Below are 143325 nucleotides of genomic sequence, written 5' to 3' on the forward strand. Positions count from 1 at the left end.
CTCCTGTTGGCGGGAAGTGCTCAGCGCAGGGTCCCCGCCAGGAGTGGAGCTGGCGCTAGGCTGCCAGGGGCTGGCGGGGGCGGGCGGGGGTGGGAGGCCAGCGCACGGAGGGCAGGTGGAGAGGTCCGCGGCAGCGGTGCGGGTGGATGGTCCCCCGTGGGGGTCGCCAGACAACCCGCGGGTCCGCTCCCCTGAGCTTGGATGAATGGAGGGAGGGACGTGGGCCCGAGGGCAGATCGCTGCCCTGCGGGGAGAGGGGAACTGCGGGAGAGGAAAGCTTCTCTCCCAGTGGAGATCCGCGATTGGGGAGTGGGGAGTGGGCCGCTGGAGTAGGCAGGGCAGGCAAGTGGCTCTGGGCTGGCGTCGGGTTTGGGGATGGAGCCTAAGCCGGTCGCCAGTGAGCTCACGGCAGCTTAGTGGCCAGAGATGTCCCACTAGTCCGGTCCTCTTTCACCTAGACCCCTGCTCCGGACAAATACGTGGGGTAGGACTGGGGTGCTGTCCCAGGGGGATATTTCACTCACCAGACTCTTACTATTCAGCTACCTGGTCGCCAATCCCGCTTTCTTTGGAGGAGCTCTCAGAGTATGCGGGTGTCCCTGTCGGCCATCTTCCGGTATCTCTAAACTAATATGTTTTAACATTTTATTTCTTTCAAACAAAAACCCTTTTATTAAGACCTAATCCAGACATCATCCCATTCTACAGTTAAATTGTACCCAGCAGTGTTTTAGAGTTAGAAAACATGTTTTTTCCTTCTTCAACTCCTATTAACTCCCCCATCTCTCTTGCTGAAACCCCCAGGAACCCTTATTCTGTAGAGTCACCCACCCTGTGCTTCATACATTAAGAAACATATAAAAATATATGAGGATCAAAAGTGCTACCAACAATAACAAAACACAGCAGAATTAATCCCTTAAATTTGTAAAAAATCACATAAAATGTTAAAACCCAGATTCAGCACAAAATTCATAAAAGGAGAGATCAAGTGAAAAGTTTTAACCATCAAAGTCAGATGTGTCACTCTGAAATTCTATAGTCATCTCTCCAATACTCTCTGATCACCAGCTTTTTCCACCCCTCAGTTACGGTCAGAGGGAAATCACAGGAGGTGTATTCCCTGTGGAGATCCTGCAAGTGTATTTTGAGCTTCCACTGTCATCCATGGCCTTCTGCATGCCAGAATCTCACAAGTTAAGCTCTGATACTATTTAAAAATTTTTGGTTTTGTTTTTTAAGCTCTGATACTATTGGCTTCTTTGGATTTGGATTATATAATTTACATTCCTTGTAAATCTTTTTAAAGCCTCATCTGTCTCCCTTGGAGTGGCTGATGCTTTTGAACTGCTTACCTTGTACTTAGCATCCCAATGTGAAATCCACTATGCCACCAGGGTAGTGGAGTTGTAAATAACCTTTATTTGCATATATTATATATTAGTTATTTATTATACTTTGTTCTCCTGATTGAAAAACATATAGCTGTAATTTAATTAGGACTGGTACATTTATTAAATTTTAAATGTTAAATAATTTTAAAATTATTTAACATTTAAAATTTTAAAAAACGGTTTCAGATTATTTTAGGTAATTACACTTAGCTGACCATTCTGCACCTCAGGCCATCAAAGATGCTGGGTGTTTTAGAGTCACTTTTACTCATGAAGACTTACAGCAAATAAGTAAACTTCCAAGTCCTGAACCATCCTCACTTGCTCTTAAGTTTGATACCATTTTTGCAGCCACTCTGTCTGTGCTTCTAACTGAGCGTTTTCCTCTGTTTTGCTGACACTCTACCAAACAGGATGTCCTTTCTCTAGGAACCAGTTCCCCTGATCACAGATTCAAAATACGTGTGAAGTCACACTATTCTCAGTTCTAAAAAGCATTCTGAGATATGAGTGTGGAATGTCCTCCTCTTATGACACATTTGCTTTCTTTTGGAAATCAAAGTTTTCATTCCAACAAGCGTTCACTTCCTTGGGACTCCAATGAGTAATCTTACAAAGGAGTCCGCGAACCAGACAGCTCATTCCAGTTCACCTGTTCCCCTCTGTGCCTGGAACACTTGTTTTTGCATCAAGGGAGACAGTGGAGAGCAAGCATTATGAAGGATATGCCACAAGTTTAGCCCCAGAAGTCACCCATTTATTTTCTCAGACTTAGAGATCTTTAGTCAATTATCACACACAGTGCACAGGGAGCATTGTAGAAAGAACTCCAGAGGCCTGCCCGGGCTGTAATAGATCAGCGAGCTCAGGACATTTGAAATCATGCTTTGCACTCATGAATCTGTGCGTGCCTGTATTTCATTGTCAACAGATTTTGAGTAACAGATAGTATGAGAATGACCATGATAATCAGTTTGTAGAGAAGGAAACTCGGTCATACAAGATGAGTACGAAGGATCAGAGTAACTTTAATATTTGTTCCTCCGTTCAAGTATGCAGGGAGGAAATTAAAATTTAGAGGTGAGTGGAGAGAAAAAAAATTGTCCCTGGTGTGGCTGAGAGGTAAGAGAGGAAACCCTCATTCAACAGGAAATCCTCCCTGTCATGCATGTGTCTGTCTAGGACTGGGTGTGTGTGTTCAGTGGGTCCTGCACGCCCCCTGCTGCCCAATGTGTTCCCTGCAGGGGAGGCTTGTGTCGGCTCACACTGACTTCCCTCACTGTTCCTTGCACAGTAATACATGGCGGTGTCCTTAGCAGTCACGGAGCTCAGCTGCAGGGAGAACTGATTCCTCCATGTGTCTCTGGTGATGGAAAGTCGGCTCAGGAATGACGGGTTATAATCTGTACCACCATCATAATCTCTGTATCTCATCCACCACAGTCCTTTCTCTCAGGTCTGGCAGATCCAGTTCCAGTCGTAACCAATGCTGGTGATGGAGACACCAGAGACAGTGCAGGTGAGGGACAGCTTCTGGGAGAGTTTCACCAGTGCTGGCCCTGACTCCTGAGGCGGCACCTGGGACAGGACGCCTGTAAATAAAAATAATTGGAATATGTCAGTCACTTGCAGTTACAACCATCCCCATAGAATCAACACTGATATATGAGACCCTCAGGTTGAGGAACTGTCACCAGGCACAGAACTCACAGAAATGGCATCTTTAGACCACAGTTCTGCTTTCCCAAGGGACCCACAGCCCTGTCAGAAGAGAACTGATAGCTTTCAGTACCCAAGGCTGGGATTTTAACCTAGTGCCTGCAGAATGATTTGCATAGGAGGGAACCCTGTGTTTATCAATAGAGGTTCTTTTGTTTCTTCTGAGGCCATTGTAGGGTAATTCTTCTTTTGAACTTATTTGTGTGTTAGGCTGCAATGAGAGATCTCTTTTCCTAAAAGGTGTGTGTGAATGGCCAAAGGAAAACCCAGCATTTCTGAGCCCAGTGTTCTCTCCCTCCAGCCTTCATTGCTCCTGCCCTGACTGAGGCTCCCGTATATCCTGTGTGTCGAGGGCTGGACAGTATGGAATTATCCTGTGTGTCGAGGACTGGGCAGTATGGAGTTCCTTGAAACCATCAGGTCCACCCGAGAGTATCATCATTGCCCCACACTCTCCAACACCCATGTCTTCTTTAGACACTGATGCTGTGAGGCAGAACTATGGGCTGTCACTCTACGTGCCAAAGCCTCTCTCGACCCTTACAGGAAGTGGGAAGCTGCTTAAGGCTAAAGGGCATGCTCACATTCAGGTCTTTGTGAGAGGAAGCCGGCACACCTGGTTGAGACGCCATCTAGGTCAGATGGGCTTGATTCAGCCAATGGGTTTAACCAGTATGGTCGACCACGCCTCCCAACTGGGGCCCTGAAAATGCCAAAAACTTTGAGACTACGCCTCTCTCCCAGCAGACACTCTGCAGTTCAGTGCCTCCCGGCACTTAATAATTTAAGTATAAATTATTTCAGGAATTGTAAAATCATGCTTTGTTTTGAATTGTTTTCTCTTCAAAAGATATTTGGCGTCAGATGTGCACACATACAGTTTCAACCAACTGGCATTTGGGGAAAAATACAACAGTGGAGAGAAACGGAATGTGTTGAAAGAAGCACATTGAGGGCAGAATTTAATGACATTGAGAGAACACTGGGCCTTCTGGGATTGATTTCAACTTATCCCAAGTTTGATGTGTTTCTCCCTGTCTTCTCAGGAAGAACGATGGATTTTCATTTTCAGGGCAGGAAAATAAGAGATATTTGAACTGCCCTTCCGGAGGAGTTCCCGGAGAGGCTCTCGGCTTGGGTAAATTGGGAAAGTCTAGACACAAGAGGAAACAAGCACTCAGCACCCCTGTCCTTGCTCCCATGGCAAAAACTGTGTCCCCTGTACCCTGAGCTCCCTCTGCTGCCCTCTTGGTCTCCTGACGCTTGAGATGTTTGTCCACGTTCCTTTCACCGTGCCTCCTGGTACTTTTCCCACATAATACATGCCAGTGTCTCCAGGTTTCAGATTATTGCTAAAACATGCTTAGCTGGCTGAGCTATCATGGTTGCAGTGTGTTGATTTTGAAGACGGGGCTGTTGCTAAAATTGTCATCACTAGGCTTCTTTGCCACATAACACACGCTTTGTTTCCCAGAGCCTGATAGATCTAGAAACTTGCTATCTGCAGACATGGCAGTGAGACATAGCCCTCTGAGAAAGCTTTCTGAGCCCATCACTGGTCTGTAGCAGCTCTACCTGCACCATTACACCTAGGAGTACAGAGGAGATCTAATTTAAAAGAGTTCTAAGATGAAAAGCACTGTGTTTGATGTTCAAGGTGCTCACAGGGTAAGACATCCATGTCACCAAGAAGAATCCAGAAGGGTGTCACCGCCACAGGTATCTCTGATCAACATGGGAAGAATATGAGTTTGAGTTGTGCTGCCATATTTTACACTGCAGGTGATCCACGTGTGCTGTGTTTGTGGAAGCAGAAGGTTGGCTCTGAGTAGGAAAGGCTGAGCAATGGCCCCTGGAGGGGATGTTCCTGACCCGCGTTCTGTGATTCAATCTCTCCTCTTCATCATTCACACTGACTGTGGACAAACAAGTCCTCCCTGAAAACCATGGGCAGTTTGGTAGAAATGCACGTGGTTGGCCTGAGCTGTGAGCCACAATGAAGGAAATTCCCGAGGATGCCATTTTCCTTGGTGACCTTCTTTCTTGGTAGCTCCATCCTATCCTAAGGACAAGGTTAGTCTATGAGAGATTCAGGCTATTGGGTAAAGTGAGGGTAAAATGATGACTATTTCTGAGCATCCACTTCTCTTAAAAAATAACAAAATGACATTTTATTGATAATTTATCCACATAATATACAATTCAGTAATTCAACCATATCAAAAGGGTTGTATAATCCTTACCACAATCAATTTTACATTATTTTCTCCCCCATAATCATTATCATTTATGTAACTTTTTATTTTGCAAAAATATACTCAAGAAAGCAGTTACCAATTCAACAACTTCTACATGTGTGCTTCGGTGCCACTGACCATTCTTTTTATGTTGTACAACTATTATTTTTATTCTTCTGTGAATTGCTACACACCCATTAAAATGAATTCACTGTCCCCTAAGCAAAAATTCTTCCTCCTTCACGCACAGTAAAATGTTTGGTTTCTTTTTAAAAATAATTTTCTTGATATAATTTTCACACTTCCCTTGTTAAACCAGACCTAAAAAGAGTTCCGTATGCATCATCACAATCAGCTCTAATGTTTCCTCCTGCCTCCCGCACCCTCTGATCACTCCCCAATTACCTTCTCCCTCCCCTTCCAGATAAACCATTGCCTCAGTGGTTGTCTTTATGTATCCACTTCTTCTGTGCTCCAAACAGGAAACAAATAACAGAAACTATAAACAAATACAGAAAGATAGAATAATAGCGCTGGAGGCTCAGGGAATCCAGGGTGGACGATACCTTCAGGACCAGGGGCGTGAGGGGCGAGGCTGGGAGAGTGGAGGGTGAGTGGGTTGGAAAGGGGGAACTGATTAAAAGGATCCACATGTGACCTCCTCCCTGAGAGATGGACTGCAGAGAAGGCGGGGAAGGGAGACTCAGGATAGGGCAAGATATAACAAAATAACAATCTGTGGATTATCAAGGGCTCATGAGGGAGGGGGGAGCAGGGACGGAGGGGAAGAAAAAGAGGACCTGATGCAGAGGGCTTAAGTGGAGAGCAAATGCTTTGAGAGTGATCAGGGAAAAGAATGTACGGATGTGCTTTATACAATTGATGCATGTATATGTGTGGATTGAGATAAGAGTTGTATGAGCCCCTAATAAAATGTACCAAAAAGAAAGAAAATGATTAGGGCAAAGAATATACAGATGTACTTTATACAATTGATGTATGTATATGCATGGATTGTGATAAGAGTTGTATGAGCCCCTAATAAAATATTTTAAAAATAAATAAATAAAGCATACAAAAAAGGGGGGAGCACCCACTTCTCTTCTCATTTCGTCCTCCTCATCTACCTTGGTGGTTGTGGAGTCTCACCTGTCACTTTCCAGGTACTCGATAGAAGTGCCCATGGTTTGTGACAAGATTTAGCTAGATCAGTGCTCTAGGTGATCTTATTCTGAGGACAGGATCTTATAACATGGCTCTGCACAATCCTCGCCTTCATGGGGAGATCACTAAAGATAAGGGCATTAGAGCAAAGTGTGGTGAAGAAAGCAAATGGCGCAAGGCTATCGATTATCTGGGGTCTTAAAGGTCTTGTCATCAAACAAGCACCAGTCTAAGTGAGGCGTCAAGTAAGTCCACACTGAAGAAGCACATCAGCCTGTGTGATCCAAAGATGGTGACAACAAAATACAAATATGATGAAGGGAAAAGTTTCAGAGCTACAATTGTGAACCTCCACTTTGTTAAAGGCTAAGTGGACAGTGGGAACTCAAAGTCCATCTGGAGAATATCTAGTCATATTAGGCCTTTGGCAGATCCTCTTGACAAGCTTTATTATCAGACAGAGATGACTGCAAACTTGATCATAGTGGATCAGACCATGGCATAATATGATACTTGGTCAGTTGACCTACCTCTTGACCCAACCTGAATTTGCTCTAGGGTCAAGTATTTCTCACTTGTTCTACAACAGATCCCCACCCACCTCTGGACTTTAAAATACTGAAGGTGAACTTTCCTTTCTTACTCTTTACTTTCATTTTTATAATGTTTTTATTCTCTTCCTGCTGTTTTGTTTTTGTGTTTTATTGTTTCTATGTGTTTTATTGTTTCTATTGGGTTTCCAAGTGTGTTAAGCACAGAAGGAGTGGATACTTAGAGACAATAACTGATACATTGGTCTGGGGCATGTGGGGAGCAAAGGAGTCAGGAGGGTGAGGGGATTTGGGGAGCAAGCAATGAATGCAAGAGGGGGAGGGAACATAAGAATTTGTTATGATATAGGTATATATATATATATATTTACAATTCTTTTAAAAAGTGATTTAACTATGTAAGTGTATTACATGTGAATATTATATTAAAAACCCCTACATTAAAAGCCATCAATAAGGCAAAGCCCAGGATGATGTAGAATAGCTGCTGCTTCAGAGAGGGGTTCCTGCATAACCAAGGATGAGGCTCCCAAACCCAGTCCCAATGCCGGCTCCAGAGACACCACTCCAACTGTTCCAGTCCCGGCTCCAATGAGCTTGGCTGCTGTGTCAATGTCCCTTGAGATGGTGCTGACTAGAAGCTTCGACAAGGGATCAGTGAGGTCAGGGAATGTGGGACTCTCGAGCTGATGAAGTGCTCATCTGTCAGTGTCTCCAGTTATTTCGGCACCTACACAGACAAGGGTCGAGTCAACAACTGGGAGGTGTTCCTGACCAGGGAAAGGGTGGAGATGAATTTGGTGCAGGCATACATTTTTAGGGGATGAGGAGTAGTGTCAGGGGAGTTGCTCTTGGTGCAGAGAAGATAGACAGCTCTACACCTATTCTTGATATGACTGAATTATTGAATTGAAGCATATGTACATGAAGTTACAATAAAATTGTTTTAAGGAAGAATGTTGTCTGTTACTTATGCAGACCTTCAGATAGGGCTTTGGTTAACAGGCTCATGGCCAAGAGTCTCTCTTTGTGAATAAAATTCTATCAGCACACGGCTATGTCCTTCTCTACTGCTTGCTGCTATTTTCACACTCCGTCAGTTGGGTTCAGTAATAGTCTCCAAGAGTATATGACCAGTGGAATCATAAAGTATGATTTTCAGGCCTTTTTCAAAAAAGAAATTTGCTGATCCTTGATCTAGGGGAAGAGTCAGGAAGAAAAACAGCAAGACATTCGGAAATATATAATTTTAAACTATAATGATTATTTGACAGAATATAATATTTTAAATTTTTCACTTGAATGGATAGGTAAGAACTACCTACCATGGTTGTACAGTGGTGACTTGCCCAGTAGTTAAATGAAAAGTCAATCATTCAGACCCAGCAACTGCTCTGTGGGAGAAATTTTTGGTAGAATAACCTCATAAGGAACTACAGGCTTGGTATTCTTATATGAGAAGTTCTCATCTGTCCTATAGGATTACTAGGAGTTGGAAATGATCAGTTTTAGCAGACTTTTAGTTTGGGTGAAAAGCAACTTTTTTCAATATATTATACTTGAATAAATGACACCAATTTTCAAACCACCAACTTTACAGCCATTAGTTGAGTCCTTAACAGTTAGCACTACCCAGGAACTTCACTGAGTCTGCCTGAAAGCTATTCGACTGTGGCAGTTAAGTGATTTCCTGTCAACTTGCAAAGGAATGAACTCTAGCCTGTCAATCAGTTTGCAGCTAAATGACCTAATTTGGAGGTGCAAATAAGATAAACATCTCACTAGAGGCCACATACATTCTCTCCATGCGAGGCATTCCTGTTCACAAGTCACATGGAGCTACGCAAATAGCAGCCAGAGCCTTGGAGTTGGAGGAGTCCCATGGAAACCCATGTTAGCACTAAGATGCTTTCAAGGCCACTGGATCCACAAGACCTTCCACCCACTAACTAGCCTGTGATCTGCCTGTACTCAGCGTTGTTGCATATGTTGCATGAATCGAGAGGAATTTACAGATTGGTGTCAGACATATGGACTACTATTGGACTTATAAGTTTGATCTGTCCTGGGCTGGTATGCTTTCTCAATTTACAATTGCTGCTTCTATAAAGCTCTTTCTATACACATAGAAGTGCCTATGAATTGATTTCTACAATCCACCCAGACTAACATACTGACCTCAAGACATATGCTGATCACCCCTGACAGAGTAATATACACTCCCTGTAGAACAAGCTCATTTGTTTGTTTTCCTCTCCAACAGAATGTTTTCTCTTCTTACAACTTTGAATCCACAAATATTAAGGGTAGGCACTGAATCATAAACAATATAGATTCCAAGTGGGAAACTATGAGATGAAGAACCCTGGATCAAAGTAAGAAACCTGACTTGAAACTCCCTCTCCAAATGCTCCAGAGTCAGAATGCTTCCTTCTTTTCAGGCCCTTACAGCACCCTACAATACACAGCTCCCTCCCTGCATGGGCGGTTCATATCTGTACTCACACTGACTTCCCTCCGTGTGTCTTACCCACCGTAATACATGGAATTGTGATTGACTTTTAGACTGTCCATTCGCTGATACAGTGTGTTCTTGGCAATGTTTCTAGAGATGGTACACCAGCCTTCACGGAATCTACATAATATGCGATAGCAACAGTACTAATATGTGAAACCCACTGTAGGCCTGGAGCATGACTGATACAGGTCACAGCAGTGCTACTGAAAGTGAATCCAGAGATTGCACAAAAGAATCTCAAAGACATCTTAAGCTCCCTCAAGTCTCCTTCAGACCCAGCCGGTTGCACATTAGTGTTGACACTTGCAAACACAGAATATGCTGGTCATGAAAACCATGACATATTTCCAGTCTCCTGCTCCACACACTAGCTCTCAATAAAATGACTTGTTAAAATACCTGAGTGAGACAAGTCTGTGTTCATACAAACTACTGAATGGGCTTACCTGGGGACTCTGGTACTGAGGATCTTTTCCCAGAGCTGTATGGTTGGGAATGGTGTGGATTTTATTAGCAGAAGGGGCGGGGGGCGGTATTTGCATATCTTCCTAATATACAGTGGCAACTATGGCTGAATATTTTCAAAATGCTCACTGTTCCACCTTAAACGTAAATGAGTCTCCCAGAAGGATTCATTGGGATTATTACTTGGAAATGGTTCCTTATTATGTGATTGCGATACACAGAATACAGTCCTGTTCATATTGTTTCATACACAATAAGCGATTTATATATAGCTGATTTAAGACAGTATGTATGCTCATTTGCTTAACATATTTCACTCAATTTATTTCATTTATGTGGCAATAGACCCATAAGTTTATATCTAGTCAGCATGAATTGATTTTAATGCTTAACATCTTAGAGAAGGAACAAGCATATACTACAATTTATCTCTTTTTAGACATTTAGGTTATTTCTCATTTCTGGTTTTATAATGAAAGTTACTATTTGGGTTGAAATAAAGGAGAAGAGAAAAAAGCATTCACATTAATATTACAAGAAATCACAGTAACAGACATGGCCTTACAGTAAACTTTTCTTCAACACAATTGTAATATTAACAATAAATATCATATTTTTAGTGAGAGCGTTCCCATTAGGACAGAAACACACCAAAGTCTTAACTTTGCTAGAGAAGATGTCTTAGATGACATTGGAACTGCATAAAGATTTTTCTAAAATATTTAATAGTTTAAAGCCTCTTGTGTCAAAGTCAATAGGATCTCCCAGAAGCACAGACTTACGACAATACTTGCTTTATTGCAGAACATATCTTAAGATGTAGATAACAAATGTGGCGAAGAAAGCTGATGTTGCCTGGCTATCGAAAGAGATAGTGTCTGGGGTCTTAAAGGCTTGAAGGTGAACAAGCGGTCATGTAGCTCAGAAGCAACAAAGCCCACATGGAAGAAGCACACCAGCCTGGGCGATCACGAGATGCCAAAGGGACCAGGTATAAGGCATCATGCAAAAAAAAATGTGTATATATATGTGTATGTGTATATATATACATACCATAGTGAATGAAGGGGGAAGTGCAGAGTGGAGACCCAAGGCCCATTTACCGGCCACTGGAGATCCCCTCACAGAGGGGTTTAGGAGAGGAGATGGGTCAGTCAGGGTGTGATGTAGTACTGATGAAGAACACAGCTTTCCCCAGATCCAGCATGCTTCCTCCCCCAACTACCATGATCCGAATTCTACCTTGCAGGACTGGATTGGGCAGAGGTTGTACACTGGTGCATATGGGAGCTGGAGGCACAGGGAATCCAGGGTGGATGATACCTTCAGGAGCAGGGGTGTGAGAGGTGATACTAGGAGAGTAGAGGGTGAGTGGGTTGGAAAGGGGGAACTGATTATAATGATCCACATGTGACCTCCTCCCTGGGAGCTGGATGGCAGAGAAGGGGGCGTAGGGATACTCCAGATAGGACAAGATATGACAAAATAACAATCTATAAAATATCAAGAGCTCATGAGGGAGGGGGGAGCAGGGAGGGAGGGGAAAAAAAGAGAACCCGTTGCAAAGGGCTTAAGTGGAGAGCAAATGCTTTGAAAATGATTAGGGCAAAGAATGTGCGGATGTGCTTTATACAATTGATGTTTGTATATGTATGTACTGTGATAAGAGTTGTATGAGCCCCTAATAAAATATTTTAAAAAAGAGGTAAGTAACAAACAAAATTGATTTCCTTCTAATCGCTTGATGGTGGCTAGGGTAGCAGGAGAGTAATCACTGACAAAATGCAACCAAACTTACCTCTCCTGAAACTCAACAGAATAAAATCACTGAAAGGCTAGGTGTACATTCATAAAAATCTATATCTGACACAGATAAGAACAAATCTGAAATTATGTCCAGAAGTTACTCTTCAGTTTGTTTGTGTATGAAGTCTTCCATTTCAAGAGGAACATAGACATTTGTAGCTGAAAATATTTTTCAACAAGGGAAAAAGGAAAGGGCAGGCACAGCTTCTCGACCTTTGCAGGAGGAAAGAAACAACGAAAAAGTCGTATCTCAGATGCAGGTTCTAAAAGGAAAGAAATGGGCTTACTTCAGGCAATGGTAGTTACCTGGACTTGAGGTGGGTGATCTTCAGTGGGGCCTTATACCCTGGGTACCATCAATCCTCCAAGGCCAAGCCAAGCAGCTCTTCTACTGAGGCATCTTGAGCAGGTTGCTCCGGAGGTGTAGTGGAATAAACTGTACCACACACTTTGTGTTCAGTGGGGCAGTCATTTCCCCAGCAACCTTTCTGTTCATACTATGGACATTACTTTCTTGGAGGTAACAAATTAGGACATACATTTGCCCATGGCCCCGAGTGGGAGCATCTGAAGCAGGGTGCTCATGGTTCACTCGTGGGCGGCCCAATAACTAGTTTAGATACACCCACTCGGTCCTGGAGGGCACTTGCTAACATTTGAAATTTAACCTTAAGTCTTGATAGCTTATATAACTTTTCCTGATCCTCGCTACTGTTGAAAACTTTGAATGCTGCACTGCGATCTTGCTGTGAAGTCTGGGGCCACAGTCTAACTTTTTAAGGTTTCTTTTAATGTCTGGAGCTGATTGTGAGATGAAATTTGAGTGACGTACAATGATCCCTTTTGGTGTAGTAGGGTCTACTTTCATATATTTAAACCTTCTGGAAGATGATGTGACAGAAATTTGGCAGAATTTTCATTTGGTTCCTAAATGATTTCCCTAATTTTGTCATAATTGGCTGCTTTATTTGAGGCTTTTGGCAAGCCCTCAATGAGATGAAAATCATATCATTTTGAAGAATTGGGTGCTCATGATCATCTGATAATTCTAATTAGGGTTGTGCTTGGGAACTTCCTTGAAGTCCACGGGCTTAACCCAGTCTGGGCATACCCTTCATCAGCTCTCTTTGTGCAGCTATCCAGATTCTCTCCCGATCTTCAGGGGTCAAGATAGTTGTTAAAATCATATGGATGTCATGACAGGTAAGATCATATGACTGAGTGAGATATTTAAATTATTTTATTGTTTATCTTTTATTTCATAATCATAAACTTAACTCTGCTTTCCAGCTAGACACAGGAGAAATAAGGAAAGTAGGAAACCTGAGTAACTGGAGGGAGAGCACAAGATTAAACGATACTGCAAGCACATTGGGAACAGAAGGGTGATTTCTCAAGCTACAAAAGGAATGGTCTGGTGCTTAAGATAAAACATGAAAATTCAGATCAAATTTAATTAGAGTTGTCCACAGTCAGCAATGGTGATCTTCTTGCTGGTTTTGCCATTCGTGGAACCAAAACGCTCCATGGCTTCCACAATATTCATGCCTTCTTTCACCAGACCGAAGACCATGTGCTTGCCATCCAACCACTCAGTCTTTGCGGGACAGATAACTGACTGGGAACCGTTCGTAGTGGGCCCAGTATTTGCATAGACAGGGTGCCAGGACTTGTGTGCTTCAGGATGAAGTTCTCATCTTCAAATTTCTCTCTATAGATGGACTTGCACCAGTGCCATTATGGCATGTGAAATCACCACCCTGGCAAATGAACTCTGGAATGCGCCTGTGAAAGAAGGAGCCTTTATAACCAAAGCCTTTCCCCTCAGTACTCAGAGTGCGGAAGTTTTCTGCTGTCTTTGAAACTTGTCTGCAAACAGCTTGAAAGAGATGCAGCCGAGGGGCTCACCATTGACAGCTATGTCGAAAAACACAGTAGGGGTGACCGTGGCTGGACCAGAAACCCTAAAAATTCAAGCAGCAGCATCTGCAAAGCCGATATTTAAATTCTTTAATGTAAGTGTCTGGGTCCAATGTATAGCATCTAAGATGTTTTCCTAAGCCTGAAAAATAATTTAACAAAAAAGGGATCTGAATTTTTACTAGCCTCTCTGCTCCTGCAACATCACAGAGGGTACTGAGGGGGGATAGGATTGAGCATGGATGCTTTGGATTTGAAGGAGCTGTCTTTGTGCTGGAGAGGGCTGGACATAAAAGAATGAGAGTTGGAGATGGTGCTGGCAGTAGGGGACAGGTGTCAGATGTCTTATAACATGGCAAGGGTGGGAGGGGAACTGGTGACAGAGAGGTGGGAGGACTGGACAATCATGGTATGGACAAGGGAGGAGTTTGGGTAGAAAGTGTATGAGGTAACAGGGTAGGGGATACTGGATTACAGAGTGTGGGCTCAGAGGTGGTGGGAGGGTGTTGAAACAAGGCAGGAGTGGGAGGAGGTGGTGAGGAGGAAGGCTGAAGAAGAATGAGACACTATAGCAAGAGATATAGGGTTACAGTCTGGCAACTGGGAGAATGTAGCAGCATCCTGTGGGTTGGAGAAACCTGAAGGAGGTTGTAAAGGGGAGGGGAGAAAGAAGGCACAGCTGCAGTTTGGTCAGAGACAATAGGCACTGAAATTGGCGGCATATCATGAACAGAAGGATCACAGACTGATTCTTAGTCTGAGAGAGGAACATTCTCCTGAACCAGTAGGACTTGCATAGTGGAACAATTCTGAAATAAATGAGGTTGAGCACAAAGGAGAAAACTTGGATATACGGAATATCAGAATATATTTTGTAGATTAAAAAGAAATTATTGAGATCTTGAAAAAATTTAAAATCAAGTATACCACCTGGTGACCATCTTGAATTGTTGTCCAATTTGTACTGCAGTCATGCATTATTACATGAGAAAATCAATTTTCCCCTATGAATAACTGATTTAAGACCGAGTGAATTGAAGTTTGCCAGTACACAAACTAGAAGTATTTTATGCCATTGCTTAGTGTGGTAGTTATATAAACATTTGACAATTTGATGATTAAGACTGAAGGGGTGGAGTCCAGCCTGCCAATCAAAATATAACCAATGGCCCCTGTGTGGGTACGGCCTTCTCCTGACAATTTTGGAATTCCGGAATTTCCTTCTTGGAGGCAGGAGACAGTCTCTCTCTCTCTCTCTCTCTCTCTCTCTCTCTCTCTCTCTCTCTCTCTCTCTCTCTCTCTCTTTCTCGGCTCACTCTCTTAGAGACGCTCTACTGACCAGACACATGATACTATGCTGATAGACCCCATGCCCTGGGAACTAGAGAAGCCACATGGAGACCCCTGCCAATGCTGAGATGCTTACACCACCACTGAATCCAGACTTTCTACCCACTGGCCTGTGATTATCCTGCATTCAGCATCATTGCATGTGTTTCTTACGTCTGAAGGGGACTTCATGGATTGGTATCGGACATATGGGCTAATATCAGACTTATGGGCTTGAACTGGACTGGGTGGGAATGCTTTGTTAATGTACAATTTCTCTTTATATAAACCTCTTATACACACGACTTTCTATGAATTTCTCTAGCCTACCTGGACTAACACACTGAGCATTCTTACAACCCATTTTAAAATGCTGAGTGAAAATGTGAGCTCTGTTATATGAGGTAGTAAAACAGGAGAGCATCCTTACACTGGGTAATTACCACCTAAGCCCCCGGGGCTGGGAAGACAATCTGACTGAGCAAAGCTTTCTGGTACGTGGACATTTTCAGAAAGGCCAAGAGAAAATGAGCAGATGACCTTGAAGTAGGGAGCTTTGGATTTAACACTCACCAATGTGTTGTCAGAGGGTCTTTAGCTGAAGATGTGGAGATCCCTCTGTTAGGCTCACTGGCTTGAAGGGGGTCCAGGAAGGCTGCTAGGAACTTTAGAGGCTAGGGAAAGGAAAGTGCCACTCCAGTCCTAGCCTCGACAGCCCCCCACCTTCCCCGTGCAGGCCACCATATCTCAGGTTTTACAGAGATAAGAGACAGAGTGAGACCTTTAATTTATAGATTTATTGAGGGAGGTGTGGTTTGCAGGGAACAGGAAATCATAGGGGTTTAGAATAGTTAGGTAAGAAAGGTTAGAGCTGGCCCTTCGTCTAAAGCCAGAGGATTAGCTAAATTAAAATGTGTAAAATCCATGAGACCCACTATTACATAAGAGAACATGAACAAACTACAGTAGAATTGGTGAGGAAGGGGTTAAACAGCTCTAATGTCTGCTGCAGAACCTGCAGAAAGAATCTAAGTGGGAGGGAGAGCCAGCCTTACAGGTAGAGAGAAGAGGTGAGAGCAAAAGAGGCCAGAGCAGCAGGAGGGTAGAAGGAGCCCAATCCAATCCAGGCTCAATTTGAGTGTGTAAGTCTTTGGGATATCTGTACTCTTTTTGATAGGAGGGTTCCCCCACATCTTTGTGGGTGGTCTGGATAACTCCAATGGACTGGCTGCCAGCTTCCACAGACTGACAACACAGCTGGGTGGCAAGATAGATGGAGGAAGCTTTGTAAACATAAGAAACCTATGCTTTCCTTAGTAAAGGCTTCCAACGAACCCTAGAAGGGTTCTGGCCCTTCTAGAGACCTATAAGCTTTTCCCCAAAATACTGGGTCTCCCTTTGACTGAGTTCCAGGTCACTGAACCCAATCTTTCTAGGGCAGGGTGTGTCTCTTCTTCTCCTGCCAGCTGCCAAGGTGTTCACTAAGAGCCACCGAACTGGGCCATCTCCTTGAGGCCCCAGTCCTGGAAGGGCTTAGCCCAGCAACCTGGGAATGCCAATCAGTTTCAGTGCATGGTGGCTGCACTGGAATACCACTTCTACACCCACAAGGCTGAGGCTCCCTGCGGCCACACAACAGCTGGCACTAAGAGCCAGGGAGTTTCTAGAACTGGACCTTGGGTTCTCCCCCGGCCCTGCTTCAGAAGAAGGTACCGCACAGGTGACAAGTCTTAGCAAACCTCCGGAGGAAGCCCTAATGTTTTGCGCACCAGCTGCAGCCACTAGCTTCTGGAGACGCGTGCTCTTCTTCGTAGTGAGAGAAACAACAGACCCCAGGGCTCACCGTTGAGCTGATGAGGTGCAAGGAGTCTCTGGGAGAAGGTATCGATGTATGGAAACAATGAAAAGGGGGGTGAGCAGAAACCCACAAGGCAACGAACCTGGGAACCTCGAAGACAAGACCCCCAGCCTGGGATTACCTTTCTCCAACAGGGATTTCCACCAAGAACCCCAACCAATCCAAAAGTTGGGGGATGGGACACCAGCTCACCTCTCACCAGGAGAGGAGCGTCCCCTGGGGAAGGTGAGGAGAAGAGAAAGGTCGCTTACACCCCAGCGGGACTTCTGTGTGCACCAGGGTACCCCAAACTGGCTGCTGCCCACACGCACATGCTTGGGAAAGAGCGCCCCTCACCTGGGAGCGCTGGCTACTACGCAGAGCTAAGGTACCAGGAGGTTCTCTCGCACCACATGCAGCGCACAGTAAGTAGGACGCTAGGACGCGCCCAATAAGCCACACTTCCGGCTGGGACATCGCCACTTCCACCCCATCTCTGAGCACCCGGGTTAGGAGGAGCCGGCGGGGTTGGTCTCTGCCTTCACTTCACCTTTGAGGCGGTTCTGGACCGGACCATTGGCTTGGATGCACACACCCAGGTGTCTGGGGAAGGGAAGAACCAGAGTGCTGTTTAGGCTGGGGGCGGGGCCAGAGGCGGGGCCTGGGGCGGCGCAGGGAGGAGCCAGTGATAGTCCTCCCGCAACAATGGGCCCTCAGACTTTGATAATGATGGCCAAGTCACCTGAGGGCAGAAACGGTACTTTCTCCCAGCACCGAGAGTGTGCATGGGAGACATAAAACGATGTACAACGTACGTGGACTGTGTAAGCTTGTGATCAGATTCCCCAGATGGGGCATCCTCCTCACTAACATGAACCATCCAGCCATTCAACCCTGCCACGGTGTTAATGGTGCTGACGCAAGAACCGAAACTAATGACCTTTGAGGTGAAGGGCCATTCTGCTCCCCAAAGCATTGTCATGTATGAAGACTGCCTTTAGGAAAAAAGAAGTAGCTGGCATCAAATGCTCTAGGTAAATTTTATGTCAGAGTAACAAAATTTAAATATAAAACAAGCGGGAGCACTAAAACGTGATGGGAGAAGGGGGAGGGGAGTTGTTAAACTTGACTGTCCTTAGAGTTGGAGTTTGTGCTTTTATCTTGTTTTATTTTGCTTGAATGCTATTGGGGCAGTTAAACATGACAGTTCGATTCAATTATGCATATCATGATTTCCCCACTCTGCTAATTTAATTTATCACTCACCAGAGGTTCTATCAATCCAATGGTTTCAAGTGCATGGGCAGAATATTTGTAGAGACTCTTCCAAATTGCGAGGTCTGGATTTTAAATTTAATTCCTCCAAGTAACTCTTGTCTGTTGGGTCTCTCACAACAAGTGCTTATGGGACAGATCAAAGTGAAGCATGTCCCTATTAATTTGCATCCATAAAGACTATGCTTCTTTTATGGCTGTTATACTAGATAATTTCATTATGAAAGTTCTAGTCAGATTCCAAAGTTGCTGGCTGAAAACGGAGATACAAGAATTTCAATATTGTTACATTTCCCAATTTGGTGAGATCATTCCACAGACGATGGAAAACTGTCGCCTAACTTTATAAGGAATCAAAAAAAAAGTCACTTATCAGCAAATATTTACTGAATTAAACTGATTTATGTTGCCAGTTCTGATGGACTCGCCATATCCTTAAATCTTGGGAAACAGAGACTAGATTTTGCAAAGAAAAGGGGACTTCTCTTGAAATACCTGCCCTGTTCGACTGGGTAGGCTAGAGAAACAAATCCAGGGACACTCATAATGTATACGAAAGAGCTTTATATCAAAGTGTAATTGGATATCAAGAAAACATCTCAGCCCAGTCCAGACCAAGTCCATAAGTCTGATATTAGCCCATTACTCCAATACTACTCCATATATTCCTCTTCAGACTCATGCACCACATGCAATGATGCTGAATGCAGAAGGATCACAGGTCGGTGGCTGAAAATTCTTGTGTATCCAATGGCGGTAGACTTTCTTAGTGCTGGCTCAGGTCTCTATGTGGCTCTTTTGGCTCTCTGAACAGTGTGAAGGTGAAGCAGAGAGAAAGAAGTTGGCCAACTTCCAGGGAGAAAGAGTGGAAGTTCCCAGAATTCTCATGAGAAGGTCAAGCCCACCAGGAAGCATCATGGAGCTGTGACATGAATGACAGGCTAACCTTCACCCCTAGACTAATTTATCAGGTGAATATGAAATTATGTAACTACTACACCTGCTTTCATGTGAGGTTTTCTGCCCCCATGGATAAATCATGAATTGTCAAAAAAATAAAACAAGCAAACAAAAAAATCAATCACTGCGATCGAGTCAATATGGACTCAGAGGGATGCTTATAGGACAGGGTAGAACTGCCCTTGTGAGTTTCCAATTCAGCGTCCAAATTAAGTTCCCATGGTTCAGATGTTTACATATTTTTGCAGTAGTTGATTTCACAGTACATGATTTTACATTTACCCTGTAATTATAATTCATGAAGTATTGTTTTACTTCCAGTATTGCTGCTTCCAACCCAGTAGCTGCTTTTAACAGACTAGATACTTTCAACACAGCAGCTGCTCTCTACAAAGTAGCTGCTCTCTACACATGTGTTACTGGTAAGCAAAAGCACATTATGGCACTAACCCTGTCACACACACTTGCATTTGTACGGGGTGTATGTGATTGGGTTGGAGTTATGATATCATTACGCCAGTTACTCATATGTGGGTGTTTTTTGCATGTGGGAGGATCTGCCTGGAGACAGATAGAGGATTGGTGTCTTGGTTCCTAAGACCATCAGAAATATGTGTTTTCTGATGGTCTTAGGCGATCCCTGCAAAACGGTGTTTGTCTGGGTATTTTAGAGAAACAAATCCAAAGAAACTCGTGTATCAGAGAGAGTTTTATATAAAGGTTAAGTACACATCGAGAAAATATACCAACGCAGTGGTACCCAAGCCCACAAGTCCAAGATTAACCCTCATGTCTGACACCAATCCATTAAGTCCTCCTCCACCTCACAAAATACACACAATGACTGGAGGAAAGCCAAATCAGAGAACATGTAAACATCTCAGTGCTGGAAGGGGTCTGCCACGGCTGCTCCAGGGCTGTATTGGGGTAGGTCCATGCGACTTCTCCTTGGGGATGTCTTGCAGGAAGTGAACCTTGTCAGCTTAAGCAGAGAACTGGCCAAGGCCGCTGCACCCTGGTCCGACCATCACAACGCAAGAGACCTGGGAACTAGAAAGGCAAGGCTCACCGAGTCATTTATCCCTCGGCCCTTCAAACAATCCCACATGTGTTTATCGGCCAGGTAGGCACAATAAACTAATTACCTTGAGTAGTTCGACCTTCAAAGGGGTATCGATCCTCCAAGTTGAGAACCAGTGCTCTATAGGGTTTATATCAGTCTTAAGTGACTGGACAGATGTGAATTGTATGTTTGGGGTCCAGCCTCTAGCGTTGCACCTGAGATAGACCCAAGGTAACAAGGACAATCACAGTTAGCCATGTGTTCAAGAGGAGCATCTCCCCACTCTCATGTCTGAATTCCTAAGGTACTCTCCTCTGGAAACAGCTCCCAGAATGGACTCACTTGATTTGATTTTTCTAAATATAAATCAACCAGTTTTTAGGGAAGAGGCTGAAAAGAATTTATTTCTACATAAGTCCAATGGTCACAAATCATAATATGCTTCATAAAGGAAAGGCAGATGAACCACTCAAGAGAGATTTGAAAACAGTTTCCCCTTGCAAATTAATGGATTGAAACCTGAGGACACAGGCTTGAATGACCCAGCAAACTATAGTGAAGAGCAGTCATTGTGAACTCCAATGAGGCTAACCCTACTCTCTACCCCTGGTTTTCCCAGCTTTCCACCTGACCACTTTTTAGCACTTATTTCATGGAATATATTTGTTTTCCCTTTCCACAACTTTTTACCTTATGCTACTATTTCCTTTATAAAGTTTTACAGCAATCCCTTTCTCGTTGTTGTTCTACTAATTCTACTACTTCTGCTTCATCTTCGTTTTCTTTTACATTAAGAGAAAATAGAATGGTTCCTACTGGAATTCCTACTAAATCTGTTGCTAAAATCCAAATTTTGTTTGAACAAAATAAACTAAAAACCACAGCAGACCATCCTATTTGTGCTCTCACTTGCACCTACTCCTGGATCCTGGGCCTGTGCTTTTTGGGCCTGAGCACACCCATTACCCTGAATTCCCTTCAGTTCAACTCCAACCCTGTGCTGCAGGGTGGTTTATATGGGAACTCACATTAACTTTCCCTCACTGTGTCTTCTTGCACAGTCATACGCAGCCGGGTCCTCCACGGCCACAGTGCTCAGGTGCAGGGAGAACTGGTTCTTGGATGTGTCTGGGTTGATGAATAGATGATCTCTGAAGGATGGTGTGTATTCGCTAAATCACTCTTACCTGTAGAAGCTCCTTCCTATCCACCCAGGGCCTCTCCCAGGGCTGCCTGATCTGCTCCCAAATAGCGCTGGTTCTGGAGCCTGAGTCCCCAGTGATGGTGCAAGTGTGCGTGAGGGTCTGTGATGCCCTCACCACCTCATGGTCTGACTCCTGCAGCTTCACTTTGGACGGGACACAAGGAGACTTACAAAACAAGTATTAAATATCCCACCTGTCATTAAAACTGCTGTGACCTACTGTATCTCCCTGCCACTGACACGATGGGAGACACAGTACCATCAAAATGAGAAAAAGAATGCAAGCAGACCTTTCTGTATCAGAGTCTCCCTGGTACAGCAGGCTCTGGAATTCTGCTGGTTCCAGAGGGGAATCTTGAGGGTGGGGTGGGTGTTCATATCATTTAAATAATAAACCACACCAGGCTTTTGCTTATGAGTGTTACTGGCTGTTATCAGAGGGTCAGAGGATGACTATTAAGAGTGTGCTAATTGACAGGGCTCACAGCTCCACATGGAAGCTTCTCCAGAGCTGGTTCTTGAAGCACGTTGTATGGCAGTGATATGTAAGCAATGAGAGTGGGGTGGCCCACAGGCATACACTGAATTTATACCCTCCCAGATCCTAATATTTGCAATCATAAAATTATCCGAGTTCCAGTGTACCTTGTATTGTTTGATTTGAAAAAATGCATCCACTAGTGTGTGCATTAATTTATTCATTTGAGTTCTGAGAGCTATGAACACGCCAGACATTCTTCTGCACTGAGGGAAAATCAGTAAACCACGCAACTGAGCTAGGAAATGAATGATCTCTTCCTCAAAAACTAAACCCACTGCGAGTGCACCTGTCCTGATTCATGGGAACCTTATAAGATTGATTAAAGCTGCTCATAGAAATTCTCTGACTGTAAATAATAACAGGAAAAGACAACCTCATCTTACTTAGGAGGAATGGTTGGCTGGTTTGTGGTGAGCAACCCAATACTTATCCCATTACATCACCACATCTCTGTATATCTTTATACTAAGAAGCCCATATTAAGGGCTTTTTAAATGTCACTTTGAGAAGCCAAGTGGTGATACTTTCAATATTATTATATGAATATGAGCCCTGGACTATGAATAAGGGGTCCATAACCAAATTTATGGCCATTCACTTACCTTTTGGAAAAGAATGTTGAAAGTACCATGGACTGGGCTATCAATATAACAAGCAGATCTCTTGTGAGGGAAACATAGCCTGGGAGTTCCTTAGAATGAAGGATGGTGAGACTTAGTTTCATGTACTTGAACATGTTATCATGACACCAGTCCATTGAGAAAGACATCATCAATGATAAAGGGGATCAGTAAAGAAGAAGGTGATGGACTGACACAGTGGCTGTAACAATGGGCTCAAACATATTTATTGTGATAATGGTGCTGAACTAGGCATTATTCAGTTCTGTTTTGCGTTGAATCACTGAGATTTGAAATTGATTCTGTGGCACTTAACATCATCAAAATTAAATGAAAAGACACAATATTCTTCCAAAGTTGAATGACAGTGCTGGGGAAAGGATATATGTTTTATTTTCCGTAGCAAAAGGAAATATGTAACAGACTACACTCTTTATAATTGTTCTTATGTGGAATTTCATTTTGCCTTGGTTAAATATTGGTTGCAAAAGTCTTGTCTTCGTATTTATAGAACATTAAGCATCCAAGGTTGTTTGGGTGCAGGAACATAAAGACTCTTAGTGACCCTACATGAAAGAGAACTCTCTGAAAGGATTTTCTTTTCTGTAATAATGATGGGATAACCTTATCAGGTCTTTAACCAACTGAGTCACCATGTGGTTTTGAACTGCCAACCTTTTGGCTAGAAGTTGAGCATTTAATCATGCCCACATAGTTTTGTGGTCCAGGTTCTACTACATATAATTTACATGTATCTACTTTTACTTCCTACAGGTGAATATTTATGTGTATGTTGACTGGTCTTAAGACATTATGTAGAGTTCTTCTAGGTCAATACTATTACTATTATTTGTTCCTTGAGTGTTTAATATGGGATTCTGTCCAATGCATTGTGTGATTTTAGTAGTAACCCTGGGCACCGTCTTCAGTGCCAGAAACACCTCCCAGAATTGTGAAAACTAAGAGTGACTCCTGTAATGGCCAAATACCCCATAAGACATATCAAGGAATTGATGCATTTGGGTTATGTTGTGGCAGTTTCATCATCTCTTATCAACTTGGGAAGGGATGGAGTCTAGCCTGTCAATGAGATCTCAGCTTGATGACTTCATTTGTAGGTGCAAAGGAGATGAATATCTCCCTGGAAGCCAGACCCAGATAGCATCTCTTCTTGTTGAGACATTCCTGTTTACAAAGCCACATGGAGCTACACTGATGCAGCTAGAGCCCTGGAACTGGACGGGCCATGTGCAGACCCATGACAGTGCTGAGATGCTTCCATCACCATAAGAACCACAAGACTTTCCACCCACCGGCCTGTGATCTACATCATTGCATGTGTTTCATGAATCTGAAGAAGAATTTATAGACTGATATCAGACATAGGGGCTAATATTGGACTTATGGACTTGATCTAAGCTGGGATGTTTTCTTAATATACAAATACTCTTTGATATAAAACTCTTTCTTACACACATGTGAGTTTCTCCCTGGATTTGTTTCTCTAGTATACCCAGAATAGCACATGGTGTTAGAGAATAATATTAAATCTGTCATGGGCTGCCTGAAGGACAAGCAGGTCTGTCTTGGAGTAAACACATCTTGTTTAATTCTTGTAATCATTCAAATAAGATTGTAACTCACTTATTTGGGCATGACATTAAGGAGAACCAGAACCCAGAGAATGATCTTGTACTTGGTAAAGTAGAATGTCAATGAAAATGTGAGAGACTTTCAATGGGACTGATTGTCATAAGGCTGCAATGATGAGTCCAAAGAGAGGGATGATTGTAAGGATGGCGCACTTTCGGGCAGTATTTCATCCTGTTAGTATTAGTCTGGGTACTTTAGAGAAACAAATCCAATGAAACTCATATGTATAAGAGAGTTTTATATAAAGGCAAGTGCACATCAAGAAAACATCCCCAACCGGTGCTGCCCAGGCCCACAAGTCCAACATTAGCCCATACGTTCAACACCAATCCACAAAGTCCATTTCCATCTCAAAAATACATGTATTGACACCGACTGCAGGAGGAAAGCTGAGTCAATTAATGTGTAAGCATCTCAGCTCTGGCAGAGGTCTCAACATGGCTGCTCCAGTATCTAGGGTGCATTGGGGTGGGTTCATGTGGCTTCTTCTCAGGGATGTCTTGCAGGAAGTAACCCTTGCCAGCTGAAGCAGGGAACTGGCTAAGGCAGCTGCACCTTGGTCCAACCATCAGAAAACAAGAGACCCGAGAACTAGAAAGATGAGGCTCACCGAGCCATTTAGCACTCTGCCCTTCAATTAACACCACGTGTTTATCCGCTACATTGCACAATAAACTAACCACCTCACTGTTGTTCATGTGATCACTGTGAACTTAAGCCAACTTAAAGATCCCTAACAAAATATTATGCAGGTTATTGTAAGTTAAAATTATTACATAAACATATATTTGTGAGTATTCACTGGAATGAAAATATTGGACATGCAGCTGATGGATTGGAGAAAATTTGAGGCTCACATAAGAATTTTATACTGCATTAATATTTTTATAAGGAGTTTTGGTGGCATAGTGGTTATGCATTGTGCTAAGATTTGCATTCACCAGTTTGCAACTACTAGCCACTCCATGGAAGAAAGACGGGGATTCTACATCAGTAAAAATCAGAAACTCACTATAAATTGGCATTGAAATAATGGCAGTGCGTTTGGGTTTGGTTTTCTTTTAATATTTTTAACTTGACAACAAATGGCACTAGTTAGTGTCCTGAATTGTAAACTGAGATCTGAGTAGATATTGTTGTGAAGTCTGCCTTTGGGTAGATGGTAAAAAAGGCCATCCCTATAAAAAGAAGTATGGTCAGATGCCTGGAGATTCCCTAGAATCACACTCTGCACAATGGTCCCTAGAGAGGTGCTGACAAGGCGAGGGAACCACAGCGTCTGAGAGGAAAGCATCACTGACCTAAGTCTCTTGCATCTGCTTAAACCATGACCTGATGTACTAAGGTTTGTGTCTGGGCTCACACTGACTTCCCATCACTGTGTCTCTAGCACAGTAATACACGGCTGTGTCCTCAGGATTCACAGAGCTCAGTTTTAAATAAACTTGGCTCTTGGAGGTGCCCAGGTGATGCTGACTTGGGCCTGGAGAGCTGGATTATAGTCTGTGCTCCCATCACCCCGTATATCACCAACTCACTCCAGTCCTTTTCCTGGGGCCTGGCAGATCCAGTACATACCATAGCTGGTTAAAGAGAATCCAGAGACAGTACAGGTGAGAGACAGGGTCTGTGAGGGCTTCACCAGTCCAAGACCTGACTCATAATTGCACCTTGGCCAGGATACCTGGGTATAAAGACAAACACAGTGAGTCGTGTGCTCAAATGCTGTAATCTCAGACTTCATGTACGAATCTCTGAAGCACTCACCTCCCAGAGTTGCCACCAGAAACAAGAAAAGCCATACACAATTCATGTTCATGTGGCTGAGATTCATGATAAAGGAATGCTCTCCAGGGTGAGAAGGCATATGACTTTAAGTACATGTATGCTGTGGTTTCATCTGAATGCATATTAGGCATTTGCATGTGGGAGGTGCGGTTGTATGTAAAAAGGTGGAAAGGGCAGAATGGTGGTGTCCAAGTGTGTAATCTAAAAAGACTTTCCCCCAGCTTTGTCTTCCCTAAAAATATGCCAAACATTAGAGGCTATTTGCCAGCGTATTGTGGGAGGTAATTGTTTCCATGGAGAGCCAGAGAAGTGGTCAAACCTGCTCAGTGACATCCAAAGTTAGGCTGCCATCCTGAATCTGAGATCCGTCCATCTTGGCACAGGTATACCCCAATCCCTCCCCTTCCTATTGCCTGTATACCCCTAGATTTTCATCCTCTCATTACTGTATTACCTATAGTATGACCCCTCCCTGTGATGTGTGTCTTTACCTGAAATTAGGGGGCTTGCACACCCTCAAAGGTATATAAATCTTGGTTAGAAATAAAGAATCTCTCTCCCGTGGTGCTCTCCTCTGCGGTCCTCGCTTCCGTGTCCCCTCTCCCCTTGTTCTCCTTCCCCTCACTCTCCTGCCCTCAGGTCTCCCATCTCTATGGGAATCACCGAGCGGGGCTACGGTGAGCATGCTAACATGAAATTTGTCTGATTCCATCATTTTACTCTTTCTTCTATCGCCTGTATTTCTCTATGAGTTTACTATAATCTTTAATTATTATCACTGTACAATTGTGCCTACCAGACCTGGGATGATTTGTGAGGCGCTGGCTACCCTGACAGCCATGGGAGAATACAGTCTTCTCCCTGAGGTCTTCACTCTAGCAATCATACAAACATCTGTGCAGATTTCATGTTTAATGTAGCTTTATGTCATTTCCATCAAAATACCCAGATGTTCTATTGAAATTAAAGACAATCTCTATCCTAACGATGTTTAGGTAACAAGACCAGGCCTACCTGAATCTTTCCATACATCTGAACACATAGGGAAACAAGAGTATGTCATCCATAAAGCTCCTTGGCCCTATGATATTTCAGAATATTTAGAAAGGAGTAAAAATACTTTAACCCTATGTTCTAGATTTAGAGTTGGAATAAAAGGTTTCCTAACAATATGGTTATTGTGTGGTTAAAAGAAACCACAGAAATAAGAAAAAGTGCATTTATCCTCTCATGAGTTAGTACCGAGGGTGGGCATTGGGCTCAGTGTATTTTGAGAGGCGCCTGCTAACAGCAAGAGGCGTTTCCTGGACTTACACTGTCTTCCACATCTGTGGGTACCTCAGCAACATTCTTTTCTGGTACTGAGCTTTCAGACTCTTGGTCAGGAGTATTACCTGGAGTTGTCTCTGCAGGTTTCCTGCCATGGGCAGTAGAGCTACCATAGTGGTCAGCACAGCAGTTCTAGCTGACCAGGCACTGCAGTCCTTACCCAGACTCCTGTCTTCACTTCTGTCTTCTCTTGGTCCAGAGCTGGTGGGTCCTTAGCATCCATGCAAGTCTGCTTTCTCCCTGAGACTGGTTTTCTGTCTGGACTCACACTGACTCTCACTCACCGTGAAAAGCTTGGGCCATAGAGAATGATACAAGTTGCGAACACTCTGAATTGGTTGCAGTGAAATGAAGTGAGATCGATTCATGTAGATATTTATATAGATATTGTTATGAGATATATGCCACAATAAAATATCAATCAAGAAAGACATTTGCCTGAAAGACAATCAAAGTATTAAACAGAGGTTAGGGTTCATTCTGTCCACAGAAATAGGAACCATACTTAAAGCAGATTTCTATTCAAAGTAATTCAAGCAAGAGAGTTATAGAGTTATTTATTCCATGTTAAGGAAGAAATTGTCAAGTGAGAATTCTTTTTATGGGTTTCTGTGATGCTTTTGGGAGGGAATTTTGCAGCTGTTGGTAATTGTTGAACACAATAATAATCTAATGCCATTTGTGTTAGTCTGGGTACATTAGATAAATGATCCACAGAAACTCATATGTATAAGAGAGTTTTATATAAAGGTTAAGTGCACATCAAGAAAACATCCTAACTCAGTGGTACCCAAGCCCACAACTCCAACATTAGCCCATATGCCCAACACCAATCCACGAAGTCTTCTTCCATCTCACAAAACATGCACAATGAGGCCGATGGCAGGAAGAAAGCCAAGTAAGAGAATGTGTAAGCATCTCAGCACAGGCAGGGTCACCCCTCAGCTGTTCTAGCACTCAGGGCTTCATGGGGGTAGGTCCATGCAGCTTCTCTTAAGGGATGTTCTTGCAGGAAGTGAGCCTTGCCAGATGAAGCAGGGAACTGTCTAAGGCAGCTGCACCCTTGTCTGACCATCAGAAAACAAGTGACCCTAGAACTAGAAAGGCGAGGCTCACCAAGCCATTTATCCCTCGGCCCTTCAATTGACCCCATAAGTCTTTATCGGCCAGGTTGGCACAATAAACTATGTACCTCTCCATTGAATTATGTATGAGAAGAATGTTGAAAATATTATTTTGTAGCACATATATGATAAAAATAACTTAGAATATGACATAGTTTTCATTTTTTACTCACAATTAGAAACTGATGGAGAGTGTTGCTGGTACAACATTTCAAAAGACTAGCTAAAATATTCAATCAGAAAAGAGATTATGATATAAGCCAGAAATTTGAATTTATAAAAAGTGTTAGCAATGGAATAAATATTCTTTATTTAATATTTTATTTATTGTCTCACTTTTCCTCCAAATCTGTTTTATTGGGGGCAAATGCAGTTGTCATATCCATCCGTAGTTCAAGTGCATCAAGCAGTATTATACAACTGCTACCCCAATTAGCTTGAAAACATCATCTTCCTTTCTCAACTAGTGGCACCATCTCCCTTTATTCCACCACCACCACCACTCCACTGTAGTCCCAGAAACCCTTATTCTACTTGCTGTCTCTTTATGTTAATCAATTCTGGCTTTCATCTACCATCAAAAAGAAAAACATATCGCTGAAATTCAAGAATGCTATCCCCCAATGACAAAATACATGAGATAAACTCCAATAAGAATTTAAATTGAGGAAGCAGGCAGTCCAAGTGCAGTCAGCAGCCCTTCCTCGGAATCCATAACAGACCTAGGTGTGCTTCAGATGTGTCAGTCTGGCTACTGGAATGTGAGGATCTTGTCAGTTGACTGCCTTTCTCAGGATATTCTGGATCCAAAAGCACTCTTTAGTAGCTGGTGTCCTGCAACACGCCCTGTGGCTCATGCTGAACACGCAAACTGCTTGTCATATGCATTATATTGAATACAGCAAGAAACAACAAAAAACACCTACTCCCTGCCTTCAAGGAGATTTCAGCTCACAGCACAGCCTTATTTCTCTATGTTTGCTGTTCTTCAACTGCAGCACAAAGGAGGGATGCTTGCAAACCTCCCTCCCTGCACTGGCCACAGAGTGAAACCACTGGCTGTGAGGACTGCTGCCTACTCTGATGGTGAGCCGGCTCTGTCTCTTCTCTGTGAGCAAACTACTGTTGCACACAGAGCCTGTGTGTGAGCTGAGCTTTTGTCAGTGACTTCCGACACTGGTTTAACAGAAATCAACAGTTATATGTGTGCAGTACACAAGAAGGGGAGTAATTCAACTTGAAGGGAGAATAAGGTTATTTTTATAAAAGAACCTTGTAAATTGGAGCACAATCAGGAAAAATATATTTAAAAGGAAAACCATTAACATGTTAAGAAAGATTTTTAAAATAATATAAAAGATGTCACAGAAAAGGATGATATAATTAAAATGAGAATACGATATATGAAGTTTTGTGGAGACCAGGATGATGGAAAAAATAGAACAATTTTTAAAAATAGAACAATTCCTGATAATAATATGAAGTATGATTAAACACAATGCAGAATACACAGAAAACAAATTAATGGACATAAATAAACAAAACAAGATGCAAATTCAGAAATTCGATAACTATAAGCCATTGGCACCGTTGAATCCCGAATCACAGTGATTCTAGGACAGAGTAGAACTGCTCCGTAGGGTGTCAGACACTGTTAATCTTTTGGAGGAGCAAACAGCCTCATCTTTCTCGCTTGGAGGAGCTGGTGATTTCAAACTACTGACATTGAACTTTGCATCCCAATGTAAAATAGATAAAAAGATGGCAAAATGAAAACCTGTGCCAGGGGAGGCTAAGAGTTAAGTGAGAAAGCCCTAATTCCAACAGGAAATCCTCCCTGTCATCCATCTGTGCCTGTCTAAGGCTGGGTTCTCTGCGCCCCCTGCTGCCCAGTGTCTTCCCTGCAGGGGAGGTTTGTGTCTGGGCTCACACTGACTTCCCCTCACTGTGCTCCTTGCACAGTAATACGTAGCCGTGTCCTCAGCGGTCACGGAGCTCAGCTGCCGGGAGAACTGATTCTTCGATGTGTCTCTGGTGATGGAGAGTCGGCTTTGGAAGGACGGGTTATAACCTGTATTACCACCATAATCTATGCACCCCATCCACTGCAGCCCCTTCCCCGAGGTCTGGCGGATCCAGCTCCAACGGGTAACCACTGCTTGTTATGGAGAAACCAGAGACAATGCAGGTGAGGGACAGCTTCTGGGAGGGCTTCACCAGTCCTGGACCCGACTCCTGAAGCTGCACCTGGGACAGGACGCCTGCAAATTAAAAAAAGAAAATTCCATGTCAGTCACAACTATCTCCATAGACCCAGGTCGGATATCTGAATCTCTCACCTTGGGGAACTGTCACAGGCACAGCAGAACACACAGCAATAGCATCTTTAGACCACAGCTCTGTTTCCCAAGAGACCCACAGCCCTGTCTGAAGAGAACTGATAGTTTTCCCACCCCAAGGGTGAAATTGTACCCTAGTGCCTGAAAGATAATTTGCATATGAGGGAGTCCTGTCCTTATAAACAGAAAGTGATAGAGGCCAGGCCCCCCTTTATCTTCTGAGCCCATGGTACGGTAACTGTTTGAACTCATATGTTAAGCAGGGACCCTCAGTTCTTGCTTCAGCCCCATTAACACTTTGGCAGAGTTGGGGGTTTGGGTGTTTCCAGTTTGTTAGGAGGATGCACATCCACACCCAACGTACATGGTTCTATCTCAACCATGTCACCCATGCACTCCCTCTGCAAAGGGCCAAATTACTGGTGCCTCAGCCATTGTTATCTGAGTCTTTGCCGCTGGAGTTTCAGCCACAGGTGTGGACCCTTTGGCGTGGACCGCCTCTCTCCTCTCTGGCTCCTCCCCGAGCCCCGCCCCAAGCCGGCCAGGCCCCGCCCACCCCCTCACCAGGCGCCTGTGCTGGCATCTCAGCAGAAATGGGCGGGGAAAGAGCTGCCTTGAGAGGAAGTGAAGGCAGACCCCTACCCCTCTCTGACCCCGCCAGCTCCTCCCACCCCGGGTCACGCCCAGACAGGGCCGGAAGTGGCGGTGTCTTATTCTGAACTGCAACTCACTGCAAGGATTCCACTGTCGGTGCTCTGCTTGCGGTGCCAGAGAAGCGCCCACAGCCTGAGCACCCTGTTGCCGGCGCTCCCAGGTGGGAGGCTCTGGGCTCCGGGACATGTATGTGGGCGGAGGCTGTTTTAGTCCAGCTGACTAGGGTGCAAGCGCCCTTTCTCTCCCCCAGGAACCCTGCCAGCGCTTCTCTTGGTGAGAGGTGGGCGGGTGTCCCCAAGGCCGGTCCTATTTCCCTGCTTTCAGATTGGTTGTGGTTCATGGTGGGAGTCCCTGTTGGAGAAAGGGGATCCCGGCTGGGGTTTGGGGCTTCGGGGTTCCCTGATTCTCTCTTTGCGGGTCTCCTAACCCCCCTCCCTTGTTTCCTTCCGCACAGCGATGCCTCCTCCCGAGACTCCTTGCGCCTCCTCAGCTCAAAGGTGAGCCCGGGATCTTGTTCTGCTGACCTCTCTCTGGACCCAACCAGAGTCTGTTCTAGGCGCAAGATCTCTTGCTGGTCCGTGACAGAAACGTCTTCCCTGGCTTTAAAATATTGGTGGCCGCCCTTTCTTCTTACTCTGTTTTTATTTCTATCTATATATTACTAAGGTTTTTAAAATCATTCCCATTTCATTTCCTTTCTATTCTTTATTGTTTCTGTTGGGTTCAGTTTGTGAAGCACAAAAGGAGTGGATGCCTAGAGATGAAATAACATGCGAGTGTCTGTAAGGATGCCTGGGTGGGGTCGGGGTGGGTCGCTGGCGGAGTTGGGGAGGGTGAGGGGACTTGGGGAGTAAGAATGAAGGATTGAGGGGACTGAACACTACAACTGAAGGTGACTAATAAGTCTGCTTAAAGGCGATTTAATCATAGTGGGAAAATAGACGATGTGAAATCGATTGTGGTAATGATTGTGGAATGCTTAAGATGGCTGAATTGTGGGATTATGTGGGATATGTGGATTAAGTGCCCCAAAACATGTTAAAAAGAAAGAAAGATGCTCTCCATCACAAAAGTAATCTAACTAAACTATGCACAGAAGAATCAAAAACCAAACTGAAACAAAGGAACCAAAAACAAGGTAATGTTAAGGTGTTCAACCTCTATTTGGGGGATGAAACTGGAAGTGACCCTGAAATGGGCCCTTGGCGTTTGAACGTTGTGAGGCTGAAGGACAATTTATTTGGGGCTGGTGTAGTGGGCGTTGGCCCTGGGGCCCTTGGCCAAGGCGCCTCTGCCAGCTGTCCAGGCAGCAGCAGGCTCATGGTCACCAGGATGTCGCAGGCTGTGATGGTGGAGTAGTTTGGAATGTGCCAGTTGAGATGCCTGGTCGGCGATGTGCCCAAAGGTGTCTTTGATCAACGAGTGCACAACGCTCATGGCCCTGAACGAGATACTGGAGTCTGAGTGGACCTACTGGAGCATCTTGTGCACATAACACACAGTAGGTCTCCTTGCCGCTGCATTGGCATTTCTTGCTGTGCTCCCTTTGAGCCTTAGCTGCAGCCTCCTTGGGACTCCTCCCTGGAGCAGGCAGGGACTTAGCAGGGTCAGGTGGGTTGTTTGACTGGGACGGTACACCTGGTAAAGGTAATGTAGGTGTCCTAAGGCGAGCTGAGGGAGGACAGAAACCTCCCCTGGAGCAGAAATTGTTGTAGCTCACTGGATCTTGATTTTTAGTAGGAATTTAGACCATGAAAGAAGGACCTCTAGATCCCTCTGACCTGTTGGGGTTTCAGCAGGAAGTGTTGGAAAAGTTACCACAGGGATAACTGGCTTGTGGTGGCCAAGTGTTCATAGTGATGTCACTTTTTAATCCTTCAATGTCGGATGATTTGATCTAATCTTCCTTGTAAGATGGGGGTGGAAGGGTGAGGGGCAGGAGTAGAGGAGGGAGGACAGGAGAGAGGAAGGAGGTGAGAGGGAATGATTGGAGCTGCCTCCACACTCCCTGATCGCCCCTAGCCTTGAACCCCGGGCAGCCACATGCTGGAAAAGGTGTGTAGGCCAGCCACTGAGTGGGGACTTGTTTTTCTCGACACTACCTAGGTGGTCAATGAGGAGGTCCTGTTAGGAAAATGGGTTGGAGATGCTCACATTGTGCACTTGTGTGTCAGCATGCCGTTTGGATCCCTGGCCCGCTGTCGGCACTCTCCCACCCTGGGGTCCCCAGGCTTTCCCACCTGTCTCACAAACTTGAATAGTTGAGTTGGATCCCATTTTATTTTTGTAGATCTTATCATTGTTTCAAAATGTTTCACACACACAAAAATCTATTTTCAATTTCATTATTTATGTGATTTTGGTGTGTACATAAGTGCATGTGTGTGTACCATACACGTTTTTGTAGTATCCTTTTTGATAACAACTAAGGATGTTTACCAGTAGTTTTGTTAGGGCAAAATGTGTGCTACCTGCTAACTGCATATATAAATCTCCTAGTACTGCTTTTGCCCATTTTAGCCCTGCAGGCAGGCTGGCCGGCTCTCCCTGCTCTCTGGCAAACAGCATCACCTCCTCCTCCTCTTGTGTTTTAGAAGGGTATAGGTGTGTTTGAAAGATGGTCAGCATCTTAATATGTAAGGGTTAATGGTTTGGGAGTTGGAGATTAGCAGTTTATCATTAGGGATTTAAGTACCAAGTATTTTTGTGTGTTGAAATGTTGCCTAGAACATTTTAACATTTACTACCTATATATAGTATTTATGACCTATTTGGCAACTTTTAAAAAATTTAATAAATCTTTTTATTGGGGCTCATACAACCCTTATCACAATGCATAAATATATCAATTGAGTAAAGCACCCTTATACATTAGTTGCCCTCGTTATTCTCAAAATTCTCCTTCCACTTGGGTTCCTGGAATCAGCTCGTTTTCCTTTTTATCCCTTCCCTTCCCTCCCCGCTCTCCCCTCCCCCATGAACCCTTAATAGTTTATAAATTATTATGTTATCTTATACTTCCAGGCCTCTCCCCTCACCCACCTTCCCATTGCCCATCCCCCAGAGATTAGAGGAAGGTGATCACACAATGATGGTTTTTGTTCTTGGTGTCTGCCACCTGGTCCGTTCAACACCTTGTATTCGCTTAGGTTGCGCACTTCTCTGTGGGCTTTGTTGTTTCCGAGCTAGATGGCCGCTTGTTTGCCTTCAATTGGCAACTTTTTTACATGACATCTTCAATTTATGATGAATAAGGAATTTTCTTTTCTTCTTTTTGGAAGTCATTTTCTTCTTTTTATTAATTCTTTTTTTCTGATCAATCTAGCTAGTATCATTTTTAATATGAGTGGTGAAAATGGATATGTATGTTTATCCTGATTCTGCGATGGGGTGAACTTTTTTCTCTTTCTCTTACATGTGACATTTTCAAAGTTTTTTTTACAAGAATGTATATTAGCATATTGAGTTTTACCTATTTCATGTTAGATTTGTAGTTGTTTTTTTTTAACATGAAAAGCTTTTTACTTTGTTTATTATTCATTCTGTGTCAATTTAGATAATTGACTTTTCCCCCATCACTAGGCATATTTGAGTGTTCATTTTCTTGTGTTAAATCAATTCTGGGATGAATTAGAATTAATCTTGATGCATGCTTATTTTAATATATTGTCTGACTCAGTTTCCTATTTTAAAAATAACTTTTTCATTCAGATCCATTATCAACACTCGTCTATAGTTTTCTTAAAATATCGTCATCTGACATGGGTATCAGGTTATTTCTTGTCTCATAGAAAATGTTACTAAGTGCTCTAAAAACTATTGTTATGTTGGAACCCAATAAGTTGAACTTAAGCAACAAAACAGTAAAAAAGTGCTTATTAATCTTATGTGAATACTCTAGCTGCCAGAATTTTTAGTTTTCATCTATCTTACAGTTAGGCTGGAAGTTTCTCAAGAAATTTTATTTTGATTCAATTGATTATAGACCTTCTAAGCATCCTGCAATCCAGTGAGTAATTATTGTCAGTCTCTTGCTCTGCTGGATCCTCTGAACTTCCAGCTGAACCCTCAGTGTACAGGACTGCATGATTTACAGTTTCCTAGACAGACAAATAGCTGCTCACCACTTAGTGAGTGTGTTGTTTTAGACTAGAGCCCATGTTCCTGAAAGTACTCTGCCACCTGGCATGCTGTGAGGCCCTTAGAGAACTGCCTTCAGCTCACCAAAAGAATGGACTAATGAGGGGTGGAAATGCCTCAGTGATTTTGTTGTCACCTTGTTTGTTCCAACTTTTTTTAACTGAAGAAACCTCTTCCCTTTTTTTCATGAGAGAAATAATATCTTTTGTAAACATAACACACTAATGTCTTTGTGTTTGCGCTGGGTGTATATTTGTGGTTTCTGAGACTGTTGTCATATCATCTGTCATTGAGTCAGTGCCATCTCACTGGGACCCATTGCACAACAGAACAAAACATTGCACTCTCCTGTGCCATCCTCATAATTGAGGATGAACGCATGTTTTTAAAAAATTTATTTATTTTAACTCATTTTATCAGGGGCTTGTACAGCTTGTATTACAATCCATGCATATATCAATTGTGTTACACACATTTGTACATGTTGCTATCATCACTTTCAAAACATTTTCTTTCTACTTGAGCGCTGTATCAGCTCATTTTATTCTTCCCTCATGAAGCCCTGATAAATTATAATTTTTTATTGCTTTTTCGTGTCTTATACTGTCTGATGTCTCCCTTCACCCACTTTTCTGTTGTCCATCCCCCTGAGAAGGGGTTATATGTAGATCATTGTGTTCATTTCCCCTTTCACCCCTCACCTACCCCTTACTCTCCTGGTATTGCCACTCTGATTATTGGTCCTGATGGGTTTATCTGCCCTTGATTCCCTGTGTTTCTAGCTCTTTTCGGTACCCATGTGCATTCTCTGGTCTAGCCAGTTTCGTACAGTAGATTTGGGGTCATGATTGTGGGGTGGGGGGAGCACTAAACAACTAGAGAAAAGTTGTATGTTTCATAGGTGTTATACTGAACCCTAACTGGCTCATCCTTGTGACCCATTCTGATAGGTTAGTTTATTGTGCCAACCTGGCTCATAGGAACATGGTATAAATAATGTTGCAGTTTGATTGGAGGGCAAAGAGATAAATGGCTAGGCAAACCGTGCCTCTCTCTCTCTTGCACTCTTCTCATCAGATCAGGGTGCGCCTGCTAGTTCTCTGCCACAACTTGTGAGCTACACTAAGTGTTGGCCTAACAACCTGTGGATCATGTCACTAGAGCTTGAGGTTCCTTTGAGAAGTGCTTCATCATGTTGCTGATGTATGCATCACTTGAGCTTGGGACTGTTGGATCCTATCTTCTTGCTCTTTGTTGATGATCTGCCCTTTGTTTGCTGCCTGTGTCCAGACTGCCTGCATTGCCGTACATAAGACTCACCTGTCTGCTTCCTTGACCTTGGACCCAGTGGCCCTCATGAGTTGAAGGACTTCCAGTATATTAAATGTTTCAGGAAGTGAGTTGAACTGAGCACTCTGGACAGCTGTGTGAACAAATTAGCTGCTATATTCTTTTGTGCTTTATATGTCTATCCATTATATAGAATATATAATAATATATAATGATTATATATAATGGTTTTATATATAATGATTATATATTGTATATGTAATAGATGTATGTATGCACATATCTATATATATTCACAAGTGTCCTGGTTTTGTTTCTGTGTAACACACCCTTCTGTAAGGGGGTGTCCAATTGCCTACAGATAGACTTTGGGTCTCACTCCACACTACCCCTCTTTCAAATTGATAGGATTTTTTGTTCTGTGTCTCTGATGCCAGATACCTGATCCTATTGACACCTCATGATCACACAGGCTTGTGTGCTTCTTCCATGTGGACTTTGTAGCTTCTCAGTTTGATGGCCTTTAGGACCCCAGAAGCTATATCTTTTGATAGCCAGGCAGCATCAACTTTCTTCACCATATTTGCTTCTGCACCATTTTGTCTTAATCGATTGTGTCAGGAAGCTGAGCATCATGGAATGCCAGGTTATTAGAACAAAGTCTTCTTTCATTGAGAGAGTACTGGGGTAGAGGTCCAATGTCTATCTGCTACTTTTATACTTAAAATTTAAATATATTTACATAGATATGTTACCCTTTTGTCATATATATGTGTACATATGTAAATGACTGTATTTAGAACTCTATAAATGCCCTTTGTCTCCTACTTCTTTCCTCTATTTCCTTTTACTTTCCTCTTGTCCCACTATCATGTTTGGCCTTCATCAGTTTTCAGTAATTCCTCTCATTACATTGCCCTTGATCACGCCCTACCAGGCATCCTACACTCTCCTCAACGTCGATTTTAGATCACTTGTTGTGCCCTTGACCCCAGGCTTACAGCCACTTCCTTTCCCCCACTTCCCTGTTTCCTTTATCCCCCCCCCCAGAACCATCAGCCCCATTGTTGTCTCCTCTGGTGTGTTTATCCTGCCAATCTTATCTAGACAGACATGCGGAGACAATAATAAGCACAGAAACAAGACAGAGCAAAATAACAACAACAAAAAAGGAAGCAACCACCGGAAAAAAAGAGAAAAGACTTAAGAATCATTCCAGGTTTGTTCGTTGATCATTAGGAGTATTTTACTGTTGGTTGAGTCTGATGTGGTACCATGCCTTGGCCACTCAGTCTGTTTTTTTGTATTTCCCGGGCACTTCATTGCTTTGCTCCTCTTGCTGCTCTGTTGCATGCCCTTAGAGTTTTGCCCCAGTGTGGTGAAGTCAGATCGAGCACATTTCCCACAGTGTGCCACAGTGTTGTCCCTCATAGCGCTGTGGGTCATTAAGGGATGCCGTGTCTTGTGATTGGGATGGCCCTATGGTCCTCTCTGTGCATTAGGCAATTTGAGCAGGAATATCATTCTTCGGGTTTGGTGAACCATTTGTCGCAGTCACTTTGTTAATCCATTTGGTAGTGGGATTCATGTTTTTCACTGCCCGTCATCTTTACCAAACAAAATATCCTTTTCGAGGAATGATCTTTTCTGATATATGTCCAAAGTATATAATATGAACTCTCACCATCCTTGCCTCTAAGTAGCACTCTGACATTACATCTTCCAAAACAGACTTGTTTGTCCTTTGCATGTCCATGGTATGTGGGACATTCTTGTCCAGAACTACAATTCTAATATATTCATTCTTCTTCAGCCTTCCTTTGTTCATCTTTCAAATGCACAAGAGTCAATTGACAATAGCCTGCTTTGGTCAGGTGAAACCAGTCCTCCAGGTAATATCTTTTCCTTTCAATACTCTAAAGAGGCATTGTTCAGCAGATTTATCTAATGCAATGATTGATCTCTTGACTGTTATACTTTCAGTATTCAGGATATTTGTTTGTTTGGTCTTTTTTCTATACACCAACCAATTTTTTTTCTGGAAGGAGTTAAAATTTACTCAAGCTTTAGATTAAGAATTTTGATCAAGGAGGGGCTGTCGGAGCCAGCTCAGGAGTCAAACCGTCCTGAAAGAGGGGGAATGATTATTAGGGTAAAAAGAAGAGATTAAAAGTATTGGGAGGGCAACAGTGAATACTGAAGCTTCGGGTTTGTTTTACATACTCCTTTTATCCATGCAGAAACAACCCGGGGTTTATTATCTCATTGTTAAGCAAGCACATTTGCTACACATAGCAATTTTGTCTTCTGCCAAGGCAGACATCCCTGAGAAAATTAAACAACGTATCTTCCCAGACTTTGCATACTTTCTTGTTCTTTTTTTTTTGTTGTTCTTGTTCTTAACAGTATGTTCAAAACGTAAAGTCACAGAAGAAATCAGCAAACACTGACACATAGTTCATGAGAGTTATCAGCTGTTTCAAAGCTGAGTCTTAATGGCCTTCAACAGCCCCCGCTTTTTTATTTACTGAAGACGTCTTTACTCAAAACGTCAGCAGATCACTGTGTCTGTCTTAGGTTGTGAAGTCCTGAAATCGCCCTTACCCGTCATCAGTCACTGTCTGCAGGAGACTATGACCTGTCTTAGGTTGGAATACTCAGACTCGATTTTACCCGTCTGACTAACCAGCCTCTGCCTTATACTCCTGTTTGGGGAGGGAGTGAAGTATGCAGGTGTACTTCCTGTAATTTTGTTCCTAAAGCCAATAATTCAACCATAACCTTGTGCAGTATCATAGGGAGTATGCATAAGATAAACAATACACACACTCCCGCTGTGACTAGAGAAAAAGCATGTGAGGTAGGCCTCTGAGATTTCCTAACGAAGGGAAAGAATCTTGAAAATGCTAGAGCCAATCCTCAGCAACCTTGTCGACATCAAAATAAAGAGACTTAGCATCTTTTATGGCTAATATTTCTTGATGGAGTTGTAATCAATCTAAAGACTCATTAGCATTGTGCCAAGTACCTTGAAGATGATTCTACACTTTAATCCAGCTATACTGACTGTTAGTGTACTATTTAGGTGTAACACAGATCCATGTATGTACAGCATGGCACTGTAGACTAGACCTGGCCTTAAGCCCCTGCACCTCGTCTCCTAAATACATGACCATGTCATAAAGAGCATTTACTTTTTGTTCTAACTTCCTGTCTATATCTTCTTGAGTACCCAAAACATTAGTCACATCTTTGGATAATTCATTTCCACAGTGGGCAGTTTGTAAGATTTGTGAAAGTACAATTGCTGCAGTAGTAGCAGTAGCAACTAAACTTAATATAGCTAAAATACTTGCTATAAGCAAACCTACAAAACACTTAAATCTGGTTGATGCTTTTTCAGTCTCTTCTAATACCTGTAACCCTCTTTCTGAATACCAAGGCCCAGTAATATTCACTGGCAGCATAACAAAAGAAGGTTGATATAAAATGGCGATGACAATACCTTCAGGGGACCAGGTAATACAATTAGACAAATTGCAGTTATTACAAGACCTGTTAAACTTAGAGTCATCATGATCTATAGTAATATTCCCTGCCAAAAGTACATAAGGCGATGGTACGCAGGCAGTAACATTTCCCTGTGGTCTGGAGGTAGGGCCCATAAGCTTCATGTCCCCCTAAGCAGCCCCTATTTTCCACCACTGAGTTTGTGGAAAACCCAAATCTGACCACCAAAGCCCTGCAGACAGCCCCTTTTCCCATTTGGCAGTGTTTTTTTTTTTAGTATTGTCCTGGTTAACAGACCAATCGATGATATATCTCTCTTTTGTGACGTTATACCTGATGGGCTTGTCTGTGAGACACGATCTCCACAATATGGTTTTATTATTCTTTTGAATCTCTAGTCTACATGAGGAAAAAGACTGTGGAGTGGGTGGAATAACATTTCCTTCACTTTGTACAGGGAGGGCGTGAGTCATTAACCCACATCTTGATTTCCAGACCTTCCCAGACAGCAGGAAGTAAGAGTGGTGGATCAGAAACTTAAGCCTAGTACTTCTCACTGAGCCATGTCCCCAGAAGCACTCTGAGGCAAATTACCATCTGCATGGTTTGCAAACTGCACCAACCATTCAGGCAGCCCCCATGCTCCATCAGCATCCTGTGTAAAAACCCAAACATGCCCTCCTCCCCATATTAATAGCGGGTTGGGGCCATTCCTCCAGGCAAAACAAGCCAATGATATCTCTTCATAGGCTCTTTGAAGTTGGTGGAAGGGACACTAAAGGCAAATCTCTTACAATATTTTGGATCCAAGGGCGTGGTATAAAAACAATCTTTTAAATCTAAAATGATCTTATATGTATTGGCTGGAATAGCAGAGGGGGAAGGGAGCCCAGCCTGCAGGGCTCCCATAAGTTCCATAGTATCATTAACCCTCCTTTACTGTTTTTCCTTACAAAGCAGCTGCTATCGCAAGCCCCTGAGTAAAGAAAGGTTCAATGTCTGAGCATAGTCTGATATAATCGGACAGGTTGCCCTTTTTTCCAAAAGGTCTCAGCGCTGCCTGGCAGGCAGTATTTGCATTTTCAAAAGCCAATTGTTTCCATTCTGCGGCGGGAAGCACCTCGAAGGAAAGTGTATCTAATAAAGATTGAGTAAAAGAGGCAGTTGGGCCATATTGGGCACAAGCAACCTTGAGTTCTTTTAGCTGTTTGAAAGGAATAGGAGTAAGCCCTCTCCAATAGTTTGTGTTATTTTTCATCAGTTAACCTTATTTAGAGAGCTTGAACCCCATTCTCTGGGCAAAGATGATGGAAGATAAGTCATCCTTTTCCTTGATCCATCTCATTTACCTTTAAACTTCTGCATTCACGTTGGCTCTTGGCATCACCCATGTACCTACAACTAGACATCCTTTGAGTGTAGCGTGCATTCTTTTACAAAGGCTTTATCATTGCCATCCATAAACACAAGAGCTTCAGAGAGGAGAAAATAAACATCCCTCTGGGCCTGTTTCCTAGTTAAGGATGTCTCTGCATTGACTAGTTCACCTCTAGGATTTGCTGTTCATGTCCTTCTGTTTCTTATTGTCCACTTTAAAAAGAAGTTTCACGGATTAGCGTACTCTGCTGTGCATATTACTATGGGCCTCTAATGGATTCCCCCATGCTTAGTAATTTCTTAACACTCAATAAAGTATTTTATTCAAGGAGATGTGAGCTCATAAAGTTTGAAGAGCTCACATGGGTTGGACTGAACACACGCAAGCAGGAAACTCACATAATGACATTTGTGTTTTAACAGTCATATTAACATACACATGCCTACTATGAACAAATCAGCACATATACTAGAACTAACAAATCTTCATACAATACCCTCAGATTAATAAATATACATGCATTTACTTAAGAAAAAACCCACAAAGACACACTAAAATATACTAGAATTATAATAATAGAATCAATGCAGAACAGACTACAAGTTCTGTCACATAGTATAACATATTAAGGCACAGAGTAGTTCATGTGTACTAGCACATACAAAAAAACAGACAAAGTGCATACAAGAATATACACACTGAGCTACAAGAATGTGGAGGTGTGTGGCAGAGACATTTTCTCTGCAGGTAGAGGAAATAGGTACCTAATTTAACTAATCCTTCTTAGGCTCCTCTACATTTCTCCCCTGAGGGTCCCTGTTATCTGTGGGCTTGAGTGACCCCTGAGCCCCGCCCTCTCCCTGTATGGGTGTATGTGTCTGGGTTCCCATAGCCTTTCCCTCTGTGTGTGCCTGACTCAGAAATATGTGATCATAACTACAGCAGTCACAGTACTGATTGACAGAAAATCAGTCCCTGGGCATGTCTCTAGAGAAGGATATTCTGACAGAACTTGAAGGGAACCTGTGGGTGCCCTGTACAGAATAGGATGCTTATAGCCCATGCACAAGGGGACATAGGGCAGGAAGGGAGGTGAGGTCTGTGGAGGCATGTTGAGACTAAGCATAAAATGTGTCTTATCTCCCTTTTCCTACTCTTGTATCAATATGCACAACTGCTAAATTAAACAGCCTTTGGAGAAAAAAACACTGACTCTCAAATTAGCCTGTGGTGGACAAGGACAGACAGGAGCTGTGAATGAATAAAATGAATGAACTCAGAGAAGAAAGTCTCCATTTGGATGAATGGAGAGAGGTGACTTGATCTAGGATTGGGCTACTGGTGGTAAGTTCATGTAGTATGTTGTGTGGAAATATATATATATATATACACACACACACACACATACAAAGATAATAAAGTGAGATCCTTTGCACAGCAGGGACTGTTATCCCGAGGAAGGAGGGAATACAGGAGGGTTATTGAAAGCAAGGGATAAAGTTTTTGATGAAGCCGATGATTTGAACAGAATTTGTCCTAGATGCAGGAATTACCAATTACATGGGAAATTTGAGACAATTCAAGGGAAAAACGAAACAAGCTAAGTTTGAAATCATCCTATCATCAGAGGGAGATTGGGTGAGTGTTTCAGAAAGACGGGAGGAGATGCACTGATTCCCTGAGGGATGCTGAGAAGGAGAAGAATCCCCAGACACAACAGGAAGCCAGTAGTGAAGCTCCATTTGGACCTGCTCCTGGGTCTGAGTCCTGTGCTCTGCAGATCCTGAGGGGTTCCTGCAGCCTAACCTCTTCCACTAGGGTACATTCATGTCTGGGTTAACTCTGACTTCTCCTCACTGTGTGCGTTGGTCTGGGTAGACTAGAGAAACCAATCCATAGACACACGTATATTGTGTATAAGAGATTTAATATAAAGGGCAATTGTACATTTAGAAAGCATCTTAACCCCAGTTAGGGCCAAGCCCATAAGTCCATTATTAGCCCATGTGTCGGATACCAATGTATAAATTCCTCTTCATACTTATGAAATACATACAATGATCCAGAATGCAAGATGGTCACAGGCCAGTGGGCAGAAAGTCTTTGGATCCAGTGGCATTGTAAGCTTTTCAGCGGAGACGGGTCTCTACATGTCTTCTCCAGAACCCAGGGCTGCATGGGGTAGGTCCATGTGGCTTCTATTCAGGGATGTCTCACAGAGAGTCACCCTTGTCAGTAGGGTGTCTCCCAGGGATTAGAGAATCTCTCTTCCACCTCCAAGATGGAATACGGGATTTCCCAGAATTCTCAGAAGGCCATGCCCACGCAGAGGCTTCATTGGCTATGATCCAATTGACAGACTCCAACCCTTCCCTCTTTATCCTCTGAAGTCCCAAATTCACACCAGATTATGTAACTACCATACTGTGCATCTTTTGCACAGAAATACAAAACTGTGTCCTTGAAGTTCAGGTTGTCCATTTGAAGTTATAGTATGTCCTTACCATTGTCTTTGGAGATGGTGAATTGGCCCTTCGGAGAGTCCTACCAACACTATTCATGTATGAAACCCACTGCTGCCCCTTCTCTGGGGCTAGGCAGATCCAGTGTATATTATAAATACAGGCAATGAATGCAGAGACTGTACGGGAGAATATCAGAGAAGCCTCCGACTGCCTCAAGTCTCCCTCAGATGCCATAGCTCCACCTCACACTGGACACCTGCAAACACACAGACATCCTGATCCTGAAAATCATATTTACTGCCTCTCACTCATGCCCCCTCATGCACACTTTCTCTGCATCAAAGCGTCTTTTGAAATTCCAAAAAGGAAAATTGAGCTCAATAGAGATTCCATTGTGACTTGATTTGTTCAGTCTTGAATGGGGGTACCTTGGAATTCCAGAGGTGGAGCAACTGTCCAAGAGCTTCAGAGTTGGGACTTGGATGGTTTTCCTCAGCAGGGGAGGGGTCTATTTGCATACCTTCTGCCTATATAGTCATAAGTAATGTTGAATGACTTCTAAGAGAGTCACTCCAAGAGTAGATAAGAATGTTCTAGATATCTTGGAAAGCCCTGCGTGTGGGGTTCATTATGCAGTGTGCTGCTAAATGCAAGGTCAGTCATTCTAAATCTCCAATGGCTCTGCAGGGGGAAGAATTCTCTACACACCCATGAAGATTTATAGACTCAGAAGCCTACAAGGGCAGCCCTATTCTATAGGGTTGTTAAGAGAAAGAATTGACTTAATGGAAATGTCAACCTACAGTTAGAGACAGTGCCTTGAAATGTGCCCTCCTCCTCTCCACCCCTTAAGTGTGGTGCTTATTCATTTCTTGATGCAGTTAAATAAATATTCCCCTAGAAATATATATTTAATCTGACACAAGCTTCCCTTGTCTAATTCTCTTTTAAATTATCTTTTGGAAAAGAAAATTCATATGCTAAAAGTAAAACCCTCCCCAGCCCCTTCTAGACCTTCCCTTAATTGTCCCCTTGAGCTGAATATGACAGTGGCTCCTGAGTCTCGCTCCTTCCCTGCAGGTTTGTCTTGCCTTGAATCAAGCTTGCCTTCCCTTCACAAATCTTTTGCACACCAAGAATTTTAAGGTACTGAGTTAAACTTAGAAGTTCTGTAGATGCTGAAGGTCTCTACATACCCAGAGAAGCCAATGCTGTCTGTGAATTTGCATAACACATCGGGACGTTTCCAGGGCATCTTCCAAAAACTAGAGGAAGTCTCCCATGCTTGAGGAGTTGATTGTGCTCTCCAAATCTAGGTATTATGCTTTACAATACTAATGCTTTCTTTTTTATTAAATACTTTTATTGGGGGCTCTTAGGGCTCTTATCACAATTCATGCATTCATCCATTGTCAAGCACATTTGTACATATGCTGCCATCATCATTTTCAAAGCGTTTGCTTTGTACTGGAGCCCTTGATATCAGTTCCTCATTTTCCCCTCCCTCTCCCACTCTCCCTCTTTCATGAACCTTGATGAATTATAAATTATGATTTTCATATTTTGCATTGTCTGCTGTCTCACTTCACCTACTTTTCTGCTGTTTGTCCCACTGGGAGGGAGTTCTATGTCAATCCTTGTGATTGATTTCCTCTTTCTACTCCCACCTTCCCATTACTCTCTTGATATCTCTATTCTCATTGTTGGTTCTGAGCGGTTTATCTGTCCTGGATTCCCTGTGTTGCGAGATCTTATCTGTAGCAGTGTAAATATTCTGGTCTACTAAGATTTATAAGGTAGGATTGAGGCCATGATAGTGGGGAGAGAAGCATTAAAGAACTAGAGGAAAGTTGTTTGTTTCATCGGTGCTGTAGTGCACCCTGACTGGCTCTTCTCTTTCTTGTGACCTTTCTGTAAGGGGATGTCCAATTGTCTATAGATGGGCTTTGGGTCGCCACTGCACACTCCTCTTCATTCACAAAGATATTATTTTGTTCTGGGTCTTTGATGTCTGATACATGATCACGTGTACACCTCATGATCATACAGGCTGGTGTGCAAAGAATGTACAGACGTGCTTTATACAATTGATGTATGTATATTTATGGATTGTGATAAGAGTTTTATGAGCCCCTAATAAAATGTAAAAAAAATAATTTGACAAATCCTGGTTAAAGGATATGTTTTTCTCAAGAGAATAATTACCTATTAAAATAATAAATATTGACAAAAATAATATACAACTGTCAATTATTTCAGAAATGGTAAAATCAGGTTTGGTTTGGTTTTCTCTTCACAGGAGATACTTGGGCTGGGATTCACACACATACAATTTCAACCTAAAGTAATTTGGAAAAAATAATTAGGATGGAGAGAAACTGATTGTGTTGAGTGAAGCACATGGAGGTCAGAATTTAACGGCATAGAGAGACTACCAGTCCTTCTGGGATTGATTTCAACTTGTCCCAAGTGTGATTTCTTTCTCCCCTGTCTTCTGAGGAAGAATATGGGCTTTTAATTTTTAGGATCTGCCCTCCAGGAAAATAAGAGGCATGCGAACCTAGTTGCTGAAGGTTCCTTGAAGTGGTCTTCCACATGGGTGAATTGGAAAACTCCAGACACAAGAGCAAAGAAACACTTGGCACCCCCTGCACCTGCTCCTGTGGCAAAGATTGTGTCCCATGTACCCTGAGCTCCCTCTGCTGCCCAATTAGGGTTGTGATGCTTGAGATGTTTGACCATTAAGCCTTCATTGTGTCTCCTAGTACGTTTCCTACATTTTACATGTCAGTGTCCTCAGGTTTCAGATTGTTAAAACACATGCAGCTGGTTGAGCTATAGTGGTTGCAATGCATCAATATGTGAAAACTGAGTTGTTGCTAAGACTCATCACAAGGCTTCTGTGCCACCTAACACAGGTCGTGTTTCCCAGAGCCTTTTAGATCTAGAAACATTGATATTTTCAGACCTGGAAGCTAGACATAGCACTTTGAGACATAGCACATAGCTTTCCCAACTCATGACTGGTCTGTAGCAGCTCTACCTGCACGATCACACCTAGGAATACGGGGGGAAATATAATTTAAAACCATTCTAAGATGAAAAGAACTGCTTTTGACATGAAGGTGCTTACAGGGTAGGACATTCATGTCACCAAGAAGAATCCAGAAGGGTGTCACCTCCACAGGCATCTCTGATTAACATGGTAAGGATGAAGGCCTAAGATACCTGACTTTCATGTGTGACTTGGAGCTCTGTTACCATATTTTACTGTAGGCGATCCACGTGTGCTGTGCTTGTGGAAGCAGAAAGAGGATGGCTCTGAGTAGGAGCAGTAATGGCCTCTAGAGGGGATTTTCCTGACCTGTGTTCTGTGAGGTCAATCTCTACCCTTCATCATTTGCACTGACTGTGGACAAACAATTTCTTCCTGAAAACCATGGGTAGATTTGTAGAAATGCAGACAGTTGGCCTGAGGTGTGAGCCATAATGAAGGGAATTCCTGGGGATACTATTTTCCTAGGAATGTTCCACTTTCTCTCTGGGCAGCCCAGTTCTACCCTTAGGACAAGGGTAGCCCATGAGATGTGCAGGCTGTTGAGTTAAAGTGGAAGGTAAAATGATGAACATTTCTGAGCATCCACTTCAAAACAAAACACTTTTATTAGAACTTTCCCCCTTATATAATTCAATACTTCAACCATATCAAGAAGAGTTGTATAATCTTTACCACAGTCAATTATAGAACAATTTCTCCCCCTCTGTAATCATTATTCATGTAATATATTTCACATACTTGCAAAACTGTATGCAACAAAACTTTCACCGATTCAACGCCTTCTACATGTGTAATTCAGTGCCATTGAGTATTCTTTTCAGGTTGTACAACCATTATTTTTATCCCCCTGCATATTGTTTCACTGCAGTTAAACTTAATTTAATGCCCCCCTAAGCCAAATCTCTTCCCACTTCACACATGGTAACCATAGATCGTTTTCTTTCTTTCTTTCTTTCTTTCTTTCTTTCTTTCTTTCTTTCTTTCTTTCTTTCTTTCTTTTCCTGATATAACATTCACATTTCCATACTTAAAACACTTCTAAAAAAAAGTTGTATGCCCATTTTCAAAATAAGCTTAATGCTCCCTCCTGCTTCACAGATCCACTGATTACTCCTCCCCCTTCCATATAAACCATTGCCTCAGTTATGGTCTCTATTCATCCACTCCTTTACTTCCAAACTTGGAGATAATAACAAAAACAATTAAAAACAAAGATATAATTAAACATAAAGAAAAATTATAATGACATAAAGATACAAATAAGAGTAGAGTACAAAACAAATAGAGAAGGTACCTACTTCGCTTTTCCTGTCCTGCTCTTTATCTGCCTCCATGGTTGCTGTGGTAGTTGTATAATCTGCTGTCAATTTGAGACTTAAGATGAAGGGATGGAGTTTAGTCTGTCAATCTGGGTGCAGTTTGATGACATCATTTGGAGGCACTGAGGAGAAAAATAGCTCGCTGGAGGCAGGACACAGTCTCATGCCCTATGAGACATTCCTGTCAACAATGCACAAGGAGCTACGCTAGAGCCCTGGAGCTGAAGGAGCCACGTGGAGACTCTTAACAGCTTTGAGATGTTTCCACCCATCTCCACTGGATCCACAAGACTTTGCACCCACTGGCATGTGCTCTTCATGCATTCGGCATCATTGCATGTGTTGCATGAGTCTGAAGAATTTATAGTCTGGTGTCAGATATCTGGGCTAATATCAGACTTATGGACTTGAACTGGACTGGGCGGTTATGCCTTCTTAATGTACAATTTCTCTGTGATATAAAGTTCTCTCTTGTACACATATGAATGTCTGTGAATTTTTTTCCCTAGTCCACCCAGACTAACATAGTTGTGGAGTTTCACATGTTCACTTTCCAGGCACTAGTTAGAGGTGCCCATGGTATATGACAGGATTTAGCTAGATCCATCCTCTAGGTGATCATATTCTGGGTACAGGATCTTAACATGGCTCTGCTCAATACTTACCTTCATTGAAAAATCAATGAAGATAGGGGCATTATAGCAAAGTGGGGTGAAGAAAGCAGATGGTACCAGGGTATCAATTATCTGGGATCTAAATGGCTTGTCTTCAAGCAGCCATCTAAGTCAGGTGTCAAGGAAGTCCACAATGAAGAAGCACACCAGCATGTGTGACCCAAAGATAGTGACAATTCAAATGTGATGAAGGAAAAACCTTCAGAGCTCAAATTATGAACATCCAATTTGTCGAAGGGTAGGTGAACAGTGAGAACTCAAAAAAATCCATCTGAAGAATATTTAGTCATATTAAACCTCTGGCAGATCCCCTTGAAAAGCTTTACTCTCAGACAGAGATAACTGCGAACTTGATCACGGTGGATCAGACCATGGCATAATATGACAATTGGTCAGTTGACCTACCTCTCGATCCAACCTGTACTTGCTCTAAGGTAAAGCATTTCTCACTTGTTCCATGACAGGATTTTTTTTTTTTTTGCTGAACTTTAAAATATTGATGGTAGTCTTTCCTTCTTTATTCTTCATTTTCATTTTTATCTTTATATTATTATTATTTTCTTCTTGCTGTTTTATTTTGGTTTTGTTTTTTGTTGTTTCTATTGGGTTTCAAAGTTTGTAAAGCACAGAAGGCGCGGATCCCTAGAGACAATAACTGATGCAATGGTCTATAGGGCCCTAGGGGAGTAGAGGAGTAGGAAGGGTGAGGAACTTTCGGGAGCAAACAATGAATGTGGGAGGGGGAGAGAACCAAAGAATTCATTATTATATATATGCATATATACATATAGTACAACATTTTAAACATCTATGTAAATGAATACTATTTTTAAAAAACATTTTATTAGGGACTCAGACAACTCTTATGACAATCCATACTTACATTAATTGTATAAAGCACATCTGTACATTCTTTGCCCTCATCATTTTCAAAGCTCCCTCCTCCCTCATGTTCCCTTGACAATTTATAAATTATTATTTTGTCATATCTTGCCCAGTTCAGAGTCTCCCTTCACCCCCTTTTCTGTTGTCTGTCCCCCAGGGAGGAGGTCACATGTAGAGCCTTGTAATCGGTTCCCTCTTTCCAACCTACTCACCCTCTACCCTGCCAGTATCACCCCTCACACCCTGGTCCTGAAGGTATCATCCTCCCTGGATTCCCTGTGCCTCCAGCTCCTATCTGCACCAGTGTACATCCTCTGCTCTATCCAGACTTGCAAGGTAGAATTTGGATCATGGTAGTGGGGTGGGGTGGGGTGGAGGGAGGGGTGGAAGCATTTATGAACTGGAGGAAAGCTGTATTCTTCATCAGTGCTATATCACACCCTGACTGACTCAAGTCCTCCCCTAGACCGCTCTGCAAGGGGATCTACAGTGGCCAACAAATGGGCTTAGGGTCACCACTCTGCACTTTCCCCTTCATTCACTCTGGTAAGATTTTTTTTTTCTTATGATGCCTATACCTGATCCCTTCCACACCTCTTGATGACACAGGCTGGTGTGCTTCTTCCATGTGGGCTTTGTTGCTTCTGAGTTAGATAGCCGTTTGTTTACCTTCAAGCCTTTAAGACCCCAGACACTATCTCTTTTGATAGCCGGCACCATCAGCTTTGTTCACCACATTTGCATATGCACCTGTTTGTCCTCGGTGATTGTATCATGGAGGTATGCACCCAATTATAAAGATTTTTTTGTTCTTTGATGCCTGATATGTGAATATTATATACATCTATTTTTAAAACTATATAAAAACAAACAAAGCTTGACCAATGGTTACCATGGGTGAAGGTGAAATGGTTGTTGCTTAGGGGGAATTCAGTTTATATTATTGGTGATGGGATAATTTTGAAAAGGATATCAATAATGGTTGTAAACATGAAAAGTATCATCAAAGATACTCAATTGTACATATAACAGTGGTTGAATTGGAGAATGTTTTCTTGTGTACATTTTGCCAAAAATGTAATGATATGAACAAAAGGAAGAAAAAATTTAATCGATAGTGATGATGATTGTATGCCCCCCACTTTTTTTAAAAAAAAGAAGCATCTTTATTAATACAGTATTTATTTGTCTCTGTCAAACCTTGAGCCAATTATTTTCCCCAGGCTGTCCGGGGAGGTGCAGGGAAGGGAAATTTTGGGCAGAGAGACTTGGGACAGAGAAATGTGGGGGGTAGATATGGCTCCTTCACATGGTAAAAAGGATGAGGAAGGCCACCATCAGGCAGAAAAGCCCGAGGGCCTTCGAGAAGGCAAAGCCCAGGATGGCATAGGAGAAGAGCGGCTGCTTCAGAGAAGGGTTCCTGGCATAAGCAAGGATGAGGCTCCCAAACCCAGTCCCAATGCGGGCTCCAGAGATGCCACTCCAACTGTGGCAGCCCCAATGAGCTTGGCTGCTGTGTCAATGTCCTTTGAGATATGCTGGTTTGGAAGCTGTGACTAGGGATCAATCAAGTCAGGGAATGTAGGGATGCCAAGCTGCTGAAGCGCTCTTCTGTCAGTGTCTAGGATGTTTCTGCGCCACAGATGGGACACCTCATCAGCTGGAAGGCATTCCTGACCAAGGGATGAGTGGAGAAGAATTTGGCACTGGCAAAAATTTTTAGGGGATGAGGGGTAGTGGCAGGCAAGCTGCTCCTGCTGCAGAGAAAATCAAGACAGGTATATGCCTCTTCTTGATATGATTGAATTATATCATGTGCATGAAATTCCAATAAAACTGTTTTAGAAAAGAAACAGAAGATCATCTGTTACTTACACAGACCCTCATTGAAGGGCTTTGGTTAACAGGCTCATGGCCCAGTGCCTGTCTTTGTGAATAACATTCTATTAGCACACAGCTATGCCCTTTTCTCTTTCCTGCTGTTGTTTTCACAATCAGTAAGGTTGAATAATTGTCTCCAAGTCTATATGACCAATGGAATAATCAATTATAGTTTTCAGAGGTCTTTTTGAAAAAAGAAATTTACTGACCCCTGATCTAGGGGAAGAATCTGGATGAAAAACAGCAAGGCTTGATGAAAAACATAATTCTAAACTATGAAGACTGTTTGACAGGATATAATATTTTTTAAAAATAACTGATAGATAAGTAAGAACTACCAATCCTAATGGGACAGTCATGACTTGCCTAGCTGTTAAATGAAAATTCAGTCATTCAGACCCACGAACTGCTGTGTGGGAGAATTTGTGGTGGAATAATCTCATAAGGAAATACAGGCTTGGAAATCTTGTAGGAGCAGTTCTAGTCTGTCCTCTAGGATTACTATGACTTGGAACTGATCAATGTCAACAGAATTTTAGTTTGGGTGAAAGCAACTTTTTACAATATATTGTACTTGAATAAATGACACCACGTTTCAAACCACCAACTTTACAGCCATTAATTGAGGCCTTAACGGTTAGCACTCCACTGAGTCTTCCTGAAAGATATTCAGACTGTGGCAGTTACATGATCTCCTGTGAACCTGCGAAGGGGTGCAGTCTAGCCTGTCAATCAGGTCACGCCTTCATGACCTCATTTGGAGGTGCAAAGGAGATGAATAGCTCACTGAAGGCTAGATACACTCTCTCCCTGTGAGGCATTGTTGTTGACAAGCCACATGGAGCTATGCTAATGGCAGCCAGAACCTTGGAGCTGGAGGAGTCACGTGGAGGCCCACGCCAGCAGTAAGATGCTTCTAATGCCACTGGATCCACAAGACTTTCCACCCACTAACCTGTGATTTTCTTGCACCTGGCATTGTATCATGTATTGCATGAGTCTGAAGAGGAATTTACAGAATGGTATCAGACATATGGGCTAATATTGGCCTTATGGGTTTAATCTGCACTGGACTGGTGTGTTTTCTCAATATACCGTTGCTCTTTATATAAAGCTTTTTCCTATACACATAGGAGTGTCTATGAATTTGTTTCTCCAGTCCACCAGGACTAAAACACTGACCTTCTCAAAATACACGCTGATCACCCCTGGAAAATTTCTACTCCCTATGGGACAAGCTCATTTTGGTTGGTTGTTTTTCTCTCTATGAGAATGTTTTATTTTCTTACAATACAACTTTGAATTCACAGATATTAAGGGTAGGAACTGAATCATAAAAAGAAAACAAAACATAAATTCCCGTGTGAAATAGTGAGATGAAGAACCCTGGATCACAATAGAGATCCAGACTAGAAACTCCCTCTCCAAATGCACATGATCCAGAATCATTCCTTCTGTTCATGCCCTTACAGAGCCCTGCAACACAGCTCCCTCCCTGCATAGGAGGTTTGTGTCTGTACTCACTTTGACTTCTCTCTGTGTTTCTTCCCCACCATTATACATGGACGTGTGATTGACTTTTAGACTGTCCTTTCGCTGATACGGTGTGTTCTTGGCAATGTCTCTGGAGATGGTAAACCAGCTTTCATGGAATCTGTACAATATGTGATATCAACAGTACTAATAAGACACCCTGCAGGCCTGGAACTTGGCTCATACAGGTCATGGAAAAGTTACTAAATGTAAATCCAGAGTTTGCACATTAGAATCTCAAAAATGTCTTATGCTCCCTCAAGTTTCCTTCAGACTCAACCAGTTGCACATTGCAATTGCCATTTTCAAACAAAATATATGCCGGTCATGAAAACGATCACACATGTCAACTGTGTGCAACTCATACCCACTCACACACACTTGCTCTCAATAGCATTACTTATTAAAATAGCTGCCTGAAAAACCCAGCTTAGTACAGACTCCATGATGATTCTGTGTTCATACAAATTTCAGAACAGCGACTCTTGTAGATTATGGTACTGAGGATCTTCTCCAAGAACTGTTTTGTTGGGATTGGGGTGTTTTTTTTTATCAGCATAAGGAGGGCCTTTATTTGCATATGCTTCTCCTGGAGTGAATGAGCCTGATTCACAGATAAAGCAGTCACAAAACCCCATGCTTCAATCCCTGAGCGTTTCACCTCTGAGAGTTTCCCCAAGAAGAGGAAGAAACTGACATATTGGCAATGAGGCCTATTTTCCCAGGTGTATTAAATCAGAATAAGAGCTAAATTTGAGTAAATACATCATGAGACTATATCCAATGGACTATGTGCAGATTTGCATGTGAGTGGTAACTTTGTAATAAAGTTTAAAAGGGGTCAATCTGAGATGAGAATGTTGGCTGCTTCCTCATAGAACACATTCCCTTCCGTGACTTCTCCATTCTTCAAGAACAAGGCCTATTCTTTCAGGCCACAGAAAGTGATGAAGAAGATGGTTGAGGAGGGAGACACAAATTAAGTTTGAGAACAGCTTTGGGAATAAAGGCAGTAGTCCTCTCCTCTCAGGGACTTATATCTTTCTAAGATACTCAGAACAAAACCAAGAGCATTTAAATTGTCAGATACACATTTTCTCTCTGCAATAGATTATGTAAAATTAGATATTCAAATATTTGAAGGTCAGCTAAATCTAGAAATCTCATTGAATTCAGCCAAAAATAGCTCCCATTCAATGCGTGCTGTAAATAGGAGTGGCTTTTGTAAGTCACTAAGAAGGAAGAACTTTTCTTTGACAACTACACTCCTACATCTACTCAAGAGTTATTCTAGTGTGGAAAGAGTACATGCAACACTAAAAAAATTACCTTTGACACAGGAAGACATGTAGTATCCACAAAGTCATCATTAATAAAGTTATTCACACCTAATCTTACATTTCATACAGGATCTTATACCAAAATAGCTGAAATTCTTCACTTAAGGTTGTGTGTCAATGGATACTGGGAATGTTACCGGTATCAAACAACAAAATACTAGCAAAGCCACTAGGAGAAGGATGAGCTCATTAATAGGACAAATGTGGACCCTCTGGGTAAAACCAGAAGGAGTGGCCGACATTCTTTGGGGCTGTGAAGGTGAAGATACAACATCCAGCATGAAGAACTGAATGATCCCGTTTGGCCCTAAGCTCTCCCTGAATCCTGAATTTTCACAAAAAGGTAGTGTGTTTCCTGGACTATCATGGGCTGCAGGTTCTGAAGGATAGACTGATATAGGATATTAACACCCAGATAATAAAATGCAGTTGGCGAATTTATGTATTTTCAGATGGGATTCCAGAAAAGATACACACACACACACACAGCCACAAAGGTTAGGAAAAACAACCAAAGCTGTCCTGACCCCTGAGATTTCCCCAAATGTTGGAAACTTGACTGAATAATTTGTGGTAGTAGAGCCCTGCGTTTGCACTCTACCCTGGGGTAAAAAAAAGGAAAACAAAAAAAGCAAAAATCAGCAACAACAAAAATTGTGTCATTTGAAGAAACAATTCAATATAAAATAGGCAGACTGCCTATCTTTTATTAAATTATTAGCTAGATGATTGCCAGAATTCCTCAGAGTGTGCTGAAAGAACATACTGTTAGACTTTCAGCCAATACTCAAACACTTAATAGATACCTTTACCCAGGCACCATTTTCCTGAAGTCTGATTGGAAAATATTTTATCTGAGCGTCTTGAGAACTCTGATGCAGGGACCGCTGGCAAAGTCATTTCCTGTCCTTAAAGGTTAAGAAGCGGATTGTTGCTGTGGGACAGAATATAGTTTTGGTTACAATATAACTTTGAATTCACAGATGCCAGGAGTAGGCACAGAAGTATTATTTTTTAAATTAGAGATTTCCCACAAGGAACTGAGATTTCTGAGAATCCACATATAACCACAGGAAACCAGCCTTGAGCTCCAGCTGCTCCTGGGTCTGAGTCCTGTGCTTTGTGGGTCCTGCGCACCCCCTGGAGACCAATATCCTCCCACCAGGGGAAGTTTGTGTCCGGGCTCTCACTGACTTCCCCTCACTGTGTCTCTTGCACAGTAATACATGGCTGTGTCTTCGGCTTTCAGGCTGTTCATCTGCAGATACAGCGTGTTCTTGGCGTTGTCTCTGGAGATGGTTAATTGGCCCTTTACTGAATCTGTATAGTATGTACTAACACCAGTACTAATGCCTGCGACCCACTGCAGGCCCTTCCCTGGATACTGGCGGGCCCAGCTCATCCATGGTCACTGAAGGTGAATCCAGAAGCTGCACAAGAGAGTCTCAAAGACTCTCCAGGCTTTTTCAGATCGCCCACAGACTACACCAGGTGCACCTCACACTGAACACCTGCAAACAGACACTCTGATTAGATGACTTACATACAAACACATGCACTCACAATTATACACACACACAGCAAGCTCTACAATGATTACCATGTAAAATGGCCAAAATGAAAGCCACGTTTGGTACCAAATTCATTATGTGTCCTCTGGACTAGCTCTTGCTTTCAAAATATTAACAGCAGAGACCCCAGAAACGGGTACTGTCCTCTGAGAAGTCCCACATCAGGGCCTGTGGTTGTTTTATCAGCAGGCAGAGAGCTGCATTTGCATGTCCCCTGATATTTAGAAGCAGATGAGTAGAGAATATGGACAAGAGTTCTCCCTCAGACTGAACGAGCACTCCCAACAGAAAACAGCTCTTAAGCAGGTTGTTTATCAAGCATTGCTTTAATTGTTAGTTATCAATTATCAATCTTTTTAAAAAATAGTTTTCAATTTGTAAACTTTATATTACATACATAACAAACTTTCTAATTGAGTGGTATGAGCATTCACAATGCATCCTCTCTGATTCCCCTTATGGTGTGGATTCACATGATGATAGTGGACCGTTCTATTACCTGTTTCTTGTGTGGGAACCTTACTGATTTTCTTTCCTTCTAAGCATTTCCATATTTCAGTGATATTTGTACAGTGTGGACAGGAAGTTCTTCATAAAGCATGTCCACAAAACATGCAGAATGGTGTCTCCTCTCCGGTTTCTGATCTGAGAGATTCCAGTCCTCCTGCTTTTGTGATAATCAGGAAACCTGGCTATTTATCACTTTTCTTCATCTTCTAAAAGAGTCAGTTTTCATATAATCAGCTTACTGGTTGTGTTCCTGTTATTTCATTTACCTTGGTTACTTTTTTATTGTCTCTCCCAGGCCCGTGCTACCTATGACATGGATATTACCTATGCATACTCACCTTTTTCTAGTTCCATTAGTTGGAAACTGAAGTAATCAATCTCAGAGTTTTACTTCTACACTATACAACTGTGTGTTGCTATGAATTCCTCATTAAGTTCTCTTCAGATGAACCCCACGGTTTGTTGTCTTGTGATTTCATTTAATCCAGTACAGCCATCCAGGATGTGAAAATCATTAAACACATGTTCATGACACAAATAATATAGTATATATCCATATATTCATCACTCACACTCACTGCCATGAGCCAGTGCAGACTCATCATGACCCTATAGACAGCGTAGAATTGTCCTTGAGCACTTCTGAAACTGTAACTCTTTAGGGAGAAGAAAGCCCTGTTTTTCTACTGTGGAACAGCTAGTACTTAAGAACTCCTGAAATTTCAGGTCGCAGCTTAATGAGTAACCAAAACACCACCAGGATTCATTTATGCATACATATATTTAAATGTGTTTATGCATACAACATATAAATGAATGAATATTGAAATTGATGTGGTGTTTTGTAATATTTAGGAAGACAAGATTCTCAGAGAAAATGTTTTGGAGGGAAAGGAAACCCTAGATACTAAGAGGAAGCTCCTTGCTCCCATGCCTCCCCCATTGCCCTTGCCCAGAAGTCTGGCTCCTGTGCTCTGTGCAGCTCATGTGATCCCTATAGACTAAGGTCATTATTACAGGGAAGGTTGTGCCTGGATGGCACTGAGTCCTCTCACTGTTCCTCTCACACAGTAATGGACAGCTGTGCCCTCAGTGGTCATTGCGCTCAGCTGCGGGGAGAACTGCTTGGTGGATATGCTTTTGGCGCTTGAGAGTCAGCTGCATTAAGGCAGGTAATTGTTTCCTGATGCTCAGACATATTGATAACAAGTGCTGCAAACTTTTCTGCTGGTTGTGGTGGATTCAGGTCCAGAAATATGGAGCCACAAGAGACAGCAAATCTTAGGGAGAGGATTTGTGAGGGATTCATCACTCCTGGGCTCAAATCCTGATGCTGTACCTGTCACAGGGCACCCAGGACAGGGAGGAAAAAAATCCATGCTGACAACTAATGTAAGTCTCTTTTATGTTAACCCATTTTTGGAGTCTCTTGCTATTACGAGAGACATAACTTCCAGGCCAAAGAATATATGAAAGAAAATAAAAACTTGCGGACAGGTTATACAGTTTCTGGAGAATTGTGACCAGTGTGGTGCCTTTCACCATGTTTTGAACTTTAACCTGGAAATTGAAGGAGTGATCTGCATGTTAGAGCCCAAGGAGAACAAAGTAGAGATACTTTCAATCTTTTCTCAAAAAACCAAAAAGAGAGTCTAATGTCTTCATCTTCTCTGGAATTGGCTTCCATTTATTGAGAACTCAAGTTCCTTACACCAAAGAGTGGAGAAAATGTCTGGACACAGAAAGCTTAGAGAGTGTTAAGAAATTCTGATTTCATTAACCCCCAGCTGACAGTGGATATTACTTCTACTGTGTTCTCTCATTTCTCTGAATAGTCTCTTGAAAATTCAGTCCTCTTTCTTTAGCCTAACATGTAAATTAGCACGAGTTGAGATGGTGGACATGTACAGAGTTTTGAGATGCAAATGGGCAAAGGACATGAATAGATACTTGACTAAAGGGGACATTCAATTTGCAAAGATACACATACAAATATGTTAATTCCCATTACTCATTGGTGGTGTTATTGTTTATTTGGTTGACTTTGTTTTTGAGATCTTTTCTTGGAATGGTTACAGAATACCTGGCCATATTTTCTGGAAAACATTTTAAGCACTTTCACGGAATATTTTTTCTAAAACATATATGTTTAATACAACCTGTAGTGTGGTTTGTTTGTTTTTTCCATGAATTTTCATTGTGCATCACAGTAATACAGAATCATTGAAAGCTGTAGTAGTTTCTCTGTGCAACACGCTGTTCTGAGCAAATAACCTGAGAAGCTGTACTAACTGAAAACTATGACATCAAGATTGAAGGAAGCCAGGTTCATAATCCGGCACATGCAAATGACATAAAACTACATGTTGCAAGACAATATGACTTGTAGAACTTACTGATAAAGAGCAGGGATTACTGCCTTCACTTTAGATTAAAATTCAATGTAAAGAAAATTAAACTCCCTAATATGGGACCAATGGAAAGTATCAGGATAAATGGGGATAATATTGAAATTTGGAAGAAGTTCATCTCTCTTGGATCTACAATCAATATTCATGGAAGCTTGACTCAATCAACTGCTGCATTTAGTTGAGGAAACCTGCTGCACAGACCTCGTCAAAGGTGAAGAGCAAGGAAGTCTCTTTGAAGACTCAGATGTACCTGGCCCAAATTATGAGGTTTCCAATTGTCTCATGTGCATGTCAAAGTCGGACAATGAATGAAAAGGATGAAAGATCAAACGATGTACCTGAATTATGGTACTGGAGAATAATTTGATGGTAGGATGGACCACCAGAAGAACAAACAATTGTATATTGAATGATGTGCAATGCTTAATAGAAAGAAGGGAGGAGGTGATTACTTCATCTCAAGTACTTCGGACATTTGTTAGGAAAATCAGAACTTGGATAAGGACCTAATGCTTTATGAAACATAAGGTTATTAAAAAAGGTAACCTTTAACAAGCTAGATTGGCACAGTAACTGCAAAAAAGGCCTCATACATCACAACTGTGAGAATGAAGCAAGACCTACGCTTCATTCTGTTTTCTCTAGTGTTGCTGTGGGTCCAAATTTATTTGATAGGACTTAAAACAGCAAAATGCAAGGTCAATGACAAACATTGAACTCAATGCAGAGTAAGTGAAGGCATTCACCTTTCAAATTGGAATCAGATAAGGCTATCATTAAATACCAATCTTAATTCGTATTGTGCTGAAACTGTGGTAGTTAAATAATCTGGTGTCAGCTTGAGAATATTGAAAGTGAAGGGGTGGAATTTAGCCTGTCAATCGGGTCACAGCTTGATGACCTCATTTGGTAATGCTATGGAAATAAATAGCTTGCTGGAGGAGGGATACACACTCACTCTAGTTGTGGGATACAAAATGCCCCCCAGCTTTGTCTCACACAAATTTCTGACAAACAGAGGTTATTTGAAAGCTCATGGTGGGAGGTCAGATGCTTAGACATATTCCTCCTGCAGGCATCTGTTCCACTCTAGGTGGGGTACCCACCCAACTGTTAATGGTTTCCATGGAGAGCCAGGAAACAGGTCAAACCTGCTTGGTGACATACAAAGTTAGGCTGCCATCCTGAATCTAGGATCCACCCATCTTATCACATGTAAACCCTTAATCCCTCCTCTTCCTATAGTGTATGTACCCCTATATCACCCCCCCCCCCCGTACCACTACTGTATTACCTATTCCACAACCCTTTTCTCTGATGTATGTCTTTACCTGTAATTCGGGGGCTTACATGCCCCACCCAAAAGAAGATATATAAGCCTGGGTTAACAATATAAAGCCCTCTCCCCTCACTCTCCCTGGCTCTCAGCTCTCCCTTCATCTCCCTCCATCCTTGCTCCCCTGTTCCCTTTCCCATTGTCCTCCTTCCTCTCCCCCTCTCTCCTGCCCTCCTGTCTCCCATCTCCACGTGGACCACCAAGTGGGGCTGAGGTGAGCATGCTACCAGGAAATGTGTCTGACTCCATTATTTCAATCTCTCTTCTAATCTCTCCGTATTCTCTAGGACTTTATTATAATCTTTATATATCTCAACTGTACTATTGTGCCTATCAAACCTGCAATTAGTTGTGGGAGGCTGACCTTTACCTCACACTCCCTGTGACACGTTCCTGCTGATAAGACACATGGAGCTACACTAGATTCCTGCAGCTGGAGGATCCTGTAGAGACCCCTGCCAGCATTGAGAGTTTCCATTGCCTCTGGATCCACAAGTCTTTCCACCTACTGGCCTGCGATCTTCCTATATCCAGGGTCATTGCATGTGTTGCATGAGTCTGAAGCGGTATTTTTAGATTGGTATTGGACATATGGGTTAATATAGGACGTATGGACTTGGATAGGATGTTTTCTCAATATACAATTGCTCTTTTATGTAAAGGTCTTTCTTAAACAGATTTGAGTGTCTATGAGTTTGTTTCTCTAGTCCACCCTGACTAACACAAACTTTGAACAATAGCTATCAGTCAACAAATGAAAACCAAATGCATCCTAAATGGCAACAAAGAGGTAAAACTCTCTATAATTGCTGATGACAACTCTCTGTAATTGCTGATGATTTTCTAAACATAGAAAATCCAAAAGCCCTAGAAGAAAATTGTTGAAAGCTCTGAAAAGGAAATCAGAAAATAATATCATTTACAATAGCTACCTAAAAGATAAAATAAATGGAATAAACCTAAGAGAACCAAAGTCTTGTAGAAAGAAGTCTATAAGAAAAACACTACTCCAAGTTACCAAAAGAAATGCAAATAATGAGACTAATGGACCATGTTCATGAAGCAGAAGGCTCAGCTTTGTGAAAATAACACACTCTAAGCAATCTATAATTATAATGCAATTACCATTATAATTAACTTCTGACCAAGATCCCAGTGTCTATCTTCAAGGACATGGAAATTACTGACCATATTTTAAAAGAAATGGGAGGAGATGAGTCACTCAGGGTTCAGTGTAGCAACAATGAAAATCAAAACCTTCCTCTAGTGCTTGAACGCTTCCTCCCCTCAATTCTCATGATCCCAATTCTGCCTTGGGGACCTGGTTAGACCAGAGGATGCACAGCGGTGCAGTAAGGATCTGGAAACAGGGAATCTAGGACGGATGAACCCCTTAGGACCAGCGGTGAGAGTGGCGACACCTGGAGGGAAGGGGGTATAGAAAGGGAGAACCGATCTAGGGGATCTACATGTAACCTCCTCTCTGGGTGATGGGAAACGGGAAGGAAGGTGAGGGGAGAGACCGGACAGTATAAGATAAGATAAAATAATAATTTATAAACTATTAAGGGTTCATGGGGGAGGGGGGAGAAAAGAGGGAGGGGTAGGGGAAAAAGGAAAATGAGATGATTCCAGGAACCCAAGTGGAAGGCGAATTTTGAGAATGATGAGGGCAATGAATGTATAAGGATGCTTTACTCAATTGATGTATGTATGGATTGTGATAAGAGTTGTATGAGCCCCAATAAACTGATTTATTAAAAATTACTCTTCAACTTAAAAAAATGAAACAAATCCATCATAAAAAGGCCAAAACTACACAGACACTCCATACCTAGGAGATCCAGTGGTGTTGTAGATTACAAAATAGACTACTATTTGCAAGTTCTGCAGTTCAAGACCATCATCTAATCCTCAGGAGAAAGACAAAGCTTTCTGATCATGGAAGGTTTTACAGTCTCAGAAATCCAAAGGGGCAATGATGGTTTGTCCTGTACAGTTTCTATGAATCTTAATTGATTCAACAGCAGTTAAGTTGGGTGTTTGGGGGTGGGGGGACAATCCCTATAACTGCACCTGAGATTGACCTATGGGAAAACGGACAATCACAGTTTAAGTGGATCATCGCTAGACTTGTCTCTGAGTCCCTAAGACAGTCTTCTCTGGAAATGTCCACCTGGAAAAAAAATCACTCACTTGTGTCTCAGGTATTCTGGATGTGAATTAGCTAGTTTCTAGAGAATATACTAGAACAGATTGATCCATATATAAAGCCAAGGGTCACACAGCAGAATATGTTTCACAAATCCAGGCAGATGAACTACCTCAAGAAATGATTTCAAAATACTTTCCCTATGCAAATGAATGGATTGAAATTGAGGACACAACCTTGTATGAGTGTGCAAGATAAAAACAAATTTTAAAAAAATGTCCCCAAACAAAGCAACACACTCAGGGAATTAAAATAGAGATAAAATGACTCCAGGTGGGAATACACAGTTAAAATGGAGTCGGCATAAGTCTAAACATAGGACAAGCTACTAGAAACTTCTTCAGAGGAAACAGAAATTTACCTTTGGGCAATAAATAAGCAGGAGCAGCTCCCACACTCCCCCGGCTTTGTAAAAATTAAAGAAACAACGCAAAATTCTTGAAGAGTGTATGTGGGAAGGGAGATCTTCCGTACTTGGCTCTTGCCCTTCTATCGAGACCAATACGCTTTCCCAAAGAAAGACTGGCCTTCACTTTGGCTGAGTTCCTGCTCACTGAACCCCATCTTTGTACAGCTGGGCCTGTCTCTTTCTCCTTTTACTTGCCACCTGCCAGACTGTTGACTGATAGCCACCAACCTGGGTCACCTCGCTTGAGGCCTCCAGTCCTGGAAGGACTTAGCCCAGCTACCTGGGAATGCCAATCATGTCTCAGTGCGCCGTGCGTGCGCTGGAATATCACTTCAACAACCTCAAGGGTGGGTGTACTCCCCGCAGACACCCTACTGGCTGGCAAGGAGCCAGGGCATTTCCAGACCTGGGTTCTCCCCCCGCCCCGCTCCCCGGGGAAAGTTACTGCACAGGTCACAACATTGGGCAAACCTCAGGAGGAAGCCCTAACGTTCTGTGCACCAGCTGCAACCACTCGCTTCCTGAATAGCGTTCACTTCTTCATAGCGAGAGAAGAAAGGGACCCGGGGCTCATCTTTGAGCTGAAGATGTTCCAGGAGTCTCGGGGAGGTGGCACACTGTATGGAGACAATGCAGGGGGCTTAGGAGAGACCTGCAAAGCGACTAATCGGGAACACAGACGCCCAAAGCCAGTCTGGGATCCCCCTTTCTCCAACAGGTTTCTCGCAAGGAATTCCAACCAATCCCCAAACAGGGGGATGGGACCAGTCTCTGGGACACCCTCCCACATCTCACCGTACAAGGGGAGAGGTACTGGATAAGAGGAGGTGAGGGGAGAAGGGTGCTTGCACCCGAGCCAGGCTGCTGTGTGCGGCAAGGTCACCCCAACTGGTCACCAACACGACCCCAACGTGGGCGCGCCGACTACACAGAGCTCAGGCTGCAACACTTCTCTGGCTCCACACCGTGCACAGCAAGTAGGAACCTAGCTATGACCCTCACTTCCGGCTAGGACACTGCCACTTCTGTCCTGTCTCAGCGTGACCCGGAATAGGAGAAGCATAGTCATGGGTGTGATTGGGAAACACATAAGTGAAAATTCAGTCAGGACAGACTTCATTAAGCACAGATATTCAGGAAAATATGGATGTGGTAGAGGTTAATATGGATGTGGCAGAGACATCAAAAACAGTAGTTCCTGGTGCTTAAATTCCCACCAACGTATCTGAAAGTTTGTTCTTCATAACACTGACCATACAGGAAATAATTCAGATGAGTTGGAAATAATGCAATGTGTAGGTCTTAGTGGGGAAAAACCCCCCACCAGATTCTTATCCTGAAAAACGGTTAGATTAGTATTACATGTATGATCAAAGTCACATATCCCATACAGCACTGAGCTAAAAGCACCAACCTGTGACATTCAGTATCCACATCGGAAAAGGTGACGCCTGAGTCACTGTGATAGTGGGTCAGGATGTCATTCTCTTACAACCAGAATCTCACAGCTGTGCTCAGGGCCTCATAAAACAATTAACAATACACTTCTACCATATCGACACAGTTGTATACAAAATAAACTGAATATGTTCTTCAGCTCTTGGATAGTCGAGTACATTTTAACTTCCAGGTGGTGCTTATACATGTCTGAGACTGAGAAAATCAACCACTGCATCACCTGTCTAGTTTTGGACTATTGTCTATAAGGACACTACTTGCTGTGGTAAAGATGAAACATGTTCTATAAAATGTAAAACACAAAAGCCTAAGGAGCTGTTTCTCTGCTCTCTGTGGTTCTATGAGTCAGAATTCACACAACAGCTCTGACTTTATTGTTCTTTTAAATGTGTTTTCTTATTCCATATATGTAAAACCTTTAGAGTTTTGTGTATTTGCAAACCGGAGGCAAAAACAAGAGGTATATCACTTCAACCATGGAGCTTGGTAAACAAGAGGAAAACTTTTTAGATTGAAAGAGGCTGAGACAATGGGCTCAAATATAAGAACAATTATGAGGACGGTTTAGGGCAAGCCAGTGTTTCTCCCTGTGGTGATATGGTCACTATGATTTGGAACTAACTTAGTGACACCTAACAACAACCTCTCTTGTACAGGGACTGTATGTACAATAAGTACTGAAATGTTAGAGTGTTTCTTTTTAAAATAAGCAATAAAGTAATAATCATTCCAGAATCTTGTTGAAAAAAATATAATCATGGTTTTAATATGTATACCTGCAATATGAATCAATAGTAAAGGACAAAATTGAATAAATATAGATTTGTACAAGAAACCTTTTTATTAATGCATGAGAAACTTTAAAAGAAAATTTTATGACTACAGAGAATATGGGGTAAAATTATTTATAAAATACACTCTACAACAGAATATATTATACTAATATTTTAACAATAAAGGAACATATTTGATGATTACATAACTATTGGTTTAGGTGAGTGAGTAGATCATACATCAGACCAGTTTATCTTTACATTTGTGGAAATGGGATGGAGTGAGTTAGAGAGCGCCTATCCCTGACTTTGAGTTCATATTTCAACTTGATTAAGTGGGATTATTACCAGGGATACAAGAATGTTTCGATATTAGAAAAAATTAATGTAACCAACCACATAAATAGGACAAATAATAAGAACCATATCATATTAGTAGATGCGTAAAAGGCATTTGACAATATCTACTACCTATTCCTGATAAAAACCCTCAATAACATAGAAATAGAAAGGAGAGACCTCAACACATGAAATATATTAAAGGAAACATTCTGTGTAGGACAATTAGTTGACTGTAACTTGGTCGAAATAGACACTTGTTCACATAGAAAGGTTTCATAAAAACCTATGTAAACATAAGAACCCACAGATTGGGGGGAAATAAATCTTAAGCAGTGCGGGGAGAGAGAGAGAGCAAGGGAGGAGAAGAAGACAAAAGGATAACTGGCATTTTCAGGGATTCCCCATCTTGATGCTCACCTGATCATACACAGGGAGCAGAGCCTGAAATCAGTGTCTGAGTTTCAGAGGCGTCCAGGTGAAAAGCAGGAGAGATGTGGTCAGGTGGAGCAGATGGCAGCAGATGTTGTCAAGTGTGTGTCTCTGTGGCCCTAGCTGCTGGAGTGTCTCTTGGGGAAATTCTCACTTGGGAAGCATGCCTTCCACCCATCACTTTTCTTTCAGTTTGTCTTTGTGCCTGGACTTGTGTGGTGTTGGGATTCAAATGCAAACGCTTTTCAAATGCAAGCTGGGCCACCCAAAGTGCTCAGATTTCAGCAGGGCTTCCAGACTAAGAAGAAACTACTAAGAATGAATCCTTTGCCTTGCCAGGCCCTGAGCCTCACCTCCAGGAACCTCCCTCCACGACACCCTCATTACCTCCAGGCCCCGCCCCTTCCCACAGAGACCACCCCACCCCCTCCCCAGGTGATAGTTTCCTGCTGAACCCATTTCCTCTGAGTGAGAAGGATCCAAGAGTGCGGCCCAAGAGCTTCTGTGGGTGAGTTTCTGTGTTTCTGTGCTGATCCCTGGCGCGGAATCCCCTGCAGGCCTGGAGTCCCAGCTGTGTCCGGGTTCCCGTGGACGTTACACTTCCCGCACCCCATACAACAGTGTTCCAGGTCGCCGCGACCCCCTGGGACATTTCCAGTTAAATCCTTATTGAATTGGTTGCAGGCCTTTGCCTTCGGGCGCGGGAATACTCTGGCCGCTTTTTCTGCTCAGAGCTCCTCCGTCCAGAAAGGCGCGATTGCGTGTTTTGTTTTTGTTTTTTTTTGGGGGGGGGTTGCCTGGGGCCTGTCCCTTCGTGTCAGGTCGCGGGCATGAGAGCATGGGGACCCCAGAGTGGCCTTTACTGAAAGGAGAGGCAGCCTTGCAGTCATCAGGCCACCCCACTGATGACCGAGGTCTGTATTAGAGCTTAACTTCTCAGCACCCTGCTTTGCAAAGGGGTACCAGAGCAGTGACAGCCCCAAATCCCCGCACAGATCTGGTCCTTGCATAGATTGCAGAGCCCCACATGGAGTGAGCCTCTATTGAGTGGTTTCTGCCCAGGAACCAAGGTAGTAGGTAATCTGGCCCTCAGGCTTTGCAGGGTGGCTTTGCTTCACCTCTGCAGGCAGCCCATGGAGAAGCAGTTTCTCTTGGAGGTTTGCCTGAGTGTGTGTCCTTGATGGAGGTCACCAAACTGGAGACAGTCCAGGGGACTCCTAGTCAGGAGCCACTTGCTTTTAGCCTTTCCCTGACTGCATTGGTCAGGAGGCCCTGGACCCATTTTGTAAGCCTGCTATCTAAGGATGGAATGTCTGCCATTGAGATGCATGCTTTTGTGAGTTTCCTTTGCCCCGCCCCTCCCCCACACCCTCTTTGGCTCACATCTCAGTTGTGAACCTTGGAAGCCATTTCCACCTCCTGTTGGTGGCTTCCTTCATTCAGATGATGTGTTTGTGCCCTTGTGCTGTCTTTGTCTCATAAGATTTAATAGATGTTCTCTTTAAACTATATTTAAAACGCGGTCTCCTTTTTACTCTACTGCATGTTCTTAACCATTTCTGCCCATCAAAAACTAGCTTGTGCTCTGATTTGGACTACAAAAGGAACTCCAATCTCAAATATAATTTACGGAGAACATTTATTAATTATTAAAAGAGACAAAGAGAATACAAAGACACGGACCCATCACCGGATGGAGATCATAGTGCAGTTCAGGGAAACAGTCAAGTCGGGAATCGAATGAAATAAGATTGCAACAGAGGAAACGGTCACACGTTTCTGATTGGTGGAGCATCAGTACAGCATGTTATAAATGGGACTACAGAAGCAGGGACAGGACTGTAACTGAGCCACCTTCATTGCCAGATAGAGCATTTTACAAGATTGTTCCAAGTCCTTCTGACCCAGGCAGTCAGGGCTCAACTGCTAAGGCATTTTGGGCTCCTGACTATAGGACCCTCTGCATTACCTGGAGATCAGTGAATGGTGTTCACCTTCCCAGTTCCTCTGTCCCTGGGCCAATTTAATCTATTTCCTTGCTTGATGATCAGAAAGAATTCAATGGAGGCTTAATCTACAGCCATCTATCCTATAGCGCTTTACTCACTGGAGTGCTAAGACTTTAATCTCTAATACAGCTCCTGAGATTTGTGTCTGCGGATGCTGGACTTTTCCACTTGGAGTGTGAAGAGCCCCAGGGGGGGATGTTTCCCCTATAAGCCTCATCTCAGAGATTGGTTGCATTGATGGCTCATCTCTCTTTAAACTGCCACTTTCCCCCCTGCCGCCACCCTCTTATGATCCTTCTTGGCTCTTAGAGCTTGCTGGCCCAGATTTAATATCCACTCATATTTTTAATAGGGAGTTTTGGTTTCCTTTTACATCCTTTTGATTTGCAGGACCCAGCAATTATTTTACTTACTTATTTTCAAGTCATTTTATATATTAATGTGGAGAAATAATAGGTCTTCCCCTGTAGTGTTTCAGTTTTGAAAATCCACAGGGCAGTTCTACTCTGTCCTCGGGGGTCACTGTGAGTCAGAATTGATGTAAGTTAGTGGCACATGTGGTCAAGGTCAGCACTTTTTGGTAATTTCAGTTATTTTATTTTCACAGTGACATAGATTGAAATCCATCATTTATCCTACTGGATACAGAAAGCGTTTGAAATATCCTGATGTTTATTAATTAACCAGATGAATTTAGCTTCTATATTTTCCAGCTTATGCTTGAGTTGGTCCCCATCCTCCCCAACCCCCTCTCCCCACATGATTTATTTTGAAATCATTAATAGTGGACATACATCCACATCCTAATGGCTGCATACTGTGACTGAACGACCCTAAGTCTCATTTGCTAACCTGCTGACACTCGCCTCTATATTTCCATTGCTTAAGCTTGCTATTTCTGCATTGGTCCCCGGACCCACCAGATTCAAAATGTTAGTGGGCTGCTGCCCATGCCCATGTTGGATATCAGCAGGAAGTTCCCTAGCTGCTCCACCCCCCTTAGTCAGCGTGTACAGTTGTGATCGGAGGAGAAAAGTATTCCCGACCGTTCGTGGTTTCTTGCTGTATAAACCAGAGTTCAAGTAGTGCGCTTGGGGCCCGATGGATTGAGCGCCAGCTGTTTCCTGGCGGCCAGCTCCAGTGAAGCTTTGCATTTGATCCTTTTCCCTGTGGCCCTGATTAATCTTTTGATTTACTTTTTTTTCATATGTTAGCTCTTCAATTTGTTTGCATTTGCTGTTCAAGAACAGAGTCCTACTACTAGCTCCTCCTTTTAAAATTTGTGTCATGATTATTTCTAATAGAAGGCAACCTCCAGATATATAACTGTTATATATAGTAAGATAGCATGTTATTTTCTCTGTGCCCCACTGCATGGTAATGCTTGAATGTTCTAGCCTTTTATCCACGCGTTCTTGATAAGAGGCTTGTTTTGTCCACTGCGCTACAGTGGATTCTGTGAGTGATGTCACAGCACCTTCCACTCCTCGTTGGGGTTTCTAGGCTATAATCATGCGTTACCAGATGGCCACTTCATGGAGCTGCCAGTCCTTTAACCACTGGAGCAGTGGGGCTTCTTCACGGACTAATTTAGATGGGCCACACTGACATGTTATTCATTGCAGACATGGTGATTCTTAATGGGAATTATATTTGTTTTTGATTTAGTCATAATTTCAATGTAATATCCATGTGTATACATAGACAAGAATATGTGATCATGTTCAATTTCCTCTTTGGTTAGGTGTCATGGAGTTAGTTCCATCTCATGGCTATGTCATGTGTTATAGAGCAGAACTGTTCCATAGTTTTTCTGGAGCATCATGTTTGTGGAAGCAGATCTCCTGTTCTTCCACAGTAATGCGGGCTGTTTACCCCCATCAAGCCTCAGGGGAACAGTCTAGTGCAAGCTGTTTGTGCCACCTAGAAACTTTGTCCCACCCCCCAAAACAAACTCACTGCCACACAGTCAATTCTGACTCATAGTGTTCCTCCATAGGTATCTGATAACAAAATCTATACAGAAGCAACCAGCCTCATTTTCCTTTTGCAGATGTGCTGGTGAGGTTGAACTGCCAGCCTGCAGAGTAGCAAATGATACCAGAATTCATTTTTCCCCCAAAGGAATGAACCAAATCAAGCATCTGCCATCAAACCCACACCAACTCCTGGGGACTCCATGTGAGTCAGAGTGCAGGGATGTTGCCGAGGGGTTTCAGTGACTGGTTTCTCAAGTGCATCACCCAGGCTTTCTTCCCTGGAGACTGAGTAGACACAAACTTCCAGCCTTTCCATGAACACCTATCCATGGTAACCATTATCATGCTCAGGGACATAAAAAACTAAGCAAGACACACATGTGTGTATGTACACACATGCCAGAACCTATGAAACCTGGCAATCTATCAAAGAAGGAAAATTCAAAACTACAAGGAGATTGAGTTTCTAACTATAACATGAAAAACCACACAGTTGAATTTGTAAAATTTGCAGGACCCAGAAAAATAAAGTCATTCTGTAAATTTTCAGCTCTCAAGTTTTTATGTGTATCGTACATATATACGGTAACCTAACTGGTCTCTTTACCATAGATAGAGAATAAAATTAATATCAGCTTTAATAGATCTTTAAGAGAGATGCTATATGTAAATAGCTTAGTATTCTTTCTGAATTATCATGGAAGATGAACAGGGATCCTAAATACTTTAAAGATGTACAATATTTGAGGAATTTAAAAAGATTTATGACATTATTCTATTTAGCATAATTTTGCACTGTTTAGCATAATCTATTAGGAAAAGATATGCAGTAGCTTCCAAATGGAAAAATTCCATTATTTTTATTCCATTTTCCCATGGCCTTTTTCAAAAACCCCTTGTGCATTCATGGCATGAAGGATTGGCTACCAATGAGCTCCTTGTATCTCAATTAAGTAATACTTGTTAAATATCAATCATTTTGCCTACCATTGGGTTCCATATGGTGACCGTATGTGGTTTCAGAGTAAAACTATGCTCCGTAAGATTTTCATTGGCTAACTTCAGAAGTTGTTGATTTCTTCTAAGGTTGCCTTCAGTCTCTAATCATTTGTTTGGTAGCTGAGCACTCTGTTGCTCACACTACTCAGGGACTCCATTTAGGGACCTGCATCTTGAAGTGTGAGTGCTTGCAGGCAGAGCCCTGTGTAGCCTGATGTGTCAGGAATTAGCTTCCCTTACAAATTGGTGGGCCTTTCTGGAGCTGCTTTTCTTTTTCTGTAGGTCTTTCATGAGTTCCTGTAATGATACTTTATTGTATGTGGGACACGTGAACAAAGGAGTCCTTTTGTCCAGTGGGTTAAATATTGGGCTGCTGACTGCAAGGGCAGCTGTGCACACTCACCAGAAATGTGCAGAGAAGATGAGTCTGCCTGCTCCACTAAAGATGTGCAGGCGTGGGAGTCCTACAGGGAGTTCTGCTCTGTGATAGCTCTGCTGTGAGTTGGACCAGATGTGGTGGCAGGGAGTTATGTGCGGACAATGCCAACCCTTGTTCTTGACCCCTTATTAGCTATTTGAGGCTAAATGCAATTTGATTCACATTTTTTGTGGACTCTTGTGAAGTGCAAAAAATAGAATATTTTTTGTTGACAGTTTTGGGAACTGATATATTAGTGGAGGAGAGTTTTTTGGAACATGCTATTTTTTTTAATCATTTACGTTGGGCTCAGACAACTCTTATCACTATCCATACATCCATCCACTGTGTCCGATGTCTCCCTTCACCCACTTTTCTGTTGTTCATCCCCCATTTGTCTTTAGTGATCTTATAGGGAAAGTGAGCACACAATGGTATGAAATTTTGGAACATGCTACTTTTTTATTGATTTCAATCTTTTTGCATTTCTTCATTGAAATCCCAACGACACACCTTTCTGACTTCCTTTATCCTTATAAAAATGTATTTGTTCAACCTGGGCTTTGACTATCCTTAAAACATAGCAAGTACATTTCTTCCTAATACCCTGTGGTCTGGTATTTTCTCCTCTAGGAACAAACTCTTTTGGACTACCCATTAGTTAATCCCATCACATCCTTCAAATCACTGTTTTCAATGAATGCAATTGATTAGACTACTAAGGGCAGATAAGGAAAACCACTTGTAAACAAAAGGGCCCCATAGGCAGGTACACAGAATGATTTCACAATGAAATCAGCTGAGAGAGTACCTGTTTTCACCGCCCCTCTGTATTGAGGACAGATGTTTGCTCTGGGTCCTAACTAGAGTAATTAATTAGAGGCATTTAAAAGGATGCTTTTCTTGTTGTTAGTTACCATCTAGTTTTCTCCAATTTATTACAACACTGCACCCATGGTGATGTAGTGTGCTATGCGTTGGGTTGGTACCCACATGTTCAGCCATTCAAAACTGCTCACTGGTCCACAGTAGAAGATGAGGCTTTCTACTCCCTTAAAGAGTTGCAGTTTCAGAAACGCGCAGGCCCTGTTCTACTCTGCTCTGTGGGGATGCTTTGAGTCAGAATTGACTCAATGACAGTAATTTTTTAAAAAAATGTACACCAGAAAGAAAAACATGCCCTGTGACCTCCGTACTCTGACTTCAACATGGTCAGCTTTTATCTCTGAGACTGGAATGGTGACTTTGAGCTCTTCACATATTGGTCATAAACCTGAACGTCCTCATTTGCATTTCTTTTAACTATTGCCTCTTTTGTTTTACTTTCTTGCTGGTGCTTCTTCATGCTCCACTTATTTTCCAGTGTGGGAAGTTCCATGAATGCTTATTGCTAACGAGCTTTTCATTTAGTGGCTGACCATGGAGCTTCCCTCTCCGGCCCCTGAAGACCTGGGTGCTCTTTGACTCCTTAGCCTGTATGTTTGAGAAACGGAAATCGAACTGAGCATTTGCAAATTCATCACAGAACCTTCCCATGTTGTTAGAATTTCCTTATCATGCCAGGGTTCTCTGGCTAGTGTTTCCTAAAGTGATCATTTTATTTCTCCCTACACTAGCTCACGAAATGTAAATATGTATGTGTTAATGCTTAGACTCCACCTCTGTTGCATTTCTCATAAGAGTTATTATCATTTGGCCTTGTGCTTTTGTTCTTGTTTTTTACTGTGGAGTGTTTTCAACTCATAGCCACCTCATGTGTCCAGGGTTGAACTGTTGGTTTTGGAATGGTGTGCCCTCTCAGAACACATTGGTCTGGTTTTGTTCTGATTTGCTCAATGGTTTTTTATTTGCTCAATCAATCTAATAATTTCTTATATGCAAGAGCCAGTTGTACGGCCCTGAGGTAAGCAGTATTGTCTGAGGGTCCTGGCTTTTCCAGGACAATGCGTTCCAGTTATCTGAATTGAATAGATTGTTTTCTTCGTCTCCTCTTTGTACTACACAGAAGATCCAGATCATCTCTGTAACTGATGACTGACAGAATAAAAAGCTCTGGGCATATGAACAGAAATGTAATTGCCAGGCATTTAGTTGTACACACATGGACCTGCATGCTGACCTGGTTCAACAAGTTTTCATTTGAGCAATACTGAAATTGTGAGTAATGTTGGTGACTTCAGCTCTATCCCATTGGGAGCAACATCTGCTTAAAAGTGAGTGACAAGAGGACTAAATGAGCCAATGTGGCCAAATCTTTTTGGAAATTGCCTCAGAATCGTGGTTGCTGAATAAATGCAGTGTTTTATCATGAACATGTTGTGTGAAAGAGGCCCTAGTGGTTCACTGGTTTAATCGATGCCGCTGGCCAGACCCTTTGTGGCTCCAGCATTCCAGGCCCATCAAGGGAGGCCAAGGAGGCTGCATGGGCCCGTGAAGATTTACAGACTTGGAAACACTAGCGAGCAGTTCCACTCCCTGTTTTATGGTCAAAATGAGTTAAAATGTACTTGACCGCAGTCCATTTGGTTTTGGTTCATCATGAAGGAATGGGAAGGCTTTAAAACCCGGCACCCGATGCACTGCTGTGGATGAGATTTTGAAAGGCTTATTGGATCGACACTAGGTTACACTGTTGTAGCAGAATTGTGGAGTGACCGTGATAGCTCATGCGACTTTATGCCATAGCTAGTTGGCCATGCTGTGAAATCTTAGCATAAAGTGCAACCTTTTCTATGTTGTTGTTAGGTGGCTTCGTGTCCATTCCAGCCCCTAAAGCCCTCTATGTAACAGCGCGACACACTGCCCTGTCCTGCACCATCCTCACATGTTCCCACGTTGGAGCCATTGCGACAGCCCCTGTGTCGATCCATGTTGGCGAAGGCCTTTCTCTTCTTTGCCTCTCTCTCCCTCACCAAGCACCATGTCCTTCTCCAGGGACTGGTCTCTCCTGAAAAGATGCGGGAACAAAAGTATGACAAGTCATGGAGGCCAGTCCCACAGCTGAGAGAATGCTAGTGGTCATCATGTTCAGCTAGTCGTCCTTCCATGATCTGCAAATGTGAAAAAATCTTTAAAAATCTAAAATGTGAAAAACATCTCAAAGCCTGGTATGTAAGTCCTAGTATCCTAACAGTTTAACATTGAAATGCACTGAAGTTCAGTCAACTTATAAGAAAATTGGAACCTAAGTACATTTTCCCAATCAGCAAAAAGGACATGCTATTATGATACTGAATATATTGTGCTCTTTTGTCAGTATATCCTATGAGCTTAGTGTGTATTGATGTGCGTATCCAGTATTTTTTGAGGGGAGCAGTCCATAATAATTACATGACAGTAGCTTTGTCTCAGTGGGAAAATTTTCAAGATATCTGCATATATTCTTTTTTTTAATCATTATATTACAACTCATCACAATCCATACATCAATTGTGTAAAGCACATTTGCACATTCATTTCCATTATCAATATCAAAGCATTTGCACTTCACTTAAGCCCCTGGCATCAGCTCCTCATTTTTGCCCCTCCCTCCCCACTACCCCCTCCCTTATGAACCCTTGATAACTTATAAATTATTATTTTGTCATATCTTATACTGTCCAAAATGTCCCTTCACCCACTTTTCTGTTGTCAATCCCCCAGGGAGGAGGTTATATGTAGATCCTTGTAATCAGTTCGCTCTTTCCACCCCACCCTCCCTCCATCCTCCTGGTATCGCCACTCTCACCACTGGACCTGAATGGATCATCCACCTTGGATTCCTTGTTTCCATGTTCCTATCTGTACCAGTGTACAGAGGGTATCTATATTCTATTGTTACCTTTCACTCTTGCCCGGTTTCCCTTTTCAATAGCTTGTCCTATCTCATTGAAAATACAAAATACACAAGCGTGCAACTGCAGAGTGACTGGAAAGTAGGCGAGTAACATAGACACTCTATAGAAAATTTCATAATTCCCCAAATAATCATCTCTATCACCAGGTAACACGTCAGCTCTTGATCACGTAGAATTCTCCAAGAGGATACCATGACTCCAGGGCTTTGGGTCCCTACTTTGTTAGTTCATACCAGCAGCTCTCCAATGGCTAAGGAGGGGCGACAGGGAGAAGCACAAATTCTGCAGTGTTTCCTAGTTGTCATCTTCCTTTCACCCTGTGCTTCCTGTTCTGATAAATATTCTAATTTCAATCCTCCCTCCAATGGAAGAGAGGATATGAATTTGGAATCGAGGCTTTTATTTTTGATCATTCATCTGATTTATGTGTTCTGACTGTTCTCTATTCTGAAACAGCTAGATAGAAATAAGGCTGCAGTTGGTCACAGACAAACTGTACAGAGATAAACTCATTATGCTAGAAGCATGCAGTCCTTGGGATAACATGTAATTAGTGAGGGAGTGTGTCTAGTGCAGTGGTTCTCAACCTTCCTAATGCTGCAACCCTTTAATACAGTTCCTCATGTGTGCTCACCCCCCAACCAAAAAATTATTTTCATTACTGTAATTTTGCTACTGTTATGAACGGGAGAACCCTTTGAGAGGGTTGTTCAACCCCCAAAGGAGTTGCAACCCACAGGTTCAGAACAGCTGATCTAGTGGGTGAAGTGGGTTAGCTAAACCCTGATGGAAATCCTTAGAGCAAGACCCCTGTGTCTAATGCCCATGTGAAGTCTCTGTTTCCCCAGGACTGTCTTCTTCATCCTTTCACATAGTGGAATGCATGGTACCTTGCCAAGCCAGAATATACGGGATGTTTTAGGACACTGTGGCTGTTGAGGAGGTGGTTCTGAATTTCTCCGAGGAAGAATGGGCATTGCTGGACCTTTCTGAGAGGAAACTATAGAGACACGGGATGATGGAAACTTTTAGAAACCTGGCCTCAGTAGGTATGAATATTTTCATTAAAAACGGAAAGATGTGTGCGTGCGTGTGTATATGTATATTTGTGTATGTTTCATACTCAGTGATGCTATTGCAGTATGTGAGCTGAGTAATGGGAATACTTTGTTATATAAACAAGTGTAGTACTTTCCTCTCAGGAGCATGATGTCATGTTTCCCCATGAATATAAGGCTCTTAGTGTTATACTGATTTCTTATAGCAAGTGTGACTATGAGTCTACTAAGTTTCCTTACGTGTTATAAATGTGAGTGTTGACCTTTGGTGCAGAGAGGCTATGTGTGCATTGTGCCTTGTAAGAGCTCTGTGTTTTTTCAAGGTTAACATGATAGCTTTATCTATTTATTATCTATTTATCCATTGTGTGTCAAGCACAGTTGTACATGTGTTACCTCATCATCCTCAAAACATTTGCTTTCTACTTGAGCCCTTGGTATCAGCTCCTCAATTTCCCCCCTCCCTGCTCACTGCCTCTCCATCATGAACCCTTGATAATTTATAAATTATTATTTTTTCATCCTTACACTGTCCGATGTCTCCCTTCACCCACTTTTCTGTTGTCCATCCCCCAGGGAGGGGGTTTTATGTAGATCCTTGTAATGGGTCCCCCCTTTCTGCCCCACCTTCCTTTCACCCTCATGATAGCACCACTCTCACCACTGGTCCTGAAGGCATCTTCTGTCCCAGATTCCCTATGTTTCAGGTTCCTATCTGTACCAGTGTGCATCCTCTGGTCTAGCTGGATTTGTAAGAGAATTAGGTTCATGATAGTGGAGGGGAGGAGGAGCATTTAGGAAGTAGGGGAAAGTTGTATTTTCATTGTTTCTACACTGTACCCTGACTGGCTCGTCTCTTCCCTATGATCCTTCTGTAAGGGGCTGTCCAGTTGCTGACAGACGGGCTTTGGATCCCCAATCTTCACTCCCCTTCATTCACAATATGCCCGATACTGATCCCATCGACACCTTGTAATCAATCCATAGGTTGTGTGCTTTTTCCATGTGGGCTTTCTTGCTTCTAAGCTAGATGGCCACTTGTTTACCTTCAACCCTTTAAGATCCCATATGCTATATCTTTTGGTAGCTGGGCTCCATCAGTTTTCTTCACATTTTCTTTGCACACAGTTGTCTTCAGCTATCATCTTAGGAAGGTGAGCATCGTGGAATGCCAGGTAATAGAACAAAGTGTTCTTGCATTGAGGGAGCACTTGCATGGAGGCCCAATGTCCATCTGATACCGTAATACTAAACCTATTAATATATGCACCTAGATCTATTTCCCCACCCTAATATAAATATATTTACATATGCACATGCTTGTATTTAGACTTCTGTAAATGCTCTTTGTCTCCTAGTTCTTTCCTCTATTTCCTTTTACTTTCCTCTTGTCCCACTATCATGCTCTGTCTGTAGTTCAGTAATTTCAGGGTTTCAGTAATTCTTCTCAGTTACATTGCCTTGATCAATCCCTACCAGGCATCTTACACCCTCCTTGCCACTTATTTTGTGTCAGGGGAAAGGCCAGACCCTAACACATCACAGCGGGTCGGTTGGTGCAATTGTACAGTGATAATAAATAAAGATTATAGTAAAGTCATAGGGAGCATGAGAGATAGAAGAGGGATTGAAATAATGGAGGCAGACACATTTCATAGTTGCATGTTCACCTCAGCCTCACTTGGTGGTCCACATGGGGAGAGAAATATTTATTGCTAACCAAGGCTTTTATATCATCTGGGGATGTGCAGGCCCCCTAATTACAGGTGAAGAAATCCATCACAGGAAAGTGTTGTGCTATAGGTAATATAGTAATGGGAGTGGGATGCTGTAGGGGTTCATATGCTGTTGGAAGAGGAGGGAGTAAGGGTGTGCATGTGACAAGATGGGCGGACCCGAGATTCAGCATGGCAGCCTAACTTTGGATGTCACTGAGCAGGTTTGACCTGTTCTCTGGTTCACTGTAGAAATCATTATCAGTAAGGTGTACTGTAAACCCACCTTGCAGGGTCTAAATTGAAGCCTTTAGGGGGAAGTATCCCATTGTCCTTAACAGCAGGGATGGGCCCTATATGTGGTGGGACTAGACAGTCCTCTGACAGCTGATTGCCTTCAGGGAGGTAACTTGACAATTATTTACCATTAATTGTGAGCAGTGTCCTAAGTCTAACATATATTTGGGGGAGATGACTTGGAGAAATCTTTCTGTTTCCCACTATTTTGGATCACTTATTGATTGTTCCCTTTTCCCTGGGTTGGTTAACACCACTTTCTTTCCCCCACCTCCCCTTCTCCCATGTCATGCTCCCCGCCCCAACCATGGGTCCTGTTGCTTTCTCCTCCAGATTGTTTATCTGGCCTATATTATCTAGTTAGAAGTGCAGATATAATATGCACACACACACACACACACACACACACATACACACACACAAGCACACATACACACAAAAGAGCAAAACAAAATGACAAAAGAAAACAAAACAACAGCAACAAGAAAAAAAGGGAAAAAAGAGAAAAGCCTGTAAAAAGTTAGAGGTCTCTATGTTGACCTTTAGGAGTGCTTTTCTGTGGAGTCTGATGGGGTGCCACGCCCTGGCCCCCGAGTCTAATTTTGGTACTCTTGGGACTTCCTTGCTCTACTTCCCTTGCTGTTCTGTTGCACAACACCCTTAGTGTTTTGCCTGGGTGTGGTGGGGTCAGATCGGATGCAATTCCCAAACTGTCTCCAGTGTTGTCCCCTATAGGGCTATAGGTCAGTGAGGGATGTCATGACTCATAGTCGGGGCAGCCATAGTGCTTCTTTTTGCATGGGCTGCTCAGAGCAGGCATATTGTCCTCAAAGCTTGGTGGGCCAGGATGTGTGCTCCACTCTCTCTTCCTCCCCCTTCATTTTCTCCCGTGTGCTCTGATCAGACATGTCCCTTTCCCTGAGCTGTAGCTTCAGTGTTGTCCTCTGAAGTAAATTCTTCTGGGGGAAGGGGCAGCTGTCCTCTTAGTTGGGATTGGGGCTGGCCCCTCTGATATTTTTGTTATAAATAGATTTTCTTCCACCAAAATTCCACAGACCTAGAGGAGCATAGGACTGGCTCAGTGTCAGGGAATTGTTGATTATCTTTTCACACTTTCCTTGTGATGTGTTTTTCTCCAAGAGCAGCATGTCAGGTACACCTTTTCGCCCTCATATGACACTAATGTGATGGGGTTCTGCCTTAGGCTGGGTTCTCTAGAAAAATAAAACTATAGACACTGACATATGCATAAGAGAGAGCTTTTCATCAAGAGAACATCCCAGCCCAGTCCAACTGAAGCCCATGGGTCCAATGCTACCTAGAGCATCCATGGCTCAGTGTGTTCAAGTCCCCAAACTTCAGTTTTTGGGTGAGCATCAATCCTATCTGTTGTCCAGCTTGATATATGTGTGTGTATCACATACATATATGTGTGTGTATCACATACATATATGTGTGTCTATATAGTCACTCTAATATTATATGTGCACACGAATGCCTTGGTTTAGTTTATTAATTCATCAGTATATGAGGACCTTCAACACTACAGAAAACTACAGGACTCTAAATTCATGCTTTCATCACAGAATGGGTGGAAACAAATTCCCTGTTTCAGGGTTTTAATCTGAATACATTTGTACTTCCTTTTCTGTAAGATAAATGCTATAATTTTGATCATGCTGTATTTCTTTTTTTATTAAATCACTTTATTGGGTCTTGTAGAACTCTTATCATAATCCACACCTCCATCCATTGTGTCAAGCACATTAGTACATTTGTTGGCATACTCATTCTCAAAGCATTTTCTTTCTACTTGAGCCCTTGCTGTCAGCTTCTCATTTTTATTCCCCCCTCCTCATGAACCCTTGATAATTTGTAAAGTATTATTTGTTCATCTCTTACACTGCCCTATGTCTTCCTTCACCCACTTTTCTGTTGTCTATCCCCCTGGGGAGGGAGTTATACGTAGATCATTGTGATAGGTTCCCTCTTTCTCCCCCCACCTTCCCCTTCCACTTCTGATTAACAATTAATAGTTAGGGAGTTGGAGTTAAGTACCAAGAGTTATTTCAGCGTGTTTAAATGTAGCCTACAATGTTTTAGCATTTATTAGCTATTCATGGCATATCGTGAATATTTTATGGATGTGATAATTAAATTATGATTAAAGGAATTTTTATGTCTTTTTGGAAGCCTCTTCCTTAAAAAAAAGTGAACCTGGTAGCTCTAGTTAGAACATACAGTCAATTTTTAATATCACTGGTAAAAGTGGACATTTATGGTTGTCCTTTTTCTGACGTGGGGTGATGTTTTTTCAAGTATGACTTTTTCTTTTTAGGAATGTATATTAGCATATTAACATTTTGAACTATATTTGTTTTATGTTAGATTTGTAGAGTTATTTTTCCTTAGCATGAAAAGTCTTTGACTTTGTTTAGTAAGTTTTGTGTCTATTTAGATTATTAATTCTTTTTTACATTAATTGGTATATATTACAGTGCTCATTTTCTTATATTAAATCAACTCTAGGATAGATTCTACTTAATTATCATGTGTAATTATTTTCATGTGTTTTCTGACTCTGTTCCCAATGTTTTCAAGAACTTTTTCATGTAGATCCATTATCAATATTGCTCTACAGTTTTCTTGAAGTATCATTATCTGACCTTGTTTACAGGTTATTACTGGTCTCATAGAAAATATTAATAAGGTTACTCTGACAATTATTGTTATGTTTCACCCAATAACGTGAACTTAGACAAAAAGAATAAAGCGTCTATTCATATTGCGTGAATACTCTCCTGTCTAGCTGCCAGAATCTTCAACTTTAATCTGTCTTACAGTTAGCCTTGAAGTTTCTCATGGAATTGAATTGTGATTCAGTTGATTGTAAACTTTCTGAACATCCTGAAACCCACTCGACTCTCATAGATCACTTGCTCTGGCTGGATCCTCTAGAGTGATAAATGATTTACACCCCTCTTGACGGGACAAATCGTCACTCACACCTGAGACTATGGATGGGACATCCTTGAACCCAAGCCAATAAGCCCACTACTACAGTGTGTGTTGTTTGCCATCAGTCAGCATTACCTAGAAAGCTTGGAATCCAGAATTTAGGTCAAGATGACAAAATGGTTTGATCAGTCATCTCTTTTCTGGATACATCTTGCATTTTTAAGCATCTTCCCTCACCTTGGCTCTTACCATGACCCCTTGCCATTCCATGACTGTAAGCTGCAGTCTTTCCCAAAGGCTTTAAAATCGGACATCTGTAAACACAAGAGCTTAAGAGAGTAGCAAATAAGGATTCCCCTGGCTTGTTTTCTTGTTTAGAATATCTCTATCTTGGGCAAGGTACCTCTAGGATGTGCTATTGGTGTCGCTCTGTCTCTTGTTGTCCACCTGTACAAAAACTTTCTCTAGTTACTACACTATTGTGCATAAATGGGCTACCCAACCATAGGGATTTCTTCACACAATAGATATTGTAAAGAATACCCAGGATGCAAGGGGATTGGAGTAGGTTTTACTTAATGAGAAGCTCAGCCTGAGTTGGAGTGGCAGATATGAGCGTGATTCAGCTTGATCACTTTCACCAGATATGTCAAGGGTTTTGGTCTGAGGTTCCGTTATGGGCTTTTAAAGAACATTCTTCATAAAATATTCCGTTCTTCAGTTAGATTGCTGGTGAAAAGAAGATATTTACCTTCAATGGAGCTTGAGAAATTTGAGGCCTTAAGTACTTCCACTTTGTGGATCCAAAGTTGATCATGATATTTGGGAAATTAGTAAAATTGCTCTGCAAAGATAGAGTGGACCCTTGTTTAATGCAAACCCTCAGCTTTGAGCAGGATTTTGATCCCAGGTGGTGGGGGTGGTCACTATTTAGCGCAAGAAGTACAGGCCAAGAAAGTGATATGCCTTTTTCAACATTGCCTCCTCTTCTGTTTCAGAACAAAGATTTGCCACAGAGAAATACAGTCCAGTCTAGGGAGCTAGAAATCTGGTACTAGTGTCTTGCACATTGAAGCATGACAAGGAAGGACTTCAACTTCTGACTGGGTCGTGAACCAAATCCATTCACCTGACTCCAAGCAGGGTGAGCATCCCTGGGGTTCCTGGGGTCAGCACTGGGCAGAGGAGTTTGAGGGGAAGCAGGAGGGATCTGAGCTTTCTGGGGTCTGAACCCAGGAAACACCAGTGTACAAGAACCCAGGCTGCCCCATTGGTCGGGGTCCGAGCAATTTGCGCATCTCCCGGAATGATAGAATTTGCTGATAATGTAACCATGTATAATTGTATTAGAACTTAAATTGTGAGCACTCCAATTTGCAAAAGGCGGGTGGCATAGTGGTTACAGATTGGACTGCTAACTGCAAGGTCAGCAGTTCAGAATTACAAGTCACCCCTGAGGAGAAAAACAAGGTTTCCAATCTTGGTAAGAGTTATAGTCTCCGAAATCCATAAGGGGCCATTCCACCTCCCTTTAAAGGGTCACTGTAACCAGAATCCACTCTGTGGCACTGAGTTGGGTTTAAGGTTTGCATTGCTGATGACAGTGACAACTCTGTCCATTTGCTGCCTCCCCAGTTTGATTAAGCCTCCATTGAATTCCTTTTGATAATTAGCCAAGAATGTAGATCATCTTACCCTTGCGGAAAATGCCTTACAAAATAGATTGCCTGCACTCCTCTCCATCCATCCCCATCCAAGGGCCTGCCTAGATGTATCCTTGATGGAGCTCACCTAAGCGAGGACAGCACAGGGGCCATTGTTATGAGTCTGGCCTTGATTGCCTCAGTTTGAAGGCCCTGGACCAATCTTTTAAGTCTTTCTATCTAATAATGTGCATGTCCCAATTATGGTCCCATTCCTGCTGCTGCAGTCCCACCTGTATCTGATGTATTGCTTTGCCACCAATCATGATCTGTGACATGGCCTTTTGTTCTGTGTCCTATTTATCTAGGGTCCCGACTCTGAATCCTCAGTTGCATTTGAACTGCTAATGGCCTCCCTTATCCATATGATGTGTGTGCGTATCTTTTGTTGTCTCTTAAAGTTCAATAAATGCTCTCCTCAAATTATGTTTGACAAAGAAGTCACTTTTCCACCCTAACACACAATTTAGCATCATCAGTGCCTCAAGGTACAGTTCTCTGGGACAGCATCTTGACAGCCGTACCTGCAGGTGAGGTCAGGCCCTACAACCCCCTGGCTTCTGTCCTAAATGTACAAAAATTACAAAGTTCTCTTAGTTCTGCGGATAAATTCTCTCTCTGCACCTTAGCCTTATACCAGACACACTTAGCTCTATGTGGGTTGGCAAATCTAGTTCCCCAGATAAGAACTCAAATGTACCCCTATTTCACCTCTAACCTCCTGCCCAAAGGCACTTAGCTCTCTTGTTCTGTGGTCTGGGAATGCCACTGCTCTGTCTCAGGCTCTTGGTTCTGCTGCCACCATGTCTCTGTTGCTGCTTCTTCCCTTCATGTCCACTCTTGTGTCACAGCTGCCTGTCTGCTGGATTGAAGAATTTCTGTGAAAGAATCTGGGATCTAAAGGCCCCTACTCCTGGTTCTTTTTTTTTTTTAAGTCATTTTATTAGGGACTCATACAACTCCTAATACAATCCATACATATATCAATTGTGTAAAGCACATTTTTACATTCGTTGCCCTCATCATTCTCAAAACATTTGCTCTCCACCCAAGCCCCTGGCTTCAGGTCCTCAATTTTTCTTCTCCTCACTCCCTCCTCCCTCATGAACCCTTGATAATTTATAAATTGTTATTTTGTCATATATTTCTGTGTCCCATTTTTCTGTTGTATGTCCCCCAGGGAGGAGGTCACATGTAGATTCTTGAAATAGGTTCCACTTTTCCAACCCAACCTCACTGTGCCCTTCAAATATCACCACTCACACCACCAGTCCTGAGGGGATTATCTGCCATGGCTTCCCTGCATTTTCAGTTCCCATCTGCACCAGTGTACATCCCCTGGTCTAGTCAGACCTGCAAGTCAGGATTCAGACCATGACAGTTGGAGGGGGGAAGGAAGCACCCAGAAACTTGATCAAAGTTGTATTTTTCATCGTTGCTACATCACACCCTGACTGTTTCATCGCCTCCCCAAGACCCTTCTGTAAGGGAATGTCCAGTGGCCTACAAATGGGCTTTGGGTCTCCACTCCACACTCCCCCGCTGATTCACTATGGTAAGATTTTTTGTTCTGATGATGCCTGATACCTGATCCCTTGATACCTTGTGATTGCACAGGCTGGTATGCTTCTTCCATGTGGGCTTTGTTGCTTCTGAGCTAGATGGCCGCTTTTTTACCTTCAAGCCATTAAGATCCCAGATGCTATATCTTTTGATAGCTGAGCACCATCAACTTTCTTCACCACATTTGCTTATGCACAAATCTGTCTTCAGTGATCATATTATCGAGATGAGCGTGCAATGTAATGACTCTTCTCCATCTATCTTGATTGATAATTTGGCTTGGTAGCGTATTCTTGGGTTTGCATTGTTTTCCTTCAATTTTTTGAAAATGTTACTCCACTCTCTCTTCTTCATAGTTTCTGCTGATAGGTCTGATCATATTCTTATTTGGGAACCTTTATATATGATTGCTTGTTTTCCCCTAGCTGCTCTCATGATTTTCTCCTTTTCCTCAAAGTTGGATAATTTAACTATTATGTGCCTTGATGACTTCTTCTTGGGATCCAGTCTTGCTGGGATTCTTTCAGCTTCCTGAATGGTTGCCTTGTTTTAATTCACTAAGCTGGGGAAGCTTTCCTCCAAGAATTCTCTCACTACTGTTGCAGATGACTTCTTTGTTGTGTCTTCCTCCAGTAAGCCAATACTTCTAATGATGTACCGCTTCATAGCATCAGACTTAGTTCTTAAGTTTTCTTCAGCTTCTCTGATGATCTTATTAGATTTTTGTTCTCGTTTGTTGAAGTCTGCTTGGCTGTCCTCCAAGTCACTGATGCGGGCCTCTGATTCTTCCAGTTGCTTGTCGAGGTCCATGAGTGTGCTACTGGTTTTTGTTATCTCCTCCCTAAGCTCCTGTATTTCTCTTTGATTTATGGTTTTTACCTTTTCTATCATTTCATCATTTTTCTGTATTGTTTCCCTCATATCCCCTGACTCCAAGTAACATTCTGAAAATTTCTTTCTGTGGCAGCTCAATGTCTGCTTCCTCTATGCATGCATTATGTTCAGGACATCTTCTGGCTTTGCCTTTTGTTCCTCTCCTTTTTTTGTTGAGGTTTTTGGGGCTGATGGCTGCTTGTGTTGCGTTGTTTTAGATGAGCCAGGTGCCATTTTCCAGGGAGTCGAAGAGCACTGGCTCTCTCTGGGAGACTTTGAACTGCCTATAGCTTATTTCACTATGGAATTAACCTACCACTTTGTCCTCCTGTGGCTTCCCTCTCGGGGGAGTGACCCAGAAGGGTTGCCTGCTTTGGTGTTGCAGAGGTTGGGCAGAGGCTCCTGCAGTAACTTTTGTTGAGGAGTGTTGGCCGAGCTGCCTTATGCCCCACAGGCACAAAGGCTGGAAGGAGTTCCCCAGTCAGAAGTTGAGCAGAGTATCCCCTGTTGGGGGCCAGCAGGGATTTTTCCAGCCTGCTAACTACACAGGGTGGAGCTCACCTAGCTGCGTGTGGCTCAGGTGTAAATGCCCTAAGCTAAGGGAGTGGTCTGGAGGTTAGCAGTAGAGTGTGAGAGACCAAGAAAGAGGAAAAGAGGAGAAAAAAAAGTTAAAAAGCAAGCCAAATGTGCCCATGAGGGGCGGGGGAGGGGGAATATAGTGAAGAGATGGATAGAAAGCAACAATGTAGCTGAGCCCTTATCCAGGCCAGAGGAGCTGCAAGGGTTTAATCCTTGTTCGGAGGTGGTAGCAGCAAGCTGTGGCTGTGTTGAGAAAAGGCTGCTGCACAGCCCTCCAAGACTGATAGGGTGACAGAGAGGAGATGCAAAGGTCTAGTGCCTGCCCCAAGGCAGGTGGTGGCAAACTGTGGCTGTGTTGAGACCAAGCAGCCCTACAGGCTCCAAATGGTCCTGGCTCTGGCAGAGACAGTGGCGGGGCAAAGGTCAAGCCCCAGCCGGCCTCCACTGAAGTAAACCAAAAGCCCCCAGCCCCTCAAAACCCCATGGGTCTGTGCCTACTTGTCTTTATGATGCTCCTCCTGCATTCCAGCAGTGTTCAGTTATCTCTAAGTAACTCTCCTAGCTTGAATTCTGTGGAGTTCCTCTGGTGTTTGTTACTCCTTCGCCATCTTGCCGGAAGTCCCCCTGGTTCTTCTTTTTTGTTGGTAGTGAGATCCCAATTTCTGTCTCTGAAATAACTCAATTAGTTGTAACATGAATTCCAAAGTAACTAATCTGTAGGTTAGGTTTCAGACAGTTTATTTACATAACCACAAGGCACAACGGTACCAATGTATTGTTGGCCAAGCTGCCCGATTGTCTTATATGACAGCCCCAGTGGGTTTCCAAGACTGTAACTTTATAACGGAGTAAAAAGCCATGTCACTCATGCTTTCGAGGAGAAATTGGTGGTTTCCAATTGCTGACCTTGCAATTAGCAGCCTGACAGTAACCACTATGAGGGACAACTTTTCCTCGTTCACATTGGCAGGCGACAAACCCAGGTAAATAATTTGGAGGAAGTTAAGGGGGCATAGCTAGACTGTGTACTTGTATAGACCACCTGTCTGACTCAGTGATTCTCAACCTTCCTAATGCTGCGACCCTTTAATGCAGTTCCTCATGTTGTGGTGAAGCTCCAACCATAAAACTACTTTTGTTGCTACTTCATGACAGTAAGTTTACTACTGTTATGAATCAGGCAACCCCTGTGAAAGGGTCCTTCAACCCCCAAAAGGGTCTCAACCCATAGGTGGAGAACCACTGATCTAACTGCATTAGGTACTACAAATAATGGTATATTAAAAACATTATCTATATTGGGATTCAAAAGTGCACTCATTATTGGGGGATATATACTTCTTCATTTACATTTATATGTAATTTATATATGTATAGATATAAATTTCAATCTAATAAATGTCATATAAATGTTTATTATGGAGCCTTGTTTTTGACATGTGTTAAGTGTTGGACTTCTATCCTCAAGGTCAGAGGTACACACCCATTAGCATCCTGTCATGGCTTTAGAATCTTGGAAGCTCTGTACAGCAGTTCTCCTGTGTCCTATCGGCAGCTTATATGTCTAACTTTACTTGATGGTGAGTTTAAAAGTGTTTCTAAAGTTATTTTACAATTTATAGTTCTCCTATAAAATAATCTTTAGTTTATAATAGCTCTTTATATATCCCATGTAAAATGTTTCCAGATGCTTTAATTAACATAATCATCTTAAAGGTTCATTGATTTGTCATTCTCTTTGAGAGTCACACAGTAAGGAATTGGTAGTTTGTATGCTGTGGGGTAGGGATCCAACTCTTTGTTTATTTTTTTATATTTATATTTGATTGCCCAATCTCTATTTGTTATAAAATAATCTTTTATTCACATGTGTGAACATTATGAGTTTTAGATTTTATTGCTCATGGTATAAGCATGTTTCCCATTACTCAGTAAGGGCACCGTTAACAGTATTGGGGACTTTGGGTGTTTAGAAGAAGGAAAGAACAGTAACAGCACCTGGACCTATTGGTTATGTGTTACACTGTATTCTCCCATCAGCCTGCCGATGGTGCATCACCAGCAGCTTAGAGGAAGGAGGAAGAGTGCCTTGTATTATTACTTTTGGGATTTCCTCACGAGAGATTGAAATTTGTGAGCATCATTAGAGCTGATCCAGATAAGACAGAGCATCCCAGTTGCCTGTAGTGTCCTAAGGACCAAAGAAAATGGCCAAGGCTCAGGTGCTTCTGATGTGTTTTATCCTTTTCTGTATTTTCTACTGGAATTGTAGGAGCCTGTATAATACTGATTCAGTTCATTGGAAAAGCAGAAATTTGAAATAGTAGAACTTAGAGCTAAACTTTTACTCTGATTTCAACATTTGGCTGGAGAAGATTAGGAATATATTGATCATAGGATTAACAATAAACTATTGACATTGAACATAATATAGCACTGAGGATTCTTTGGATAACATTATCTTCCAGCTCATAATTTATTATTCTATGGCCAGCATATCTTTCAAATTATATGCTATACATGGTTTTTAAGGAGAAATAAAATCACTTCTTTAGGAGAGTTCAGTAGTCCATGGGATTTTTGTTTGAGTAACTTTCTTTAATGCTTATTTCTGAAGGTGATATGTTAAATACTCTCCCACACAGCAGCATTCTCATCAATGCATCTAAAATGGGTCTTGTTGCATTAGTGGTTTAAAAATGAGACAGCATCTCACCTCCTCTAACTAGAGATGCAGGAGAGAGAATTAACTGTCAACATCAGCTCTGATTCATATGAGGCAGAGCTTAGACAGACCTGTACCCTCCAATGGTTTTCCAGTCTGACACCAGTATCTTTGCCACACTCCTCTCCTACTCAGCTTATTCTTTTTTTTTTTTTTTTTTTGCAGTGGCCATGGACTAATTACAGTCCAGAGTCACAGGTACAAGTTTTACTCAGTAACAGAGTATAATTTGGTATCAGAATTAGTAGGCTACACATTGACTTTCATATTAAAGAACCATGTAGGCACATTTGCTCTTCTTCAGGGAAGGCCTGTTTTCCCTGTCCCCTATCAGACATTTTTCCTTCTAAAGATAGGCTCATTTCTTAGTTCCATCTTTATATGGTCCTCTCAACTACTTTTGGATATCCTCTTCTTGATCTTGCCTGCCTGTCCCACTTTCTTGGCTGAAAAGCCCTTTCTGGACCTGACACCATTGGCTCTGTCACTCCTGTCCCTTCTACCCTGGTCATTGTCTCCATTGGTGCAGCTCTTGACCCATGAATAGTACAGTTCATTTTGCAGGAGCAGCAGTAGACCCATCCCTATGTGGTAGAGGTTCAAGATGGTCCATGATTTGCTCAGCAACATCTCACAAAACTCAAAAGTCATCAAGTAAATAAATCGCACTTCAAGATGTGGAAGCTGGTGAGTTCCAGATCTATATAAAGGTCAGGAATCAGTCTGTAGGTTTTTCCTCATTGATTTGTTTATAAACGCTGATGAACCAGATCATCAGGTCAGACCACAGTCCACTGCCTCACAAAGAGAAGTTGTTGAATCTCGTCAGCTAATAGGTTGCAGGGGCTGAGGAACCCAAATTGGAAGGTCAGACAGCAAGCTAATGGCTCATAGAGTGGAGGAAGCTCTCAAGTCAGGTCACACAGGCAGCTCATAGTTGCCATTCAAGGAAATGCCACATTAATTTTTTGGAAGCTGCAAATCCCTAATCCATGGGTTCATTCTGAACTGTGTGGCTGCAGGGGCTAATAAACCCAAATCAACAGCTCAGATGACAGGATAATGCCTCACTGTCTCCTCTCAAACCATGCCTGCAGGCAGTTCTCTCTCTCCCTCTTAATATGTTGGCTTCTTGGGCCAACCCAGCATCTTCCCTGCCTAGGCAAGATTAGGAAGGCTCCAGAGATCCACCCAGCAGAATTAGGCTGGGGGCGCCTTGGAGAGCATGTGGTGAAAGATGGCAAGTTCAAGAGGACCTTGCAATTAAAGTTAAGATAATTCACTCCAAAGGTGGCTGAGGAGAATTTGTCCTAAGGTTGTCAAGAGGAGCTTGTCCTAAGGTGGCCTTTAAGAGCTTAGAAAGTTGTTCTGCACTCAGTAAGGGAGATAATGTCTATGAACATTCTGATCTTGGTTCTGACTTATAGCTTCTTGTTCCTGATCCCGAGTTGTACCTTGTTCATTAATAGACCACTTTGATCTATTGAGTGTTGTGTGACCACAGCAACAGATTATCAAACCCAGAAGTGAGACAGAGTGGTGTGGAAGGATTGACTTGTTTTAGAGTTGACAAAAAGTGTTGGAGAGTTGAGGTATGTTTGACCTCCCCCATCTGCACTGTTCCCAGTACTTATTGCCACTGAAGGTACCGAGCCTCTAATAATGGTGATGCTGGTAGAAACCCTAATGCCATTTAATAACAAATAGGTCTTTATATACCTTGTGTGATTATAAAGCTGAGCTATTTCTAGAACATTCAGATAATGTCACTGGAACTCAAAATTCTAATGTTAAGAGTGGGTGCATTATTTTCAGGCACTGGGGTCCCCAACACTCCAAAAGTGATCCTCAGGAGTGACATTGCAATTGTGAAAATATTAAAAGACAGAGAGCAGACAGCTGGACACAGGGGCTCTCTTCCCATGTCAGGCCTGAGAGAGTGAATATATTTTCCAGTGGGTATATATAATGGAGCTTACAGGTCTTTCCATAAGGCGTTCGTGTCATGCAGTTAGCATGTACATAGTTAATGGGTCATATCATAAGCGGGTAAAATTCTAAACAAGCAAGATGCTGAGTTACCATCTTGACCTAGTGTTAGTTGACTTCAAACCGGCCCTGTGCCCTCCCCAGGTGTTTGCTACATTTATGTTGGGCTGGCTCTAGAACCTGATTGCTCAGATATACAGATAACCTTCAGGCATAGTGAAGTAGCCAGGTACAGAAATGATTCCTCTACTATGGGAGCTCCTTTAAGCCTGCTCCTTAATGTGGAGCTAGCTATTGTGGGGGCACTGTATTTGACCTGGAGAATGTATTTGAAAACATTTATTTCTCAGAACACTGGAGATCTTTCTAAAATTAGGGCTAGTTTTCTCGGCTGATGGTCGTGAATGTAGAAATAAGGTAAAATATTTTGTACCAAGTCCTCAGTTAATGACGCATTATGGAATGAACTACCACAATAGTTTTTATTATTGTTTTGCTTTTTTTACTGTAAGATATATTTTTTTTAAATCTTCAAATGGAAAATACTTCATTAAGTAGACCCCTCTTACTACAGGAACCACTGACATTCAACGATGTGGCTGTAAAGTTCACCCGGAAGGAATTGCAGCTCCTGAACTCTGCTCAGAAAACCCTATATCAGGATGTGATGTTGGAGAACTATCGCAACCTGGTTTCCATTGGTGAGGAGAATTCTCAAGTCATTGACCTCGTCACTGGCTTTTCCTGTCTTATATGTTAAAAACTTTGCGGTGTTTGTCGTATTCTCAAAGAGGTAGATTCTCATTGCATTGTCTCATCCTAGGTTAGTGGGTTAGGTCTTCTACCCTTGAAAGAATGCTATTTACTTTATTCCTTTGAACATTATTTTTCTAGAAATACAAAACTGCAGTCTTTACAAACTTTACGTTAATTTTGGTGTGTCCATGATTCTGTAATTTCCCATAAACAGGTTATCTAATTGTCACCCCAGAAGCTTTCTCTCAGTTGGAACAAGAGAACTGTGTTTGGTATTAGAAGCAAGCTATAGTGGAATTTTCTCAGATGCATGGTCAAAACACCTTAAGGGGAATTGGCTGGGGTAGTTGATTGAACAGGGAGAAGGCCTCATATCTATGAAAGGTGTCAGAAAATGCATAAAAGTGTGTGCGACTTTGTATGTGAGAGTTCACTTGTCCAAGATGTTGAGGGAAGTACACCTGTAGCTCTTATGAGATTAGATTTCCATTTTCTTGTTTTACACTATGTGTGTTTGCTTCCATAATTTTCTTTAACATTCTGAAATTTTCCCTTCTTTTATGTTTCCACTTTACTATGAAAATCTGTCTTGCACGCTTCTCTCCAAACAGAGAATTCTGAATTAGTAACTGTCCTCTGAATACAGCACATTCCTCCCCTACTGAGTAAGAATGGATATCCATTTGCAGTATGCAGCACCATCTTGCATCTTGAGCTCCCACCATAAACGGGTCTCCTTTGTGCTTCCTTAGCTTCCCCCCTTGGAGTTTCTCTAAAGATTTGGTGTCCATATTCTCATTTGGTGTCCTGTTCCTTTAAAGTTTTCTTCATGCAGGTGATGTCAGTTCTTTCTGTTTTCTTAGAGAGATGGTCAATTTGCCTTCTCTGTTGGAATTCTTTAACAGACATATTTCCCCATATTTTACTCCTTTTGGTGAAATATATTTATGACTTCTGTTGTTTCCAGGTATCTAAAATCATCTTCCTAGCAAGAAAATTATCAGCTTTAAAGTATACTTTAGCATTGTACCTTACATTTTTTTCTACCTGTAAGATTTTTTTAAGTTGTCTGTTCCTCCAATAATTTTTGTAAGTGGAAAGGGCATGTTTTTTTTTTAATTAAGCAATGTCTGCTATATATTTCTTACTATGTAGTGTCCCTTCCTTAGGCCCACCCCTTCTTAACAGGTCCAATACACGAAAGATGACTGTTGCTGCTTCTAAAGAACATTTTTGCAGTATATTCCAATAGGTTTTATTGCTGTTATTCAAACAATGCATAGTACATTCAATATTGCTCTCTTTTCTTTTCTGTCTCTTGAGTAGCCTTTTGGTTTCCATGTGTAAGTTGCCTTTCATGTCATCCCACATCTCATCTGGTCTCTCATTAGTCTTCAGTCAGACTTTTATTCCTCATGTTTATTCTTTACATAGTCTCTAAGCTGTGCTCTAGCTACTTTGGCTAGCTTCTACTTGGATTTGAGCAATTTATGATCTGTTCCACAGTTAACCCCTGGGCGTGTTTTGACTTATAAGCTTCTCCACCATTTCTTTCTGTAGATGTGGTTGATTTGATTTTCATTTGTTCCATTCCGGAAAATCCATATGTGTAGTTTCCATTTCTGGTGTTTAATAAGGAATTTGCTATGAATTCATCATTAGTCTCAAAATGTTATCAGTGAACCTGTGTGTCATTTCTGTTACTAAGGTCACATTTTCCAACTACTGCTACTTTCCCCAAATTTTACACTTATCAGTGTGTATGATTGTTTGGTTGATCAATGTCAGGCTGAAAAATTCATGTGAAAATTTCAATATATATTTTTAAATATTTTATTGGGAGCTCTTATAGATATCATAACTTCCCATAGTTCAATTACATGGAGCAGTCCTGTACAATAGCTACCACAGTTTGAAAACTTTTTCTTCTTTAATTCCTTGATATCAGCTCTCCTTTATCCCTTCTCCCCTCAATTTCATTATTGTGGTGGTAAACAGAACCTGGATGAAAGTGTGAGCAGCAGCCTTATATCTGTACTCCTGACCACAGGGCTTGGAAGACCAGTTCTAGTGTTGGAAGAAAACCCCCACAAGTCCCAAAGCTAGAACTGCTAATGAGCAATCTCCAGACAGAGATTTCCCCCCAACTGCCCTCCAGGAAGATGTTAGTATACAGCTGCTACAGGTGCCTGACTTCTTGCTTCTCAGCTGAAAGATGCCTAGCTTTGAAAGCAATCAGGTTCCCTTTGTTGCTGTCACTTAAGGAATCAATTATCTCTTTCTCTCTTAAATGCCCACTGGATGGGTCCTAAAGGACTGGTGTGTAATTGAAGGGCAGAAATAAAAAGGCTTTGCATTCTTTCACCAATTTATATAATCTCAGGGCATGCAGCTCCCCCGCCTCCCACACAAACACAGGCAGACACCTAGCTACCTAACAAGGTAGGCAGGATCTTTAGCCTCGGGATCCCTGAAATAATTGGATGAGCAACTTAAGACCAGTGCTGAGGGTAGGTGGAGTGGAGTAATTGTCTCCTGAGCGGGGAGAACAATAACAACAACATGTCTGCTCTTGTCGTTAAAGCTGCTGGCAGATAGTAATTAGCCATGCGCTTGTATGAGGTATCATTAAGGTGGCACTACAATGAAAGGATAGTGTGGCGATGATATTTAACTAAGAGTATGTGACTGGGACTCTTCTCCAACTTTGTGAATGCTTCTATGTTTGCTTTAATTGGTGCACAAAACTGAATAACACTTGTACTAACTGGTCTTGCTTGCAGGCATATGAATATTAGCCTACCACTGACAAAATTATACATCAGGGAAGATATTGCAGTGTGCTTTTGGATAATGAATATGATGCCAATCTTCTTGAATTTGTCGATCTCAGCCTTATAAACCACTTGATTATCTAATTAAAAATAGCCAGTACCAGTCTATTAAAGTTGAATAATGCATACACTATCAATTTTTACCATTCCATTTTGTTTTGACAACTTGCAATTTTTCATGACAATATTGCATGTATGCCATTTTCCATTTACTAGAGGATATTAGCAGCTATTTTTTCTCATTTTCAGTCATGCCATGTCAAGCACTGAAGGTCCCCAAAGCTTTTCCTCCATCTACATCATTATGGTTGACTGTACTTTGAGGATTTAGTACTTGTTCAGTGTTATTTCATTGCCATTAAACCTGAGGGGTTCATGTTCCAGAAGTCGATCACCAGATCTTCCTCCCAGTCCCTATTTCTGGAGAATCCACTAAGACCTGTGCACCATGGGTGGTCCTGCTTGTATTTGAAACACTGGGTGGCAGTGCTTCTGGCATCACAGCAACCTGCACGCCACCACAGGACAGCACTGTAAGAGGAGTGCTGTGAGCTAAAATACAGGCTCCACAAACATAAGGAATGTGTTTCTGTACCATAATCCCTTTCATATATACCTGTAAAAATGGTTTTCTCCCAAGTAGAATATTCGCCATGTTTCGCATTCCCAACTTTATCTAGCACTTAGTTGTCTTTCAGTAAAGATTGATTAAATGAATACATTTAACCTCTACCAAATGGAATTAGCAAGTCATATCACTCCTGTGGTCTATTGGTCTCATGTCTTCCTTCTGTTATGTTTGTTGTATGTATTCATGTACCTCTTTAAGCAAATATCAAACCTGTGTCCATTTATCACTTTCATATCCAACCTGATTTCTATAGTAACTATTTTTACCATTTGAATTGTTTACATGATTGTATTTCGTCCAATGGGCAATAAACATTAAGCATAGTGTTTTATTTATAGTCATAAAAGAGGGTTGTCACTAAAGATCTACTTTATATCAATGTGTATTTTATGGGGTCCATTGAAAACCAAGATATTTAAAAGAGTCAATGTTGTGTTCTTTTATAGAAATCCAGAAAGATGATGATCATTTGCTTGAGCACTTGCAATGTGAAAGATGCATTGACAGAATGGAATGGTGCTACAAATGTAATACATATTCTCAGCATAAAAATAATTTTCCTCCAAAGGAAACTTATGAGATGTTTGGATTACATGAAAAAAATGTAAAATCAGATTTAATCATTCTGGAATTAAATCAGAACAGAAGCAACAAAATACAGAAGTCAGTTGTGCTCACTGAAGATGAGAAAACTTTTCTCCACAGTGAACAAGAGCAATTTAATACTGAAATGAAATTCCCTGAGTGTGAACCACCCAGGTTCATGAAGTCACAGTGCATTCAGCATCAGGAGTCTGATGAAATTGAGAAACCACACACAGGCGATAAATGTGGAACAACCTTCATTGAAGACTCTGTGTTCTATGAACACCAGATTATTGGTATACTAGATAAGACCTACGAATGCAGTCAGTGTGGGCAAATATTCAAGAAAATGTTCAAACTCAATGAACATTATCAAAAAAGTCATGAAGGACAAAAGCTAGGAAAATGCTTGCAATGTGGGAAAAATTTTCACAGTGTATCATACCTCAAGGGACATCAGGAACCTCATGTGGCAGGAATGTCCTATGTATGCAGTGAATGTGGGAAAGGCTTCACTAGGCAGAGTGATCTCACTGCTCATCAGCAAACTCATACTGGAGAGAAACCCCACATATGTGGTGAATATGGAAAAGCCTTTATCAGGAAGACTCTTCTCACTTTTCATCAGCGAACTCATACTGGAGAGAAACCCCATGTATGTGGTGAATATGGCAAAGGCTTTAGCCAGAAGAGTAAATTTACTGTTTATCAGCGAACTCATACTGGTGAGAAATCCTATGTATGTGGTCAATGTGGAAAAACCTTTCTCACGAAGGATGTTCTCACCGTTCATCAGTGAACCCATACTGGAGAGAAACCCCATGTATGTGGTGAATGTGGAAAAGCCTTTATTCGGAAGCATGCTCTCACTGTTCATCAGCGAACTCATACTGGAGAGAAACCCCATGTGTGTAGTCAATGTGGAAAAGCTTTTATCAGAAAGAGTAAACTTACTGTTCATCAGCGAACTCATACTGGAGAAAACCTCCATGTATGTGGTGAATGTGGAAAAGGCTTTATCCAGAAGACTGCTCTCACTATTAATCAGCAAACTCATAGTGGAGAGAAACCACATAAATGTGGTGAATGTGGCAAAAGCTTCATTCGTAAAGGAAATCTCAAAACTCATATAAAAATTCACAGGAGTAAAACCCTATATATGTGGCAAAGGCTTTATCCAGAAGATTTCTCTCACTGTTCATCAGCTAATTCACACTCGGGAGAAACCCCATGTATGTCATGAATGTGGAAAAGCCTTTATCTGGAAGGCTTCTCTTACTGTTCATCAGTGAACTCATACTGGAGAGAAACCCCATATATGTGATGAATGTGGAAAAGCTTTCAGCCAGACACAATGCCTTACAGCACATCAGAGATTTGACAAAAGGAAAAAAGCCCTTTGCATGAATTAAATGTGGAACATCTTATATGTGGGCATCAGATCTCGTTAATCATGAGAAATTTTCATCAAGAAAAACTTTCATTGGAGTTAGTGTAACAAAGCTTTCAAAACAAAGGAAGAGGTGCTGGAGTTTGGCCTGGGCCAAGTGTGTGAACGGACAGTTGTGACTTACCATATGGGTACCCGTGTTCTGTGTTGCTGTCCCTCTACTGACATGGCCCACCATTTTGGCGACAGATGACCTTCCAGACTTCCACAGAGTGCATGTTCTTCCTCAGATGCATGAAGGTTCCCTAGACTATACACGGTAGTCCCTGGAGAAGTGCTGACAAGGTGGGGAAACCACAGCTTCTGAGAGGAAAGCCTCACTGCCTTCATTCCCTTGTCTCTGCTGAAACTGAGTTTGTGTCTGGGCTCACACTGAGTTCCCATCACTGTGTAACTTGCACAGTAATACATGGCCGTGACGTCAGGATTCACAGAGCTCAGTTTTAAATTAACCTGGTTCTGGGATGTATCCCTGGTGATGCTGACTCAGTACTGGAGAGCTAGATTATAGTTTGTGCCCACCATTCTCCCTTATTATCCCAATCCACTCCAGATCCTTTCCTGGAGCCCGGTGGACCCAGGTCACATTATAGCTGGTTAAAGACAATCTAGAGACCGCACAAGTGAGAGATAGGGTCTGTGAGGGCCTCACTAGTCCAGGGCCTGACTCTTGTACCTGCACCTGGGCATATACAGCTGGGGATAGAGAGAAACCCAGTGAGTCATGTGCCCCGATTCTTCACTCCCAGACTTCATGTCTGACTCCCTGAACCACTCACCACCCTGAGTTGCCAGAAAGAGGAAAACCCACACATGCTTCATGTTCATGTGGATAAGATTCGTGACACCCAGAAAATGCTCTCCAGGTGAGAAGGAATATGAATTTAAGTCCTTGCATGTTGTGGTTTTATTTGGGTTCTTGTCAGGCATTTGCGTGTGGGAGGTGCATGGTATGTAAAGGTGGAAAGGGCTGAATGGGGCCCCTGCCTCTGGGACTCACACTAGAAAAGTGATGCTGGTGGAGTCCTTGAGAGAACACAGCCCTCTCTTTGAGGTCTTCCCTCTACCAATCATGCGGACATCTGTGTAGATTTTAAGTTTAATGTAGCTTTACATCTATTACCATCAGAAGTACACAGATGATCTGGTGAAATTAAAGACAATCTCTATGCTTACCATGCAATGGAATCAAGACTAGGCCTACCTGAATCTTTTCATTCCTTTGACCACGTAGGGAAACAAGTATATGTCTCCCTAAAACTCCTTTCCCCTATAACATTTCAGAATATTTGGGAAAGGATAAAATATACTGCGTTATAGTCCATGTTTAATATTGGAAAAAAAGTGTTTCCTACCAACAAGGTTATTTGTGGGGAAACAGGAACCCACAGAAGTCTTAAGAAGGTCATATTTCTTCCCATGGATTAGTACCCTCTGTGGGTGATGGGTATTCTGAGCCCCCTGCTGACAGCAACCCATCACATACAGGAGAGGTGTTTCCTGGGCTTACACAGTCTTCCAACTTCTGTGGGGCACACAGTAACATTTTCTCTGGTCATAAGCATTCAGATTGTTGGTCAGGAGTGTTACCTGGAGTTGTCTCTGCAGATTTCCAAACACGGGCACTGGAGCTACCATAGTGGTCAGCACAGCAGCTCTAACTACAGTCTGTATCCAGGCTCCTGTGGGGCCTAAGCACCCCTGCAAGTCAACTTTCTCCCTGAGGTTATTTTTACCTCTGGTCCCTCAGTGGGAAAAGCTTTAGAGGTAGAGAGTGCTACAAGTTGCAAACACTGTGAGCTGGATACAGTGAAAGGAAGTATGATCTACAGACATAGCTCTTTATACAGATTTTGATATTGAGATATAAGCCACAAAAAATACTGGTAAAGAAAATCTGGCTCAAAGACAAAGATATTCTACAGGATTTAGGCTGCCTTCTTTACAGAGGAACGGGGAAGTATTTAAATCAGGCTTCTATTCAAAATAATTGAAACTGGAACGTTTTAGTTAATTATTTGATGTTAAGGGGAAAGTTTCTAGTCAGAATTATTTTGGGGGTGGTTTTCTGTTATGTTTGATGGGAAATTTTGCAGATGTTTTTAATTGTTGAAAACAATACTCTAATGCCACTGAACTACACCTGAGAAGAATGTTGCAAATAGTATTTTGTTGCATGTTTCATGAGAAAAATATGTTCCAATACATGACAGAAAGTTTTGCACACATAGCTGCAAACGGACAGAAATTCTTGCCAGTACAATATTTCAAAAACTTTAAAATATTGAACAGGAAAAGGGATTGTGATATAAACCAATAACTGAATTTACAATAAAAAATTTCATAATGAAATAATCTATGTTTATTATTTTATTTGATTATTTGTTTTTTGCCCAAACCATCTTATAGTTAGCTGTGGTCGTCATATAATCATTTGTCAATTTCACAGGATTAAGAGTGAAGGGGTGGAGTCTAGCCAGTTAATCAGATCATAGCCAATGTGGCCTCTGTGTTGGAGTGGCCTCCTGAGGATTCTGGGAACTCCTTCATTCCTCCTTGAATGTAGGAGTCTGTCTCTCTCTGTCTCTTTCTGTTGACTTCCTGGGAGACATTGCAGCTGACAAGACATGTGGAACTATGTGAGTGCTCTCAGCTGGAGAAATCACGTGGACCCATGCAAGCGCTGAGATGCTTACAATGCCACCAGATCCAGAAGACTTCCCACCCACTGGCCTGTGCTCTTGCTGCATTTGGCATCATTGCATGTGTTTTGTGAGTCTGAAGAAGACTTTAAAAATAGGTATCGGACATATGGTCTAAGATTGGACTTAAGGAATTGATCTGGACTGGGCTGGGATGTTTTCTTGATATTTGAGTTCTCTTGTACATAAAGCTATTTCTCAAGGACGTGAGTGTCTATGAATTTGTTTCTCTAGTCTACCCATAGTAACATAGATATCATATCATCCCACAGTTCCATCACATCAAGCAGGAGGAAAACATCTTTCTTGAACTTTTTAATATCGGCTCCCTTTTACCCCACCCATTGCCCCACTGTATCTCCAAGAAATCCTTGTTTGTCTTGCTGCCTCTATACATTTATCAATTCTGGGTTCGTATACTGTTAAACAGAAAGACACATAACAAAACTCAAGAGAATTACCCCCAATTGCAAAATACATCTGAGGTGAACCCAAAAGGAATTGCAAGTTGAGGAAGAAGGCAGTCCAAGTGTACTCTTCTGTCCTTCCCTGGAGTCCAGGACTGAACCAGTTGTGTTTAGGATCAATTATGTCAGTCTGGCTCCTGGGATGTGGTGACCTTGCTGGATCACTGCCTTTCCAGGGCTTCTGTGTTCAAACATACTCTTTAGGTCTGGTGTCCTACAGCCTGCCCCTTCTACCTTTGGTTGAACACATGCTAACATTCCCCAAACTGATTGTTAAATATATTACAAGGAATACAAACGACGACGACAAAACTAACTCCCTGCCTTCCAGTAGATTCTCCCTCATAGCACAGCCCTATTTTGTCATCTTTGCTGGTGAGGAGGGAACACTGTTCTTTTAGCAGCTCAAACGAAGGATGCTTACAAAACAACATCCCTGCACTGGTCGCAAAGTGAGACTGCTGGCTGGGGGTAGTGAGACCCATTACTGATGAGCCAGCTCCATCTCTTCTCTGTGTGTGCAAAGTACTGTTGCATGCAGTGTTTGTTGGTAAACTGTGCTTTTGCTGGGGACCGCAGACAATGGTTTAACAGATTCATGCTGTTAAGTTGACCTTACATTACAATAGAGGGGGATACTATTGGAAGGAAGAATAAGGCTATTTTTGTACATCTACCTTTAAATTGAAGCAAAGCAAGTGAAAAAATATATTTAAAAGGAAAGCTAAGTGTTGGATCGGCCCTGTGAACAGCTCACTGCTGTGGGATTGCCAAATTTGCAGGTAGGTAGCTGGGTTGGGGCCTGGGATATAATACCAGGTGTCCTTTAAATTGGTTTATCCACAGAGAGCACAGCTGTGCTCTCAATCATGCCGTCGGAGTTCACAGCACCTTCCTGTGCTTTGCTTCCCTTGCAGATGCTGTGGCAACTCCCGGCCGAACTGTTGATACTTCAGGATCATCCCACAGAAGCCTGCAGAGACAACTGGAGGCTTGATGCTGAACCACAAGGTCTGCAGAGGGAGGAGAGCTCCCACTGGTGATAATCCCTAGCTATGCCCAGCTCCTTCCTGCAGATGATTAGATCAGGCCACGTGGAGAGAGTCTCAGCACTGGGGAAACAGGAGTGCTTGGAATCTGCCAGGAGCAGGGCTAGGTGTCGGTGGAGGTGTTTCTATATTGCTTTGAGAAAGGAATCACAAAATGCCTCACCGTGCTAGTAGAAATAGGACCTGGTATTTCCAGGTTTCCGGCACTTGTCCTGCACAGGCCAGGTACCTTTCAGAACTGGTGCCCAGACTGTAGCCTGATCCACTTCTGAATGTACACTCCTCCCTGGGCCATTCATTGTAATAGAAAATTGACACCCCAGGACCACGCATAAACAGCGGATAATTCTGAGCTGTTTAGGAAACCACTGTTATAAGCACAATAAAAGTGCACTCTTCTAAAAATAATTCACAGGGTACATAAGGGACTGTAGTGGATTGATTATACTCCTCCCTTGCCCCAAACCACAATAACCTCTGGAAATACAGACTGGTATCTCTCATGAATATAGATGCCAAAATCCTCAACAAAGCCCTGGTCAATAGAATCCAACAGCATATAAATTTATTTTAAAAGACCAATATTCTCAGGTCAATGAATCAGGACAGAAAACCCAACAATAAAAACATCCACATACAATTGATTTTTACATTGGCCCAAAAGACATTAAATGGGAAGCAGGTGCCCTCCTCAATAAATGGTGCTGGAAAATCTGGATAACCACCTGCAGAAGAATGAAATAAAATATCTCATTCTATGTACTAAAATAACTCCAGGTGGATTAAACACCTACATGTAAAATCCAGAGCTAGCAGGATCATTAGTCCAGGGAATACATGGGTTGGCAGAATTAACAAAAGAAACATACTCCATAGAAGGTAACATAGATGAATGGGACCTATGAAAAAGAAAACACTTGTGTAAATCAATAGAGTTTATTTAATAAAAGAGTAAAAAGAGAGCCCCCAGACTGGAAAAGGATATTTAGTAATGACACATCATATAAAAGACTGATGATTAAGATCCACAGAATTTTACAAGGTTATAGCAAGAAAAAAACTTGGTAAGATGGGCTAAAGACCTGAACAAACAATTCGTACAAGATGATAGATAAATGGCTAATAAACACATGTGGAAATGTTCTAGGTCTGTAGTCATTCAGGAATTGGAAATCAAAACAACAATGTGATACCAACTAAAGCCCAGTAATGTATCCCAATTTAAAAACAAAACATAACAGAACAATAAAGGGTGGACAGGGTCTGGTGGGATAAGGACTTTTGTACAACTGCTAGTAGTCATGTAAATATGTACAGCCACTATAGAAGGCGATATGGAGATACCTAAAACATATGGAAATTGAACTACCATCTGACTCACCAATACCATTACTGGGCATATACCCCAAAGAAATAAGAAAGAGATGATGAACAGACATGTGTTCCCCCATGATCATTGCAGCACAGTTCACAATAGCACGAAGCTGGAAACAGCCTAAATTCCCATCAAGAGAAAAGTGGATACATTAAAAAAAAACCAACTCTGATGTAAACACACAAATAATATGAATCCCTAAAAAGCAGCATTGAAACACTTCAAGTCGTGGAAGGATCTGGAAGACATGCTTAGTGAAGTTAGTCAAGCACAAAAGGACAAATGCTATTTAAGTTCACTCCACTTGGAAAAAGTCGCAGAAAGGGCACAAGCTCAAGTTTGCACGTCATCAGGCCCTCTGGCTAGGAGCTAGATCGCCTGGGAAAGAGCTGGACCAGTGCCATGAACCACAAATCCTCTGGTTAAGGTAAGTATAGTGGAGGTCATTTGGCCAGAGGACACTTCCTGATCTCCTGATAGCTGGGATCCATTGGTGGGGGAAAGGGGGCAGGATGCTGAGTAGTAGCAATATGGATCTGGGGTGAGGTCCCCTGGAGAGGGTGGTGGCCCTCTCAAAGGGGTGAGGCTTAGTGATGGTAGGGCGTGGGCAGCACTGAAGAGGGGAGATGGAACAGTCAATTTTGGGTGAACGTAAGTGCATGTCTGCTCGGGTGTGGGAAAGGAGAGCTGACAGCCAAGTGGAGTAAGGAGAGACTGCAGGTGCTCTTCGGATCAAAAGGTAGGGAGGGTATTTCATGACTTGCACTCGGAGAGCAGAGCTGACTTAGGACTCTGGGGTTACCTGGGAAGCCAGGTCAGATGTCACAGAACAGTGGGAAACTGAATCCTGACTCTCAGAGTACAAGTCATGCTGCAGAGCTGCTTCTGTGGGATCCCCAAATGGGAACTCCACTGGGGGAACTGGATTCTACCCCAGACTCACTATAACCTGAGGAATTAAGCTGGAAAACACATGGTGTCTGGGGTTGAAGAAAATAGCTGTACCAAGAGCTGTCTACTATTGGTTGTCTAACAAACAAGTCTTGGTACAGCAAGTGTGCTGTGTTAAGACGTATTATCCTGGCAACTGTGTGGCTGTTCTGTTGCAGTCTGCTTATACTCATCTACATTAGGCTGTTTCTCACAGGTGTGCCGCCATTGGAGCTCACCGTCTTGAAGCAGTGTAATTTGTTTGGTTATTTTTCAGAAAATGAAACCTAGGGATGTTGTGCCCACAGGGAAAGAAAGCATAACAAGGTTTTAGGGTGCTTGAAGGGTGGAGGAGAAAAAAGGGAGATGATTTCAAGAAGTCTAGGAAGGAACCCTATCATTTGGAAAACATGTATGAGTATGCAAGAAATTGCACAATTCGTTTTGACAGAATTGAACTATGGAACAATATGACCTATACAGTGGTTCCCAAGTTAAATAATTTTAATTTTATCAAATAAAAGGTAATAAAGTAATAGATCAAAGAATGGGTTTGGGGCTTGCACTAAATCCTATCCCCAATTTAAGGACTATCAGTTCGAGCCCACAGGACGATGGCAACGTAGTGACACATGCCAGGGGGACTCTGCAGAATCCAGCCCAGGAGAGTTGCTTAGAGGGAAATTCAAAGCTGCTGGATCGCAGGAGGTGCATCATAAAGATAAGTATGCACATATCCACTGGGTTTTGAAGGGCTGTGGGTTTTGGCTTACATCACTGGAAGCTGCCGGGGGCTTGACCTTAGCCCAGCCACTGTAACTGCTGGAGCCCGGACCATTTGGAGCCCAGCCAATGTATCTGCCGGAGCCGGGGCCATTTGGAGCCTGTAGCAGGGCTTGGTCTAAACACAGCCACAATTTTCCCCTGCCTGCCTCAGGGCAGGGACAGGACCCTGGCAGCTCCACCAGCAGGGATCAGGGTTCAGCTACATTGTTGCTTCTGTTTATATCTCTGCTCTCTATTCCAACACAGCCGTGGAGGGCTGCACAGGAGCTTTTTCATGTCATGGCCACAGCTTGCGGTGCCTACGTGGTCTGAGCAGGGACTAAACCCAACACCCCACAGCCCAACAGGCAGGGATCAGGGTTCAGCTACACTGCTGCATCTGTTAACATCTCTGCTCTGTGTCCCCCCACTTCTTTGGGGGCTGCTCAGCAGCTTTCTTGCGACTCTTGGGGCTCAGCTGTGGATAGCAGCTGGGGCTTGGGGCAGGGAGTAAGCCCTTGCAGCTCCACAGGCAGGGAGTGGGACTCAGCTACATAGTTGCTTTTGCTTCCCTCACTTCCCTATACCCCTGCAGAGTCTAGTCTAACATTTTAATTTTTCTCCCCCTGCTCTTTATTCCTACCCTGCTCTCTCATGCTCCATTGCAGACATATGGGGCACTCCCATTGCCCTAGGGCATTTGCGCCTTGGCCACACCCAGCTAGGTGAGCTCCACCCTGCATAGATAGCCAAAGGCTAGGGAAAGGCCTGCTTGCTCTCCAGGGGATACTCCTCAGACTTCTCACCAGGGAGTTCCTGCCTGAGTACCTGGGGACATAAGGCAGCTCAGCCAACACTTTTCAACATTCAAACCAATAACAGGAACATCAGCCCAGCCTGTGCAACACTGGGGCAGGCAGCCGACCTGCCATCTGGGGTACTCCCCTGATAGGGAAGCCACAGGAAGATAAAGTGGTAGGTTAATACCATAGCAAAATCAGCTGTAGGCAGTTCGAAGAAGCATTCCTGTAAGTCTTCCAGAGAGAGACTAGAAAATGGCACCTGGTCCCTCTAAAATAACAACGCAAAAAGCCATCACCCCTAATGACTTCAACGAAAAAAACAGGAGAAAAAAAGACAAAGGCAGAAGATGTCCTGAACATAACAACATACATAGAAGAAGCAGACATTGAGATGCCACTCAAAGAAATTCTCAGAATGCTGCTTGGAGCCATGCAGGATATGAGGGAAACAATACAGAAAAAGGATGAAACGATACAGGAGCTTAGCGAGGAGATAATGAAAAACAATAGCACAATCATGTTCCTTGAAAATTGATTGGAGGAATCAGAGAACCCTATCAGTGTCTTGGAGGACAGCCAAGCAGACTTTAATAAACGTGAACAAAAATCTAACAAGAGCATCAGAGAAGCTGAAGAAAACCTAAGAGCTATGTCTGATGCTATGAAGCAGAACATTAGAATTATTGGCCTACCGGAGGAAGACACAACAAAGAATCATCTGCTACAATAGCGAGAGAATTCTTGGAGGAAAACTTGCCCAGCCTAATGAATGAAAACCAGGCAACCATCCAGGAGGCTGAAAGAACACCAGCATGACAGGACCCCAAGATGAAATCACCAAGGCACATAATAGTTAAACTATCCAACTTTGAGGAAAAGGAGAAAATCATGACAGCAGCCAGGGAAAAACAAGCAGTCACATATAAAGGTTCCCACATAAGGATATGCTCAGACCTATCAGCAGAAACTATGAAAAAAAGGAGAGAGTGGAGTGACATTACTCCAAAAATTGAAGGAAAACAACGCAAATCCAAGAATATCTACCCAGCCAAATTATCGATCAAGATCGATGGAGAAGTAAAAGTCTTCCCAGACAAGGAAAAACTCAAAAATTACATTACAACAAACCCAGCCTTACAAAAGATCCTCGCCGACTCAGTATGGGCAGATGAACAACACTCACCAAGCACAAATAAGAGACCAATACATAGAACAACTTCACCCAGAGCACAACAAGGAGAAAAGAGACCCCAAGATAGCATTGGTTTAAGGATGGAAAGAAGTCAAGAATGATACACACAAAAAACACACACTAATGAGAAAGGAAAGTAGGAAAACTCCCAACACAAAAGGTATAAAATGGCATCACAGAGTCCACAGATGGAGATAATAACCCTGATTATCAGTGGCCTGAACTCAGGCATTAAAAGACTGAGACTAGCAGAATGGCTTAGAAAACACAACCCATCCATTTGCTGCCTACAGGAGACACATCTCAAGGCTACAGACAAAAATAGGCTGAGAATCAAAGGCTGGAGAAGGACCTACCAAGTACACAGCAATACAAAAAAAGCAGGGGTTGCAATCCTAATCTCGATAATTGACCTCAAAGTACAAACCATAAAAAGAGATAAGGAAGGATACTATCTAATGCTCAAGGGAATCATAGACAATGAACCACTAAGCATTGTAAACATATATTCCCTGAATGAGAGACCAGCTGAATATGTCAACCAAACACTCCAAAAGATTAAGAAAAAATCACAGACCCGACAATTATAGTGGGTGACTTCAACACACCACTCTGAGAAAGATAGATCACAGGGAAAGAAACTCAACTATGATGCACATACCGGCTTGGGAGGAACTGGAGGAAATCATGCTAAGTGAAGTAAGTCAGGTACAAAAGGAAAAGTAAAACATGATCCTGCTGAGGCAAATATTAAAAAAAATGCTAATGTGGCATAGGGGAAAAAGTTACTATATACTCACATTTTGGGGTTGAAGACTGTGTAGTATGGCAGAGACCAGATCAAAACCAGGGATGCACATAGTAGACAACTGGGGAGGAGGTGGGGAAAGAAAAATAAAAGGATGAATATAAGGAAGAAAAGGTGAGCTGGGGCATGGGGCACTAACCCACCCAAGGGGAGGGTATTGTTTATATCTCCACAGGGAAAGTGGGACCAGACTTCCACCCAGTGCCGCGAGGTGTGAATGCAGCATTCCGGAGTGGAGTAGGGAACCAGTGGAGAGGTCTGGGAGGCTGGCCCCAACACCAAAAATTAAGTGGATTCCTGCCCCTCCCCCAAGAAGAATTTGTTTCAAAGGACGACATTGATTCTACAGCTCGGGCAGAAGGATATATCGGATCAGAGCACACGGGCGCAGATGAAGGGGAGGAGGAGAGAGTGGAGCACAGACTTGCCCACCAGGCCGTGAGGATGATGTTCCTGATTAGAGCAGCCAGTCCACAGAGAGGACAACATGCCCCCCACTATAAGACATGAAACCCCTCAGTGACCAATGGCGCTACCGGAGAAAGCATCAGAGACACAGTGTGCAGATTGCACCTGACCTGATCCAACCACACTGAGGCAAATCACTGGGAGAGTTCAGCAGAACAGCAAGGGAATGGAGTGGCAAGGTCCCCAGGGAATGCTGAAAGTGGATTTGGGGCCAGGGCGTGGTGCCCATACAGACTGGACTGGAAAACACTCCTAAAGGCCAACAAACGAACCTTGAACTAACTACAAGCTTTTCTATCTTGATGTGTTTTGTTTTGTTCTTTGTCAGTGGTTTTTTGTTGTTTTGTTGTCTGGCTGTATACTGTTGCTTTGTTTTCCTCTGTCTTATTTTTGTGCATGTTATTATCTCCACAGGTTTGTCTACATAAGACAGGCTGGATGAACTATCTGGAGGAAAAACAAAGGGACCGACAGTTCTGGGGGTACCTGGGATAGGGGGAGATTGGGCGTAAAGAAGTGGTGTTAACAAACCCAGGGACAAGGGAGCAACATGGGATCCAAATTGGTGGCGAGGTGGGGAGTGGCTGGCCTGGTAGGGAATGATAAGGGCAAGGTTACTTAAAGAAGAGGTATAGCTGTAAGCCAGGTGGGGATGGAGCATGATAGTGGGGCAGGAGGAAAGTCAAGGGAAATAGAGAAAAGAACTAGGAGGCAAAGTGCATTTATAGAGGTCTAGACAAAGACATGTACATGCAAATATATATATATGAGGATGGGAAAATAGATCTATGTGTCTATATTTATAGGTTTAGTATTAAGGTGGCAGAAGGACCTTGGGCCTCTACTGAAGCACTCCCTCAATACATGAATAGTTTCTTCTATTAAATTGTCATTCTATGATCCTCACCCTCCCGACACAATTGCTGAAGCCAAAGCATTTGAACAAGTAAATATGAAGAAAGTTGATGGTGCCCGGCTATCAAAAGAGATAGCGTCTGGGGTCTTAAAGCCTTGAAGGTGCACAAGTGGCCATCTAGCTCAGAAGCAACAAAGCCCACATGGAAGAGCACATCAGCTTGTGTGATCACGTGGTCCCGATGGGATCAGTTTTCAGGTATCAAAGAGCAAAAAATCATATCATTGGCTGCACAGCTCCATGATACGATTGTCGAGGACAAACGGGTGCATAAGCAAACGTGGCAAAGGAATCTGATGATGCCCGGCTATCAAAAGAGATAGTGTCTGGGGTCTTAATGCCTTGAAGGTGAGCAAGCGGCCATCTAGCTCAGAAGCAATAAAGCCCACACGGAAGAAGCACACCAGCTTGTGTGATCACGAGGTGCCAAAGGTATCAGGAATAAGGCATCATCATAAAAAAAAAAAACCCAAAAACTTAACATCGTGAATGAAGGAGGAAGTGTAGAGTGGAGACCCAAAGCCCATTTGTCGGCCACTGGAGATCCCCTCACAGAGGAGTCTAGGGGAGGAGATGAGTCAGTCAGGGTGCGATGTAGCACCAATGAAGTATACAACTTTCCTCCAGTTCCTAAATGCTTCCTCCACCCCACCCCCCAACTATCATGATCTGAAATCTACCTTGATAGAGCAGAGGTTGTACACTGGTGCATATAGGAGCTGGAGGCACAGGGAATCCAGGGTGGATGATACCTTCAGGACCAGGAGTGTGAGGTGCGATACTGGGAGGGTAGAGGGTGAGTGGGCTGGAAAGGGGAAACCGATTACAAGGATCTACATGTGACCTCCTCCCTGAGGGACAGACAACAGAAAAGGGGTGAAGGGAGACGCTGGATAGGGCAAGATATGACAAAATAATAATTTAAAAATTATTAAGGGCTCATGAGGTAGGGGTAGCAGGGAGGGAGGGGAAAAAAGAGGATCTGATGCAAAGGGCTTAAATGGAGAGCAAATGCTTTGAAAATGATGAGGACAAAGAATGTACAGATGTGCTTTATACAATTGATGTATGTATATGTATGAATTGTGATAAGAGTTGTATGAGTAATAAAATGTTAAAAAAAGAAAATAATCTAAGAAGTTGTCCTAAATATAGAAGAGCACGGAAATAATATTTGTGAAAGCCTTATTAATTCCCTGTAGTGTGAAGATGCCTTAATACTGCATGCCATAAGGTAGTCTGACTTGAAAAATGTACTGATGAAGATCAGAGACTGGTGCCTTAACTACAGCATACAGCTCGATGAAAGAAAACCAAAATCCTCACTATAGGACCAATACAAATTACCATGAAAAATGGAGATATCATTGAAGTTGTCAAGGATTTCATTTCACTTGGACCTCAATCAATATACACAGAAGCCATAGACAAGTGATGTGTTTCCCTGGGCATATTTGTTTCCCAGGACCTCTTTAAACATTTAAAAAGCAGTGTCTATTTGAGAACTAATATTTACCAGATCCAAGCTATTTTATTTTTAATTGTCTCATATGCCACTGAAAGTTGAAAAATGAATGAGGCTGTTTAAAAGTAAAATGATGCATTTTAATTATAGTGCTAGTGAAGAACTTGATAGTTTGATGCACTGTCAATTGTAGCTTAGAAGTTGTACAATTATAATGCTTGTCATAAATGGATACTATGAAAATTTCATTTTAAGTATATTAGAAATTTGTTGAGAGATCTGTCCATTAAAGGACATGCTTGATAAAGCAAAATATCATTGAAAAAAGGATGAACTTCAACAACATAGAACATCACAGTAACTGCAACTAAGCTCAAACTTGACAACTGTGAGAAGGAAGCAGGACCCATATGTGTTTCATTCTTTTTTTTCTCTAACATTTCTATGAGAGTGACATGATTTAATTTGACTTAAACAGCAAAATGCAATGCCAATGACAAACATTTTGCTTGATGCATAGTTAATTAAATTTTTCCCTTTACATATTGGCACCTGATAAGGATACCATTTAATACCACTTTTATTTAATAATATGCTGCAAGTCTTTATGGCAGTTATTGATCAAAAAGTGTCTAATAAAAGCTGACAATGGTAGCAAAGATGTAAAACTGTAATTGGAGATGGTATCACTCTAAACATGGACAATCCAAGGCCCTACAAGAAAATCATTGCATCCAAATGAAATGTTCAGCAATTTCACACGCCATAGGTCAATATAGAAAAGTCCATTTGGATTCCGTGTACCAACAGAGAACGCCTAGGGGAGCCCGAGCCTAAAGCCTAGGGGTGCCCTAGCCTGAAGGCTAGGGGAGCCCTAGCCTGAAGCCTAGGGGTGCCCGAGCCTGAAGGCTATGGGAGCCTTAGCCTGAAGCCTAGGGGAGCCCTAGCCTGATGCCTAGGGGTGCCCTAGCCTGAAGGCTAGGGGAGCCCTAGCCTGAAGCCTAGGGGAGCCCTAACCTGAAGCCTAGGGGTGCGCTAGCCTGAAGGCTAGGGGAGCCCTAGCCTAAAGCCTAGGGGTGCCCTAGCCTGAAGCCTAGGGGTGCCCTAGCCTGTAGGCTAGGGGAGCCCTAGCCTTAGCCTAGGGGAGCCCTAGCCTGAAGCCTAGGGGTGCCCTAGCCTGAAGACTAGGGGAGCCCTAGCCTAAAGCCTAGGGGTGCCCTAGCCTGAAGGCTAGGGGTGCCCTAGCCTGAAGCCTAGGGGTGCCCTAGCCTGAAGGCTAGGGGAGCCCTAGCCTTAGCCTAGGGAAGCCCTAGCCTGAAGCCTAGGGGTGCCCTAGCCTGAAGGCTAGGGGAGCCCTAGCCTAAAGCCTAGGGGTGCCCTAGCCTGAAGCCTAGGGGTGCCCTAGCCTGAAGGCTAGGGGAGCCCTAGCCTTACCCTAGAGGAGCCCTAGCCTGAAGCCTAGGGGTGCCCTAGCCTGAAGGCTAGGGGAGCCCTAGCCTGAAGCCTAGGGGTGCCCTAGCCTGAAGCCTAGGGGAGCCCTAGCCTGAAGCCTAGGGGTGCCCTAGCCTGAAGCCTAGGGGTGCCCTAGCCTGAAGGCTAGGGGAGCCCTAGCCATAGCCTAGGGGAGCCCTAGCCTGAAGCCTAGGGGTGCCCTAGCCTGAAGGCTAGTGGAGCCCTTGCCTAAAGCCTAGGGGTGCCCTAACCTGAAGCCTAGGGGTGCCCTAGCCTGAAGGCTAGGGGTGTCCTAGCCTGAAGGCTACGGGAGCCCTAGCCTAAGCCTAGGGGAGCCCTAGCCTGAAGCCTAGGGGTGCCCTAGCCTAAAGGCTAGGGGAGCCCTAGCCTAAAGCCTAGGGGTACCCTAGCCTGAAGCCTAGGGGTGCCCTAGCCTGAATGCTAGGGGAGCCCTAGCCTAACGCCTAGGGGTGCCCTAGCATGAAGGCTAGGGGAGCCCTAGCCTAAAGCCTAGGGGTGCCCTAGCCTGAAGGCTAGGGGAGCCCTAGCCTTAGCCTAGGGGAGCCCTAGCCTAAAGCCTAGGGGTGCCCTAGCCTGAAGGCTAGGGGAGCCCTAGCCTTAGTTTAGAGGAGCCCTAGCCTAAAGCCTAGGGGTGCCCTAGCCTGAAGGCTAGGGGAGCCCTAGCCTTAGCCTAGGGGAGCCCTAGCCTAAAGCCTAGGGGTGCCCTAGCCTGAAGGCTAGGGGAGCCCTAGCCTTAGCTTAGGGGAGCCCTAGCCTAAAGCCTAGGGGTGCCCTAGCCTGAAGGCTAGGGGAGCCCTAGCCTTAGCCTAGGGGAACCTAAAGCCTAGGGGTGCCCTAGCCTGAAGGCTAGGGGATCCCTAGCCTTAGCCTAGTGGAGCCTAAAGCCTAGGGGTGCCCAACCTGAAGGCTAGGGGAGCCCTAGTCTCAGCCCAGGGGAGCCTAAAGCATAGGGGTTCCCTAGCCTGAAGGCTAGGGGAGCCCTAGCCTTAGCCTAGGGGAGCCTAAGGCCTAGGGGTGCCCTAGCTTGAAGGCTAGGTGAGCCCTAGCCTTAGCCCAAGGGCGCCTAAAGCCTAGGGGTGCCCTAGCCTGAAGGCTATGTGAGCCCTAGCCTTAGCCTAGGGTAGCCTAAAGCCTTGGGGTGCCCTAGCCTGTAGGCTAGGGGAGCCCTACCCTTAGCCTAGGGGAGCCTAAAGCCTAGGGGTGCCCTAGCCTGAAGGCTAGGGGAGCCCTAGCCTTTGTCTGGGGGAGCCCTAGCCTAAAGCCTAGGGGTGCCCTTGCCTGAAGGCTAGGGGAGCCCTAGGCTTAGCCTAGGGGAGCCCTAGCCTAAAGCCTAGGGGTGCCCTAGCCTGAAGGCTAGGGGAGGCCTAGTCTTAGCCTAGGGGAGCCCTTGCCTAAAGCCTAGGGGTGCCCTAGCCTGAAGGCTAGGGGAGCCCTAGGCTTAGCCTAGGGGAGCCCTAGCCTAAAGCCTAGGGGTGCCCTAGCATGAAGGCTAGGGGAGCTCTAGCCTTAGACTAGGGGAGCCCTAGACTAAAGCTAGGGGTGCGCTAGCCTGAAGGCTGGGTGGGCCCTAACCTTAGCCTATGGAAGCACTAGCCTAAAGCCGAGGGGTGCCCTAACCTGAAGGCTAGGGGAGCCCTAGCCTTAGCCTAGGGGAGCCCTAGCCTAAAGCATAGGGGTGCCCTAGCCTGAAGGCTAGGGGAGTCCTAGCCTTAGCCGAGTGGAGCCCTAGCCTAAAGCCTAGGGGTGCCCTAGCCTGAAGGCTAGGGGAGCGCTAGCCTTAGCCTAGGGGAGCCCTAGCCTAAAGCCTAAGGGTGCCCTAGCCTGAAGGCTAGGGGAGCCCTAGCCTTAGCCTAGGGGAGCCCTAGCCTAAAGCCTAGGGGTGCCCTAGCCTGAAGGCTAGGGGAGTTCTAGCCTTAGCCGAGGGGAGCCCTAGCCTAACGCCTAGGGGTGCCCTAGCATGAAGGCTAGGGGAGCCCTAGCCTAAAGCCTAGGGGTGCCCTAGCCTGAAGGCTAGGGGAGCCCTAGCCTTAGCCTAGGGGAGCCCTAGCCTAAAGCCTAGGGGTGCCCTAGCCTGAAGGCTAGGGGAGTCCTAGCCTTAGCCGAGGGGAGCCCTAGCCTAACGCCTAGGGGTGCCCTAGCATGAAGGCTAGAGGAGCCCTAGCCTAAAGCCTAGGGGTGCCCTAGCCTGAAGGCTAGGGGAGCCCTAGCCTTAGCCTAGGGGAGCCCTAGCCTAAAGCCTAGGGGTGCCCTAGCCTGAAGGCTAGGGGAGCCCTAGCCTTAGTTTAGAGGAGCCCTAGCCTAAAGCCTAGGGGTGCCCTAGCCTGAAGGCTAGGGGAGCCCTAGCCTTAGCCTAGGGGAGCCCTAGCCTAAAGCCTAGGGGTGCCCTAGCCTGAAGGCTAGGGGAGCCCTAGCCTTAGCTTAGGGGAGCCCTAGCCTAAAGCCTAGGGGTGCCCTAGCCTGAAGGCTAGGGGAGCCCTAGCCTTAGCCTAGGGGAGCCTAAAACCTAGGGGTGCCCTAGCCTGAAGGCTAGGGGATCCCTAGCCTTAGCCTAGTGGAGCCTAAAGCCTAGGGGTGCCCAACCTGAAGGCTAGGGGAGCCCTAGCCTCAGCCCAGGGGAGCCTAAAGCATAGGGGTGCCCTAGCCTGAAGGCTAGGGGAGCCATAGCCTTAGCCTAGGGGAGCCTAAGGCCTAGGGGTGCCCTAGCTTGAAGGCTAGGTGAGCCCTAGCCTTAGCCCAAGGGCGCCTAAAGCCTAGGGGTGCCCTAGCCTGAAGGCTATGTGAGCCCTAGCCTTAGCCTAGGGTAGCCTAAAGCCTTGGGGTGCCCTAGCCTGTAGGCTAGGGGAGCCCTACCCTTAGCCTAGGGGAGCCTAAAGCCTAGGGGTGCCCTAGCGATAAGGCTATGGGAGCCCTAGCCTTTGTCTGGGGGAGCCCTAGCCTAAAGCCTAGGGGTGCCCTTGCCTGAAGGCTAGGGGAGCCCTAGGCTTAGCCTAGGGGAGCTCTAGCCTAAAGCCTAGGGGTGCCCTAGCCTGAAGGCTAGGGGAGCCCTAGGCTTAGCCTAGGGGAGACCTAGCCTAAAGCCTAGGGGTGCCCTAGCGATAAGGCTAGGGGAGCCCTAGCCTTAGCCTAGGTGAGCCCTAGACTAAAGCTAGGGGTGCCCTAGCCTGAAGGCTAGGGGAGCCCTAACCTTAGCCTATGGAAGCCCTAGCCTAAAGCCTAGGGGTGCCCTAGCCTGAAGGCTAGGGGAGCCCTAGCCTTAGCCTAAGGGAGCCCTAGCCTAAAGCCTAGGGGTGCCCTAGCCTGAAGGCTAGGGGAGCCTTAGCCTTAGCCTAGGGGAGCCCTAGCCTAAAGCCTAGGGGTGCCCTAGCCTGAAGGCTAGGGGAGCCCTAGCCTTAGCCTAGGGGAGCCCTAGCCTAAAGCCTAGGGGTGCTCTAGCCTGAAGGCTAGAGGAGCCCTAGGCTTAGCCTAGGGGAGCCCTAGCCTAAAGGCTAGGGGAGCCCTAGCCTTAGCCTAGGGGAGCCCTAGCCTAAAGCCTAGGGGTGCCCTTGCCTGAAGGCTAGGGGAGCCCTATCCTTAGCCTAGGGGAGCCTAAAGCCTAGGGGTGCCCTAGCCTGAAGGCTAGGGGAGCCCTAGCCTTAGCCTAGGGGAGCCTAAAGCCTAGGGGTGCCCTAGCCTGAAGGCTAGGGGAGCCCTAGCCTTAGCCTAGGGGAGCCTAAAGCCTAGGGGTGCTCTAGCCTGAAGGCTAGGGGAGCCCTAGCCTTAGACTAGGGGAGCCTAAAGCCTAGGGGTGCCCAAGCCTGAAGGCGAGGGGAGCCCTAGCCTTAGCCTAGGGGAGCCTAAAACCTAGGGGTGCCCTAGCCTGAAGGCTAGGGGCGCCCTAGCCTTAGCCTAGGGGAGCCTAAAGCCTAGGGGAGCCCTAGCCTGAAGCCTAGGGGAGCCCTAGCCTGAAGGCTCGGGGATCCCGAGCCTGAAGGCTAGGGGAGCCCTAGCCTAAAGCCTAGGGGAGCCCTAGCCTGAAGGCTAGGGCAGCCCTAGCCTTAGCCCAGGGGAGCCTAAAGCCTAGGGGTGCCCTAGCCTGAAGGCTAGGGGAGCCCTAGCCTTAGCCCAGGGGAGCCAAAAGCCTAGGGGTGCCCTAGCCTGAAGGCTAGGGGAGCCCTAGCCTTAGCCCAGGGGACCCTAAAGCCTAGGGGTGCCCTAGCTTGAAGGCTAGGTGAGCCCTTGCCTTAGCCCATGGGCACCTAAAGCTTAGGGGTGCCCTAGCCTGAAGGCTAGGTGAGCCCTAGCCTTAGCCCAGGGGAGCCAAAAGCCTAGGGGAGCCCTAGCCTTAGCCTAGGGGAGCCTAAAGCCTAGGGGTGCCCTAGCCTGAAGGGTAGGGGAGCCCTATCCTTAGCCCAGGGGAGCCTAAAGCCTAGGGGTGCCCTAGCCTGAAGGCTAGGTGAGCCCTATCTTTAGCCCAGGGGAAATTAAAGCCTAGGGGTGCCCTAGCCTGAAGGCTAGGTGAGCCCTAGCCTTAGCCCAGGGGAGCTTAAAGCATAGGGGTGCCCTAGCCTGAAGGCTAGGGGAGCCCTAGCCTTAGCCCAGGAGAGCCTAAAGCCTAGGGGTGACCTAGCCTGAAGGCTAGGGGAGCCCTAGCCTTAGCCCAGGGGAGCCTAAAGCCTAGGGGTTCCCTAGCCTGAAGGCAAGGTGAGCCCTAGCCTTAGCCCAGGGGAGCCAAAAGCCTAGGGGTGCCCTAGCCTAAAGGCTAGGGGAGCCCTAGCCTTAGCCTAGGGGAGCCTAAAGCCTAGGGGTGCCCTAGCTTGAAGGCTAGGTGAGCCCTAGCCTTAGCCCAGGGGTGCCTAAAGCTTAAGGGTGCCCTAGCCTGAAGGCTAGGGGAGCCCTAGCCTTAGCCTAGGGGAGCCCTAGCCTTAGCCTAGGGGAGCCTAAAACCTAGGGGTGCCCTAGCCTGAAGGCTAGGAGAGCCCTAGCCTTAGCCCAGGGGAGCCTAAAGCCTAGGGGTGCCCTAGCCTGAAGGCTAGGTGAGCCCTAGCCTTAGCCCAGGGGAGCCTAAAGCCTAGGGGTGCCCTAGCCAGAAGGCTAGGGGAGCCCTAGCCTTAGCCCAGGAGAGCCTAAAGCCTAGGGGTGCCCTAGCCTGAAGGCTAGGGGAGCCCTAGCCTTAGCCCAGGGGAGCCTAACGGCTAGGGGTGCCATAGCCTGAAGGCTAGGGGAGCCCTAGCCTAAAGCCTAGGGGAGCCCGAGCCTGAAGGCTTGGGGAGCCCTAGCCTAAAGCCTAGGGGAGCCCTAGCCTGAAGGCTAGGGGAGCCCTAGCCTTAGCCCAGGGGAGCCTAAAGCTTAGCGGTGCCCTAGCCTGATGGCTAGGGGAGCCCTAGCCTTAGCCCAGGGTAGCCTAAAGCCTAGGGGTGCCCTTGGCTGATTTCAATGGGGAGCCCTTGCCTTAGCCTAGGGGAGCCTCAAGCCTAGGGGAGCCCTAGCCGGAGGGTAAGGGGAGCCCTAGCCTTAGCCTAGGGGAGCCTCAAGCCTAGAGGTGCCCTAGCCTGTGGGCTAGAGGAGCCCTAGCCTTAGCCTAGGGGATCCTTAAGCCTAGGGGTACCCTAACCTGAGGTCTAGGGGAGCCCTATCCTTAGCCTAGGGGAGCCTAAAGCCTAGGGGTGCCCTAGCCTGAAGGCTACGGGAGCCCTCTCCTTAGCCTAGGGGAGCCTAAAGCCTAGAGGTGCCCTAGCCTGAAGGCTAGGGGAGCCCTAGCCGTAGCCTAGGGGAGCCTAAAGCCTAGGGGTGCTCTAGCCTGAAGGCTATGGGAGCCCTAGCCTTAGACTAGGGGAGCCTAAATCCTAGGGGTGCCCAAGCCTGAAGGCGAGAGGAGCCCTAGCCTTAGCCTAGGGGAGCCTAAAGCCTAGGGGTGCCCTAGCCTGAAGGCGAGGGGAGCCCTAGCCTTAGCCTAGGGGAGTCTAAAGCCTAGGGGTGCCCTAGCATGAAGGCTAGGTGAGCCCTATCCTTAGCCTAGGGGAGCCTAAAGCCTAGGGGAGCCCTAGCCTGAAGCCTAGGGGAGCCCTAGCCTGAAGGCTAGGGGAACCCGAGCCTGAAGGCTAGGGGAGCCCTAGCCCAAAGCCTAGGGGAGCCCTAGCCTGAAGGCTAGGGCAGCCCTAGCCTTAACCCAGGGGAGCCTAAAGCCTAGGGGTGCCCTAGCCTGAAGGCTAGGGGAGCCCTAGCCTTAGCCCAGGGGAGCCTAAAGCCTAGGGGTTCCCTAGTCTGAAGGCTAGGGGAGCCCTAGCCTTAGCCCAGGGGAGCCAAAAGCCTAGGGGTGCCCTAGCCTGAAGGCTAGGGGAGCCCTAGCCTTAGCCTAGGGGAGCCTAAAGCCTAGGGGTGCCCTAGCTTGAAGGCTAGGTGAGCCCTTGCCTTAGCCCATGGGCACCTAAAGCTTAGGGGTGCCCTAGCCTGAAGGCTAGGGGAGCCCTAGCCTTAGCCTAGGGGAGCCCTAGCCTTAGCCTAGGGGAGCCTAAAGCCTAGGGGTGCCCTAGCCTGAAGGGTAGGGGAGCCCTAGCCTTAGCCCAGGGGAGCCTAAAACCTAGGAGTGCCCTAGCCTGAAGGCTAGGTGAGCCCTAGCCTTAGCCCAGGGGTAATTAAAGCCTAGGGGTGCCCTAGCCTGAAGGCTAGGTGAGCCCTAGCCTTAGCCCAGGGGAGCCTAAAGCCTAGGGGTGCCCTAGCCTGAAGGCTAGGGGAGCCCTAGCCTTAGCCCAGGAGAGCCTAAAGCCTAGGGGTGACCTAGCCTGAAGACTAGGGGAGCCCTAGCCTTAGCCCAGGGGAGCCTGAAGCCTAGGGGTTCCCTAGCCTGAAGGCAAGGAGAGCCCTAGCCTTAGCCCAGGGGAGCCAAAAGCCTAGGGGTGCCCTAGCCTAAAGGCTAGGGGAGCCCTAGCCTTAGCCTAGGGGAGCCTAAAGCCTAGGGGTGCCCTAGCTTGAAGGCTAGGTGAGCCCTAGCCTTAGCCCAGGGGCGCCTAAAACTTAGGGGTGCCCTAGCCTGCAGCCTAGGGGAGCCCTAGCCTTAGCCTAGGGGAGCCCTAGCCTTAGCCTAGGGGAGCCTAAAGCCTAGGGGTGCCCTAGCCTGAAGGCTAGGGGAGCCCTAGCCTTAGCCCAGGGGAGCCTAAAGCCTAGGGGTGCCCTAGCCTGAAGGCTAGGTGAGCCCTAGCCTTAGCCCAGGGGAGCTAAAGCCTAGGGGTGCCCTAGCCTGAAGGCTAGGAGAGCCCTAGCCTTAGCCCAGGAGAGCCTAAAGCCTAGGGGTGCCCTAGCCTGAAGGCTAGGGGAGCCCTAGCCTTAGCCCAGGGGAGCCTAACGGCTAGGGGTGCCATAGCCTGAAGGCTAGGGGAGCCCTAGCCTAAAGCCTAGGGGAGCCCGAGCCTGAAGGCTTGGGGAGCCCTAGCCTAAAGCCTAGGGGAGCCCTAGCCTGAAGGCTAGGGGAGCCCTAGCCTTAGCCCAGGGGAGCCTAAAGCCTAGGGGTGCCCTAGCCTGATTTCTAGGGGAGCCCTAGCCTTAGCCTAGGGGAGCCTCAAGCCTAGGGGAGCCCTAGCCTGAGGGTAAGGGGAGCCCTAGCCTTAGCCTAGTGGAGCCTCAAGCCTAGGTGTACCCTAGCCTGAGGGCTAGGGGAGCCCTAGCCTTAGCCTAGGGGAGCCTCAAGTCTAGGGGTGCCCTAGCCTGAGGGCTAGGGGAGCCCTAGCCTTAGCCTAAGGGAGCCTCAAGCCTAGCGGTGCCCTACCCTGAGGGCTAGAGGAGCCCTAGCCTTAGCCTAGGGGATCCTTAAGCCTAGGGGTTCCCTAACCTGAGGTCTAGGGGAGCCCTATCCTTAGCCTAGGGGAGCCTAAAGCCTAGGGGTGCCCTAGCCTGAAGGCTAGGGGAGCCCTAGCCTTAGCCTAGGGGAGCCTAGAGCCTAGGGGTGCTCTAGCCTGAAGGCTAGGGGAGCCCTAGCCTTAGACTAGGTGAGCCTAAAGCATAGGGGTGCCCAAGCCTGAAGGCGAGGGGAGCCCTAGCCTTAGCCTAGGGGAGCCTAAAGCCTAGGGGTGCCCTAGCCTGAAGGCGAGGGGAGCCCTAGCCTTAGCCTAGGGGAGTCTAAAGCCTAGGGGTGCGTAGCCTGAAGGCTAGGGGAGCCCTAGCCTTAGCCTAGGGGAGCCTAAAGCCTAGGGGAGCCCTAGCCTGAAGCCTAGGTGAGCACTAGCCTGAAGGCTAGGGGAACCCGAGCCTGAAGGCTAGGGGAACCCGAGCCTGAAGGCTAGGGGAGCCCTAGCCTAAAGCCTAGGGGATCCCTAGCCTGAAGGCTAGGGCAGCCCTAGCCTTACCCCAGGGGAGCCTAAAGCCTAGGGGTGCCCTATCAGGAAGGCTAGGGGAGCCCTAGCCTTAGCCCAGGGGAGCCTAAAGCCTAGGGGTTCCCTAGCCTGAAGGCTAGGGGAGCCCTAGCCTTAGCCCAGGGGAGCCAAAAGCCTAGGGGTGCCCTAGCCTGAAGGCTAGGGGAGCCCTAGCCTTAGCCTAGGGGAGCCTAAAGCCTAGGGGTGCCCTAGCTTGAAGGCTAGGTGAGCCCTTGCCTTAGCCCATGGGCACCTAAAGCTTAGGGGTGCCGTAGCCTGAAGGCTAGGGGAGCCCTAGCCTTAACCTAGGGGAGCCCTAGCCTTAGCCTAGGGGAGCCTAAAGCCTAGGGGTGCCCTAGCCTGAAGGCTAGGGGAGCCCTAGCCTTAGCCCAGGGGAGCCTAAAGCCTAGGGGTGCCCTAGCCTTAAGGCTAGGTTAGCCCTAGCCTTAGCCCAGGGGAGCCTAAAGCCTAGGGGTGCCCTACCCTGAAGGCTAGGTGAGCCCTAGCCTTAGCCCAGGAGAGCCTAAAGCCTAGGGGTGCCCTAGCCTGAAGGCTACGGGAGCCCTAGCCTTAGCCCAGGGGAGCCTAACGGCTAGGGGTGCCATAGCCTGAAGGCTAGGGGAGCCCTAGCCTAAAGCCTAGGGGAGCCCGAGCCTGAAGGCTTGGGGAGCCCTAGCCTAAAGCCTAGGGGAGCCCTAGCCTGAAGGCTAGGGGAGCCCTAGCCTTAGCCCAGGGGAGCCTAAAGCTTAGCGGTGCCCTAGCCTGATGGCTAGGGGAGCCCTAGCCTTAGCCCAGGGGAGCCTAAAGCCTAGGGGTGCCCTAGCCTGATTTCTAGGGGAGCCCTAGCCTTAGCCTAGGGGAGCCTCAAGCCTAGGGGAGCCCTAGCCTGAGGGTAAGGGGAGCCCTAGCCTTAGCCTAGGGGAGCCTCAAGCCTAGGTGTACCCTAGCCTGAGGGCTAGGGGAGCCCTAGCCTTAGCCTAGGGGAGCCTCAAGTCTAGGGGTGCCCTAGCCTGAGGGCTAGGGGAGCCCTAGCCTTAGCCTAAGGGAGCCTCAAGCCTAGAGCTGCCCTAGCCTGAGGGCTAGAGGAGCCCTAGCCTTAGCCTAGGGGATCCTTAAGCCTAGGGGTACCCTAACCTGAGGTCTAGGGGAGCCCTAGCCTTAGCCTAGGGGAGCCTCAAACCTAGGGGTGCCCTAGCCTGAGGGCTAGGGGAGCCCTAGCCTTAGCCTAGGGGAGCCTCAAGCATAGGGGTGCCCTAGCCTGAGGGCTAGGGGAGCCCTAGCCTTAGCCTAGGGGAGCCTCAGGCCTAGGGGTGCCCTAGCCTGAGGGCTAGGGGAGCCCTAGCCTTAGCCTAGGGGAGCCTCAAGCCTAGGGGTGCCGTAGCCTGAGGGCTAGGGGAGCCCTAGCCTTAGCCTAGGGGATCCTCAAGCCTAGGGGTGCCCTATCCTGAGGGCTAGGGGAGCTCTAGCCTTGGCCTAGGGTAGCCTCAAGCCTAGGGGTGCCCTAGCCTGAGGGATAGGGGAGCCCTAGCCTTAGCCTAGGGGAGCCTCAAGCCTAGGGGTGCCCTAGCCTGAGGGCTACGGGAGACCTAGCCTTAGCCTAGGGGAGCCTCAAGCCTAGGGGTGCCCTAGCCTGAGGGCTAGAGGTGCCCTAGCCTTAGCCTAGGGGAGCCCTACCCTAAAGCTTAGTGGTGCCCTAGCCTGAAGGCTAGGGGAGCCCTAGCCTTAGCCTAGGGGAGCCCTAGCCTAAAGCCTAGGGGTGCCCTAGCCTGAAGGCTAGGGTAGCCCTAGCCTTAGCCTAGGGGAGCCCTAGCCTAAAGCCTAGGGGTGCCCTTGCCTAAAGGCTAGGTGAGCCCTATCCTTAGCCTAGGGGAGCCTAAAGCCTAGGGGTGCCCTAGCCTGAAGGCTAGGGGAGCCTTATCCTTAGCCTAGGGGAGCCTAAAGCCTAGGGGTGCCCTAGCCTGAAGGCTAGGGGAGCCCTAGCCTTAGCCTAGGGGAGCCTAAAGCCTAGGGGTTCCCTAGCCTGAAGGCTAGGGGAGCCCTAGCCTTAGCCTAGGGGAGCCTCAAGCCTAGGGGTCCCTAGCCTGAGGGCTAGGGGAGCCCTAGCCTTAGCCTAGGAGAGCCCTAGCCTAAAGCTTAGTGGTGCCCTAGCCTGAAGGCTAGGGGAGCCCTAGCCTTAGCCTAGGGGAGCCCTAGCCTAAAGCCTAGGGGTGCCCTAGCCTGAAGGCTAGGGTAGCCCTAGCCTTAGCCTAGGGGAGCCCTAGCCTAAAGCCTAGGGGTGCCCTTGCCTAAAGGCTAGGGGAGCCCTAGCCTTAGCCAGGGAAGCCTCAAGCCTAGGGGTGCCCTAGCCTGAGGGCTAGGGGAGCCCTAGCCTTAGCCTAGGGGAGCCTCAAGTCTAGGGGTGCCCTAGCCTGAGGGCTAGGGGAGCCCTAACCTTAGCCTATGGGAGCCTCAAGCCTAGGGGTGCCCTAGCCTGAGGGCTAGGGGAGCCATAGCCTTAGCCTAGGGGAGCCTCAAGCCTAGGGGTGCCCTAGCCTGAGGGCTAGGGGAGCCCTAGCCTTCGCCTAGGGGAGCCTTAAGCCTAGGGGTGCCCTAGCCTGAGTGCTAGGGGAGCCCTAGCCATAGCCTAGGGGAGCCTCAAGCCTAGGGGTGCCCTAGCCTGAGGGCTAGGGGAGCCCTAGTTTAGCCTAGCGGAGCCTCAAGCCTAGGGGTGCCCTAGCCTGAGGGCTAGGGGTGCCCTAGCCTTAGCCTAGGGGAGCACTAGCCTGAAGGCTAGGGGAGCCCTAGCCTTAGCCCAGGGGAGCCTAAAGCCTAGGGGTGCCCTAGCCTGAAGGCTAGGGGAGCCCTAGCCTTAGACGAGGGGAGCCCTAGCCTTAGCCTAGGGGAGCCTCAAGCCTAGGGGTACCCTAGCCTGAAGGCTAGGGGAGCCCTAACCTTAGCCCAGGAGAGCCTAAAACCTAGGGGTGCCCTAGCCTGAAGGCTAGGGGAGCCCTAGCCTTAGCCCAGGGGAGCCTAAAGCCTAGGGGTGCCCTAGCCTGAAGGCTAGGGGAGCCCTAGCCTTAGCCCAGGGGAGCCTAAAGCCTAGGGGTGCCCTATCCTGAAGGCTAGGGGAGCCCTAGCCTAAAGCCTAGGGGAGCCCTAGCCTGAAGGCTAGGGGAGACCTAGCCTTAGCCTAGGGGAGCCTAAAGCCTAGGGGTGCCCTAGTCTGAAGGCTAGGGGAGCCCAAGTCTTAGCCTAGGGGAGCCATAGCATTAGCCTAGGGGAGCCTCAAACCTAGGGGAGCCCTAGCCTGGGGGCTAGGGGAGCCCTAGCCTTAGCCTAGGGGAGCCTCAAGCCTGGGGGTGCCCTAGCCTGAGTGCTAGGGGATCCCTAGCCTTAGCCTAGGGGAGCCTCAAGCCTAGGGGTGCCCTAGCCTGAGGGCTAGGGGAGCCCTAGCCTTAGCCTAGGGGAGCCTCAAACCTAGGGGTGCCCTAGCCTGAGGGCTAGGGGAGCCCTAGCCTTAGCCTAGGGGAGCCTCAAGCCTAGGGGAGCCCTAGCCTAAAGCCTAGGGGTGCCCTAGCCTGAAGGCTAGGGTAGCCCTAGCCTTAGCCTAGGGGAGCCCTAGCCTAAAGCCTAGGGGTGCCCTTGCCTAAAGGCTAGGGGAGCCCTATCCTTAGCCTAGGGGAGCCTAAAGCCTAGGGGTGCCCTAGCCTGAAGGCTAGGGGAGCCTTATACTTAGCCTAGGGGAGCCTAAAGCCTAGGGGTGCCCTAGCCTGAAGGCTAGGGGAGCCCTAGCCTTAGCCTAGGGGAGCCTAAAGCCTAGGGGTTCCCTAGCCTGAAGGCTAGGGGAGCCCTAGCCTTAGCCTAGGGGAGCCTCAAGCCTAGGGGTCCCTAGCCTGAGGGCTAGGGGAGCCCTAGCCTTAGCCTAGGGGAGCCCTAGCCTAAAGCTTAGTGGTGCCCTAGCCTGAAGGCTAGGGGAGCCCTAGCCTTAGCCTAGGGGAGCCCTAGCCTAAAGCCTAGGGGTGCCCTAGCCTGAAGGCTAGGGTAGCCCTAGCCTTAGCCTAGGGGAGCCCTAGCCTAAAGCCTAGGGGTGCCCTTGCCTAAAGGCTAGGGGAGCCCTAGCCTTAGCCAGGGAAGCCTCAAGCCTAGGGGTGCCCTAGCCTGAGGGCTAGGGGAGCCCTAGCCTTAGCCTAGGGGAGCCTCAAGTCTAGGGGTGCCCTAGCCTGAGGGCTAGGGGAGCCCTAACCTTAGCCTATGGGAGCCTCAAGCCTAGGGGTGCCCTAGCCTGAGGGCTAGGGGAGCCATAGCCTTAGCCTAGGGGAGCCTCAAGCCTAGGGGTGCCCTAGCCTGAGGGCTAGGGGAGCCCTAGCCTTCGCCTAGGGGAGCCTTAAGCCTAGGGGTGCCCTAGCCTGAGTGCTAGGGGAGCCCTAGCCATAGCCTAGGGGAGCCTCAAGCCTAGGGGTGCCCTAGCCTGAGGGCTAGGGGAGCCCTAGTTTAGCCTAGCGGAGCCTCAAGCCTAGGGGTGCCCTAGCCTGAGGGCTAGGGGTGCCCTAGCCTTAGCCTAGGGGAGCACTAGCCTGAAGGCTAGGGGAGCCCTAGCCTTAGCCCAGGGGAGCCTAAAGCCTAGGGGTGCCCTAGCCTGAAGGCTAGGGGAGCCCTAGCCTTAGACGAGGGGAGCCCTAGCCTTAGCCTAGGGGAGCCTCAAGCCTAGGGGTGCCCTAGCCTGAAGGCTAGGGGAGCCCTAACCTTAGCCCAGGAGAGCCTAAAACCTAGGGGTGCCCTAGCCTGAAGGCTAGGGGAGCCCTAGCCTTAGCCCAGGGGAGCCTAAAGCCTAGGGGTGCCCTAGCCTGAAGGCTAGGGGAGCCCTAGCCTTAGCCCAGGGGAGCCTAAAGCCTAGGGGTGCCCTATCCTGAAGGCTAGGGGAGCCCTAGCCTAAAGCCTAGGGGAGCCCTAGCCTGAAGGCTAGGGGAGACCTAGCCTTAGCCTAGGGGAGCCTAAAGCCTAGGGGTGCCCTAGTCTGAAGGCTAGGGGAGCCCAAGTCTTAGCCTAGGGGAGCCATAGCATTAGCCTAGGGGAGCCTCAAACCTAGGGGAGCCCTAGCCTGGGGGCTAGGGGAGCCCTAGCCTTAGCCTAGGGGAGCCTCAAGTCTAGGGGTGACCTAGCCTGAGGGCTAGGGGAGCCCTAGCCTTAGCCTAGGGGAGCCTCAAGCCTGGGGGTGCCCTAGCCTGAGTGCTAGGGGATCCCTAGCCTTAGCCTAGGGGAGCCTCAAGCCTAGGGGTGCCCTAGCCTGAGGGCTAGGGGAGCCCTAGCCTTAGCCTAGGGGAGCCTCAAGCCTAAGGGTGCCCTAGCCTGAGGGCTAGGGGAGCCCTAGCCTTAGCCTAGGGGAGCCTCAAGCCTAGGGGTGCCCTAACCTGAGGCTAGGGGATCCCTAGCCTTAGCCTAGGGGAGCCCTAGCCTAGGGGTGCCCTAGCCTGAGGGCTAGGGGAGCCCTAGCCTTAGCCTAGGGGAGCCTCAAACCTAGGGGTGCCCTAGCCTGAGGGCTAGGGGAGCCCTAGCCTTAGCCTAGGGGAGCCTCAAGCCTAGGGGAGCCCTAGCCCAAAGCCTAGGGGTGCCCTAGCCTGAAGGCTAGGGTAGCCCTAGCCTTAGCCTAGGGGAGCCCTAGCCTAAAGCCTAGGGGTGCCCTTGCCTAAAGGCTAGGGGAGCCCTATCCTTAGCCTAGGGGAGCCTAAAGCCTAGGGGTGCCCTAGCCTGAAGGCTAGGGGAGCCTTATCCTTAGCCTAGGGGAGCCTAAAGCCTAGGGGTGCCCTAGCCTGAAGGCTAGGGGAGCCCTAGCCTTAGCCTAGGGGAGCCTAAAGCCTAGGGGTTCCCTAGCCTGAAGGCTAGGGGAGCCCTAGCCTTAGCCTAGGGGAGCCTCAAGCCTAGGGGTCCCTAGCCTGAGGGCTAGGGGTGCCCTAGCCTTAGCCTAGGGGAGCCCTAGCCTAAAGCTTAGTGGTGCCCTAGCCTGAAGGCTAGGGGAGCCCTAGCCTTAGCCTAGGGGAGCCCTAGCCTAAAGCCTAGGGGTGCCCTAGCCTGAAGGCTAGGGTAGCCCTAGCCTTAGCCTAGGGGAGCCCTAGCCTAAAGCCTAGGGGTGCCCTTGCCTAAAGGCTAGGGGAGCCCTAGCCTTAGCCAGGGAAGCCTCAAGCCTAGGGGTGCCCTAGCCTGAGGGCTAGGGGAGCCCTAGCCTTAGCCTAGGGGAGCCTCAAGTCTAGGGGTGCCCTAGCCTGAGGGCTAGGGGAGCCCTAACCTTAGCCTATGGGAGCCTCAAGCCTAGGGGTGCCCTAGCCTGAGGGCTAGGGGAGCCATAGCCTTAGCCTAGGGGAGCCTCAAGCCTAGGGGTGCCCTAGCCTGAGGGCTAGGGGAGCCCTAGCCTTCGCCTAGGGGAGCCTTAAGCCTAGGGGTGCCCTAGCCTGAGTGCTAGGGGAGCCCTAGCCATAGCCTAGGGGAGCCTCAAGCCTAGGGGTGTCCTAGCCTGAGGGCTAGGGGAACCCTAGTTTAGCCTAGCGGAGCCTCAAGCCTAGGGGTGCCCTAGCCTGAGGGCTAGGGGTGCCCTAGCCTTAGCCTAGGGGAGCACTAGCCTGAAGGCTAGGGGAGCCCTAGCCTTAGCCCAGGGGAGCCTAAAGCCTAGGGGTGCCCTAGCCTGAAGGCTAGGGGAGCCCTAGCCTTAGACGAGGGGAGCCCTAGCCTTAGCCTAGGGGAGCCTCAAGCCTAGGGGTGCCCTAGCCTGAAGGCTAGGGGAGCCCTAACCTTAGCCCAGGAGAGCCTAAAACCTAGGGGTGCCCTAGCCTGAAGGCTAGGGGAGCCCTAGCCTTAGCCCAGGGGAGCCTAAAGCCTAGGGGTGCCCTATCCTGAAGGCTAGGGGAGCCCTAGCCTTAGCCTAGGGGAGCCCTAGCCTAAAGCCTAGGGGTGCCCTAGCCTGAAGGCTAGGGGAGCCCTAGCCTTAGTTTAGAGGAGCCCTAGCCTAAAGCCTAGGGGTGCCCTAGCCTGAAGGCTAGGGGAGCCCTAGCCTTAGCCTAGGGGAGCCCTAGCCTAAAGCCTAGGGGTGCCCTAGCCTGAAGGCTAGGGGAGCCCTAGCCTTAGCTTAGGGGAGCCCTAGCCTAAAGCCTAGGGGTGCCCTAGCCTGAAGGCTAGGGGAGCCCTAGCCTTAGCCTAGGGGAGCCTAAAGCCTAGGGGTGCCCTAGCCTGAAGGCTAGGGGATCCCTAGCCTTAGCCTAGTGGAGCCTAAAGCCTAGGGGTGCCCAACCTGAAGGCTAGGGGAGCCCTAGCCTCAGCCCAGGGGAGCCTAAAGCATAGGGGTGCCCTAGCCTGAAGGCTAGGGGAGCCCTAGCCTTAGCCTAGGGGAGCCTAAGGCCTAGGGGTGCCCTAGCTTGAAGGCTAGGTGAGCCCTAGCCTTAGCCCAAGGGCGCCTAAAGCCTAGGGGTGCCCTAGCCTGAAGGCTATGTGAGCCCTAGCCTTAGCCTAGGGTAGCCTAAAGCCTTGGGGTGCCCTAGCCTGTAGGCTAGGGGAGCCCTACCCTTAGCCTAGGGGAGCCTAAAGCCTAGGGGTGCCCTAGCCTGTAGGCTAGGGGAGCCCAAGCCTTTGTCTGGGGGAGCCCTAGCCTAATGCCTAGGGGTGCCCTTGCCTGAAGGCTAGGGGAGCCCTAGGCTTAGCCTAGGGGATCCCTAGCCTAAAGCCTAGGAATGCCCTAGCCTGAAGGCTAGGGGAGCCCTAGGCTTAGCCTAGGGGAGACCTAGCCTAAAGCCTAGGGGTGCCCTAGCGATAAGGCTAGGGGAGCCCTAGCCTTAGCCTAGGGGAGCCCTAGACTAAAGCTAGGGGTGCCCTAGCCTGAAGGCTAGGGGAGCCCTAACCTTAGCCTATGGAAGCCCTAGCCTAAAGCCTAGGGGTGCCCTAGCCTGAAGGCTAGGGGAGCCCTAGCCTTAGCCTAAGGGAGCCCTAGCCTAAAGCCTAGGGGTGCCCTAGCCTGAAGGCTAGGGGAGCCTTAGCCTTAGCCTAGGGGAGCCCTAGCCTAAAGCCTAGGGGTGCCCTAGCCTGAAGGCTAGGGGAGCCCTAGCCTTAGCCTAGGGGAGCCCTAGCCTAAAGCCTAGGGGTGCTCTAGCCTGAAGGCTAGAGGAGCCCTAGGCTTAGCCTAGGGGGGCCCTAGCCTAAAGGCTAGGGGAGCCCTAGCCTTAGCCTAGGGGAGCCCTAGCCTAAAGCCTAGGGGTGCCCTTGCCTGAAGGCTAGGGGAGCCCTATCCTTAGCCTAGGGGAGCCTAAAGCCTAGGGGTGCCCTAGCCTGAAGGCTAGGGGAGCCCTATCCTTAGCCTAGGGGAGCCTAAAGCCTAGGGGTGCCCTAGCCTGAAGGCTAGGGGAGCCCTATCCTTAGCCTAGGGGAGCCTAAAGCCTAGGGGTGCTCTAGCCTGAAGGCTAGGGGAGCCCTAGCCTTAGACTAGGGGAGCCTAAAGCCTAGGGGTGCCCAAGCCTGAAGGCGAGGGGAGCCCTAGCCTTAGCCTAGGGGAGCCTAAAACCTAGGGGTGCCCTAGCCTGAAGGCTAGGGGAGCCCTAGCCTTAGCCTAGGGGAGCCTAAAGCCTAGGGGAGCCCTAGCCTGAAGCCTAGGGGAGCCCTAGCCTGAAGGCTCGGGGATCCTGAGCCTGAAGGCTAGGGGAGCCCTAGCCTAAAGCCTAGGGGAGCCCTAGCCTGAAGGCTAGGGCAGCCCTAGCCTTAGCCCAGGGGAGCCTAAAGCCTAGGGGTGCCCTAGCCTGAAGGCTAGGGGAGCCCTAGCCTTAGCCCAGGGGAGCCTAAAGCCTAGGGGTTCCCTAGCCTGAAGGCTAGGGGAGCCCTAGCCTTAGCCCAGGGGAGCCAAAAGCCTAGGGGTGCCCTAGCCTGAAGGCTAGGGGAGCCCTAGCCTTATCCCAGGGGACCCTAAAGCCTAGGGGTGCCCTAGCTTGAAGGCTAGGTGAGCCCTTGCCTTAGCCCATGGGCACCTAAAGCTTAGGGGTGCCCTAGCCTGAAGGCTAGGTGAGCCCTAGCCTTAGCCCAGGGGAGCCAAAAGCCTAGGGGAGCCCTAGCCTTAGCCTAGGGGAGCCTAAAGCCTAGGGGTGCCCTAGCCTGAAGGGTAGGGGAGCCCTATCCTTAGCCCAGGGGAGCCTAAAGCCTAGGGGTGCCCTAGCCTGAAGGCTAGGTGAGCCCTATCTTTAGCCCAGGGGAAATTAAAGCCTAGGGGTGCCCTAGCCTGAAGGCTAGGTGAGCCCTAGCCTTAGCCCAGGGGAGCTTAAAGCATAGGGGTGCCCTAGCCTGAAGGCTAGGGGAGCCCTAGCCTTAGCCCAGGAGAGCCTAAAGCCTAGGGGTGACCTAGCCTGAAGGCTAGGGGAGCCCTAGCCTTAGCCCAGGGGAGCCTAAAGCCTAGGGGTTCCCTAGCCTGAAGGCAAGGTGAGCCCTAGCCTTAGCCCAGGGGAGCCAAAAGCCTAGGGGTGCCCTAGCCTAAAGGCTAGGGGAGCCCTAGCCTTAGCCTAGGGGAGCCTAAAGCCTAGGGGTGCCCTAGCTTGAAGGCTAGGTGAGCCCTAGCCTTAGCCCAGGGGTGCCTAAAGCTTAAGGGTGCCCTAGCCTGAAGGCTAGGGGAGCCCTAGCCTTAGCCTAGGGGAGCCCTAGCCTTAGCCTAGGGGAGCCTAAAACCTAGGGGTGCCCTAGCCTGAAGGCTAGGAGAGCCCTAGCCTTAGCCCAGGGGAGCCTAAAGCCTAGGGGTGCCCTAGCCTGAAGGCTAGGTGAGCCCTAGCCTTAGCCCAGGGGAGCCTAAAGCCTAGGGGTGCCCTAGCCAGAAGGCTAGGGGAGCCCTAGCCTTAGCCCAGGAGAGCCTAAAGCCTAGGGGTGCCCTAGCCTGAAGGCTAGGGGAGCCCTAGCCTTAGCCCAGGGGAGCCTAACGGCTAGGGGTGCCATAGCCTGAAGGCTAGGGGAGCCCTAGCCTAAAGCCTAGGGGAGCCCGAGCCTGAAGGCTTGGGGAGCCCTAGCCTAAAGCCTAGGGGAGCCCTAGCCTGAAGGCTAGGGGAGCCCTAGCCTTAGCCCAGGGGAGCCTAAAGCTTAGCGGTGCCCTAGCCTGATGGCTAGGGGAGCCCTAGCCTTAGCCCAGGGTAGCCTAAAGCCTAGGGGTGCCCTTGCCTGATTTCAATGGGGAGCCCTTGCCTTAGCCTAGGGGAGCCTCAAGCCTAGGGGAGCCCTAGCCGGAGGGTAAGGGGAGCCCTAGCCTTAGCCTAGGGGAGCCTCAAGCCTAGAGGTGCCCTAGCCTGTGGGCTAGAGGAGCCCTAGCCTTAGCCTAGGGGATCCTTAAGCCTACGGGTACCCTAACCTGAGGTCTAGGGGAGCCCTATCCTTAGCCTAGGGGAGCCTAAAGCCTAGGGGTGCCCTAGCCTGAAGGCTACGGGAGCCCTCTCCTAAGCCTAGGGGAGCCTAAAGCCTAGGGGTGCCCTAGCCTGAAGGCTAGGGGAGCCCTAGCCTTAGACGAGGGGAGCCCTAGCCTTAGCCTAGGGGAGCCTCAAGCCTAGGGGTGCCCTAGCCTGAAGGCTAGGGGAGCCCTAACCTTAGCCCAGGAGAGCCTAAAACCTAGGGGTGCCCTAGCCTGAAGGCTAGGGGAGCCCTAGCCTTAGCCCAGGGGAGCCTAAAGCCTAGGGGTGCCCTATCCTGAAGGCTAGGGGAGCCCTAGCCTTAGCCTAGGGGAGCCCTAGCCTAAAGCCTAGGGGTGCCCTAGCCTGAAGGCTAGGGGAGCCCTAGCCTTAGTTTAGAGGAGCCCTAGCCTAAAGCCTAGGGGTGCCCTAGCCTGAAGGCTAGGGGAGCCCTAGCCTTAGCCTAGGGGAGCCCTAGCCTAAAGCCTAGGGGTGCCCTAGCCTGAAGGCTAGGGGAGCCCTAGCCTTAGCTTAGGGGAGCCCTAGCCTAAAGCCTAGGGGTGCCCTAGCCTGAAGGCTAGGGGAGCCCTAGCCTTAGCCTAGGGGAGCCTAAAGCCTAGGGGTGCCCTAGCCTGAAGGCTAGGGGATCCCTAGCCTTAGCCTAGTGGAGCCTAAAGCCTAGGGGTGCCCAACCTGAAGGCTAGGGGAGCCCTAGCCTCAGCCCAGGGGAGCCTAAAGCATAGGGGTGCCCTAGCCTGAAGGCTAGGGGAGCCCTAGCCTAAGCCTAGGGGAGCCTAAGGCCTAGGGGTGCCCTAGCTTGAAGGCTAGGTGAGCCCTAGCCTTAGCCCAAGGGCGCCTAAAGCCTAGGGGTGCCCTAGCCTGAAGGCTATGTGAGCCCTAGCCTTAGCCTAGGGTAGCCTAAAGCCTTGGGGTGCCCTAGCCTGTAGGCTAGGGGAGCCCTACCCTTAGCCTAGGGGAGCCTAAAGCCTAGGGGTGCCCTAGCCTGTAGGCTAGGGGAGCCCAAGCCTTTGTCTGGGGGAGCCCTAGCCTAATGCCTAGGGGTGCCCTTGCCTGAAGGCTAGGGGAGCCCTAGGCTTAGCCTAGGGGAGCCCTAGCCTAAAGCCTAGGGATTCCCTAGCCTGAAGGCTAGGGGAGGCCTAGTCTTAGCCTAGGGGAGACCTTGCCTAAAGCCTAGGGGTGCCCTAGCCTGAAGGCTAGGGGAGCCCTAGGCTTAGCCTAGGGGAGACCTAGCCTAAAGCCTAGGGGTGCCCTAGCGATAAGGCTAGGGGAGCCCTAGCCTTAGCCTAGGGGAGCCCTAGACTAAAGCTAGGGGTGCCCTAGCCTGAAGGCTAGGGGAGCCCTAACCTTAGCCTATGGAAGCCCTAGCCTAAAGCCTAGGGGTGCCCTAGCCTGAAGGCTAGGGGAGCCCTAGCCTTAGCCTAAGGGAGCCCTAGCCTAAAGCCTAGGGGTGCCCTAGCCTGAAGGCTAGGGGAGCCTTAGCCTTAGCCTAGGGGAGCCTAAAGCCTAGGGGTGCCCTAGCTTGAAGGCTAGGTGAGCCCTAGCCTTAGCCCAGGGGCGCCTAAAACATAGGGGTGCCCTAGCCTGCAGCCTAGGGGAGCCCTAGCCTTAGCCTAGGGGAGCCCTAGCCTTAGCCTAGGGGAGCCTAAAGCCTAGGGGTGCCCTAGCCTGAAGGCTAGGGGAGCCCTAGCCTTAGCCCAGGGGAGCCTAAAGCCTAGGGGTGCCCTAGCCTGAAGGCTAGGTGAGCCCTAGCCTTAGCCCAGGGGAGCTAAAGCCTAGGGGTGCCCTAGCCTGAAGGCTAGGAGAGCCCTAGCCTTAGCCCAGGAGAGCCTAAAGCCTAGGGGTACCCTAGCCTGAAGGCTAGGGGAGCCCTAGCCTTAGCCCAGGGGAGCCTAACGGCTAGGGGTGCCATAGCCTGAAGGCTAGGGGAGCCCTAGCCTAAAGCCTAGGGGAGCCCGAGCCTGAAGGCTTGGGGAGCCCTAGCCTAAAGCCTAGGGGAGCCCTAGCCTGAAGGCTAAGGGAGCCCTAGCCTTAGCCCAGGGGAGCCTAAAGCTTAGCGGTGCCCTAGCCTGATGGCTAGGGGAGCCCTAGCCTTAGCCCAGGGGAGCCTAAAGCCTAGGGGTGCCCTAGCCTGATTTCTAGGGGAGCCCTAGCCTTAGCCTAGGGGAGCCTCAAGCCTAGGGGAGCCCTAGCCTGAGGGTAAGGGGAGCCCTAGCCTTAGCCTAGTGGAGCCTCAAGCCTAGGTGTACCCTAGCCTGAGGGCTAGGGGAGCCCTAGCCTTAGCCTAGGGGAGCCTCAAGTCTAGGGGTGCCCTAGCCTGAGGGCTAGGGGAGCCCTAGCCTTAGCCTAAGGGAGCCTCAAGCCTAGCGGTGCCCTACCCTGAGGGCTAGAGGAGCCCTAGCCTTAGCCTAGGAGATCCTTAAGCCTAGGGGTTCCCTAACCTGAGGTCTAGGGGAGCCCTATCCTTAGCCTAGGGGAGCCTAAAGCCTAGGGGTGCCCTAGCCTGAAGGCTAGGGGAGCCCTAGCCTTAGCCTAGGGGAGCCTAGAGCCTAGGGGTGCTCTAGCCTGAAGGCTAGGGGAGCCCTAGCCTTAGACTAGGTGAGCCTAAAGCATAGGGGTGCCCAAGCCTGAAGGCGAGGGGAGCCCTAGCCTTAGCCTAGGGGAGCCTAAAGCCTAGGGGTGCCCTAGCCTGAAGGCGAGGGGAGCCCTAGCCTTAGCCTAGGGGAGTCTAAAGCCTAGGGGTGCGTAGCCTGAAGGCTAGGGGAGCCCTAGCCTTAGCCTAGGGGAGCCTAAAGCCTAGGGGAGCCCTAGCCTGAAGCCTAGGTGAGCACTAGCCTGAAGGCTAGGGGAACCCGAGCCTGAAGGCTAGGGGAACCCGAGCCTGAAGGCTAGGGGAGCCCTAGCCTAAAGCCTAGGGGATCCCTAGCCTGAAGGCTAGGGCAGCCCTAGCCTTACCCCAGGGGAGCCTAAAGCCTAGGGGTGCCCTATCAGGAAGGCTAGGGGAGCCCTAGCCTTAGCCCAGGGGAGCCTAAAGCCTAGGGGATCCCTAGCCTGAAGGCTAGGGGAGCCCTAGCCTTAGCCCAGGGGAGCCAAAAGCCTAGGGGTGCCCTAGCCTGAAGGCTAGGGGAGCCCTAGCCTTAGCCTAGGGGAGCCTAAAGCCTAGGGGTGCCCTAGCTTGAAGGCTAGGTGAGCCCTTGCCTTAGCCCATGGGCACCTAAAGTTTAGGGGTGCCGTAGCCTGAAGGCTAGGGGAGCCCTAGCCTTAACCTAGGGGAGCCCTAGCCTTAGCCTAGGGGAGCCTAAAGCCTAGGGGTGCCCTAGCCTGAAGGCTAGGGGAGCCCTAGCCTTAGCCCAGGGGAGCCTAAAGCCTAGGGGTGCCCTAGCCTTAAGGCTAGGTTAGTCCTAGCCTTAGCCCAGGGGAGCCTAAAGCCTAGGGGTGCCCTACCCTGAAGGCTAGGTGAGCCCTAGCCTTAGCCCAGGAGAGCCTAAAGCCTAGGGGTGCCCTAGCCTGAAGGCTACGGGAGCCCTAGCCTTAGCCCAGGGGAGCCTAACGGCTAGGGGTGCCATAGCCTGAAGGCTAGGGGAGCCCTAGCCTAAAGCCTAGGGGAGCCCGAGCCTGAAGGCTTGGGGAGCCCTAGCCTAAAGCCTAGGGGAGCCCTAGCCTGAAGGCTAGGGGAGCCCTAGCCTTAGCCCAGGGGAGCCTAAAGCTTAGCGGTGCCCTAGCCTGATGGCTAGGGGAGCCCTAGCCTTAGCCCAGGGGAGCCTAAAGCCTAGGGGTGCCCAAGCCTGATTTCTAGGGGAGCCCTAGCCTTAGCCTAGGGGAGCCTCAAGCCTAGGGGAGCCCTAGCCTGAGGGTAAGGGGAGCCCTAGCCTTAGCCTAGGGGAGCCTCAAGCCTAGGTGTACCCTAGCCTGAGGGCTAGGGGAGCCCTAGCCTTAGCCTAGGGGAGCCTCAAGTCTAGGGGTGCCCTAGCCTGAGGGCTAGGGGAGCCCTAGCCTTAGCCTAAGGGAGCCTCAAGCCTAGAGCTGCCCTAGCCTGAGGGCTAGAGGAGCCCTAGCCTTAGCCTAGGGGATCCTTAAGCCTAGGGGTACCCTAACCTGAGGTCTAGGGGAGCCCTAGCCTTAGCCTAGGGGAGCCTCAAACCTAGGGGTGCCCTAGCCTGAGGGCTAGGGGAGCCCTAGCCTTAGCCTAGGGGAGCCTCAAGCATAGGGGTGCCCTAGCCTGAGGGCTAGGGGAGCCCTAGCCTTAGCCTAGGGGAGCCTCAGGCCTAGGGGTGCCCTAGCCTGAGGGCTAGGGGAGCCCTAGCCTTAGCCTAGGGGAGCCTCAAGCCTAGGGGTGCCGTAGCCTGAGGGCTAGGGGAGCCCTAGCCTTAGCCTAGGGGATCCTCAAGCCTAGGGGTGCCCTATCCTGAGGGCTAGGGGAGCTCTAGCCTTGGCCTAGGGTAGCCTCAAGCCTAGGGGTGCCCTAGCCTGAGGGATAGGGGAGCCCTAGCCTTAGCCTAGGGGAGCCTCAAGCCTAGGGGTGCCCTAGCCTGAGGGCTACGGGAGACCTAGCCTTAGCCTAGGGGAGCCTCAAGCCTAGGGGTGCCCTAGCCTGAGGGCTAGAGGTGCCCTAGCCTTAGCCTAGGGGAGCCCTAGCCTAAAGCTTAGTGGTGCCCTAGCCTGAAGGCTAGGGGAGCCCTAGCCTTAGCCTAGGGGAGCCCTAGCCTAAAGCCTAGGGGTGCCCTAGCCTGAAGGCTAGGGTAGCCCTAGCCTTAGCCTAGGGGAGCCCTAGCCTAAAGCCTAGGGGTGCCCTTGCCTAAAGGCTAGGGGAGCCCTATCCTTAGCCTAGGGGAGCCTAAAGCCTAGGGGTGCCCTAGCCTGAAGGCTAGGGGAGCCTTATCCTTAGCCTAGGGGAGCCTAAAGCCTAGGGGTGCCCTAGCCTGAAGGCTAGGGGAGCCCTAGCCTTAGCCTAGGGGAGCCTAAAGCCTAGGGGTTCCCTAGCCTGAAGGCTAGGGGAGCCCTAGCCTTAGCCTAGGGGAGCCTCAAGCCTAGGGGTCCCTAGCCTGAGGGCTAGGGGAGCCCTAGCCTTAGACTAGGGGAGCCCTAGCCTAAAGCTTAGTGGTGCCCTAGCCTGAAGGCTAGGGGAGCCCTAGCCTTAGCCTAGGGGAGCCCTAGCCTAAAGCCTAGGGGTGCCCTAGCCTGAAGGCTAGGGTAGCCCTAGCCTTAGCCTAGGGGAGCCCTAGCCTAAAGCCTAGGGGTGCCCTTGCCTAAAGGCTAGGGGAGCCCTAGCCTTAGCCAGGGAAGCCTCAAGCCTAGGGGTGCCCTAGCCTGAGGGCTAGGGGAGCCCTAGCCTTAGCCTAGGGGAGCCTCAAGTCTAGGGGTGCCCTAGCCTGAGGGCTAGGGGAGCCCTAACCTTAGCCTATGGGAGCCTCAAGCCTAGGGGTGCCCTAGCCTGAGGGCTAGGGGAGCCATAGCCTTAGCCTAGGGGAGCCTCAAGCCTAGGGGTGCCCTAGCCTGAGGGCTAGGGGAGCCCTAGCCTTCGCCTAGGGGAGCCTTAAGCCTAGGGGTGCCCTAGCCTGAGTGCTAGGGGAGCCCTAGCCATAGCCTAGGGGAGCCTCAAGCCTAGGGGTGCCCTAGCCTGAGGGCTAGGGGATCCCTAGTTTAGCCTAGCGGAGCCTCAAGCCTAGGGGTGCCCTAGCCTGAGGGCTAGGGGTGCCCTAGCCTTAGCCTAGGGGAGCACTAGCCTGAAGGCTAGGGGAGCCCTAGCCTTAGCCCAGGGGAGCCTAAAGCCTAGGGGTGCCCTAGCCTGAAGGCTAGGGGAGCCCTAGCCTTAGACGAGGGGAGCCCTAGCCTTAGCCTAGGGGAGCCTCAAGCCTAGGGGTGCCCTAGCCTGAAGGCTAGGGGAGCCCTAACCTTAGCCCAGGAGAGCCTAAAACCTAGGGGTGCCCTAGCCTGAAGGCTAGGGGAGCCCTAGCCTTAGCCCAGGGGAGCCTAAAGCCTAGGGGTGCCCTAGCCTGAAGGCTAGGGGAGCCCTAGCCTTAGCCCAGGGGAGCCTAAAGCCTAGGGGTGCCCTATCCTGAAGGCTAGGGGAGCCCTAGCCTAAAGCCTAGGGGAGCCCTAGCCTGAAGGCTAGGGGAGACCTAGCCTTAGCCTAGGGGAGCCTAAAGCCTAGGGGTGCCCTAGTCTGAAGGCTAGGGGAGCCCAAGCCTTAGCCTAGGGGAGCCATAGCATTAGCCTAGGGGAGCCTCAAACCTAGGGGAGCCCTAGCCTGGGGGCTAGGGGAGCCCTAGCCTTAGCCTAGGGGAGCCTCAAGTCTAGGGGTGACCTAGCCTGAGGGCTAGGGGAGCCCTAGCCTTAGCCTAGGGGAGCCTCAAGCCTGGGGGTGCCCTAGCCTGAGTGCTAGGGGATCCCTAGCCTTAGCCTAGGGGAGCCTCAAGCCTAGGGGTGCCCTAGCCTGAGGGCTAGGGGAGCCCTAGCCTTAGCCTAGGGGAGCCTCAAGCCTAAGGGTGCCCTAGCCTGAGGGCTAGGGGAGCCCTAGCCTTAGCCTAGGGGAGCCTCAAGCCTAGGGGTGCCCTAACCTGAGGCTAGGGGAGCCATAGCCTTAGCCTAGGGGAGCCCTAGCCTAGGGGTGCCCTAGCCTGAGGGCTAGGGGAGCCCTAGCCTTAGCCTAGGGGAGCCTCAAACCTAGGGGTGCCCTAGCCTGAGGGCTAGGGGAGCCCTAGCCTTAGCCTAGGGGAGCCTCAAGCCTAGGGGAGCCCTAGCCTAAAGCCTAGGGGTGCCCTAGCCTGAAGGCTAGGGTAGCCCTAGCCTTAGCCTAGGGGAGCCCTAGCCTAAAGCCTAGGGGTGCCCTTGCCTAAAGGCTAGGGGAGCCCTATCCTTAGCCTAGGGGAGCCTAAAGCCTAGGGGTGCCCTAGCCTGAAGGCTAGGGGAGCCTTATCCTTAGCCTAGGGGAGCCTAAAGCCTAGGGGTGCCCTAGCCTGAAGGCTAGGGGAGCCCTAGCCTTAGCCTAGGGGAGCCTAAAGCCTAGGGGTTCCCTAGCCTGAAGGCTAGGGGAGCCCTAGCCTTAGCCTAGGGGAGCCTCAAGCCTAGGGGTCCCTAGCCTGAGGGCTAGGGGAGCCCTAGCCTTAGCCTAGGGGAGCCCTAGCCTAAAGCTTAGTGGTGCCCTAGCCTGAAGGCTAGGGGAGCCCTAGCCTTAGCCTAGGGGAGCCCTAGCCTAAAGCCTAGGTGTGCCCTAGCCTGAAGGCTAGGGTAGCCCTAGCCTTAGCCTAGGGTAGCCCTAGCCTAAAGCCTAGGGGTGCCCTTGCCTAAAGGCTAGGGGAGCCCTAGCCTTAGCCAGGGAAGCCTCAAGCCTAGGGGTGCCCTAGCCTGAGGGCTAGGGGAGCCCTAGCCTTAGCCTAGGGGAGCCTCAAGTCTAGGGGTGCCCTAGCCTGAGGGCTAGGGGAGCCCTAACCTTAGCCTATGGGAGCCTCAAGCCTAGGGGTGCCCTAGCCTGAGGGCTAGGGGAGCCATAGCCTTAGCCTAGGGGAGCCTCAAGCCTAGGGGTGCCCTAGCCTGAGGGCTAGGGGAGCCCTAGCCTTCGCCTAGGGGAGCCTTAAGCCTAGGGGTGCCCTAGCCTGAGTGCTAGGGTTGCCCTAGCCATAGCCTAGGGGAGCCTCAAGCCTAGGGGTGCCCTAGCCTGAGGGCTAGGGGAGCCCTAGTTTAGCCTAGCGGAGCCTCAAGCCTAGGGGTGCCCTAGCCTGAGGGCTAGGGGTGCCCTAGCCTTAGCCTAGGGGAGCACTAGCCTGAAGGCTAGGGGAGCCCTAGCCTTAGCCCAGGGGAGCCTAAAGCCTAGGGGTGCCCTAGCCTGAAGGCTAGGGGAGCCCTAGCCTTAGACGAGGGGAGCCCTAGCCTTAGCCTAGGGGAGCCTCAAGCCTAGGGGTGCCCTAGCCTGAAGGCTAGGGGAGCCCTAACCTTAGCCCAGGAGAGCCTAAAACCTAGGGGTGCCCTAGCCTGAAGGCTAGGGGAGCCCTAGCCTTAGCCCAGGGGAGCCTAAAGCCTAGGGGTGCCCTAGCCTGAAGGCTAGGGGAGCCCTAGCCTTAGCCCAGGGGAGCCTAAAGCCTAGGGGTGCCCTATCCTGAAGGCTAGGGGAGCCCTAGCCTAAAGCCTAGGGGAGCCCTAGCCTGAAGGCTAGGGGAGACCTAGCCTTAGCCTAGGGGAGCCTAAAGCCTAGGGGTGCCCTAGTCTGAAGGCTAGGGGAGCCCAAGCCTTAGCCTAGGGGAGCCATAGCATTAGCCTAGGGGAGCCTCAAACCTAGGGGAGCCCTAGCCTGGGGGCTAGGGGAGCCCTAGCCTTAGCCTAGGGGAGCCTCAAGTCTAGGGGTGACCTAGCCTGAGGGCTAGGGGAGCCCTAGCCTTAGCCTAGGGGAGCCTCAAGCCTGGGGGTGACCTAGCCTGAGTGCTAGGGGATCCCTAGCCTTAGCCTAGGGGAGCCTCAAGCCTAGGGGTGCCCTAGCCTGAGGGCTAGGGGAGCCCTAGCCTTAGCCTAGGGGAGCCTCAAGCCTAAGGGTGCCCTAGCCTGAGGGCTAGGGGAGCCCTAGCCTTAGCCTAGGGGAGCCTCAAGCCTAGGGGTGCCCTAACCTGAGGCTAGGGGAGCCCTAGCCTTAGCCTAGGGGAGCCCTAGCCTAGGGGTGCCCTAGCCTGAGGGCTAGGGGAGCCCTAGCCTTAGCCTAGGGGAGCCACAAACCTAGGGGTGCCCTAGCCTGAGGGCTAGGGGAGCCCTAGCCTTAGCCTAGGGGAGCCTCAAGCCTAGGGGTGCCCTAGCCTGAGGGCTAGGGGAGCCCTAGCCTGAGGGCTAGGGGATCCTTAGCCTTAGCGTAGGGGAGCCTCAAGCCTAGGGGTGCACTAGCCTGAGGGCTAGGGGAGCCCTACCTTTAGCCTGCGGCAGCCTCAAGCCTAGGGGTGCCCTAGCCTGAGGGAAATGGGAGCCCTAGCCTTAGCCTAGGGGAGCCTCAAGCCTAGGGGTGCCCTAGCCTGAGGGCTAGAGGTGCCCTAGCGTTAGCCTAGGGGAGCCTCAAGCCTAGGGGTGCCCTAGCCTGAGGGCTAGGGGTGCCCTAGCCTTAGCCTAGGGGAGCCTCAAGCCTAGGGGTGCCCTAGCCTGAGCCCTAGGGGAGCCCTAGCCTTAGCCTAGGGGAGCCTCAAGTCTAGGGGTGCCCTAGCCTGAGGGCTAGGGGAGCCCTAGCCTTAGCCTAAGGGAGCCTCAAGCCTAGGGGTGCCGTAGCCTGAGGGCTAGGGGAGCCATAGCCTTAGCCTAGGGGATCCTCAAGCCTAGGGGTGCCCTAGCCTGAGGGCTAGGGGAGCCCTAGCCTTAGCCTAGGGGAGCCTCAAGCCTAGGGGTGCCCTAGCCTGAGGGCTAGGGGAGCCCTACCCTTAGTAGGGGAGCCTCAAGCCTAGGGGTGCCCTAGCCTTAGCCTAGGGGATCCTCAAGCCTAGGGGTACCCTAAACTGAGGTCTAGGGGAGCCCTAGCCTTAGCCTAGGGGAGCCTCAAGCCTAGGGGTGCCCTAGCCTGAGGGCTAGGGGAGCCCTAGCCTTAGACTAGGGGAGCCTCAAACCTAGGGGTGCCCTAGCCTGAGGGCAAGGGGAGCCCTAGCCTTAGCCTAGGGGATCCTCAAGCCTAGGGGTGCCCTATCCTGAGGGCTAGGGGAGCCCTAGCCTTGGCCTAGGGGAGCCTCAAGCCTAGGGGTGCCCTAGCCTGAGGGATAGGGGAGCCCTAGCCTTAGCCTAGGGGAGCCTCAAGCCTAGGGGTGCCCTAGCCTGAGGGCTAGGGTAGACCTAGCCTTAGCCTAGGGGAGCCTCAAGCCTAGGGGTGCCCTAGCCTGAGGGCTAGAGGTGCCCTAGCCTTAGCCTAGGGGAGCCTCAAGCCTAGGGGTGCCCTAGCCTGAGGGCTAGGGGATCCCTAGCCTTAGCCTAGGGGAGCCTAAAGCCTAGGGGTGCCCTAGCCTGAGGGCTAGGGGAGCCCTAGCCTTAGCCTAGGGGAGCCTCAAGCCTAAGGGTGCCCTAGCCTGAGGGCTAGGGGAGCCCTAGCCTTAGCCTAGGGGAGCCTCAAGCCTAGGGGTGCCCTAACCTGAGGCTAGGGGAGCCCTAGCCTTAGCCTAGGGGAGCCCTAGCCTAGGGGTGCCCTAGCCTGAGGGCTAGGGGAGCCCTAGCCTTAGCCTAGGGGAGCCTGAAACCTAGGGGTGCCCTAGCCTGAGGGCTAGGGGAGCCCTAGCCTTAGCCTAGGGGAGCCTCAAGCCTAGGGGTGCCCTAGCCTGAGTGCTAGGGGAGCCCTAGCCTGAGGGCTAGGGGATCCTTAGCCTTAGCCTAGGGGAGCCTCAAGCCTAGGGGTGCACTAGCCTGAGGGCTAGGGGAGCCCTAGCCGTAGCCTAGGGGATACTCAAGCCTAGGGGTGCCCTAGCCTGAGGGCTAGGGGAGCCCTACCTTTAGCCTACGGCAGCCTCAAGCCTAGGGGTGCCCTAGCCTGAAGGCTAGGGGAGACCTAGCCTTAGCCTAGGGGAGCCTAAAGCCTTGGGGTGCCCTAGTCTGAAGGCTAGGGGAGCCCAAGCCTTAGCCTAGGGGAGCCATAGCATTAGCCTAGGGGAGCCTCAAACCTAGGGGAGCCCTAGCCTGGGGGCTAGGGGAGCCCTAGCCTTAGCCTAGGGGAGCCTCAAGTCTAGGGGTGACCTAGCCTGAGGGCTAGGGGAGCCCTAGCCTTAGCCTAGGGGAGCCTCAAGCCTGGGGGTGCCCTAGCCTGAGTGCTAGGGGATCCCTAGCCTTAGCCTAGGGGAGCCTCAAGCCTAGGGGTGCCCTAGCCTGAGGGCTAGGGGAGCCCTAGCCTTAGCCTAGGGGAGCCTCAAGCCTAAGGGTGCCCTAGCCTGAGGGCTAGGGGAGCCCTAGCCTTAGCCTAGGGGAGCCTCAAGCCTAGGGGTGCCCTAACCTGAGGCTAGGGGAGCCCTAGCCTTAGCCTAGGGGAGCCCTAGCCTAGGGGTGCCCTAGCCTGAGGGCTAGGGGAGCCCTAGCCTTAGCCTAGGGGAGCCTCAAACCTAGGGGTGCCCTAGCCTGAGGGCTAGGGGAGCCCTAGCCATAGCCTAGGGGAGCCTCAAGCCTAGGGGTGCCCTAGCCTGAGGGCTAGGGGAGCCCTAGCCTGAGGGCTAGGGGATCCTTAGCCTTAGCGTAGGGGAGCCTCAAGCCTAGGGGTGCACTAGCCTGAGGGCTAGGGGAGCCCTAGCCGTAGCCTAGGGGATACTCAAGCCTAGGGGTGCCCTAGCCTGAGGGCTAGGGGAGCCCTACCTTTAGCCTGCGGCAGCCTCAAGCCTAGGGTTGCCCTAGCCTGAGGGATATGGGAGCCCTAGCCTTAGCCTAGGGGAGCCTCAAGCCTAGGGGTGCCCTAGCCTGAGGGCTAGAGGTGCCCTAGCGTTAGCCTAGGGGAGCCTCAAGCCTAGGGGTGCCCTAGCCTGAGGGCTAGGTGTGCCCTAGCCTTAGCCTAGGGGAGCCTCAAGCCTAGGGGTGCCCTAGCCTGAGCCCTAGGGGAGCCCTAGCCTTAGCCTAGGGGAGCCTCAAGTCTAGGGGTGCCCTAGCCTGAGGGCTAGGGGAGCCCTAGCCTTAGCCTAAGGGAGCCTCAAGCCTAGGGGTGCCGTAGCCTGAGGGCTAGGGGAGCCCTAGCCTTAGCCTAGGGGATCCTCAAGCCTAGGGGTGCCCTAGCCTGAGGGCTAGGGGAGCCCTAGCCTTAGCCTAGGGGAGCCTCAAGCCTAGGGGTGCCCTAGCCTGAGGGCTAGGGGAGCCCTACCCTTAGCCTAGGGGAGCCTCAAGCCTAGGGGTGCCCTAGCCTTAGCCTAGGGGAGCCTCAAGCCTAGGGGTACCCTAAACTGAGGTCTAGGGGAGCCCTAGCCTTAGCCTAGGGGAGCCTCAAGCCTAGGGGTGCCCTAGCCTGAGGGCTAGGGGAGCCCTAGCCTTAGACTAGGGGAGCCTCAAACCTAGGGGTGCCCTAGCCTGAGGGCAAGGGGAGCCCTAGCCTTAGCCTAGGGGATCCTCAAGCCTAGGGGTGCCCTATCCTGAGGGCTAGGAGTGCCCTAGCCTTGGCCTAGGGGAGCCTCAAGCCTAGGGGTGCCCTAGCCTGAGGGATAGGGGTGCCCTAGCCTTAGCCTAGGGGAGCCTCAAGCCTAGGGGTGCCCTAGCCTGAGGGCTAGGGGAGACCTAGCCTTAGCCTAGGGGAGCCTCAAGCCTAGGGGTGCCCTAGCCTGAGGGCTAGAGGTGCCCTAGCCTTAGCCTAGGGGAGCCTCAAGCCTAGGGCTGCCCTAGCCTGAGGGCTAGGGGATCCCTAGCCTTAGCCTAGGGGAGCCTAAAGCCTAGGGGTGCCCTAGCCTGAGGGCTAGGGGAGCCCTAGCCTTAGCCTAGGGGAGCCTCAAGCCTAAGGGTGCCCTAGCCTGAGGGCTAGGAGAGCCCTAGCCTTAGCCTAGGGGAGCCTCAAGCCTAGGGGTGCCCTAACCTGAGGCTAGGGGAGCCCTAGCCTTAGCCTAGGGGAGCCCTAGCCTAGGGGTGCCCTAGCCTGAGGGCTAGGGGAGCCCTAGCCTTAGCCTAGGGGAGCCTGAAACCTAGGGGTGCCCTAGCCTGAGGGCTAGGGGAGCCCTAGCCTTAGCCTAGGGGAGCCTCAAGCCTAGGGGTGCCCTAGCCTGAGGGCTAGGGGAGCCCTAGCCTGAGGGCTAGGGGATCCTTAGCCTTAGCCTAGGGGAGCCTCAAGCCTAGGGGTGCACTAGCCTGAGGGCTAGGGTAGCCCTAGCCGTAGCCTAGGGGATACTCAAGCCTAGGGGTGCCCTAGCCTGAGGGCTAGGGGAGCCCTACCTTTAGCCTACGG

The 143325-nt window shown here is 47.0% G+C and overlaps 1 long non-coding RNA gene across 5 annotated transcripts; it reads left to right on the forward strand.

The window, feature by feature from the left end:
* Window positions 1-31490: 31490 nt before the first annotated feature.
* Window positions 31491-109860, forward strand: LOC142436453 (uncharacterized). Of its 5 annotated transcripts, none has more exons than XR_012781950.1 (8): window positions 31491-31650; window positions 31945-31987; window positions 82682-82827; window positions 87870-87981; window positions 88442-88623; window positions 91690-91816; window positions 101458-101551; window positions 107638-109860. It is a non-coding gene; the product is annotated as an uncharacterized LOC142436453 (long non-coding RNA). The 5 variants fall into 5 exon arrangements; XR_012781951.1 differs by lacking the exons at window positions 101458-101551; window positions 107638-109860 and adding exons at window positions 89691-89813; window positions 95783-100277; XR_012781949.1 differs by lacking the exons at window positions 101458-101551; window positions 107638-109860 and adding an exon at window positions 95783-100277.
* The last annotated feature ends 33465 nt before the right edge of the window (window positions 109861-143325 follow it).

Source organism: Tenrec ecaudatus, unplaced genomic scaffold (genome assembly GCF_050624435.1).
Source record: "Tenrec ecaudatus isolate mTenEca1 unplaced genomic scaffold, mTenEca1.hap1 Scaffold_282, whole genome shotgun sequence".
NCBI classification, from domain to species: Eukaryota; Metazoa; Chordata; class Mammalia; order Afrosoricida; family Tenrecidae; genus Tenrec; species Tenrec ecaudatus.